Source organism: Hyperoodon ampullatus (genome assembly GCF_949752795.1).
Source record: "Hyperoodon ampullatus genome assembly, chromosome: 2".
In the NCBI taxonomy this organism is placed as follows: Eukaryota; Metazoa; Chordata; class Mammalia; order Artiodactyla; family Ziphiidae; genus Hyperoodon; species Hyperoodon ampullatus.
In genome coordinates this window covers 114,165,771-114,292,423 of record NC_136915.1, presented here as the reverse complement: position 1 = coordinate 114,292,423, position 126,653 = coordinate 114,165,771, and the positions used below count along the sequence as shown (strand labels likewise).

Sequence of the window (126,653 nt, the reverse complement as noted above, 5' to 3'; positions counted from 1 at the left end):
CAGGGCAAAGGCATGTCCCGGTTGTTCAAGCACAAGGGGCTGTACGCCTGTGCAATGGGGTGGTGAGGCATGAAGGGTCAGAAAAATCTGGGTGGCCTCTCAGCTCTGCCACCTTTAGCTGCATGATCTTGGGCAAGTTATTTAACCTCAATTGCCTGATCCTTAAAACATTGTGAGGACGAAAGTTTGTAAAGCTCTTAACACACTAAGTAAGGCTTCAATAAATTTCAATTTTCCCTTCTCTTCTGGTTCATTCTTTGTCACTATTGAAATTTATTCTAGCATCTCTCATAGTTATGAAAACTCTCAAGACGCTGATTATCTATTTCCAGCTACCACACAATATCTCTGCCCCTTTTCATAACCAAACGTTTTTTTCTCTTCCTTCCTTCCACTCTTGAACATCCATTCTCTCCTCGCCCATTCCCATCAGGCTTCTTCCCCTACCTCTCCCCAGGCACTGCTCTTTTTTTTTTTTTTTAATTTTTTAATTTTAATTTTAATTGTATTTATTTATTTTTGGCTATGTTGGGTCTTCGCTGCTGCACGTGGGCTTTCTCTAGTTGTGGTGAGCAGGGGCTGCTCTTTGTTGCGGTGCCCAGGCTTCTCATTGCGGTGGCTTCTCTTGTTGCGGAGCACGGGCTCTAGGCACGCGGGCTTCAGTAGTTGTGGCTTGCGGGCTCTAGAGCGCAGGCTCAGTAATTGTGGCGCACGGGCTAAGTTGCTCCGCGGCATGTGGGATCTTCCTAGACCAGGGATCGAACCTGTGTCCCCTGCGCTGGCAGGCAGATTCTTATCCACTGCACCACCAGGAAAGCCCCCAGGCACTGCTCTTGACAAATTTTTCAGTAAGCAAAAAAGTTAGACCCACTGGCCAATTCTCTGCCTGCATTTCACTTGACCTCTAAGAAGCATTTAACCCAGATAATCAGCATCTTTCCTCTTGAATTTTTCCCATTCTTGTCTTTGAAAACATCATACTCTCCTAATTTTTCTCCTACTTTACTGTCTTGGTATCATTTGTCAGAGTTCACACCTCTGCCCAACCGCTTAACACTGGAGGGCTCCAGGGCGCTCCCCTTGGCCCTCTTCTTTTTTCTACCTCCAGTCTGTAAGTGGCCCTATCAAGATCCATGGCTTTAAAGGCCATCTATGCGTTCGTGGATAACTCTCTCCTTTACCTCTCCATGAGCTCCAACCTCCAATTTGACATCTTTGCTTGGATATTTAATGCGCCTCTCAGACTCAACATGGCCACAATGGAACTCTTGATTCCCACCCCAGCACCTGTTCCTCTTCCAACATTCCCATCTCAATAAGTGGCACCATCATTCACCTAGCTGCACTTTCTATAAGCTTGGGAATCACCCTCATTTCTTCTTTTCCCTCATCCAACACATCTGATCCTGCCTTGAATTCATCCATGTCTCACCAGCTACCTAGCCTAGTCATCACCCTCTCTCCCAAACTCTTGATCTATTTCCATTCTTCCTACAATCCATTCTCCACTCAGCAAAGTGCTAAGAAATCATGTCATATTAAAGTTCTGCCTAAATGTACTGGCTTTCCACTGTTCTTAGGATAATCTCCAAACTCCTTATGAAACTATGGTCAGGTACAACCTGGTCCACTCTGCTTCAGCCAAACTGCGTTGCACAAGGGCCTTTGTACGAGCTAGCTATTCACCAACACGAAACTCGATGCCCTATATCTGTTGCTTTCACCTAATTCGGGTCTTAGTTCCATTCTCACGTTTTTATTGAGCACTCCCCATTCTATCATACCGCCTTGTTTTGAACACCTATCACTATCCAAAATTACCTTGTTTTTGTTTTCTGTGTCGTCCCACAGAATGCAAGCTCCTGAGAGCAGGGGCTTGCTCATTGCACTGGATCTAACACTTAGTAGGTCCTCAACAAACTCATTAAGTTATTAAAAGGCAGAGTGGGGCCTTGTATACAGCGTGGAGACCCTATGACTTTGGGGATAGCCGTGGGGCCCTACAGGAGAGGAAGGGGGTAGGGAGAGGCACTCCCCATAGATGGCGTCTGGCTGCAAGGCTTCTTGAATAATTCACCATCATAACAACCCAGCTTCAGGGAGGGAGAGTTAGGGCGCAGCCAGAACGACAAAATGAGGTAGCAGGGAGTGGAGACTAGGACTCCCAACGGGGCAGTTTCTGGGCACTGAATGTTCCCTATCCTGAGGCTCCCAAAGGAGGAAGTTCAAGAATCCATCTCAACTTCCGTAAGCTGGACTCATTGAGGGAATTCAATCTCCCCCAACCCTTAGGATACGCTGCCGAGTGTAAAACGAGGCGCATGCGCGCTTCTAGCTTCCCGCGCCCTCTTTCCGAAGAGACCTCCGGATACGCTTGCGCCCTATTTGGGCCACGGCTGGTCAGCGAAAACAGTCCGTCTCCAGCATAACCAATAAGACGTGAGGAAAGGGCCTGCGTCCCGCCTCCTGACGATTCAGGGGTCTCCCTTCTTGAGCTAGGCCCCGGCCCCGCCCCGCCGGCCCTGCGCGTCTCGCGGCTGCGCGTGGTGCAGTGCAGCCTAGCTCTGCTGAGCCCCCTTCTACCGCCCCGCCCACCCCGCTTTGCAGGCTGCTCTGGGATTTCCCTTCGCCTCCGTTTGGGGCTGCTGTTTCGCTTCGCCGACGGTAGGCGTAATGGATTTTGCACTTTTGGGATCTTAACTCTCCTTTCCCTGCGTCTGCACTTCACCTTTTTATCATCATTGTTATTATTAATTGTAGGGATGGTTGTATGTTACTAATGAAGAAGAGGGGGAAAATCTTCAAATCCTCTTCTACCCACTTGCTTTTTTGAGGGGTGGAGTGGAAAGAAAGTCTGTGTAATTTATCCATTCTTCAATCATCCGACAGATGTTCATTGAGCACGGGACGAGCACCGGGTGCTGTGCTACGTACTGGGGATACAGACTGATCCCCGCCCTACTGGGCTTTCTCACGGACAGATCAGCAGACAAAGGAGTTAGCAGGCCAATGGGTGCTATAACTGACATTAAGCCATTTGTACAATTAATTGCAAATGTAATAAGAGCTACAAAGGAGATGTAAGGGCTCCTCACACACAGGAGGGGGTGTGTGTGAAAGGAATTTCTTGGAGAAAATGACATATGAGCTGAGTTCTGAAAGGAAGATGAATAGGCATTACCTAGGCTAAATGGAGGTGAAGAGTGATGCATACTAAAGAAGAGCTTGGGCTTCCCTGGTGGCGCAGTGGTTGAGAGTCCGCCTGCCGATGCAGGGGACACGGGTTCGTGCCCCGATCCGGGAAAATCCCACATGCCGCGGAGCGGCTGGGCCCGTGAGTCATGGCCGCTGAGTGTGCGCGTCCGGAGCCTGTGCTCCGCAACGGGAGAGGCCACAACAGTGAGAGGCCCGTGTACCGCAAAAAAAAAAAAAAAAAAAAAAAAAAAAGAAGAGCCTTTGGGAGGATTCTGATCCAGAAAGGATGTAGAACAAGGGGGCCGGTCTGTGACAGGCTGTAATTGGAGGCTGGTCTCCGTCGTCGTGCCCCTTACAGTCTGATTTCTACACAGCAGCCAAAGTGATCTTTTAAAAATATAAATCTGATGTTGTCACCTCCCTGCCCCAAAATGTCCAGTGAATTTCCATTTTGGAACAAAATTCAGACTCCTCACTGTGGCCACCAAGGCCCTGCAGAACTTGACCCCCAACCTTTTACTCCAACTCGCTTCTTACTCACTGTCCCACTCACTCCTTCTGTCCAGCTTCCTTACCCCCTTTTTTTTTTTGGATGTGGACCATTTTTAAAGTCTTTACTGAATTTGTTACAATGTTGCTTCTGTTTTATGTTTGGTTTTTTGACCTCAAGACATGTGGGAATCTTAGCTCCCCCACCAGGGATGGAACCCCCACCCCCTTCATTGGAAGGCTGTCTTTTTTTTTTTTTTTCTTGGCTGCATTGAGCCTTTGTTGCGGTGCGCGGGCTTCTCTTGTTGCGGAGCACAGGCTCTAGGCACGTGGGCTCAGTAGTTGTGGCTTGCGGGCTCTAGAGCTCAGGCTCAGTAGCTGTGGTGCACAGACTTAGTTGCTCCACGGCATGTGGGATCTTCCCAGACCACAGCTCGAACCCAGGTGCCCTGCATTGGCAGGCAGATTCTTAGCCACTGAGCCACCAGGGAAGTCCCTGGAAGGCTAAGTCTTAACCACTGGACCGCCAGGGAAGTCCCCCTTCCCCTTTATTTTGTTTCATAGTTCTCACGGCCACCTGAAATTACCTGTTTTTTGTCTTCCACCACCACTAGAACATAAGCTCCATAGGGCCAGGGACTTTATAATCTTATTCATTACTGTATCACCAGGGTCTAGAACAGCGCCTGGCACATAGTAGATGCCCAATTATGATTTGTCAAATATGTGTCTTGGGGAGCACATAGCAGGGGTGCCCAGCTCATTCAGGGGTGTCAGGAAAATGGTACTGATGGTAGGGACATTAAGGCTGAGGAGTTAATGATGGAAAAGAATAGTCATTCATTTTTTTCAAGAGAGGAGAAGAAAATAACATAGAGCAGAGAGGCAAGATGGAATGTGGCCTATTAGACGAAATGTGATTGGAGCATATGGTCCAAGTGGAGAGGTGAGAAATGAGACTGGAACAAAGATGCCAGGTCCCGGTAGCCCTCTTAAAAGGCAGTGTGGAGCCGTTGAAGGATTTTAGGAGGGAGAGTGGTAGCTTCAGAATTTGTATTTTAGTTAGACCATCCAGTTCTTGGAGAATGGATTGGAGGAGAAAAGTAGAGTGTAGGAGGCCAAGCAAGAGTTGTTTCAGTAGTTTAGAAGAGAATAGAAAGGGAGAAGGGTACAGGGAAAGGACAGAGTCAAGGATGAGCCCCAGGTTCTGTGAGGAAGAGGTTCTATTCATGGGGAAAGAAAACACAGGAGGAAGAGTGGGTTTGGCTGGAGGAGATGATGCTCTCATGATGGTCCTGCTGAAGTGTCTGTGAGACACCCAGAGGAAAGGTCTGGAGGGCAGAGTCACATCACAGAGTCCATCCCAGGAGAAGGATTGGGATTGGAAGTGAAGATTGTGGAACCAGAAAACAACTAGAAGGTTAGTCAAAGCCATGGGTTATCTCTGTGGAGAGAGAATGACGTATGAGAAGAGAAGGCCTAGGACAAAACCCTAAGGAACAGACAGAAAGAGGACGTGAAGCCTGCAAAAGAGAAGGAACAGCCAAAGAAGTGGGAGGACATCCAAAGCAGCAGAGTGTGGAGTCATGAAAACAAAAGAGAGTGCTTCTAGGAGGTAAAAAGTCCAGTCAAATAAAGGCTGAGCAGGGACTTCCCTGGTGGCGCAGTGGTTAGGCATCCACCTGCCAATGCAGGGGGCGCGGGTTCGAGCCCTGGTCCGGGAAGATCACACATGCCACAGAGTGCCACAACTACTGAAGCCCCTGTGCCTAGAGCCTGTGCTCCGCAATAAGAGAAGCCACTGCAATGAGAAGCCCATGCACCGCAACGAAGAGTAGCCCCCGCTCGCCGCAACCAGAGGAAGCCGGCACGCAGCAACGCAGACCGAAATAAATAAATAAATAAAGTTACATTTTTTAAAAAAGGGCTGGGCTTCCCTGGTGGCGCAGTGGTTGAGAGTCTGCCTGCCGGTGCTGGGGACGCGGGTTCGTGCCCCGGTCCGGGAGGATCCCACATGCCGCGGAGCGGCTGGGCCCGTGAGCCATGGCCGCTGAGCCTGCACGTCCAGAGCCTGTGCTCCGCAACGGGAGAGACCACAACAGTGAGAGGCCCGCGTACCTCAAGGAAAAAAAAAAAAGGCTGAGCACTATTCATTGGACTTAGCAACAGAGGGATCATTAGTGACCTTGGCAAGAGCAGTTTCGGAGCCAGGAGGGTCCAGTATCAGCCCGTGGAGTGTAGGAAGTGGAGAGAGGACTCATCAGGTGTAGCAACTCATTCCAGAGGTTTGGCTCTGAGTAATATTACATGCATTGTTGCATGAAATCCTCATAACAACCCATGAGGCAAGAGTTTTGGAGATGAGAAAACTGAAGCTCTGAGAAGTCAAGTAACTTCCCTATATCTCAGTTCTAGTGAGAAATGAAGCAAGGATTTCAATCCTGTGTAATCACTCGGGTGTTCATGCTGAAACACCCTTCCTTATTGCCTCTTCTTGAGGGGAACAGGAGAGAAATGGTGGTGGCCGGAGGGGGCAAGTGTGGAGGTAGAGGCCTCGCACAGAAGACTCCTTCTACTGTATCTGGAGGTAAGAAACAAAGCCTGAATAACAATAACAGTAATAATTCCAGCCATCTATATGGAATTTTACAGTTCACAAGGAACACCTCAGATTTTTTTTGGGGGGGGGGTCTTTGTTGCTGCGTGCAGGCTTTCTCTAGTTGTGGTGAGTGGGGGCTACTCTTCCTTGTGGTGCAGGGGCTTCTCATTGCAGTGGCTTCTCTTGTTACAGAGCACAGGCTCTAGGCGTGTGGGCTCAGTAGTTGTGGCTCGCGGGCTCTAGCGCGCAGGCTCAGTAGTTGTGGCGCCTGGGCTTAGTTGCTCTGCGGCATGTAGGATCTTCCTGGACCAGGGCTCGAACCCCTGTCCCCTGCATTGGCAGGTGGATTCTTAACCACTGCGCCACCAAGGAAGTCCCTTCTCAGATATTGTTATCTTCAATGAGCCTAATTACAACCCTGCATGGGAAGCTCAGAACAATAAGGAATGTGCGAGCAGGCTCACAGTTGTTCAGTATTTGAATCATACTTCCTGTTGCCTCCACCAAATCGCCGTAGTTAGGTCTCACTCTCACTGTAAGTCTTGTTCAGAGTTAACCTCATTCTTCCTGAAGTTCACCACTCCTTTGCTTCAAATCACACCAAGAACAGTCTCTGAAACACTGACAAGTAGGACCTTAAACAGTGAGAAGGTGCGGTTGGTAACTTAACCCATTCATTCATTCAGTAAACTTGAGCCCCGATTCTGTGCTTGTCTCTAAGTGAAGAGTTTTAAGGTTTCAGAGAAATAGTAACCATGAGATTTGCCCTGTGACCATTTATAAACTTACAGAAGACTAAAAATATGCAACTGAAATATCTGGGAGGCTGTATGACATGATGGCTAAGAGCTGCTTGGGCTTCAGAGTCGGACAGACCTGAATTTAGGCTTGACTCTGCCACTCACTTGACCTAAGTCAGTTTTCTCATCTGTAACGTGGGGTTGTCAGGCTAATGCATGTAATAAGCACTCATGAAAGATTGGCTGTTGGTATCTTGAGAAAAATTATAGGGGCTTCCCTGGTGGCGCAGTGGTTGAGAGTCCACCTACCGATGCAGGGGACACGGGTTCGTGCCCCGGTCCGGGAAGATCCCACATGCCGTGGAGCAGCTGGGCCCGTGAGCCATGGCCGCTGAGCCTGTGCATCCGGAGCCTGTGCTCCGCAACGGGAGAGGCCACAACAGTGAGAGGCCCGCGTACCACAAAAAAAAAAAAAAGAAAAGAAAAATTATAGGAGAGCATGTGAGGTACAAATACTTTCCATTTGCACTGGGCTTTACAAGTATGCTATGGTTATTGTTTAAGAGTTGGTTAATCATGGGCTTCCCTGGTGGTCCAGTGGCTAAGGCTCCGTGCTCCCAATGCAGAGGGCCCAGTTTCAATCCCTGGTCAGGGAACTAGATCCCATATCCTGCAACTAAGTTTCCACATGCCGCAACGAAGATCCCACGTGCCGCAACTAAGACCCAGCGCAGCCAAATAAATAAATGAATAAATATTTTTTAAAAAAGAGTTGGTTAATCAAACTAACTTTATTGCCACAATCATTTGGCAGCATATACATGTATCAAATCATCAGTTGTATGCCTTAAACTTACACAGTGTTACGTCAATTATATCTCAATAGAGCTGAAAAAAAAAAGTTGGTTAATCAGATGAATCCAAGGGTGAAGCCACACCCTAGCAATTAAGGGGCAGAAGGGTCTCACTGGAGAAACAAGTCGTTTGGTGTCAGGAGGAGTGGTGTATCTTCAGATCAGAAACAGAGCTGAAAGGACAGGTTCCAGGTTGACTGGTAAGGTTTATCCATTCATTCACCTCTTGAGTATTTTTTGAGCACCTACTCTGCTATGCATGGCATAAGAGTGTCTCTCTTTGACTTGATCATGGAGGTGACAGTGGGACTGGGAGGAGGCACCCTCCTTGGGGAGTTGATCTGAGACCTAAAGAGCAAGGAGCCTGTGACATGGTACTTGCCAGGCTCCAGGGCTGGAGTTTGCTGTCTGAGCCAAGCCTACAGCTCATCACAGGGCTGGCTGAAGTGGGATCAGAGCTCTTGTGCTGGGTCAGCCAAACTATTTTTGTATTTCTGCTTTTCGCTTATATTTATTTCCCAGTTGTCCTCCCTTGGTGTTTAGCTAAGTCTTTTAAAAGTGCTGTGCAGGGATTTCCCTGGAGGTCCAGTGGCTAAGGCTCCGCACTTGCACTGCAGGGACACAGGTTCGATCCCTGGTTGGGGAACTAATATCCCACATACCTTGCGGCATGGCCAAAAAAAATAAAAAATAAAATAAAAGTGCTGTGCAAAGGGGACCGAGGAACGCATTTGTGGCCACCTAGTATGTCCCTAGTGGCTACTGCAACCTGGGCGTTTGAGGTGACTCCCCTAAGGGCAGTGGTTCTCAGTCGCCCCCTAGAGGGCATTTTGGAAACGTCTCTTTAGCGGAGACCAGGATTAGGAGGCACTTTGAGGATTTAGTGGAAGGAGGACAGGAAAGGTAGACCATCTATAACATGGAGGACAGTCCTGCACAAAGAAGAATTGTCTCTCATGCTACTTGGCTTTGGAATGTTCTGCTCAACAATATATGCAAAGGGCTTCCCTGGGGGCTCAGTGGTTAAGAATCCACCTGCCAATGCAGGGGACACAGGTTCGTGCCCTGGTCCGGGAAGATCCCACATGCCACGGAGCAACTAAGCCCATGTGCCACAACTACTGAGTCTGCACTCTAGAGCCTGCAAACCACAGCTACTGAGCCCACGTGCCACAACTACTGAAACCTGCACGCCTAGAGCCCGTGCTCTGCAACAAGAGAAAACCCTGCTTGCCGCAACTAGAGAGAGCCCATGCGCAGCAACAAAGACCCAATGCAGGCAAATAAATAAATAAATTTATTAAAACAACAACAACATTATATGCAAATATATAAATCAGCAGGACTTCATTATATAATAATGCAGAAAAGTTTTACAAGGTGTTTTTTTGTTTTTTGGAACAGCCCAATAATTTAGGAGGAGATCATTATGGAGAAGGAAGCTTAAATAAAATACATTGTCTTGACATTATTACATCTGTCTACTCAGTGTATTAGAGCACTTCCAGCTATGCAATATACTTCGTTTAAAAGAGTTTCAATGCAGTAGTGTACCTGCAAAAGCAATGAACCAACTGCAAATATGTAATAAAAGTAAAGTTTTTTTACTAGCTTCATTGAGGTGTAATTTACATACTATAAAAGTTTCTCCTTTTAAGTGTACAGTTCAATGATTCTGAGTAAATTTACAGAGTTTTGCAACAGTTAATCTCCATTCCCACTCCAGCCCCAGAAAAGCACTAATCTATTTCTGTCTCTAGGGATTTGCTTACTCTGGAATTTCATATAAATGGAATCACACAATGTGTGGTCTTTTTGTCTGGCTTCTTTCACTTAACATGATGTTTTTGAGGTACATTCATATTGTAGCATGTATCAGTATTTTGTTCCTTTTTATTGCTGAATAGTATTCCATTTAATGGAATACCACAATTTGTGTATTTATTCACCAGCTGATGGACATTTAGTTTGTTTCCATAAATAACGCTGCTGTAAATATTCATGTGCAAGTCTTCGGGTGGACAAATGTTTTCATTTCTTTTAAGTAGATACCTAGAAATGGAGTTGCTGGGTCATATGGTAACTCTACGTTTAACATTTTGAGAAACTGCCAAACTGTTTTCCAAAGTGGCTGCACCACTTTACATTCCCACGGTAACATATGAGCATTCTAATTTCTGCACATCCTTGCTAACACTTGTTATTGTCTATCTTTTTGATCATAGCCATCCTAGTGCATATGAGGTGGTATCTCATAGTGGTTTTGATTTGCGTTTCCTTAATGACTAATGTTGTCAAGCATCTTTTCATGTGCTTGTTGCCCATTTTTATATTATCTTTGGAGAAATATCTATTCAAGTCCTTTGCCCATTTTTTAATTGGGTTATCTTCTTATTACTGAGTTATAAGAGTCCTTTATATATTTTGGATACTAGGCCTTTATCAGAGATATGATTTGAAAGTATTTTATCCCATTTTGTGGGAGGTCTTTTCACTTTCTTGATGACATCCTTTGAAACACAAACACTTTTCATTTTGATGAAGTCCAATTTATCTTTTTTTTCTTCTGTCATTTGTGTTTTGGAATCGTAAATAAGAAACCATTGTCTAAAGAGATTCTGGACTTAAGCTATAAGAAGATGAGACTTCTGGGAACCTTGGGAAGAAGTAATAGTATTTACGTGTGGGAGGGACATGACTTATTGGAAGCCAGAGGACGGACTATGGCAGATTGCCTCCTAGATGGCCCCCAAATGATCCCCACCTCCTGGTGTTTACACCTTTATTTAGCCCCTCTGCCCCACACACATCTGTATAGAAGACCTGTGTAACCAATAGGATATTGTGAAAATGATAATGTGTGACTCCTGAGGCTAGGACCTTGTGGCTTCTGCCTTACTCTCTCTTAGATCACTCACTGGAGAGGAATCCAGCTGCCATGTTGTGAGGACACTCAAGCAGCCCTATGAATTATTCCACATGGTAGGGAACTGAGGCCTTCTGCCAGCAGCCAGCCCCAGTTCACCACCTATGTTAGTGGCTTAACTTGGAAGCAGAGCCTCAGCCCAGTCAAGCCTACTACAGATGATAGCAGCCCTGACCAATATCTTGGCTACAGTCTTTTGAGAAGCCTCAAGTCTGAACCATCCAGATGAGCCACTCCTGAATTCCTTACCCACAGAAACTATGTGAGATAACAAATGTTTTGTTGTTGCCTAAAACAAAAGAAAAAGAAACCACTGGCTAATCCAAGGTCACAAAGATTTACTCCTAGCCTTCCTTCTTCCAGAAAATTAAGAGTTTTAGCTCTTACATTTAAGTCTATGATCCACTTTGCTTTGATTTTTTTTTTTTTTTTTTTTTTTTTTTTGTGGTATGCGGGCCTCTCACTGTTGTGGCCTCTCCCGTTGCGGAGCACAGGCTCCGGATGCGCAGGCTCAGCAGCCATGGCTCACGGGCCCAGCCGCTCCGCGGCATATGGGATCCTCCCAGACCGGGGCACGAACCCGTATCCCCTGCATCGGCAGGCGGACTCTCAACCACTGCGCCACCAGGGAGGCCCTGCTTTGATTTTTGATTATGGAGTGAGGTAAGGGTCTAAGTTTATCTTTTTCTTTTAAAATAAATTTATTTATTTATATATATATATATTTTTTTTATTTTTGGCTGCTTTAAGGGTCTTCGTTGCTGCGCACAGGCTTTCTCTAGTTGCGGTGAGCGGGGTTTTCTCTTGTTGCGGAGCACGGGCTCTAGGCGTGCGGGCTTCAGTAGTTGTGGCACGTGGGCTCAGTAGTTGTGGCTCGTGGGCTCTAGAGTGCAGGCTCAGTAGTTGTGGCGCACGGGCTTAGTTGCTCCGCGGCATGTGGGATCTTCCCGGACCAGGTCTCAAACCCTTATCCCCTGCATTGGCAAGCGGATTCTTAACCACTGTGCCACCAGGGAAGTCCCTAAGTTTGTCTTTTTGCATGATATCCAGTCATCTCAGCACCGTCTGTTGAAGACTGTCCTTTTCCTTACTGAATTGCTAAGGCCTAGAATCAAATAGTGAATATGTGAAGACATGTGGAATGCACTGAATATTATTCATAAAGATTGACTTTTAAGCATTTTGATTTATCATATATTTTATGTTTTTGCAGCACAATAATAATTACATATTGTAAAAATGACATATGATGAAACTTACATATTGAAATTATTAATTCATGGACTGTTTTTGCTTCTGTTAAATCCTAATTTATTCCATTTAGGTTAGTACATATCTGACTATTTTATAATGTCTTATAGGTAATCATGCCTAAGCATTTACTTATTGAAAACATATTTTGCTATAAAAAATAGTCCCATTATCTTTCCTTTATATGCCAATTAAGGCAACTATATTGACTCTCTTAAATTGTGTGTGTAGGTAAGTCATATTATCTATACGTTCATTTCAGGATAGTAGAGAGTATGTCAGGAAATACTTTTTATGAAAAGCGGTGCTCAGGCTGTTAGGCTGAGATCTCCCAGGACAGGGAGAGTGAAGCTTGGGAAGAGAGGCAGACCTGCTTCTCCCCAGCTGAAAATCAATCCATCTTGCCCAACCTGGGAGTCCTGGATTCTGTTTCATTATTGACAAGTTATCCCCTGACCGATGCCTTTGAAGAACACAGATCCAGAAATGTTGCCATCTAGCCAGCACTAAAGAAGCCAACTTGGGCTTCATTTTTTTTTTTTGCGGTACGCGGGCCTCTCACTGTTGTGGCCTCTCCCGTTTCAGGGATCGAACCCGTGTCACCTGCATTGGCAGGTGGACTCTTAACCACGATGCTACCAGGGAAGTCCCTGAAGCTTTACCTTAATGGCAGTGTCCATATACTGCAGTTGCTGAGGCCTCCATGGCCTGGGACCCATGGAGACAGCCACTGCCATTAGGCTGCACAGGCGGGGATGGGGGAGAGGTTTGATGCTGCTTCGAGGCCTGGACCCGGCCAGTGGGTGGCCATGGTGAGGGCTTGTAACTCTGCGGGACACAGCCCTCATCCTGTCCCCGGGGCACCCCAGCTCACCTGCTGGCCCCGCGGCTGGAGGGCCTGGAGGGTCCCGGCGAGAAGGCCGAGATCTGCCTCGGCCTAACCCACTCTCTGTTGAGAGGACCCCCGCCAGGCTGACTGCTGGTGGAGTAGGACCTCTAACCGTGGCGCTCAGGGTCTCGCGTTAACAGCCGCGAGCTAAGGGGCCGTGTGCCCGCCCCGCCTCATTACAAATCCAGGTTCCACAGCTGAGTAGTCAAGCGACTTAGGGCAACTTCATGACCTTTCAGAGTCTTAGTTTCCTCATCTCTAAAATGGGGAAAATAATAGTATCTGCCACGTGAGAATAAAATGAGACTATGAACATAAAGTAGCACAGAATAAGTACTCAATAAATGTTAGCCCTTATTATAACCAACTTTATTTAGAAAATAAAATGTAAAAGCCTCAAGGGCAAACCACATTATGAGAGAAGAAACAAGACACTCACAAACTCTGTGCCTGCAGAAGGAAACAGGGAGGGGTGTGGGGCTCTAAGGCCAACAGAGCACATAGCACAGGGAGATCAGCTCGGTGCTTTGTGACCACCTAGAGTGGTGGGATAGGGAGGGTGGGAGGGAGACGCAAGAGGGAGGGGATATGGGGATATATGTACACATATAGCTGGTTCACTTTGTTATACAGCAGAAACTAACACACCATTGTAAAGCAATTATACTCCAATAAAGATGTTAAAAAAATAAATAAATAAAGAGGAGGTAGGGGCAAATGTAGTATGTACTTAATATCAATAAATATTTGTGGAGTGAGTGAACTAGAGAGAAGTAAGATCACCTGCCCTCCTCCCAAGAACAAGCCCTGTGTAGCATTTCCTGGAAAAACAGGAGGTCTAGATGGGGCAGATTTGACATAGTGATGATAGTTCAATTCAATGCAACAAGCTGGCACCTACCCACCCTGTTCCAGGCCTTCTACTTAGAATGAGTAAGCCATTCCTTTGGGGAACCCCAAGCTCCTTCCATAAACACAGCCCTAACTTGTTGCAGTATTTGGTGCCAAGCAGTGTGCTAGACACACATTATCATACTTACACCTCACAACAATTCTGTGAGATAGGAGTTATCTCTCCCCTTTTATAGATGAGAAACAGAGGCTTAGAGTGATTAAGTAATTTATTGAAGGTCAGCCAGTAAGTGGTAGAGCCAGGATTCAAACCAAGCTCGTCTCACTGAGACTGTATTCATTATAGTCTATATTCAGTATAGCCTCAGTGAGACTATAGCTCCTATAGGGCTACAGGAACCTAGAAGAAGAAATGGTCAATTTTGCCTGGAGTGTGTCTGGAAAGACTTCACTGAGATAATTTAAAAAAAACAAAAAGGCACAACAAACAAGTGGTTCCCAAGTGTCTACTGTGTACCAGGCACTGTGCTTATCTCCCTGATTTCAGTAGTGACCTGGTGAGGTGGTGGTATTCCCTCCATTTTACAGGTGAGGAAGTAGGCTCAGAGAGCTGTAGTCAGTCAGGTCATAATTGTGTGTGTCACTCCCACTGAATCAATATGATGCAGGCCATGAGGCAACACCATGGACAACCCCCTTGTCACATCCACTGAGGATGCAGCTTTGTACCACGCTTTCCAGTTTCTGAGCTACTTTACACAACCTCCCTGTCCTGTGATTTCCTTCTCATCTGCATCTGATGATGAAACAAGTGAGGACTGGAGAAGCACTGTCCTTCTGCCCAGGGCCCATCATCCCTGCACTTACTTCTCTGGTTAATATTCCCTAAACCTCACCTCTTCTCCTCCGTGAAACCTTCCAGGATAACCACAGCATGAAGGGTCTCTCTGTGCACACCTGTTACCAATTTTGTCTTTATCTGTAACCATCCATGTAAGAGTCTGACTCTCAGGAGACTTCTGAACCTCAATAGGGCAAAGACTTCTTAATCATCTCTCAGTATTTTGGCCTCAGTATTTTTTTTTTTTTTGGCCTCAGTATTTTGCATAGTGAACCTCTTTTATTAGAATCACCTTTATTAGCAGGACTTTAAAATTTTTTCTCAAGAAAGGAATGTGCCTGCTGTGGTTCCCATCCTTTGGGATTCGGGAGCCTCTACCCAATCCTTCATTCAGATCTTTCCTCTAGATTCTTCCTAAAGTTGTCACCCATACATGCCTTCCAGAATTTCATAGGGTGTATAAGCACCAACAGCCGGGAGGAAGACAGTCAGTCGCCCTTTACAAGTATGGTTGCGATTGCCTCACTTCTTGTGTCATGTGACTCTCCCATGGTTATCACATGACACACCCACTCCATTTTGCCGGAATTAACCCGCAGGGCTCATCTGGTACGTATAGCTACCTCTGGCTCCTGCACCCCTGTTTTTATTTAGCTGATACTCTATCCCTCCAAGGTTTGGGAACCTCGCAGTCTCCTCATCTGGTGATGGAGCTTTCAAGTCCTTCCGGAGAGGTGAGTGGGCCAGGGCTCCCAAATGATCTTGTCGCTCTTTCTGGAATCCTGGCCATCCAGGCTCTGGAATTCAGTGAACGACACACTCTCCTCGAAACCAGGCCATCACGGCCCTTTGATGGAGGGACAGATGGAGGGAAGATGAGGTTGAGGGAGAAATGGTTAGGACGAGGGGTGGAGGAGGGTCCTGGTCAGGGTGGGCAGAGAGCTATTACTAGCAGAGGGCTTGGAGGGTGTCTGGACCCAGGTGTCTGTGGGCTTTGTTCCATTCTATTAAAGGTGGGAGACTAGGCTGGGTGCCCACAGGCAGCCGAGCCCTTCCTGGGAGAGTAGATGAGAGGTGGAGAGGGGCTTGCCCTCTAGCCTCTCCTCATTCTGTTCTCAGGAGTATCCCAAGCCCCAGGACAGAGTAGGCATCATGGCTCCCAGCCTCATGGGATTGCTTCTACTGCAGGCCGTGTCGTGGGCATCAGGTGAGTCAAGGAGGAGGGAGGGAGCCCCGAGGCCCCCTTCTGCCTTATGGTCCTTTGGTAGTCTCTGGCATACTGGTGGTGGACTTCATTAGATGCTCACTAAACCCTTTTGAGTGACTGAGATCAACTGTGGGGTACATCAAGAGAATCTTTGAAATCAGTATTCAGTCTTTCCTTCCCACTAGTGTGTCCTTCTCCCCATCTTCATCCTTCAGCCCTTGCTTCTCTTGTGCTCTCTCCGTCCCAGGTGCCCACCCCTGCAGCCCTAAAAGCTTTGGCTATGGCTCAGTGGTCTGTGTCTGCAATGCTACGTACTGTGACTCTCTTGACCCCCTAACCCTGCCTGACCCTGGCACCTTCAGCCGCTTTGAGAGCACACGCAGTGGGCGCCGAATGGAGCTGAGTCTGGGGACCATCCAGGCCAACCGCACAGGCACAGGTAACCACTACACCCCTCACCCAGGCTGGGGTCCTCCTGGAGCTAAATCATGCCAGCGATCACCATGGAGTTTCTCCCCTGTGCACTGACACCCTTTATTCCCTGCGGATGTCCTCAGGGCTGCTGTTGACCCTGCAGCCAGATCAGAAGTTCCAGAAAGTGAAGGGTTTTGGAGGGGCCATGACAGATGCTGCTGCTCTCAACATCCTTGCCCTGTCACCTCCTGCACGGGATTTACTACTCAAATCGTACTTCTCTAAAGAAGGTAAGGAGGAAGGGGACAAGATGACATAGTGCAATTGACACTTTGACCTTTCCTTTGACCCTGACATCCACCCATCCCTGACATATGGGTCTCTGTTAATGCCCCGTGAAAAAAATGATTGTCCTACCCATCTTCTGCTGAGTGCCTGGGGCCGCTCAGGCTCAGAAGGTCTGTGCTTCACCCAGAGCCCAAGTTCCCCTTGGCCCTCACTCAGACATGATTTAGGACTGGCAAGTGGTAGACAATGTCCCACATTCTCCTACTGACTCAGACACACATATCTTGGTCTTCTTTTTCTGCAGGAATCGAATACAACATCATGCGGGTCCCCATGGCCAGCTGTGACTTCTCCATCCGCACCTACACCTATGCTGACACCCCTGATGACTTCCAGTTGCTCAACTTCAGCCTCCCAGAGGAAGATGTCAAGCTCAAGGTGGGCACTCTGGCTACCTCAGGCCCCAGTGGCATTGATCCCTGGTGGTTGAGAGGCCTCAGGCTAGAGCAATCTGCAGAGAGACATAGAACGTGCCCTCTGCTCTCTGTGTTCTGTCCTGGGGTGGGAGGGCAGAGGCTGATAGCTAGGCCTGATACACTGCTTGGGCCAGTCTGTTTATGTTCCACCTCTGGATGTCTCCTCACCACCTTTGTTTCTAGATACCCCTGATTCACCAAGCCCTGAAGTTGGCCCAGCGCCCTGTCTCACTCTTTGCCAGTCCCTGGACATCACCCACTTGGCTCAAGACCAATGGGGCAGTGAATGGGAAGGGGACACTCAAGGGTCATCCAGGGGATCTCTACCACCAGACCTGGGCCAGATACTTTGTCAAGTAAGGGAACAGCAAGGCCATGGGGTCCAGACCAGCCTCCCATCTCGGACACCCTGGTCTGTGTCCCAGCCCTTGATCTGGTTCCGCCTCCAGACCTCCTCAGCTCACCTTTCTACCTTCTGGGTCTTTCAGACTCAGGCCCCTCAGTTTTCCCCACCCAGTCAGGCCTCCTATTCCCCAGGGTCTTGGTTCCCTGTCTTGGCCATGATCACTCACACCCTTTCCCTCGCCAGGTTCCTGGATGCCTATGCTGAGCACAAGTTACAGTTCTGGGCAGTGACAGCTGAGAACGAGCCTTCTGCAGGGCTATTTAGCGGGTACCCCTTCCAGTGCCTGGGCTTCACCCCTGAACACCAGCGAGACTTCATCGCCCGTGACCTGGGTCCCACCCTCGCCAACAGTACACACCACAATGTCCGGCTGCTCATGCTAGATGACCAACGCTTGCTGCTGCCCCACTGGGCCCAGGTGGTAAGGACCAGGAACTCCATGGGTACCCTAGTGACCCCCAAGTCCAGCATCCGAATGGCTGGCTCCCGAACAGAGTGCCTTCCCTGCCCCAACTCTTGATTCCTAGAGCACCCTGGCTGGGACCAGGTGCCCAGGTGGCACCCCTGGGGTGGTGGTGGTGATCCCCCTCTGGATTTCCAGGGCCCCATGAATCTCCACGGTTGTCACTTTAACCCCCTCTAAGTTGTGTTCATCCCACTGCCCACTTCTCACGTCCTAGTGCCTCTTCCAGAACCCTTTGTGCAGGACCCAGGCTCAGTGGCTCTCTTTCCCCAGTAGTCCTTCCCTTTCCCTGTACAGGTGCTGGCAGACCCAGAGGCAGCTAAGTATGTTCATGGCATTGCTGTACATTGGTACCTGGACTTCCTGGCTCCAGCAAAAGCCACCCTGGGGGAGACACATCGCCTGTTCCCCGACACCATGCTCTTTGCCTCAGAGGCCTGTGTGGGCTCCAAGTTCTGGGAGCAGAGCGTGCAGCTGGGCTCCTGGGACCGAGGGATGCAGTACAGCCACAGCATCATCACGGTGAACCACCTGTCTCCCTTTCCACAAAGCAGACCACCTCAGACCCCTTGCTAGTCTCACCAAAGGCTCCTCTCCAGCTTTTCCCCAGCTGGCTTACTCTTTGGAGCAAATTTTGGGATATCATGCTCCCCTCTGTTGCCTTCCCTTCACAGATCTGCACACCATCACCCTCGTTCCAAATGCCTGAGCGGTTACATCTGCCTCAGATCCCTCAGCTTCTCTGGCGATGCCTCTGTCCTCACAATCCCTCGCTCCTTAGATATTACTCCCCTCACAAGGCTGAGGCACCATAGCCCGTCTCCCTCATGTGACACTTAACTGTATCCACTGGGGGCCTTTGTCTCTGCCCCGTTCCTACCATAGAACCTCCTCTACCATGTGGTCGGCTGGACTGACTGGAACCTCGCCCTAAACCCTGAGGGGGGACCCAATTGGGTGCGCAACTTTGTCGACAGCCCCATCATCGTGGACATCGCCAAGGACACATTTTACAAACAGCCCATGTTTTACCACCTTGGCCACTTCAGGTGGGTGGAGGGCAGGCACCCCCACTCCACACCAGTCCTAGCATCTCCTGCACTGGGATTGTATCCCCGCCCCCCCGCCCCCACAGTGAGGAAGCAGGAAGGTGCTGAGGGTGGGAACTTCGGGAGCAGCACTCATGTCCCCCTTGCACCATCTAGGCAGGTTGTGACTAGCCGGCATTCGAGACACAGACAATCCCTGAATGCCCGATGCTGGGGCTGGGAGGCGGGAGGGCAGGGCACACCCAGCCGCACGGTTTGAGGCCTGGAGAGTTAGGGCAGAGCTTTGGAAGGGTTCTAGGGGGAGGGGGAGGTGGCAGGGAAGATGACTTCTTAAGTGAGAGACTGATGAGCTGCCCTCAGGGCCAGGGGGGCTGGGCTGGGGTCCCTGACGATGCCTGTTCTCACTTCAGCAAGTTCATTCCTGAGGGATCCCAGAGAGTGGGGCTGGTTGCCAGTGAGAAGAATGACTTGGACACAGTGGCACTGATACATCCCGATGGCTCTGCAGTTGTGGTCGTGCTAAACCGGTGAGAGCAGTGGGGCCTGGGAACTGGGCTGAGGACAAAGACGGTGGGCTTGGCGGGATCACACTCTCAGCTTCTCCTCCCCACCTCCCCCAGCTCCTCTAAGGATGTGCCTCTTACCATCAAGGATCCTGCCGTGGGCTTCGTGGAAACTATCTCACCTGGCTACTCCATTCACACCTACCTGTGGCGTCGCCAGTGATGGAACAGATGCCCAAGCAGGCGCCTAGGCTCAGCATGGACATCAAGGGGAGAGAGTCAGCTTACATGCTGTCTGTGGCTACAGAGGGTACAGCAGGACTGGGGGGGAGCTTAAGTGACGTAAGCCCAGAGGCAGTGGTTTGGGTGACTCACTCTCCCCTCTAGTTGGTGCCAGGGGCTGGAGGCGCCTAGGGAAAGGACTGGGAGGCCCCAGTGGTCCTCCACCCCCATGCTTGTGTGAGCGTGTGCTGTGTGCTGGTTGCCTGTGGAAACTGGGCCCAGGCCCAGGGTGAGCTCACTGTACAAACACAGGGGTGGGGGGTGGATGGCAAGAGAGGTTAAGGAAAGGAAGAGACTAGGAAGGCTGAACCCAAAACTGGGAAGTGCTTGTCTTTCTTGGAGATGCAGAACCAGGCCCATGCAGATGTCAGCACCAGGGCACAGGCAGCGAAAGAAGCCAAGCACCAGTGGGTAGACTCAAGCACCCAGATGGCCCTCTTGGTCCAGCGAGGAAAAATAGAAGCTTCTTAAAGGAGAGAATGTCTGATCCCAGTCAGTGTGAGCAGTTTTATTCTGGGGGTGGGACCCCATTTCCAGCCATACCAACAATGGGGAAACATAGGAGTCTCTGGAATGCATGACAGTAGAAAAATCAGTCCTGGGAGCATGAGGAAAAATCATTCCTCTTCAACCTCCTCAGCCATGCCCAGGGCCCGTGTGCTTGGGGCCCGGGCAGGTGGTGCCCGCTGGATGGAGACAATGCCACTGAGCAAGGCATAGCCCGCCATGGCTGCCAGCCCCGCCAACACAGATAGGATCTGGTTCCGGCGCCGATATGGCTCCTCCTCAGTCTCTGGGTTTGCTGGTGTCTGGCGTGGAGGTGGCACCTCAGCTGAGGGGCAAGGAAGGAAGGTGGGTCGGGGGCTGGTTTCTGGATCCCTGCCCACTCTCCGCAGAGCTAGCGCCCACCCATCACCCATCTGCCCCTTACCTCCCTCCCAGGGGAAGTAGAGGCTGAGGATATGGGTGCAGTAGGCACAGAGGTTGTGCAGCCCCCGCAGGTGGGCCTGCAGTTTCCCACTGGGCAGCTTTGCCTGCTGCAGCAGGGCCAAGTAGCTGAAGACAAAGGCATCCAGGGAGGCGGGGCTGCAGCAGAGAGAAAGGGTGGGATGGAGAAGGGGGAGAGATGGAGTCGGAGGAAGAGTCGGCCCTGGGAAGGTAGGCTCTGGGCAGCAGGGGACCACCAGGGGAGGAGAGGACACACAGTTCTGGTCCTGGTGTGGGGAAGGCGCCCCAGGTGGCGCCAGCCTGGCCTTGAATGGCACTCTATCCCAGGGCTGCATAAAGGGCACATTGAGTGCCCCACAGCCCAGCAGGCCCCTCCTGGGCCTGGCGGCCCTCCCACCCTCCTGTACCACTGAGGCGGCTCCAGGCCCACACACAGCCCCACTGTCACCAGACCCAATGTCTGTCCCGAGGACCTCTTGTCCAGAGCCTGAGCCCACCCTAGTCTCTGTGGCTGTCTGAACCTGTACCTTCCTCCAAGCCACCTATGATTCCCCGGGAGGCAGACTCACGCATCTCCAAAGAAGAATTTCTGAGAGCCCAGGCGCTGAGAGAGAAGGGTCAGGCATTCCCGAGCTTCCTGGTACAGCTATAGGGGGACACCAAGTCAGCTTGCGGCTGCGGGAACAGTGCCGCCTCCCCTGCCAGGCACTCCCACTCCTGGCCATCGTCCTGAGGGCTCCTCTCATACAACAGCCCCCTGTCCCAAAGGTACCTCCTTCTCCAGCTCTTCCTCCTCCTCAGGCCTGTGCTCCCCACACAGCAGCTGCAGCCGCTCCATGTACTGCCGCTGCATGCGGCCAGGCAGGAAGAAGTTGAGGGGAAAGGGCATAGCCTCTGCGTACCACTTCCGGGTTACTTCCACATAGTTCTTGGCATCTACCCAGAAAGTATGTATCTGGATTGGGTGTGTAGGAAGGAAGAGGCAGGTCTGAGCCAGTGCGCCTGCCTGACCCAGGGTGGGCTTCTGGTCCCCATGCTGCTCCAAGCCTGTAGTGGGTGTGTGGGGGGTGTCTGTGTGTATGCCCGACCCCCTCCCCCGCTGACCATCCATGCTGGAAGGTCTGGGCACACTCACCAGCACCGGGAGCAGCTTCTCCTCCAGCAGAGACATAAAGGCCAAGGTGTCTGCTCCTTGCCGGGCTGACAGATCATAATCAGCATTGTACTTCTGTGGGGGAAACATCCACTGTGAGGTGGATGCTGGGGGACTCCAGGGACACTTCCTCAAGGAGGGAGGCATCCTGTCTGGCACCACCCACACTGACCTCTGAGTGTAGCAGAGGTAGAGTGTGGGGCTTTGCTCACTGAGGCCCCCTTGCCTGGGCCCAGTCAGTAGCCTGTTGCTGTTGGCGGGAAGCCTGGACCTTGGAGCCTGCTGGCCGTCAAGGTCCCGCGCCCATTGGGGGTTGGAAGGAAGGCCCAGCCGCAAACCAGGAGCAGCTCCCAGAGTTTCCACAGAAAGCTGGCAGGATGCCTGCTGACGGCAACTTTCTAACAGTAACTTCTCCGATCCAGACACCACAAAACTAGCAGAGCAGAGCTCAGATGCAGGTTGGGCCTCAGTCAGTGCCTCGGGAACTAGGGGACGCCATCCTCATGCTCCCAAGAGCCAGTGAACCCACGTCTAGGGCCCCAGTGTCCAGCTCTTGGGTGTTTCTTCTATGTCATTCCATGGCCCAGGTGCCACCACCACACACACATTCCAACCATACCCCCAGGTCTCAGCCTGCCACACCTTGTAGGCTCCAGTATCTGCTCCTCAGCACCCTCCTCCACACCCTGAGTAAACGCTGTCCTCAAATAACCTCTTGAGTGTGATCCTTAAATCTCTCCGAGCCTCATTCTCCCCCATGGAATAGGGATAATAATCTTTCTCTCAGTGTGGCTGTGTTAGGAGAAAACTCTTTGGAAACTGGGAAAGCTGTGTTCATACATAAGGCAACAATAGCCCAGTCCCGCCAGGAACTCTGGCTTTTACCTGGATCCCCTCTCTCCATGCCTCTCAAGCCTCCATTAATTTCCTGGTTCCTCCACCTTTGGGAAAGTAGAAGTGAATAAGAGAGCCCCATTTCTGACAATATGTTCACTTTTGGAACTAGACCATGAAACTAGAAGAGCCCTTGGAAAGCAACCTGGCTAAGCCCCATAGTTTTACAAATAAGGAGCTTACGGCTCTGAGAGGTTAAGCAATTTGCTCAAGGTCACACAGCCAATGACAGTGAAAAGCACAGCCTAGGCCTCCCCAATCCTCTCGTAATGCTCTTTCAACTTCCCCACGCTGGCTCTTAGCTTCGTCCATCCTGAGCTCCATATTATAAAGCCCGACCTGGTCCCTGAAAAAAGGGCAATGGCCCTTAGCAATTCCTCTCTGGTACCATCTTTTTTTTTCTGGTCTCATCTTTGAGGACCTCATCTGAGCCAACTGTTCTCTCCTACTCTTCTTTCCCTTCCATGTGTCATCAGCCTGTTCATCTCTCCCTCCTCACCCAGCAGGCAGGAGTCATTGTGCCTCCAGATGCCTTGACAGTGGCCTAGGTGAATCTCTAGCCTACTACTGAGATACTGATGTATCACAGCAACACGTCTGTGTCTCCTCAACCAGACTATATGTTCCTTGAAGCTCGGTCCCCTGCGTCTGGTTTGGCATATATTAGGTACTCAATAAATGTGTGTTGCACTGAACTGTCTGAATGTCTCTCACTGGCAGCCCCCCTACCCAAGCCACCTACCTCTTTTCGAAGGTGGGTGATGATCTTGTGTGGTACTGAGATGACCTCTCCATGACTGGTCTGAAGGGCAGGCAGAGTTCCTGACGTTGAGAAAGAAGTATGTCCACCAGACCCTTAGAGCTGCCTATCCATACATAACTGCACCACATCCCTGTCTGTCTCCTGCTCTTCCCTTTGTACACTCCCTTCCTCACCCCCCAGGGACACTGGGTACCTGAAGGGCTCCGCCAGGGGTTGGTGATCTTGTGCACCTTGAGTGGGGCACCAGTAAATCTGGCATAGGTCTGCAGGGAAGGAAGCAGAAGGCAAAGAGGCCAGGGACATGGCCCCCACAGGGGAATCAAGAAAAGAAATAACATTTATTGAATACCTTTTGTGCTATGCCCTATGCTTAGGAATTGCCTCACAAAAAAAGAGGTAGACATTACTGTTCCCATTTTACTATGGGCAACACAAGGCTCACAGAGATTATGGACATGTCCATGATTACAAGTCAGCCAGGAAAATCCCTCCCTCTATCTCCTCTCCTGCCATCTACCTGGTGAACACCTAGCCTCATTTGGAAGCACTAACCATTCCTTCCTGGGCAGTCTCTATGGCCTGTTCCTACTTATAACTTAGCACCTGAACATTTTATTACACTTATTTGCTGACATGTCTATCTTTCTGTGAACAACTTCAGGGGAGGGACCAAATGCTATTCATCTTTACATGCCAATGTTTGGTATTTGGAAGAGGCCTAATACATGCTTATTAAATGAAAGAGTGAGTGAATGTGTGAAGTGAACTAGTCTGTCTGTCTCCAAAGCTTTTTCTACAGAGCCTGGCTGTAGGCCTTTTGGTTAAATAAAGAATAACCTCAGTAAATGCTGTTGATTGAGGAGGAGGAAAGGGAGGCTGAGGAGAAAGCAGCAGTGCCGAGCCGGAGAACCCTGAGATCGTCCAGCCTTAGTAAACCTCCGGATGAAGAAACAGCCCAGAAAGAAGGGATCGTCCCAAGGTCACAGAGCCAGTAAATGGATGTTCAAGAACTAAAACTCATCTTCTGAACCCCTGATCAGGCCTCTTTCCATCGCTAAACAAAACCTAGGCTGCTACGACACAGGACACTGAGTCTATACCGGCCAGGCACGCTCTTTGATGGCCACAGTTTCCCCCACTGCACCCGTGCTGAGGCGCCCTGGCAAAATTCGGATGACCGGCTAGTCCGGGACCCCTCCCCCGTCCTCCAGGGCCCAGTAGAGGGCGCCGGCGCCGCTCCTCACCAGCACGGCCAGGCTGTCCAGGTCCACTGAGGGCAGCCCCCAGCCCCCTGACCAGCAGAACAGCTCCATGGGCGCCGCCATCTTGCCCGCCCTCTGTCCCGGAAGCACCTCCCCCTGCGCTTCCGCCCTCCACTGTGCGGATCCGCCCCCAGCCCCTCAGGCGGATCGCAGTGGAGAGCCGGGGGAGGCCCTCAGGAGGGCGCGGCTTATCCCGGCCCGAGAGGCTGCCTGACGGCGTGGGGCGGGGCCGAGGGCTTCGGGGGAGGGCGGACACCGCCTGATCCAGAGGTGGCTCGCGAAGGGGGGAAGGGCTCTCAGCGCGGCGCGCCTTTGGAGAGTTAGGGTTCCTCGGCCGAGGGGAGCCCTGAACCCCCGAAGGCGCGGCGGGCCCAGGAGAAGGGGGTTTTGTGCTCCTGGCCGGGCTCTGGGGGCCCTCGCAAATCTGCATGAGGTCTGGGCTGCTCCGGGGGCCCCTCAAGGCTCGGCCCTGAGCGGGGGCTGCGGGGGTGGGGGGGTCCCCCGAGCTGCATGTTTTCCACAGCGCGTTATGTTTGGAACCGGCCCCGCGCCTCCTGTCGCCATGGAAACAAAACAGGGGCGGTGGCGGCGGCCGGAGCGAGGCCGGGCTGGGGCCTGAGTGGGGGGAGGGGAGGTGGGGCTCGCGCGCTGTTGCCTTGGTAACGGGAACAGAGGCGCCCCTCTGCTTCATCCGGGTCACGGCCTGTCCGCCGGTACCCCCAGTGTTCTCAGTCTGGCCCCCGGCCCCTGGCCTGTCCTTTGGTCTACTCCTGTCCTTGGTGTCCCTTTCCTCTTTCCTGATTTCTTCAACCTCACTGACCACTGTTTTAGACTCTCCCTCCAGTTCCCAGCGGACGCTTCCAGACTCGAAGTTTTCCTAAGAATGAGGGAAAAACGGAGGCGCAAGCACAAGTCATGCCCCCCCCCCCACCCCAATAAAGAGCACTTGCTCTATCCGAGCAGCAAACTTCATGCCATGCGGCCATCCCCTGGGCACTACAGCGAGCTAGTTTCGGCCACTCCCTTGGAATTCTCTCATGCCAGCTGTGGAATAATGCCCACTGTCTGGCACTGCCCCGCCAAGGGTTCCTGCCTTCCCCAACTGTGGCTTCCAGAAAACAGTAGCATTCGGTAGCAGCCCCCAACAGCGAGATGCCGGGAGAGAGGGAGGCACCTGGGGGAGAGCACCATTAGGGAGAGGCAGGAGGCAAGGAGGCCTCCAGGACTCTTCCCCAGTGCCCCTGGTTCCCGGAGCTGGGTATGTCTCCAGGGTGATTGGCAGCTCTTTGTTTCAGCCCCCACCTCACCGCCTGCCGGCCCCCCCTTCAACTCCCCCTTCCAGTCCCTCCGCCCCCCCGCTCCTGCTCTCCGCCTAGCCTTTTCCCCTCCCAGCCGCCTGCCTGCCAGGGGTAGTGAGCCGGCTGAGCGGCATGGAGACGCAGGAACTTCGGGGGGCCCTGGCTCTTCTCCTCCTTTGCACTTTCACATCTGCCAGTCAGGACCTCCAGGGTAAGCCTGTACCAATCTTCTTAGCCCCCTCTCTGCCTCCTCCCCATTTGCCCCCAGCCTAATAGCAGGGAGCATGTGGGCAAAAGGAGAGGGGAGAGTCCTGACACTGAATCAGAGAGAAGAGTTGATGAAGTTATGGCCCTTTGGGGAGGAGTTGACGCCACAAAGTGGTGTCAACTGGGAGTGAGTGGGAGCTGGCCAGGGTCAGCATGAGGCCAGGGCAGAGGACTCAGGAGCTGGATGCTAGCTAGGGCTGCCTGGCTGGGTTGGTGTCTGAGCAACCCCAGGCACCCCAGGGTTTGGGAGAGCAGCTCAAAGGTGGCTTCTCTCACCCCTGGGCTCCTGGCTGCCTAAGAACGGGATGGGGGGGTGGGGACCGAGAGGTCTGGGCCCTCCTGGAGGTCTGGTGGTAGGATAGGCCTGTGGCTGTGGGAGAGGTAGCTGGAGCAGATGACACAGGCACAGATTCTTTGCTGGCTGGAAGGGAAACCACAGATTGGCCAGGACGCAGGAGGCAGGGGAGCTGGGTCCTACGTTCCTGTAGGAGAGAGCCAGACAGTAGGAGGGTCGGAGCCTTCAGTGAGCAGCTGTTCTCATCCAGAGCAAGCGTGCTGAACCCCCAGGATGGGAGGAGGGGCACTAGGGTGTGGAATGAGCCAAACGCAGCCGTGTAAAGAGAAACTGCCTTCCTATTTCTGTGCTGTGGGCACCAGGTGCTACTCCTGCCTGGGATCAGCACAGTGACTCCTTTGCGCCACCTGGTGGGAGCATCTCGAGTTTGCGGGGTGCTGTTTCTGTATTTCCAAGTGAGCCTCAGGCCTGCTGGTTCCCAGAGTGGCAGTAAGGAAGGCACAATGCCTTGTCCCCTGATGGCGACAAGGGCTGAATTTCGAGGAGGTGACTAACACTATCGGGTGGTGATGAAGGATGCCCCACCCCCGAAGGCTCAGAGGAGAGAGCAGGCCTTAGCATTTGACAGGGGTCTGACCTTGATCATCCCTTCGTGACCAGTGATTGACCTGCTGACTGTGGGCGAGTCCCGGCAGATGGTAGCTGTGGTGGAGAAGATACGGACAGCCCTGCTCACTGCTGGGGACATCTATCTCTTGTCCACCTTCCGCCTGCCCCCCAAGCAGGGTGGTGTCCTCTTCGGCCTCTACTCTCGCCAAGACAACACACGATGGCTGGAGGCCTCTGTTGTGGGCAAGATCAACAAAGGTGACTGGTGGGCATCTCCTTTCCTGCCGTGGTGACCCCTTTGAGAACTCTGCCTCATCCCCACTCTCAGATCCCTCTTAATTCTCCTTGGGCTCCAGTGGGGACCGTGGACCCATCAGGCTGTGTCCAGGCACCAGGGGCACCTGGCGCTTAGGAGGTGCCTCAGGAGGCCAGGCACCCAAACAATAGGGTGAGGCATCTGTAGGAATGGGAGTTGTATGTGGGAATGCCTGGGGGGAGGGGAGGCATGTCTCTGTGCCCCAGAAGTGGTATCACTGTGTCCCAGGGATCTGAACTGTCTCAGATCACTGGGACGGTTCAGTGGGTACAGAACTAGCTGCCACCCTAGCAGGGGAGAGAGTGATCTGATGACACTGAAGACTAAGAAAGTCCTAGTCTTTGAATCAATTTGGAAAACATTTTTCGTGTACCTAATATGTACAAGGTGTTGAGAGATACATAGCTGGATAAGGAATGATAGCCCTAGAGATGTGGTATTCAGAAGAATTGATCCATCCCGTCTCTCAGCTGGGAGACGGGATGGGGGACAGTGCACATACTGACCTCCCCTTCTGGGCAGTGCTGGTGCGGTACCAGCGGGAGGATGGCAAAGTCCATGCAGTGAACCTACAGCAAGCAGGCCTGGCTGACGGGCGCACACACACGGCTCTCCTGCGACTCCGAGGTCCGTCCAGACCCAGCCCTGCCCTGCAGCTCTATGTGGATTGCAAACTGGGCGATCAGCATGCTGGCCTTCCGGCCCTGGCCCCCATCCCTCCAGCGGAAGTCAGTGGGCTGGAGATTAGGACGGGACAAAAGGCTTATTTGAGGATGCAGGTGAGCAGGAAAGGAGGACCCCCTGAGTGTCTATGAAACAGTTTGCACCGGTGGGAGGAAGAATTGGTAGGTCCTCCCACCCTACTCTGTTTCTGTCCCCCCAGGGCTTCGTGGAATCTATGAAAATGATTCTGGGCGGGTCCATGGCCCGGGTCGGAGCCCTGAGTGAGTGTCCGTTCCAGGGGGATGAGTCTATCCACAGTGCAGGTAACACAGACTTCTGTTAGCTGACATCCTGGACCCTGGGTCCTGTGATCTTTGGTCCCTCCCATCCTCTTGACCTCCCTCCCCCTTAACAGCAGTTCTTTCGGCACACCTATTCCTGGGGCTTCTGACTCTGTGGTCCCAAATCTCCTTCACCTCTGACTCTATGATCTCCAAATAATACCATCCCAGCAGGAGGTGTGGGTCAAAAAAATCTACTTTAAGGTCATCCCACCTACCAGCGTGGCCAGAAAAATAAAATGATCCAAAAAAAGAGTATAACTCTGAAGAACTCTGAGTGGGGGTGAGGAAGTTAGCTGCTTGGTCTTTCTTCGTTGACTGAGCTAAGCATCTTGAGTCTTTTTTAGCTCCCACTGGCATCTGTCACCTACCAGCCATTTCCCTAAGCATTGCCCATCTGGCTGGTCTCTCTAACAGGGATGCTCAGAGGCTCTTACCTAAATAAAATGTCCACTTCTCCCAGATATTTCAAAGAGCTCTTGTGGTGGAAGCTTGGGAGGGAGGAAATGGAATGTACTGGGGCCCTGGCCCTGCTTCGGGTCACCTCTCACTTGGATCCCTCCTGCCACTACCATGCCTAGGAACAGGAGGATTTGGGTTTCGACTATCTGTGAGGCAGCTCCCTTAGAGGGACCCTCATCCAGTGGAGGAGCACGTGCTGCTTGCGCGTCACCACTGCCCTCCTACCATTCGACACCACATCTTTATTCCAAGACTCCAGCCCTTTGTTCCTGTTCCCTCCTTCCTGCTCCTTACCAGCCAGGCCCCTCCTCACATGTCCACCCTCTGTGTTTTCTTGTCCTCTCTAGTGGCCAAAGCACTCCACTCCATCCTAGGTGAGTAGGCCTCGCTGAGGTGAAGGGGCATGAGGATGTGGGGGAGGAGCCGCTGCCTGAAACTAAGTCCTTTTCAGCCAGGAATGGGGTGGGGTTTAAAGATAGGTGGGCAGCAGTGGCAGCACCTGGCGTATTACCCAGAGAGGGCACGGGGCTGGTGCCCCAGTTCTGAGCCTCTCTGCACCCTGGACCCTGACAGGGGAGCAGACCAAGGCGCTGGTCACCCAACTCACCCTCTTCAACCAGATCCTGGTAGAGCTGCGGGATGACATCCGAGACCAGGTTTAGTGGGCCGGTGAAGGGTGGCGCTGATTCTGGGGTGGGGTGGCAGATGCCAAGAGCTGACTCCGCCCCATCCTTCTGTCTACCAGGTGAAAGAAATGTCCCTGATCCGAAACACCATCATGGAGTGTCAGGTGTGCGGTGAGTAGGAGTGTAGGGGAGGGCTCCAGGTGGCATCAGTGTGCTCCCCACCCCAGGGCTTTGGCCTCCACTTCTGGTGAATTAAATGGTGACTTGTAGGTGACTCTGACTGTGCCCGCCCCCCCGCCCAGGCTTCCACGAACAGCGTTCCCACTGCAGCCCCAACCCCTGCTTCCGAGGCGTGGACTGCATGGAAGTGTACGAGTACCCCGGCTACCGCTGTGGGCCCTGCCCCCCTGGCCTACAGGGCAACGGCACCCACTGCACAGACATCAATGAGGTGGGTGAGGACCCTTTCTGGAAGGGCACAGAAAGCTGGGGTGAGGGAGTTAGGAGAGGCCCAAGAAGGTGGGGTGAATGTTGGTCAGAAGCAGAGGAACCCTGGGTTTAGGAGAGGCTGGAGACCAGAAAAGACATATGAGAAGGAAGGGAGACAAGTCTGGGACGAAGACTGCAGGGCCACGCAGGGAAGGAGCTGGGAGAGTGGCAGGGGCATTTTGAGAGGGCTGGCTAGGAGGGAACCCACAGGAGGCTGGGGGTGGGATCAGAGCATAAATGAGGTTGGGGAGGGGAGGCCTGCAAACAGGGAGACCAGGAGCAGTGGTCCTGGGATCACAGGCAGGCGCCTGACCTCTTCTCACCTGGTCCCCAGTGTGCTCACGTGGACCCCTGTTTCCCGGGCTCCAGCTGCGTCAACACCATGCCTGGCTTCCACTGTGAAGCCTGTCCCCGAGGCTACAAAGGCACACGGGTGTCTGGTGTGGGCATCGACTACGCCCGGGCTAGCAAACAGGTCAGGTTGGGTAGAGTCCGTGGACAAAAGATCTTGGCTTTGCAGGGGTGGGGGGCTTCTGGGTTGGATGTGGAGCCCTTGTGATAAATGGGATGAGGCTCCTGGCTCATCTGCCAGCTTTGCACTGGTTTGGGGTCTGGGCTTCATGTCCATGTTCAAAGATAAGTCCACCCCAGTGCTCTCTCCTGTATCTGAGGAGACCCACCGTAGGTCTGGTTCTACCCAAAGTCTGCCCCTTCAGGTCTGCAACGATATTGATGAATGCAATGATGGTAACAATGGTGGCTGCGACCCAAACTCCATCTGCACCAATACTGTGGTGAGCTGAACGCCTGAGTGTCTGGGTGGTGGGAATGTGCAACCCCCTCTTCAGATTTCCTGCTTCCCCTCCTCCTTCCCTAGGACATTACATGTGGTAGGTGTTCAACACGGACCCGGTTTGGAATTCTGATTCCGCATCTTACTAGCCATGGCCTTTAGCAAGTTATTTACCTTTTCTGAGCCTCAGCATCCTCGCTTGAGAAGTGGGGCTATTACCCTCCTTGACAGGTTGTGAGGAGAACCTAAAGGAGATAAGTAATGGACCCGGCCTATTAGCTGTGAGGGTCCCTCCTACACCCCTCGGGGGATGGGGATGTTGCTGGTTGTGGTGGGCTGACCCTCCTTCCTGAGACACTGCCTCCCTACTCTTAGGGTTCTTTCAAGTGTGGTCCCTGTCGCTTGGGCTTCTTGGGCAACCAGAGCCAGGGGTGCTTCCCAGCCCGGACCTGCCACAGCCCGACCCACAGCCCCTGCCATGTCCACGCGCACTGTCTCTTTGAACGCAATGGTGCAGTGACCTGCTCGGTGAGCTAGGCCTGGGGCTTGGAAGCAAAGGGGTGTGTGTGTGACCATGTTTAGGGACTGGTATGGGGGCTTGCGTGGGAAAGGGAGGTGGGCCCGGGCCCAGAAACTGGTTGGTGAAAATAGAGCCTGAAGAGGGTGAGGTGTGGGGAGCCAGCCCAGACCACTAACTCCCACCCTTTGTGTTGCCCCAGTGTAACGTGGGCTGGGCTGGGAACGGGAATGTGTGTGGACCCGACACGGACATCGATGGCTACCCAGACCAGGCACTGCCCTGCATGGACAACAACAAACACTGCAAGCAGGTGCAGGGGGCAGGCGGGCGATGAGCAGGATAGGGCACCTCAGGCTGGGATAGGACAGAACTCATCCATCCATTTCCTCCCCCTGACCTTTAGGACAACTGCCTTCTGACACCCAACTCTGGGCAGGAAGATGCTGATAACGACGGTGTGGGGGACCAGTGTGATGATGATGCTGACGGGGACGGGATCAAGAATGTTGAGGTGGCTCCCAGATGTCCTGACCTTTCCAGCTTCTCTGTGACGCTGTTGCCTTGTCCCATAACCCTGTTCTCCATTGGCCACTGGCAGCTCCTGAGGAGGGGCCCTAATACTCCACGTTAGGGAGCCATAAGCCTGGTGCCCACCATGAGGTGGACCACAGGGAAGTTGGGTGGGTGGCACGGAGCCAAGCAGGTGGGTCATCACAGGAGTGGTGATTGTAGACAAGGGTACAGGGATGAGGAAGGTGCGAGGTGGCCAGTGGTTCAAGGGAGGCCTGACTCTTTCCCTCCCACCCCAGGACAACTGCCGGCTGTTTCCCAACAAGGACCAGCAAAACTCAGATACAGATTCATTTGGTGATGCCTGTGACAACTGCCCCAACGTTCCCAACAATGACCAGAAAGACACAGATGGCAATGGGGAAGGGGATGCCTGTGACAACGACGTGGATGGGGATGGTGCAGGCCTGGGGCTGAGGGGGGGAGGCTGGGAAACCTCTTAAGAATTTGGATATGGTGGGAATGAAGCGGGGAGGCTGAGAATTTGGGAAGGGCAATGCTTGGGGGAAGTCAGCCTGGGTGAGAGATTACCTGTGGCAGATGTCAGTGGGAACGTGAGGGAGGGTGTGGGGTTAGGCAGGGAGTGGGCAAGAGGATAAGACAAGCTACAGGCAGATTTCCTGACCAGCTGTCCTCTGGATGGGAGATAGAGCTCAGGGCTTTCACCAACCTGGAAGACAGAGTGATACGTTCTAGTGATAACCTTGTGTTACCTGCATATCTTCTAGGCATCCCCAATGGATTGGACAATTGCCCTAAAGTCCCCAACCCCCTGCAGACAGACAGGGATGAGGACGGGGTGGGAGATGCTTGCGACAGCTGCCCTGAAATGAGCAATCCCACCCAGGTACAGGGGAATGGAGAGGGCAGGGAAGGGGTGGGACGACTGGTGGATGAAGCCCAGCCCTTTGGATGGGAAGTGGTCAGGTCACCCTCTTTAGAGTTATCAAGAGGAGATGGTGAGAATGGGTCCCTCTCTCTCAGACAGATGCAGACAGCGACCTGGTGGGGGATGTCTGTGACACCAATGAAGACAGGTAGGGTTTTGGCCAAGAGATGGAAGGTTAGGAGATACTTTACTTTCCTCTAGTATGTTCTCAATTCCCTCTAGGGTCTAACTTTAACTCTCCACTACTATCGAGTAGCAGGTCATTCCCATAGTCTACCTTCCATTCTTACTGCTGGACCTTCACCTCATCTGGCTGACTGCAAGGGGTCTGGCTGAATGGAGGGTAAACCGCAGAGAGACTCCTAAGCAGAAGAGTGGGGAAGGATGTGGTACCTTTAAAAGCCTTTATTAGGTGCCTCTTTTTCCGGACAGTGATGGCGATGGACATCAGGACACTAAGGACAATTGCCCACAGCTGCCCAACAGCTCCCAGCTGGACTCAGACAATGATGGACTTGGAGATGAGTGTGATGGGGACGATGACAATGATGGTGTCCCAGATTACGTGCCTCCTGGTCCTGATAACTGTCGCCTGGTACCTAATCCCAATCAGAAGGACTCAGATGGTAAGGCTGGAGTCCCCAGAGGATTGGGCTGGCATGGGCTTTGCCCAGGGAGAAGTGGCAGGCCTTGCTGGGGAGTGAGGGAAGGCAGGGTGGTGGAGAGAGGTCAACATCTCAAGGCCCGAGAGGTGGTAGTGTTGGCTACTGGCAGTGGCCAGGGCCTTCCTGAGCACCTGGCTTCATCCTGCCCAGGCAATGGCGTTGGTGATGTGTGTGAGGATGATTTTGACAATGATGCAGTGGATGACCCCCTGGATGTGTGCCCTGAAAGTGCAGAGGTAACCCTCACGGATTTTCGGGCCTATCAGACCGTCGTCCTGGATCCTGAGGGTGATGCTCAGATTGACCCAAACTGGGTCGTGCTCAACCAGGTACTAGGGCAGTGGGCTGGGCGGGTGCTGTCAGGCCAGACTAGCAAGCAGGGCCTAAGGAGGGCAGCACACCTGGACCAGGGCTTTTGTCTTTACTGCATACCACCAGGGCATGGAAATCGTTCAGACCATGAACAGTGACCCCGGCCTGGCAGTTGGTATGTAAGGGACACCCAATTCAACAATTTCAATGACTTCCAAATGGAGGGGTCCTACAGGCAGAGGATGGAGCCACACATTTAGCAGGCATCCCTTCCCATCCCCACCCCACAATGGGCATCAGTAGCTTTGCTGCCCCTGACTCTGATCCCACCCACCCACCTGCCCCCAGGATATACAGCCTTCAATGGTGTGGACTTTGAAGGCACCTTCCATGTGAACACAGTGACTGATGATGACTACGCAGGCTTTCTCTTCAGCTATCAAGACAGCGGCCGCTTCTACGTGGTCATGTGGAAGCAAACGGAGCAGACCTACTGGCAGGCCACACCTTTCCGGGCTGTTGCCCAGCCCGGGCTACAGCTCAAGGTCCTGCAGCTGCCCAGATTCCCCAATCCAGGGCCCTTTCCCAAAGGCTCCCCCACCAACCCTGGGGCCTCCCCCACTGCCTGAGTAGGGGGAACCCTCTTACCCAGACATCTGGCTTGGAGGTTGGCTCCCTGGGGCTCCAGAATATTCTCCTGACTCCCTTTTCCACCTGCACTTACCAACCTGCTGTCTTCCCTCGGTCGGGTCCTGGGGTTGACCCACTGTGTTTGCCGATGCCCCCTAGGCAGTGACATCAGTGTCTGGCCCAGGCGAGCACCTCAGGAATGCCCTGTGGCATACAGGTCACACCCCTGATCAGGTACGGCTGCTGTGGACTGACCCACGAAATGTGGGCTGGCGTGACAAGACTTCCTACCGCTGGCAGCTGCTGCACCGGCCTCAAGTTGGCTACATTCGGTGAGGGGAGGGGCTGAGCCCTCCCAAGGGACCCCAGGCCCAGCCTTTCCTTCACCTCTAGCTGGGACTCCCCAGTGACCTCCCCTCTACTCAGTGCCTTGGTGCCATTGGGCCCAGACTGGGACCACTTCTCTCTACCTCCCCTCTCACCACAGACTCGGCTGTCCTGGCCCTGCTTTCTTCCTAACACCAGGCAGCTTGGGCTCTGGTGCTGGTGCTGCCGAGGACCTATAAGCAATGTTGGGCAAGTCCTTCTTTTTCTGTGCCCCATTTCCCCCTCTGTAAAATGAGGGTGCGTCTGGGAGCCTCCAAACCCCAGGCCAGTCTGTGGAGAGGCACCACATCCAGCCCCATCACTGGTATAGCCCAGAACCTGCCTCATCAAAGTGTCTGACCTGGAAGGGATCATCATTTACAGAAGAGCTAATGGAAACCCAGACCCCACACCTCTTAGTAGTGAGGCTGAGGCTTCTCAGTTCAGCACTCTGTCCACAACTTTGCATTTCCTATTTGGTGGGGATGACAGGGAAGGGAGGGGCAATGGCCAAGAGCCCAGAGTGCAGGGACTTGGGTTGGTTCCCCTTTAAGGTGTCTGGGGCTGCGGGGTGCCAGGACAGGGGATGGGGGGGGTGGACTAGAGCCTGGGAAGCGGGTGACTTCACCCCCCAGCCCATTGTACTCATCGTCATGGCAACCCAATCCTCGCTTGGAATGCGGCTGGTGCTTTGAGATGCAAAGGGGGCTGGACAAAGAGCCAGGGGCCTCAGGCCTGAGAAAAGCACCCCCCTTCCCTCCCCTTTCCTTCCTCCCTTTTCCCCACCTCCCTTCTCTCTCAGGCCTGGTGAATCCAAGGGGGGTTGGGGATGAACAGGGCTAGGTCATGGTGGCACAGTGCCCACTGGCACCCTAGCACCAATGGACACCCCTATCCTGGACAGGGTGAAGCTTTATGAGGGTTCCCAGCTAGTGGCCGATTCTGGGGTGATCATTGACACATCCATGCGAGGGGGGCGTCTTGGTGTATTCTGCTTCTCCCAAGAAAACATCATTTGGTCCAATCTCCAGTATCGATGCAATGGTGAGCCTCCAGACGGAGATCAGCCTGACCTCTCCTGCCTTCATGGGAGTTACTTCTTCTGACCTTAGTCATATCTCCTTTCTCAGACACAGTGCCCGAGGACTTTGAGCCATTCCGGAGGCAGCTGCTCCAGGAAAGAGTGTGAAGAGGTGGCCACCGGCTTCAGAATCCTGATTTTAGACCCTCAGGCCTTGGGGTCCATCCTGGAGACCCTGGGGTCTAATTTACAGCCCCTCAGCCAAACACAGAACCTCCTCTGGCACCCATCAGTTCAGCCCCAGAGGTGTGGTGACCCCACTGTTCAGGACATGAGAAGTTTTTGAGGGGTATTTCTCAGGCATTAACGCCAGGAAAGACAACAGCACGTTGCCATAAAGTTCCAATTGTTTTCTAAGCCAGTGCAATTACTTATTTTAGGGATTTTGCCGGGATAGTGTGGGGAGCAGGAAAAAACCTGAGGCGGGGAGAGGACTAGCAGAATGGAAGTTAGAGATCTAGAGGAAATTTGGCTGAGTTTGGGGCACGGTGAGGAAGGTGCTGGACGGGGGTTAGGTGAAGGACGGAGGTTAGGTGAAGGATGGGGTGGTGGTCGGAGGATGGCTAAAGTCCTCCCAGCCCCACTTACTCACGGTGGCAGCGGCGACACTCCAGTCTATCTTAGAGCAGCCGGGTTCGAGAGCCAGGAGGGCTGGGGCTGCCCCGCTCGGGGTGAGGGGGAGGCCGGGGGGCCGAGGGGGCCGGAGGCCGGGACGAGTGCAATATTGGCGGGGGAAAGAACAACACTGCACCGCGTCCCGTCCCTCCCGCCCGCCCGGGGCCCGGAATCCCGCTCTCCACCGCCTGAAGCCGGACCAGCCCGAGAACCCGGGACGCGCTGGGGAGTTAGGTTCACCTTGGAGGCCAGAGAGACTTGGCGCCCGGAAGAGGGTGAAGGGGGTGGTAAGGGGAGGGAGAAGGGGAGAAGGGGAGACCGCGATATCCCGGAAGGCCGCTTTCAGACGCCGGGGCGTTGCGCGCGCTTGCTCTTTAAATACTCAGACTGCGCGGCGCGGAGCCGTCGCCATGGTGACGCGTGTCCCAGCAACCGAACTGAATGGCTATTGCCTGGCAACGCCAGGGGTTGAAGTTTTGGGGCCTCCCACCTAGATACTCGCCCTTTCTCTAGCCGGCGGGTGGGAGTGCTTCCCCGCCTCCGGCCCGCGCCCGGGCGCGATGACGTAAACGCCCTCCGGCCCCGAGCCCGCCCCCAGGTCCGGCTGCCGCACAATGCCGCGCCGAGCCGGCGGAGTTGCGCGCGTCTGGGAGCTGTGGTGCTTCTCCTCTTCCCCGGCTTCCCTGCAATCCTGCCGCACCGAAGTGTTCTTAAAATTCATTTCCCAATCTGTATTCTTTGGGGCTAAGAATTGTTTCCTAATGGGGACGTAATTGCTTCTGTCGGTCTAGACCGCAACCCAGGACCTCCAGATGGGACTCGATAAGCTCCATGTGCGCCGTTGTGGCCCCAAATACTCCTTGGTCCCACGTGTTTCTGCCCTTCAGAATATCACTTGGTCTTCCAAATCATGCGCGCTCACAAATGGTTTTGCACCACCCCCATCACCTTGTGCCCACCGGCCCCAAATACCACTTTGCTCCGCAAAGGATAGTTCCGTGCCCCTAAATACCATTCTGTCGCCCCACCTATTCTCTGCCTCATAAATACGTAACTAATCTGTCCCATTCTCCCTCCCACATTCCGCTGCCCTCTCCAAATACCTCGGTGCCCCTTCCGTGTTAACTCAGGATTCCACCCACTTAGCGCCATTTCCTCCAGACACCGCCCCCACGCGCCTGAGTCCCTTCCTAAAGCTCCAGCCCCTCCGTCGATGGTACAGTGTGTTCCTCCCCTTCTCTGTCCAAGCCACTGCTTCTTCTTCCGGCCCGGGCCTGCCCTCCCCAGCCTCTCTCTGCCCCAACTTAGGCAGCGCCACCCAACCTCCTCTCCCCGGACGAGGCAGCCCCTCAGCCCGCTCGGGCAGGCCCGGTGAAGCTCCCGGTGACCGCTAGAGGGCAGGAGAGCCCGGCCAGCGAGCCGCCGCTACAAGGTGGAGGACTGGGAAAGCAAAGACCCTAGGGTTCCGCCGAACCCAGATTTCATATTTCTTTAACTGGAAATTTCTTCCCCCTTCCCCTTCTCGGGAGAAAGTCAAAGAAGGAACTCAGGCTGCTGGAAAGGCCGGCAGGGGCCTGGACTGTGGGTTTCAGTGTAGAACCGTGTGTGGAACGGGACAGGAAGCGGTTAGAAGAGTGGGGCTGTTGCGGGAAGTAGTGGGGTGGAGGGGGTCCAAAACTAGCACCTAGTTTACTCATTATCGAGCCTTCCCCTTCCTTCTCAGCCCCCAGAGTGGGACTCCAAGGGACCCAGGGAGAATGGGGCAATGGTGCGGGGGACCTGAGGATGAGCTTCCCGGCTTTGACCTAGCCCACTTTCTCTGTTACCTTTCTCACCTTGTCTGTTGTCCTGGGGCTAAAATAGGACCATGGGGACCCAGGTCAGGTTCCAGACTCCCTCCACCGCCTTCTGGAGCCAGGGAGTGGTTGGTGAAAGGGGGAGGCCAGTTGGAAAACAAACAGGTTGTCAGAGGGTTGAGTGATTGGAGCCCACGTACCCTGTTTGAGGGGCCAGGAATGGCTGGGGAGGAAGAGGAAGAGGAAGAGGTAGGAGGTAGGGAAAGGGGGAGGAGGCGGAGCTTTGTCACCTGTCACCTGCTCTGGCTGAGCCTAGGGCGGGCGGGGGACCGGTATAAAGCAGCAGGCGCCTGTGCCTGCTCCACCTCATGCGCACTGCCCGCCTGAGTCTGTTCTGCCCCCTCCCCACCACTTGGCCAACACCATGACACCGGACATCCAGGCCCCTTTCTTCTTCCTGCTGCTGCTATTCCAAGTGCTTACAGGTGAGGGGCGCAAGGTGGGGAGGGGGTCTTCCCAGCCTTTCTGTGGGTTTTGCTTCCTGGGAGATGGCATCCAAGAGGCAGAAGTTGCAGACAGGGGTGGCCCAGTCTGTGCCAGAATAAAGAATAAAGGAGTGAGGCTAAGGACAGGCTGAGAAGAGACAGCCCCCCAGGAGAGTGGGTGCCAGGGGCAGGCGAACGTCCTGAAAAGAAGTCTGGAGGGGGTGGGGGTGGAGTCAGGAGAGGTAAATCTTAGGAGTGGAGAAACCCGACAAGCCAGGAGCAGACAGATATGGGAAGAAGGAGGGAGGCTGCCAGCAGGGAGGGAGGAGGAGGGCTGACCTAGGGGCCACTCCCCAAATCCTCCTGGCATTACTTCTTCAGATGCCAGAGAATGTATTTTCTCCTTGTGCTGATTTGTCCCCCAACCCAACTCTGTAACCTCAACTTCTGACAGCTGCCACCAACCCTACACTAACAATCTTTCTTACAGCCTCTGATACAACCCCAAACAGTAGTACACAGGCTTTGAGTAACCAAAGCTCTGCCTCAACCTCTGCTGCCTCTCCGGTCCACAGTGGCGCCTCACCCTGGGCCACCAGTGGCGCCTCACCTCCGAGCACCAGCCCTGCCTCAGGCTCGGCTGCCTCTCCAGTCCACGGTGACACCCCACCCGCCAGGCCCAGTGGCGCCTCACCTCCGAGCACCAGCCCTGCCTCAGGCTCGGCTGCCTCTCCGGTCCACGGTGCCACCTCACCCCGGGCCACCAGTGGCGCCTCACCTCCGAGCACCAGCCCTGACTCAGGCTCGGCTGCCTCTCCGGTCCACGGTGGCACCTCATCCCGGGCCACCAGTGGCGCCTCACCTCCGAGCACCAGCCCTGCCTCAGGCTCGGCTGCCTCTCCGGTCCATGGTGGCGCCTCACCCTGGGCCACCAGTGGCGCCTCACCTCCGAGCACCAGCCCTGCCTCAGACTCGGCAGCCTCTCCGGTCCACGGTGACACCTCACCCACCAGGCCCAGTGGTGCCTCACCTCTGAGCACCAGCCCTGACTCAGGCTCGGCTGCCTCTCCGGTCCACGGTGGCACCTCACCCTGGGCCACCAGTGGCGCCTCACCTCCGAGCACCAGCCCTGCCTCAGGCTCGGCTGCCTCTCTGGTCCACGGTGGCACCTCACCCTGGGCCACCAGTGGCGCCTCACCTCCGAGCACCAGCCCTGACTCAGGCTCGGCTGCCTCTCCGGTCCACGGTGGCACCTCACCCCGGGCCACCAGTGGCGCCTCACCTCCGAGCACCAGCCCTGCCTCAGGCTCGGCTGCCTCTCTGGTCCACGGTGGCACCTCACCCTGGGCCACCAGTGGCGCCTCACCTCCGAGCACCAGCCCTGACTCAGGCTCGGCTGCCTCTCCGGTCCATGGTGGCACCTCACCCTGGGCCACCAGTGGCGCCTCGCCTCCGAGCACCAGCCCTGCCTCTGGCTCGGGTGTCTCTCCGGTCCACGGTGACACCTCACCCGCCAGGCCCAGTGGCGCCTCACCTCCGAGCACCAGCCCTGACTCAGGCTCGGCTGCCTCTCCGGTCCACGGTGGCACCTCACCCCGGGCCACCAGTGGCGCCTCACCTCCGAGCACCAGCCCTGCCTCAGGCTCGGCTGCCTCTCTGGTCCACGGTGGCACCTCACCCTGGGCCACCAGTGGCGCCTCACCTCCGAGCACCAGCCCTGACTCAGGCTCGGCTGCCTCTCCGGTCCACGGTGGCACCTCACCCCGGGCCACCAGTGGCGCCTCACCTCCGACCACCAGTCCTGCCTCACGATCAGTTATTACAGCACACGAGGGCACCTCTTCTAAGGTTACCATGACCCAAGCCAGCAAGGGCACTCCATCCACAGTTCCCAGCTCTTATACTCCCACCATTTCTGCCAGCCACACTACCAGGACAATTGCCAGCAGCACTAACCAGAGCATAGTACCTCCCACCTCCTCCAATCATAAGACTTCTCAGCAGTTGCCTATTAGGGTCTCCCTGTTCTTCCTGTCTTTTCGCATTACGAACCTCCAGTTTAACTCTTCCCTGGAAAATCCCAGCACCAGCTACTACCAGAAGCTGCAGAGAAGCATTTCTGTATTGGTGAGTAGCTGCCTTTCCTCCACCGTGCTCCCCTGAAGCAGCCTTCAGAACTCTTTGAAGACCTTGCATCAAAACTTAGTCCTTTCCCTCTCACCCCAGTTTGTGCAGACTTATAAACAAGAGGATTTTCTGGGCCTCTCAGACATCGAGTTCAGGTACAGTTCTGGGTGTGGACTCTATGTGGGATGGGTGGATGTTGTCTTGACTGTGGGAGGGGCTGGTGTGCTTGTGGTTGCGGGGCATGGGTGGTGTGCTGACCCAGAAGCTGGGACCCATGGCTGAGTTGCCTGTTTCTCTCTGACCAGCCCAGGATCTGTGGTGATAAAATTAACTTTGGTCTTCCGAGAGGGTACCACTGCCCACAACGTGGAGAGACAGCTTGGTCAGCTTGAAGCAGCAGCAGTCAAATATAAACTGATCATCAGTGGAGTTAGTGGTGAGACCACTTCCCCAGCTGCCAGCGAACACCACACTGCCCGGGACCCTCTCTCTCTCCAGCATCTGGATTCCTGCTTTTCCTCTTGGCACTAATACGGGGAGGGTCACCTCATTTGAGAGAGTGCTCTGACCGCTGCTTTTCCTTTTAGTGCGTGATACATCATTTCCTTCCTCTGCCCAGTCTGGGTCTGGGGTGCCTGGGTGGGGCATTGCCCTGCTGGTACTGGCCTGTGTTCTGGTTGCCCTGGCCATCATTTATCTCATTGCCCTGGTAAGTGCTCAGTCCCCAGCCCTGACCATAGTCCCTCTGCTAGAAGGAACCCCCATGCCCCCCATTACCTCCTATCTCCCCAGGTTGTGTGTCAGTGCAGACAAACGAACTATGCGCAGCTGGACCTCTTTCCAATCCGAGATGCCTACCATCCTATGAGCGAGTACCCCACCTACCACACCCATGGGCGCTATGTGCCCCCTGGCAGTACCAAACGGAGCCCCTTTGAGGAGGTGAGGATGGCGGAAGGAGGCAGAGGCTTTGGCTGGCAGGGGTTCTGAAAGGGTGCTGGGAAAGCCCAAAGAACTTAGAAGAGGCGAGAGTGACAGTAGGCAGTGAGGGCCTGACAAGGCTGGGGTTGGAGGTCAGGCGAGTTCTGGGGGAAAGGCCTTGGTAAGAGACCATGGAAGAAGGGGGACCTCAGTAGGGGGTGCCCCCACTACCAGCACTCCCAGAAGAGCATTCACTGCTCTGCTGAACTGGTGCCAGGGCTGTTCACTGGGATGCCCAGAGGCGAAATGAGTGGGGCACTGCGCCCAGGGGAGCCCTTCATGGGAGGAGCACCTGTGCCCCAGCTTGTCTCCTAAGAATGGAGGGTAGATTGAGACAGACTAGTGGGGAGGAGGGGTCTCTGAATTGGGGAAGAAGTCTCACCAAGCCAGGTAAGCCTGGGTGCCGGGGGAGGGGGAGGTTCTTGGGAATCTCCGGAGAAGCACAGACCCCTCCTCCCTCTTTCTTCCTTTCCCTCCAGGACCTAGTAAATAATTACTTGGCCACCTGGGGCTGGAAAGCCACTCCAAGTGGGGGAGGGGAGAGGAGTTTCCTTTTCTTGACCCCATTTTTCCTCCCCCTGGGGACTTCCTTCTTCCAGTTTTACAGACACACACACACCTCCTTGGGCTGGAGGAGCAGAGAATAGAGGGAAAAAGGGGCAGAAGGGGAAAGCAGGGGGAGCTGATAAGAGCCGAGGGGAGGGAGGGAAGGGGAGCTCGAGGAGGAGGAGGAGGAGGAGGAGGAGGAGGAGTGGCCCTGTTTACAGTCACCTGGCTGCCGGTGGTGACCAGCAGGTGCTCTCTCCAAATTAACCCTTTGAGAGCTAGTCGGCGCCTGGACCATTCACCCCAGCCACGGGGTGCCATCCAGGGGCCTTGGGGAGGAAGCTTCTCCCAGGAAAGCTTCTGCCCCTCACCCTGGATCCCTTCTCCCCCTACCTAGGTTTCTGCAGGCAACGGTGGCAGCACTCTCTCTTACGCGAACCTGGCAGCCACTTCCGCCAACCTGTAGGGGCACGTTGCCTGCTGAACATCCAGCCAGCTCCGACTGCCTCCCTGGGTTTCTTCACTGCTGCAGCCCCCGCCTTACCCCCAACTCTGCTCTGGGCTGGTGAGCTGGGCGTTCAGGTGGGCTGCCTCCCTCACAGGCCCCACCAAGTCCCCTAACCCATCTTAGCCCTGGCGAAGCCCATCTGAGCCCCTGGGGACAAGCCTGAGGCAGTGGCTCCCAGGAGGACTGGCCCGGACAGGTGGGAGATGGGAGTGGGAACCTGAACATGGCTGAATAAAACTCGGGCCTCCTCTGCGCTGACCGCCAACTTTTTTTTTTTTTGCGGTACGCGGGCCTCTCACTGTTGTGGCCTCTCCCGTTGCGGAGCACAGGCTCCGGACGCGCAGGCTCAGCGGCCATGGCTCACGGGCCCAGCCGCTCCGCGGCATGTGGGATCTTCCCGGACCGGGGCACGAACCCGTGTCCCCTGCATCGGCAAGCGGACTCTCAACCACTGCGCCACCAGGGAAGCCCAACCGCCAACTTTTGATCTGTCTTCTGTGACCTGCTGATAGAGGGGCGGTCAAAATGTGTGTGAGGGGGTCTGGAAGAGGCCTTGGGAAAGGAGAGGGAGGAAAGAAGGCCAGAAGGAGCGGGGTTCACTTGAGAAGTAGGTGACATTGGGGCGCAGGAGTGCTTGGTGGAAGAACTCGAGTCACCTCTGTCACCTCTCCTGCATGGCTGGCGGCTCAAGAGGAAGGAGGAACTGAAACCCGGCGGCTCCATCGGCCAGCGTGACCCGGCTCCGCCCGCACGCACGCCCGTAGCTCTCCCCTTTCCCCGGGCCTGGGTTTCACTCCCGCGCCCTCCTCTCCCCTTGGCACGGTGTCCCCAGGCGGCTCTATTCTTAGCTGTCCGGGTGTGAAGTAAGTCCTCGGGCGGCGATAACAGCTGCAGAGTCAACAGGGCCACGATAAGCTCCATGTCATATCCGGGGGCTGGCACCGGGCCCGGGCCCCTCCCTGGCCGCCCCGCCCGCCTCTGGCTCTGGAGTCGGCTACCCAGCACCCGGGGAATGGGGAAGTCGTTCTGGTTCCCTGATCCCTTTGGGCCCAGGCACGGGGCCCGCCCCCTCAATCGCATTCCCGCAGAGCCTGGCGCCGCCGCCCGGACGCCCCATCGCGGGGCTGACGCAAACAGCCACCGGAGTGAGGCGCCCCCTGGCGGCCACGATCGGCTCGGGCCTGGGCTGGGTACAGGTGTGGCAGAAGGCGAGGAAGCGACGGGCTTGGGGACCTCCTTCCCTCAGGCGCCAGATCCACCGTGCACCCCTGCTCTGAGTTATAGCAGGGAACCCTCGATCCCCGCGCCCCCCACCCCGCCCCACCTGCCACGTCCAGCACAGAAACTAAGAGGAATGGGCTCAGGGAAGGCAAAGACATCACAGGAAGGCCTGGCATCACAGTTTATTGTTTATAAACCATGAAAATAACAGCTGTTGCTTGACATAGGCCTAGCAGTGCTCACCGCAGGGGGAGGCAACAGCGGGCACCAGAGGCCTTGCCAGGCCCAACCCAGGGGGGAGACTCAACCTCAGCTGGCTCCCCAAGGGAGACTTGGCACATTGGCATGGGTGCAGGACAGGTAAAGCATGCAAGAGGGAGAAGAGGGGGATAAAAGGCATGCGGCTGGGGGTACAGGGACCCAAATAAATAAAGCAGGATGATAGGGTCCCTTTCCCCTCACCAGGGAGTGCCTGGGCAGTGTCCAGCCAAAAAGCCTGCACGCCCCAAAGCTGTAGTTCAGCATGGATGGGTCAGGGAGCTTGGCAGGGCAGAGGGCAGAGCTGGGGAGCATGCCCAGTGTTCCAGGTGCCTTCCCTCCCAATCAGCCTGGGGAGGAGCACAGGGCAGGGATGGGGAAGGGGCTGTCTCCATTGACTCGGGTAAGATGCCAAGGGCAGGTCACGGGGCAGAGATGTGGGAGTGGGAGCCTGGATTAACAGGCAGTGGAGAGAATGGGGGACATCCAGAGAGGTGAGCAGAGGAGAGTCCCTTGGTCAAGAGAAGGCCCTGGGAAGACACAGACATAGGGGAAGGGACAGGACCACATGGCAGGAAGAGTTTGAGGGAGAAGCTGCGGGAGGAATAACCCAGCTTCAGGAGGCTTGGAAGGCCAGGGCCCAGGAGAGGCCTGGAAGGGTCAGTCCAGCTTGGCAAAGCCCCCAATGGTGACCTTCCTCTCGGGCTTAGTGCCCACGGGCTCCTGTAGCTGTACTGCACCACCCCCAATGAAACAAAAGGCAGGGCACACAGGTCCCGAGCAGTCCAGGGGGCACTCCAGGAGCCCTCGGAAGGACACAGCATCCAGGAAGGAAACCCGACCCCGCTCGTAGTCCAGGCAGATGCCCAGGCGGGGCGGCAGGGGCACTGTGCAGCTGGCCGCCGGGCCATCCCTCCCTGTCAGCCCTGCATTTGAGCTGGCCCCAGCCCCCAGCAGGATCTTGCCCATGCCAATGGTTAGGAAAGCGAAGGGTGGCGACGCCTCCACTGTGGCATCCTCGGCACCGCTGTCATGCCCACTGTCCGGGTCGTACCTGCAGGGGTGGGCGTTGGGTAGGAGGACGTTGGGGGGTGGAGTAAGTGTGGGGGGGAGGGGGTACCAGAGGGCTGAGATGTTGGAAGGATGGAATGTTGGGGAGTAAGTGGTTCAAAGGATTCATCTGGGGTGCTTCCTTGGTGGCACAGTGGTTAAGAATCTGCCTGCCAATGCAGGGGACACGGGTTCGAGCCCTGGTCTGGGAGGATCCCACATGCCGCGGAGCAACTAAGCCCGTGCGCCACAACTACTGAAGCCTGCGCCGCCTAGATCCCGTGCTCCGCAACAGAAGCCACCGCAGTGAGAAGGCCCGCGCACTGCAACGAAGAGTAGCCCTCAGCTCGACGCAACTAGAGAAAGCCCGCGCAGCAGTGAAGACCCAACGCAGCCAAAAATTAAAAAAATTTAAAAAGAAATAGAAAAAAAAAGAATTGATTCTGGACATTGAGAAGAAAACATGTTGAAGAGACAGGGGTTAGAATATAGGGCTGGGAGTTTGGTTTGGTAGGAAAGTGGTGTTGAAAGGAAAGCACGTTGGCCAGAGAGGTGGGGGGAGGAGAAGAAAGACAGGGTATTGCTAAAGCACACTGAAGAAATGCAGAGCTTCCAACACAGGAAGGTGGTGAGGAAATGGTGCTGGGATATCATGCTGAGAGAGCATTTTGAGGGTTAGAGAATCTTGGAAGGATGAGGAGTTAGTGACTAAGGTACTGGGGGAGAAGGGGAGAACAGAGAAAGGAAGCTGGGAGGGTGGATGTTGGGAGAGAGATGAGGGCAGATCAGTGCCTTAGATGAAGGATGTTAGAGGGATGCAGGGTTTTGGGGACCATAGGGTTAAGAGGAAACTGGTGTCGAAAAGAAGGCATTTTAAAGAAATGGGGTACTGGGGGATAGAGTGTTGGGGAGGAAGGGGTCAGGGAGAAAAGTATGTGTGGGTGGGTGTTAAACAGGATGTTGTGGATGAGACAATATGGAGATGGAAAGTTGGAGGGAAGAATTTTAGGATGTTGAGAAAAGATGTGGGTGAAGGAGGTACTGGAGGGAAAAGGCTTTGTGGAGAAAGGATGTTGGAAATGGGGTGTTAGGGAGAAAGGACACGGAGACTTGGAGAGATGGTGTTTTAGCCTGAGTGACAGATGGAGGGAAGTGGAGATGGCTCCCTTTACTATTGTCCCTTTCCCCAGCCACTCCGAATATTAGTCCACAAAGCTCTTTCACTGAGCTCACATTTCTCCAGACCACAGCCACCCCCACAGCCTGGCTCTTATTACTTCCTCCTAATCTCCTCCCAGCTCCATCCCAGCAAGTGTGTCCTCCCCTTGCATACCCCCACCCTGTCCCCAGCTCCCCCACCCAGGTCCCCAAACCCCCAACCCTTCCAGAGAGGCCTGACCTGGGGCTGATCACATCGGGGGCACCCTGGAAGCTTTCCTGAAGCTTGCTCTCCAGCCCGACGCCCACCTTCACCAAGTAGGAGGCTGGGTCTACGGCGCAGGCCCAGTAGCTGCGGCCCTGGGTCACAGCCACATCGCCCAGGACCACATCCACACTCAGGTGGCAGCCCGTCAGTAGCCGCTCAGCAGCCAGCAGCAGGGGCAGCCCTGGAACACTCCGTACCGCTCGCTGGTCCTTGCTGATGGCCAGCCGCTCTCGGCTTGTGCCCCAGCGGCCGTCGAGGAAGAAGTGCAGGACTGGAGTTGGGGAGGGTTGAGACAGAAGGAAGGGCTTCAGGGACAAACACTGGCAGTGGTGGGGACCTTGAGGTGTTAACACGAGACACTGGGAGATTTCAGAACATGGAACGAGTTGCCAGGGGATGGGCAGGGGGCTCTGGGGAACAGGGCCTGGAGAACTGGAATGGGGAGCATAGGAAAAAAGAAGGGGCATCCCATCCCAAGTGGGCATGGGGCCACAGGAAGAGTTTTAGTGATGACTAGTGGGCACAGAAATCAGTCTCCCAGACCCAGCTGACTCGCTGTGCTGCCTCCCACCCCTTTCCCATGGCTGCACCATGGAGGGTCCCCACTGCTGTCCATTCCACCTGGTGACATCCCACCACCATCCACCTGTATTTTCCAGCCCGCACTCTGGTGCTCTTACCTGGCTCTTATACTTAACCCCTAATTCTTCTGCCCCCTACTTGGGTGGTGATGCTTCTCTATTATGCCTACACCCCGGAGTCCCCACTGTTTTTCTGGAGAGTCATTTTACCAACATTTATTGAGCCCTTACCCTGAGCCAAAAACTCAGCTAAGCCCTTACACGTTATCATCTCACTTAATTCTCACAACAACCTTATGAGATAAGTATTGTTACTATCCCTACAGAAGAGGAACTTGAAGTTCAGGGAGGGTGAATAACTCGCGTAAAGCCACACAGCTGGCAAGAGGCAGAGCTGGGATTTGAACTCAGGCAGTCTCGCTTCAGAGCTAGTGAGAGTGACGCACTGTGTTATGCCATCTCCCCGGGGCCCACCCAGCACCAGCTGTCAGTGCCTGGGTCCCAAGTGTACCCTGTGCCCACTCACCGGGCGCTGGGGGCGTGTGCAGGTGCACATCTTCACTGTACTCGCCGTAGCCAGCCTTGTTGCAGCCACGGACACGCAGCACATACACAGAGCCTGTGTCAGGGTTCTCAAGCAGGGCGCTGGTGCCCCTCACCTCTTCCCGCCGCTGCCAGCGGGTGGGGCCCGGCTGGGCCGGCACATCCGTGCGCCGGAACTCAATGGTGTAGTGCCAGGCAGGTGGTGAGTGGGGGGGCAGCCGCCAGCACAGGAAGATCTGGTCGTAGGCAAAGGTGCGCTGGGTGTCAATGACCGGAGCCTCGGGCACTGTTGGAAGAGACAGCGGGGGTCAGTCAGGGCCTGGCCGCGGGCCTGGCATGGAGGGTGAGCAGGAAAAGGGAAAGCAGCGGGAGCCGGGGGGGTGAGTGTGAGTGAGAGGGATCTGGAGAAGACACCTGTCTGGGCCCTGGGCAGGAATGGGCAGGGCAGAGCCCACGGGAGAAGGAGAGACAGGAGGCCTGATGCCAGTCCCGGTGGTCTGCCACTCCTTTGCTCTGGCCTTAGGCCAGTCACATCCCATTTCTGGGCCTCAGTTTCCTCCTCTGTCAAATGAGGGTATGAGATCACATGGTGTCTCTTCTTTCTATGACCCTTTTTATTCTATGAATAAAGAGGAGCCCCAGGGAAAGGCAGGCAACGGCCACTGAAGCCCAGGCAAGAGGGCACTGAACAGGAAGGAGGGAACCGAGTGGGAGGAGATAGATGCAAGAGTTAGCAAGACAGAAAATAGGGGACAACAGAGGGCAAGCAAAAGCTTGATGGCAGGGGACAAGGTCAGGGGGAAGAGAAGAAAAGTCTAGAGGGCAAAGGTCACAAGGACAAAAGGTCAGAAAGGCAAAGATTAAGAAAGGAAGGCATGAAAGACAGAGGGCACTGGTCAGGGGAGAGGAAGGTGGGGATGGGGTCTGGTCAGGGCAGGAAAGAGAAGGAAGCCATGAGTGGGTAGCCGGGCTGTGTGGGAGTGGCAGGGCAGGGCAGGGGGCCTGGTGGGGGGCAGGACCCCTGGGGCAGGGCCGCTGACTTGCCTGGGGTGCTCCGGAGCAGAGTCCGCGGTGGCCACAGCCTACAAACAAAGAGAGGGAGAAGCGGCGCTGAGCGCGGTGGGACGGTGTGCTTGGGTGGGGTGGGCTAGGTGGGCAGGGCGGCTGGCCAGGCCAGGCAGGAGGCTGGGGAGTTCCCCGGTGGGTGCTGCCCCCCGGGCCCGCTGCTGGGGAGGAAGGGAGGAAGGCTCTAATTGGGCACGGGGCCTGGCCATCTCCTCACCTCGCAGGAAGTTAAGCTCTGTCAGCAGCTTCATCTCACGCCCCACGTCTAGCTGGCAGTGGCGGAAGGAGGAGCTGGCAGCTGGCCGGAACATCTGGAGGGCCTCCGTAGCTCGGGCAATCCTGGGACGGGGACAGGCCAGGGTCAGGCACTGCCATCTGGGCAGCCACCTTTCCCCTTGATTCTGCCTTGCCTGCCCCTAGAGCCTTGGTATCTGCTGGGGGCCTTCTTCCCTGTCCATTCGGGCAAACTGATATCAGTGTGGCCTGGTGAAAATCCTCAGGACCCAGCTCTCCATTGGGCAGTACTCTCGACATTGCCTTATACATGGGCTACACCCACGACTGCCCCTACCCCGCAGGAGTCCATGCCCCTGTGCCATGCCCCTGAGTACCTGTTGTGCAGCTGTTTGGCTGCTTGCACAAAGCAAGGCTGGTCTGTTTCCTTAAGAACCTCCTGAGCGTAGCCCACCAGACCTGAGCCATCCAGCAGGCTCCGGTGCTCCTGGATCTGGGCGCTGAGACGGGCCAGCCGCTCCTGCTGGCACTCCTCAATGGCCTGAAGCAGGGATGCCCGCCTCTCCTCCAGCACAGCCCCCAGCCCCCGCACCAGCTGGGACACCTCCTCCTTGGCCTGCTGACCACTCACCTGCCCAGAGAGCAACACTTACTATCTTCTTCTTGAAGGCAGCACCTGCACCAGACTCCTGGGGCACCACGCCATGGCTAGGATCACAAAGGATCTGGGGAAATCCTACCTACCCATTCTAATAGGGCCAGGTTCATGGCTCCAAAGGCTCCTGTACACCCAGATGGGCTCAACTCCTGACCATTTGTGCTAACCTTGCTGGATGCCCACACCATAATCAATCCTGATCCCTTAAGGACTCCCCCAGATAAGAGGCCATGACTACACTAATGTCCACCTGCACTGTACTAACATCTTTCAGCATCTGTGCCATCCTTATCGCCCATCCCCATATCAGCTGATTCAAGCAATCTGGCAAAAGGTATCAGAGCCATCACCTCACCCTCCTTGGTCCAGGGATGTGCAACATCCTCAGCAGGCAGCTGAGCCTGAGGGCATCTGAGCTCCATCCCTGGGGCTTTTCAAGCTCTTCCTCTCCTGGGTGATAGACACCCTGTCTCCACTGCAGCCTTGGGTACCACCTGGCCTGGGGCACTGTTGTTCCTGATGACCTGGTTTAACCAGAACCTCGACACATCCATGGACCCTAAATGGGCTTCCTGAGCTTGCAACCAGGCGATTGGGCTGTGCGCATCCACACCCCCTTCCTGCTCCCACTCCCAGGCAGGGCCCAGGGCCCACCTCCATGCCCTCCCTCACCTCAGTGTGCCTCACGGTCTCCTCCAGCTCACAGATCTGGGTCTGTACTGTGTCCTGGTTTCCCAGGATGTATGTCAGGCTCTTTGTCAGCTTGTCCTGAGGGGGAAGAAAGAGGTGGGCATCACACCCGGCTCCAAAGAAGCCAGCAGTTCAGAGGAGGTGTGAGAGGGTGTGAGTGTGGCTCAGCACTGGGGTAGAGTGAGGTGGGGTCCTCACCTTGAGGGCCTGGTAGGCACTGAGCACAGGTGTGATCTTGTGGCCACTGTGGGTGCGTCGCACACGGCAAAGTTGGCATACCAGTCGTTGGCATGTCTTGCAGTAGTGGGTCACCTCTTCTTTGTGATCTGGGCACATCAGGCCCTAGGGACAGAAAGAGCAATGAGACAGTCAGCCAGTGGTGTGTGTAAGGGTGCTGACCTACCACAGAGCAGTTTGGTGCCCTCCCTCTGCTGGCCCAATGTGGGTGGAGAGTTTAGCTGGTGGTGCTCCATAGTGCCACCTGGTGGTACACCCTGGCATCAAGGAGAGCCTTTCCTGCAAGCTCCAGGCATTAGCCTTGCTTCTCCCTTCATTTACCTCACAGAAATGTGTGGTAATAACAATAATGATGGTAAATTTAACCTTGTGCTTAATAATTAGCCTTGGCAATCTCGTTTACTGCTGTAGCCCCAATGCCTAGAATAGCACCAGGCACATAGGTGCTTGATAAATATTTGTTCAATGAATGAATGCATAACAGACCGTTTTAGTGTATAAATAACCTTCACAAACATTATCTCAGTGATCCTTTCAACAACACTGCAAGCACAGATATTGCAGGGCAGATATTATAATCCTCATTCAGCAGATGAGATGGAGGCTCAAAGACGTTCAAAGATTTGTCCAGTGCCTTTTTGTTACAGAAAAAGGAGCTCGGCAATGGCAACTCCCTGGCCATCCCCTTTTGGAAGCCCACAGTGCTGGGCATGCCCTCCTACCCAGCACCACCATGCCCTTCCCTTCCCAGGCCCTGCAAGGGCTGGCTCACCTTGGGGCGGAAGGAGAGGGTGGGCAGGGTGGGCTCATGTTGGGCCTTCTGGGTGCCCCAGGGGTGGAAGAGCTTGAAGCATTCGTTGCAGAAGGTGGCGCGGCACTCAGTGCAGCCCTTGGTGGCCTCTAGTGGCGGGGGCTTGCACAGCTGGCACAGGATGGCGCCACCCACACTCACACTCTGGCGGTACCGCTCCACCACACGCTCCAGGGTCAGGTTCCGGAACAGCCCCGCCAAGCCCCGCTCCCCCAGCTCCACATCGCCCTGGCAGGCTGGGCACGGAAACGTGATCACCTGAGGGTGCAGAGCGCCTCGCTTCCGCCCGGGGTATGTCCCAAAGCCTGTGGATGGGCCGGGAAGTAGGGAGGTGAAAATTATAGCTGGCTCAGAGCGGGGGAAGTCTTTTCAATTAAAAAATTAATTTCTATTGTGCCAGAGTGCAGCTCTCATTAGATCCTGGATGGGCAGTATCTCCACCCCCTGAAAAACAGACAAATGCCCTTGACCAGTGATGGACCCCTTCCATCTTCCTGATGGACATCCCAGCATCCCCACCCCCACCCCACAGGTGCCAGCCCCACCTGACTTAAGCAGTCGGTCCAAGCGGTCTGGCTTGGGGAGAGTTCTGCGGGAGAGGCGGGGACTTCGGGTAGAAGGGGTGGAGGCAGGAGAGGTGGGCTCAGAGCTGGGATCCCCACCATGGCCTACGTAGCCCTGCTGGCCCAGCACCTCCCGGGCACAGGCCTGGCATACATTGTGGGTACAGGGCAGCACCAGTGGCTGCTTGTACATCTCTTGACACACTGGGCACAGCAGTTCCTTCTCCATGTTCTTCATGCTCGTCTGTGGAGGGGCCAGGAGGTTGGATCAGAGCTTGGACACCTGGGCATATCTCAGCAGCCCCTCAACTGCCCCTTAAAGACCTAAAGGGTCTCAGGAGTGGACAAGACAAGTACAAGGGACCAGACAAGCTATGGATTTTCCCCAGCACAAGCCTTGGCCTGGTTCACAGGCCTTCTCAGCTCCCTGTCTCTTGCTTCTGTTTCACTCCTGCAGAGCTACAGACCTGAGGAGGAGGGATGGTTGGAGCTCGGGTCGCCCCAGCCTCAAGCCCCACCCCCTTCACTGTCCCAGTCCCAGCCGGACCTGCAGCCCCTCTCACCTGGCCTTTGCCCCTATCCCCGCATGTCCGGGCCGCTGGCCCCAGGCACATCTCTCAAGGATACAGCCCATTCAGCAGCTCGGTGCGGACCCCCGCCCCCTTCTCTGGCACTCCCCTGCCCTCCCTCCCCCGCGTGACTCCTCCCTAAAGCCAGGCTCTCTCCATCCTCCTGCTCACCCAGTCTGTCCTCCTGCCGCGGCTCCAGACTGCAGCCGCCCTCGGCTCCATTCCCCATCACTAACCCATCCGGCTCCTCCTAACCCATTCCCTTTTGCCCCCCACCATCCGGCCCTCCAGCTCCCTTCCCCGGGGTAACCTGCCTGCCGCAACCCCCTCCCCAAGCAAGGGGGAAAGGAGCGCCCCGCCTACTTGCCCCCTCCCCACCGGAAGTACCCCTCCCTTTTTTGGTGGCGGGGGTCCTCAAGCTATGCCCCACCCCCACACCTCACCTTGGTCCCTCTCTTCGCAGCCATCCCGGTCAGGGGCGCAGCTGACACAAAGGAGGGAGGGACACGGAGGGAGGGGGAAGGAAGTGGTTGGGGGGAGCAGGGCTGGCACCGCCCCTGGGAGAGCCGGGCCCGGGTTGCCATGACAACCGAAGGCTCAGAGGCAGCCCTGAGTGGGGGTGCAGTGGGGTGGGGTCTTGCGGAGGGGCTCAAATTGGGAACTGCACCGTGGGGCGGCCCTTTCCTCGCCCCCCACCTGTCCTCAGTTTTCTTGGAAAATATCCAAGCTCACTCACGCCCCCCCCTCATAGCATAGCCCCGTTGCCCTGCAGCCCCAGCCCCGGTGCACGGCTGGAGGCTACCCCAAGCCACCCGCTGCGTCCGGGTAGCTACATGTTCCTCACACCCCAGCAGATGGACGCCTTCACGGCATTCACCTCCCGGCTGTCCCCGGGATTACCCTCTCATACCTGCATCCCGACCCTCCCAGTCCTTTCTGCCATCACCCGCCCCCTGTCTACATCCCAGCATCTTGGGGGACCCCCACCTGTTCGAGGTCCCGGCTTGCCCGGGACCCCTATACTCCCCCTCCCCTTCCCCTCGACCCCACCTTAACTCACACTGATGCGGACCAGTGCATCCATGATGGAAGTGAAGGCCTGCATATCCTCACCCTCAGCCATGGCCCTACCATGCCCGCCCGCCCCCGTGTGCCCGATCCCGGCTGCGGCTGCGAACCCCGGGCTTAATGCAGGAGCCCGGTGGGGATGTGGGGAGGGGTGGGGGTGAGATGTCACTGCGCATGCTCCAGGGACCAGCCTCGAGCGGCGCTGGTCGAGGTAGGAGGTGGGAAATAGTTTTTCCCACGTGGTTCTCAGAAGGCTGTCGGGTCGGGGGGTGGGGTGGGGTTGGCTGGGTAACATGGAATCGTATTTGAGGGGGAGCCACTTCTTATGTTCGAATTCTTCATTGGCTTCTAATCTTACTCATATAAAGCAGAAGGATAATTTCAGAGAAAGATGGGCTCCAGAATGGAAAGACTAGATTTTGGTTTGGGCAAGAGCCCGGGGGAGATATCAAGGCAATGATCATGGGGCAGGTGGTCTTGAGGAACAGGTACTAAAGCTGACATAATTGACAAAGAAGACAGAAGTGGTCTAGAGGCTATAGTCCATGGGCACAGTGACTTGAAGAGTTAAGTGCAGCTTGCACTGAGAGGCAGCAGATGCTCTGGGTGCGGGGAAGGGCGGGGGACGAGGGTGGTGGCCAAGGACGCTCTTGGACGCAATATTTCCTCCCTGCAGGAAGAGGGCGCTGCATTCAGGCGCCGAGAGGGAGAAAGAGGAATACGTGGGGGAGAAGCAAGTCCACGTTGGGGGCTGACGCATGCGCACAGCCAACCGTGCCCGGTTCGGCTCTCCTCTTGTACAGAGGCGCGGATTGGACCCGAGGGCAGGGCATGATGGGTAACAGGACCAGCGGGGTCCCCCACCGGGCGGACTAGGAGGGGGTCGGATTTGGGCGGATCAGCTTTCGCGGTCCTCTCCCCGCAGAGCTGACGTGTCCTGGGTTCCAGACGGCGGGCATTTCCACGGGGCCGGAGGGTTCGGGGCGTCCGGGACTGAGGAATTCTTGGGGATTGCCGCGGGGTGTGGGGAGTTGGGGAGGGTGGCTGCAGTCCCGGGAGTGCTTGCAGGTGTCTGGGCCCTCGAGTTCCCGGACCTGCCGAATCTGCCTGCGGCTCCTGGAGGGAGGGCTGGGCCTGACTCTGCGTCTCTTCTCCACTCCAGTGGTGGGTACAGGCACCTCGCTGGCGCTCTCCTCCCTCCTGTCCCTGCTGCTCTTCGCTGGGATGCAGATGTACAGCCGCCAGCTGGCCTCCACCGAGTGGCTCACCATCCAGGGCGGCCTGCTTGGTTCCGGCCTTTTCGTCTTCTCTCTCACTGTATCCTTTTTGCGGGGGAGCGGGCAGAGGTGTTTGAGGGTAGGAAGGGTGGTGGGCCACGCAGGCTTGTACCCTTCCCATTAGCCGCACATCTCTGCCCCCATTGCTTGTCCTACTCCGTAACTCCCTCAACCCAGGCCTTCAATAATCTGGAGAATCTTGTCTTTGGCAAAGGATTCCAAGCAAAGATCTTCCCTGAGAGTAAGTGAAAATTGGGGGTTGAGTATTTGAACCCTCTCCAGTAACCTCCCCCAACACGGTACTGAATTTCCAGGTGCTTAGTCAGTAAACGTTTTTTAGGAGGAAAAAATATGTGTATTAAGACTGTCTGGAGACAGATGATGCTTTTGGATGCAGCACTTTATCTAGCTCCCGGAACTGGAGCTAGAAGAGAGGGCCTCTGAAAGCAAGAAACTCAGTTATTTCCTGGCCAGTTCCCAGGGAAGGTTTGAGGGGAACAGGCAGGTTTGGGCCTGTAATGAATACATCCAAGAAGGGATGTTCTTTGTTTCCACCAGAAAAAGAAGAAGAAGGGCCAAATCAGTTGAGGGGTTCCGAGGTGAAATTGACCCAATATTAGTGAATTCTGTTTGAGATGATTGTGAAGAGCCTAAGTATTAGATACACCAGCTTTCTTTGTCAGTAGGAATCCTGACCAAATTAGAGTAACTGTCAGATTGTTTTCCTTTTGAAACGGTTCTAATCAAGAATTGATGATTCAGTTATTTATGGAGAATTAAGTTCGTAAAGCCAATTAGGCGTCAAGGCCAGATCACCTAAGGGATGCCACATGCCCCAAATGGACAGCAGATGCCATCTCTTGTGAAGCCTTCACCTGGTAGAACAAAGACCTGTCACTGTGGCCCTCGTTTCTTTGTCCTCATGTTTTGCTCTTTCCACCTAGGCTTCCGGAGATCCTTTCATACAGCGGCTTCAGAACTTCTCTCTGTTAGATTTTATTTCTAAGTGTATTGTCTTCATTTGCTTCTGAAAGAAACCTTTGTAGTGGGGCAAGCTATTTGGCCCTCTTCACCTGCCCTGCCCTCCCCAGCTGGTCAGGTGGGATTGCCCTTGCTATGTGCCCTCCCACCTTCTCTCTAGTCCTACTCTAGATGTCTTGAGACCCTTTTCTGCCCCCATGGGTGTGTGTCCCCAGACACTGCTCTCCAACTTATGTCCAGGAACTGAGGCCCTCCACTTCCATAACTAGCCAGCCAGGTTAATGAATTGATCCCCATTGGCTGGCTTCTGTTGGAAAGGCCTTGACCCTCTTCCTCAAATGGGAGCAAGCCTTGCCCTTCAGATTCTGCTGTCACCTTTCCTTTTCCTTTTTATTGGAGGGAAGCCAGGATAGGAAAGTTAAGTGATATTTGGGGCAGAGCTGGTGATGAGCATGCATCTCCTACCTCCGTGTTCTGGGCATCAGTAAGGCCATCTGAGGTCCTCCTGCTGTTGTCATGCCCTTCCCCTCCAAGCAGTTCCCCCAAGATTCAGAGGACCCCAGATTTCTTCTAGACTCCACATATGAATGCCTGGTGTTTCCATTCTGACCACCCTCCTTGTCCTCTCTTGCTTCCCCAGTTCTCCTCTGCCTCCTGTTGGCTCTCTTTGCATCTGGCCTCATCCACCGAGTCTGTGTCACCACCTGGTAAGTGCCTGACAGCTGAGTAAGGGGTGTAGCATCTTGTCCTTTGGCACCCGATCCTCCTGTGATGGTTCCAGACTTCCCCATATGTCCCTCCCACTCTGATCTCCCTCTGTCCCCTTCCCCATTTTCCTAAACCTGATCCTGGATTCTCTCCCTCATGCTGGTATCTGTCTGCTCTAGGAGGCACCAGGCTGGCAGCATGCCCACTGATACCATGACCTTTCTCCTTCACCCTGTAGCTTCATCTTCTCCATGGTTGGTCTGTACTACATCAACAAGATCTCTTCCACTCTGTACCAGGCAACAGCTCCAGTCCTCACACCAGCCAAGGTTACGGGCAAGGGCAAAAAGAGAAACTGACCCTAAATGTTTAATAAAGTTGATTCTTTGTAGCTCTGTAAGCTGTGATATGCTGTGGGCCTCTCCTGCCCATGGCTGCATGGGTGTGCAGAATGTTGGGACAGATGGGTACTTGTTGTTTTCAGACCTTGGGGATGGTGGGGTTTCCTTCCTCCAGGGTTCATTTTTACCAAATATTTATTGAGTGCCATCAGTGCCAGGCACTTTGCCAGGCACTGGAGTGGCATATACTTGTGTAAGAGTCTCATGGAAGAAAAGTGCATGAATGATCGGCAATCTTGCCCTTTGGGAAAAGGGGTAAAGACTACAATGCAGGAATGCTTGCCCATCGGAACTGGAATAGATCTTGGAACAGAGGAGTAAGGGAGGGAAAGGCCCCTCACCCCTACACCTCCCCGTGGAGTTCCATTTAACCTGTGAGGGCTTTGTTACTCTAGCTCCCCACCCTGAGCAAATGAGCCCCCTGCCCCTTCTGCTCCAAGTCTGCAGGTGGGAGTTCCCTACTGATGTTGCCCTCCTGGACCCATCTGTTCTTCAGCATGGATGTATGCCTGTGTTTAGAAAGACTCCCAGGTTGATCACTGTCCCTATCCTCTTTGGTCTGTGCCTTCATTTTTCTCCTCTGTCTCATAGCCAAGGAATTAAGAAACTTCCTAAGTTTTAGCAAAGTGTTGAATACATAAAATGATAGGAACAAGGCCACCAACCTTGGAGCCAGCCTTAATGGAAGTGAGGGATGTGACTTCTCAGGTCCTGCTCTGTCCATGCTCTGCCATGAGGAGTGCCTCTCTGTCCAGAGTGTCTGTCCTTTGGGGCACCTAGGCACCGTCCCTCTTGCTGGGTGGTGTGGGCTTTAGGGTGCTTACTGTGCCTTGGTCAGCTTTGTGTTCTCCACAGTGCCTGATAATGGGCAGTGAGGACTGGTGGGTTGGTTGAATGAAAGAACCTGTCCTCCTAGAACAGAAAATCCTATACATGGGATGTGGCTGAGTTTGGGAATGAGACCCAGTGAAGATGAAGAAGTGAGTCAAAGGAGTTCTGGTCAAGGATTAGAGGCCCCCCTCCAAACCCCCATTTGTAGCCGGACTCCCGGACCCTTTCTCCTCTATGCCTAAGCTGAGAGAGTGCTATGCAGTTTACCCACATTGCCTACAGAGGGCGCCACAAGCTCACATCTTTCTCCAGGAGACTCGCAACACTTCCCTGCCTGGTGGCCCTGAGGGCTGGGAGGATTGCTGCTGAGTCTCTCCGGTGGAAGCCAACTCTTGGAGGACCCGAAAGACTGGCCCATTGGGAAGGGCTGAAGCCTGAATCAAGTCTTCTTGCTCCTCCAGTCTAGGAATGGAGGCAAAGAGAGTTCAGTGGAGACCAGAGCCTTCCTGAGGGGGAATGGTAGCTCTAGGCTCCAACTTACCTGGTGATGGTTGGGGCGTTACCGTATTTGGGACCCTTGGGGAGGGGAAAGGTTGTCCAAAATGGGTCCTGGACCTCCGGGGAGGCTGGGTTAGTTCTAGGTCTCGCTTTGTGAAACCTAGACTTTCTCCTGACCTGGAGTGGGAGCAGTGGGCAGAGGGCCAGGTCCCAGCCCAGGTGAGCATAGACACAGCTGGGGGATCTGGCCACCTCAGGGCACCATGCCTTCCAAAATAAGAGCTTGGGTGGGGCCAGGTTAGGGGAGGACAGGGGAGAGCCCGAGCAGGTGCCAGGACAATGTCAAGGGATCTGGGCACCTGCTGCCACCCACTACATAGGCATCAGTGACAGTATGTGGCCAGGAATAATGACCCCTTGCTCAGGGAATGGGTGCCTTTACCAGGCAGGTTGGCGCCGACCTCAGCTCTCCATCCAGCCTATCCCTGGGGTGCCTAGCTGCCGGCTGCCTCCACCTGACCTACCAATTAACCCTGGGAAGGGTATCCCAGACACCAAACACCATCATTAAGTAAGGGGGTTGGGGCTTCCCTGGTGGCCCAGTCTTTGGGAGTCCGCCTGCCGATGCAGGGAACGCGGGTTCGTGCCCCGGTCCGGGAGGATCCCACATGCCGCGGAGCGGCTGGGCCCGTGAGCCATGGCCCCTGAGCCTGCGAGTCCGGAGCCTGTGCTCCGCAACAGGAGAGGCCGCAACAGTGAGAGGCCCGCGTACCGCAAAAAAAAAAAAAAAAAAAAAAAGTAAGGGGGCGTCAGACCATCATGGCTTCTGGAGACCCGAAGGTGAGAAGGGCAAAGGTGCTAACCTCTTGGTCCCGGGATGCCTGGGTCTCTGTACCACCCCGGAGGCTAGAGGCCTAGGGGAGAGACGGGCGGTCCGCCCCTGGAGGCCAGAGGGAAGCCAGGTGCTTCCTTCTGCTCCCTCACACGTGGCCCTGACACTCGCCAGCGCCCGCTGCTTGCTCCGGAAACAGGAGTAAATAATACAGCGGGAGGGGGCCTTGGATGCTAGTTGGGGGGGTGCTGGCGGGAGAGGGCTCCTGACCCAGAGGTGCGCTTCTTGGGGCAGAAGGTGATGCCACCTAAAAAGAGGGTGGTGGGAAGGTGAGATGAGGGGGCTCCCCTGCCCGGGCAGAGGCTGGACTCCTCTCGGGCTGGCACTGACATGAGGGGATGCCTGGCATTTAGGGCATGCCAGAAGGTGGGGGGGGGCAGGGCAGACAGGGAGGGGGAGTCTACGCCAGGCCTTGGCTCCAGCCCTTTCCGGACCTTATTGTCCTTGGTGAGAACAGGACGCTGTCCCGTTCCCACTGCCCGGCCCCCCAGCTCTGCTCCCCAGGGGCTTGGGAAGGATGTTGGGAAACAAGAGAAGCCAGAGATTGGTAGAGACAGAGATGCTGAGAGACACAGAGACAGATACAAAGGGAAAAGTTTCAGTCAGAAGCAAGTATTGAAGCTCATTGTGAGCTTGAGCCAGCGCTGAGCGCTATGGGAACCGTACGGATGGGAAGCTGGAGGCCCTGCCCTCAGGGACCTCTGGACTGGCCTGCTGTGCGCACTCTCCTTCTTGACTTAGGGTTACTCACAGAGCCATCTCCTAAGCAAACAATAGCCAGAACCCTTGTGCGGGCACAGTTGGTGGCACTTAATTGCTTCACCTCAAGTACATTTCTTTTCCTCCCTCCCAGCAGGCTGGAAGTTCCTCCAGGGGCAAGGCCAAGATCATGCTCCCAAATCCCACCTCCCTACCCCCTCAGGGCTGAGAGCAAGCTGGCCACCAGAGATTGCACTATAAATGCTATCTGGTTGAGCTCCCGCCCTGGCAGAGAGAGAAGCCCCCTAGTTGGCCCTAGAATTAGGCATTGCATTACCTGGGGTGGAGGGCAAAGTGTGAACTGCCTGCCCTGGGACAGGAAGCAGGCTTTAGAGCTGCCCTCAGCCCCACCCCGCCCCCGCCCCCTGCCGCGAAGAGCCAGCTATTCCTACCCCAGCCTCCGCATCCCTGGCGGCTTGGGGTGGGCCTCCTTCCTTCGAACTCTTCTACCTGGGCCCACAGTTCTCAGCAACCACTCCCCTGGGAGACAGATCCGCTGAAAGGTGGAGAGAAGTCCAGGTCCCTTCTGTCTACTGAGGTTCCAGATGCACTTCAAAATGAAGAAAAACTGAGACATGTTTGAAATGTGTACACTTGACAAATCAACACTTTAAGACAAAATTATGATACAATATAATCATGCTAGTCGCAAGGTCATTACAGGAATTTTAGAAATGTTTCCCTTCACAGGGAACTGCAGGCCCTACTTTATAATGTAAAGTTCTATGATAATGGGCCTATCAGAGTCATTGTAGGATTCTTTCTACTTTTGTATATATTTGAAAATTCCACAGTAAAAGTTAAAGCATTTGTACTGTAAATTCCTTCTTTCTTTTCTGTGGGAGAGTGACAGTGTGACTGAATGAAACCACACTTGGAGATAACTTCAGAAGCCTACATTTGAGGCCCTGTGTGACAATGAGGCCTGAGCCAAATGGCCCTTATGGTCTTCGAGGAACCCTTCTCTGAGAATTCCACTCACCTCAAATAAGTTGGACATGTTTCCCCTACTTTTAGGCTGAGGCACTAACAGAAGGGACTGAAAAGTGGGATTCTCTTCTGCACAGGTCTGGACCCCACAGAAAAACCTCCCACACACCCCCATTCTGGGCCAAGAGTTGCTGTGAGGGCTGCTTCAAGGGAATTTCTGGGACTGAGGTGCATGTACACTGGTGTGTGAAGGCCTAGACTAACCCTCCAGGGAGATCCCTCCCCTTCCTGCTCTCGGCCTCCAGCCCCCATTTCCAGCCTCTGTGACCCGGGCCTTTTTCTGACTCAGACAGCTTCAGGTTCTAGACGTATGTGGGGCAGTAGGAAAGAGCCCATGTCTTGAAATCAGACAGACTTGAGTTCTAGTTTTGGCTCTGACACTTACCAGGTGAGGGTCCTTGGGCAAGCTGAGTGATCTCTTTGCACCTTAAATTCATCACCTGTAAAATGAGGATAATAATACTTGCCTCAAATTGTGGCAAAGAGGATTGGAATTAAATAACAACATGGAAGAGCCTAGCATAGAGCTTAACCTACTAGGCATTTGACAAATGTCATCTTCTTCTCCCATGTGATAACAACCATGACCTAGCCAGCCAACTTAGTGCTTTACAGATATTCTCAGTTTCAACACTTACATCATTATGAGATTGATATTCTTACTCTGTGTGGTTAATTTTATGTGTCATCTTGGCTGGGCCACATTGCCCGGATATTGGGTCAAACATTACTCTGGATGTTTCTTTTTTTAAATTTTTTGGCAGCACCATGTGGCGTGCAAGATCTTAGTTCCCCGACCAGGGATCGAACCCATGCTCTCTCCAGTGGAAGTGTGGAGTCCTAACAACTGGACCACCAAGGAATTCCCACTCTGGATGTTTCTGTGAGAGGGTTTTCGAATGAGATTTGCATTTAAAATAGGAGTAAAGCAGATTGCCCTCCATAATGTGGGTGGGCCTCATCCAATCCACTGAAGGACTACATAGAACAAAAGACTGACCTCCCCAGAGAAAGAGGGAATTCAGTGGCAGATAGCCTGTGGACTTGAACAGCAACGTCGGGTCTGGCCTGCTGGATTCTCTCACTGGTCTATACTCATGTGGGCTAGGACCTGGCCCTCTGCCCACTGTTCCCAGCCCCAGTCAGGAGGAAGTCAAGACAGAGACCCTGCAGATATTGGGTTTGCCAGCCTCTACAACTTCATGAGACAAGACCTTAAATTTCACGGATATATCTCCTATTGGTTCTGGTTCTCTGGAGAACCCTGACCAATACATCTGTTTTAGTGAAATGAAATGGGGTAAAATGAAAAAGAGGTTAAAACAACCTGCTCAAGATTATAAGGGAGGACTGCCCTGGTAGCGCAGTGGTTAAGAATCTGCCTGCCAATGAAGGGGACACGGGTTGGATCCCTGGTCTGGGAAGATCCCACATGCCGCAGAGCAGCTAAGCCCGTGTGCTACAACTACTGAGCCTGCACTCTAGAGCCCGCGAGCCAAAACTACTGAGCCTGCGTGACACAACTACCGAAGCCCGCACGCCTGGAGCCTGTGCTCTGCAACAAGAGAAGCCTCCACAATGAGAAACCCGCGCACCACAACAAAGAGTAGCCCCTGCTCGCCGCAACTAGAGAAAGCCCACGTGTAGCAACGAAGACCCAACGCAGCCAAAAAGAAATAAAGCAAGAAAGAAAAAAAGAAAGAGAAAGAAAAAGATTATAAGGGAAGGCAAGGCTGGAATTGAAATCCAGATCCATTGGTATTTGCCTTGATGCTTAACCAACACGGTTACAACACAGCATCTGATCCCTGCCACCCCTGACCTCATCTCCTCACACTCTTCCCCATGCTCCTCCATCCCACTCCTGGCTTCTATGTGTCCCCTGTGCCACCTCATGGCCTTTGCACAAGCTGTTCCCACTGCCTGGAACAGCCATCCAGCAGTTATCTACACTTCTGTGTCCTTCACCTCATTCAAGTTTCCATGCAAATGTCTCCCTCTCAGAGACGCCCTTCTGACCATGCTATATCACATGGTACACTGTCACCCTTTAGCCCCTCACCTAGCTATATTTTTCTTCACAGTATTTCTCACTACTTGATATATTAAATATTTGTTTGTTTCCTGTCTGTCTCCTACCATTTCATTGAAGTAGTTTGTTTTCATTGCAAGCTTCATTGAAAGCAGAGATTTTGTCTCTTTTGGTCATTAGAATACTGCTTGACGTATAGTATAGTAGTTGCTAAATACATGTTTGTTAAGAGAACCAAGACCCACTAGCCACACACCATTGTCACACTTTGAGCTCTTTGCTAAAACTCAACTTCCAGCCTGCATCAACTCCAAACTGCTGAATCCTCAGAATCAGCCAAATGTTTCTGTCAGCCACCAGCCCTGTTTCTGGATCCCTCCTGCCTCAGGCTATCATCTTTTCCCATCTTGGTCTCTTCTAGTTCACCTGATTCACCCAGACCCTTCTCCAGTCAGCAGCACAATCTCTGATGCACTATTTCCCCTGAAAGCCCGGCTGTGATTTTGTCTGTATGTGTTTTTGTGGATTACATGTCTGTCTGTCCTGTCACCCCAATGAAGCTGTGGGTGCCCTGAGGATGCTGATAGAATCAACACAATCTAATCACCTGGAACCTTCCTCAAGGACCCAATAATCACCATGGCACCTGCTGCCTGACAGGACACACACAGGCACACATGGGGACCTCCCACTTCTCTAAGGGGGGAAGATGCTGACCTGAGGGACCAAACCCAACACAAATACTTTTTTTTTTAACATCTTTACTGGAGCATAATTGTTTTACAATGGTGTGTTAGTTTCTGCCATATAACAAAGTGAGTCACCTATACGTATACAAATATCCCCATATCCCCTCCCTCTTGAGCCTCCCTCCCACCCTCCCTATCCCACCCCTCTAGGTGGCCACAAAGCACGGAGCTGATCTCCTTGTGCTATGTGGCTGCTTCCCACTAGCTAGCTATTTTACATTTGGTAGTGTATATATGTCCATGCCACTCTCTCACTTCGTCCCAGCTTACCCTTTCCCCTCCCCGTGTCCTCAAGTCCATTCTCTACGTCTGCATCTTTATGCCTGTCTTGCCCCTAGGTTCTTTAGAACCATTTTTTTTTGTAGATTCCATATATATGTGTTAGCATACAGTATTTTTTTATTGTTGCAAATTTATTTTCCCAAATTTCTTACCATTTATTTTATAATTTTGTCCTTTATTTTATTAGGTAATATTTTTTTGAATTTTATTTTCTTTATTTTTTATACAGCAGGTTCTTATTAGTTATCTATTTTATACATATTAGTGTATATATGTCAATCCCAATCTCCCAGTTCATCCCACCACCACCACTTTCCCCTCTTGATGTCCATACGTTTGTTCTTTACATCTGTGTCTCTATTTATGCCCTGCAAACTGGCTCATCTGTACCATTTTTCTAGGTTCCACATATATTGATGGCATACAGTATTAACACAAATACTTTTAAGGGGTCTTTCTTAGGTAGCCTGACCCTGGCTGGCCTTTCCAGCCTCACCTCCTGCCACTCCACCATGAAGCAGTCTTTGTGCCAGAGACAGACACAGAGGGTTACTCACAATGAACTCTCAAGCCTCCCTGCCTTTGTTCAGGCTTTCCCTTGGTTTTGCAAGCGCTGCCCTCAACCACCACCTGAATTCTCTTACTCATCTTTCCAGTATCACCTTGGGCTTTAGGGCCTATGTGATAGAGGCTCATGCCTTCCCTGAAACAGTCAATCCCTTCCTCTGCGTTGTATGTAATTTTGCATATTCTCCCATCTTTAGTGCACTTTAGAATAAGGGCTCCACGGGAATTTCCTGGTTGTCTAGTGGTTAGGATTCTGTGCTCTCACTGCCGAGGGCCTGGGCTCAACCCCTGGTCAGGGAACTAAGATCCTGCAAGCTGCGAGGTGCAGCCAATAAATAAATAAAATAAATAAATAAAAAAGGGCTCCAGATTTGGAATTTGTCTCTCACTGAAACCAAAGCTTGCCAAAGATGGGACTTCCCTGGTGGCGCACAGTGGTTAAGAATCCGCCTGCCAATGCAGGGGACACAGGTTCAAGCCCTGGTCCAGGAAGATCCCACATGCCGCGGAGCAACTAGCCCATGAGCCACCGCGCACCTAGAGCCGGTGCTCCACAAGAGGAGGCACCTCAATGAGAAGCCCATGCACTGCAGCGAAGAGTAGCCCCCACTCGATGCAACTAGAAAAAGCCTGCGCACAGCAACAAAGACCCAACACAGCCAAAAAATAAATAAAAGCTTGCCAAAGGAGAAAACTCCAACAAACGTGAGAAAACTGAAGCTCAGAGAGGTTAAGTTACTTGCCCAAGTTCACATAGCTAAGTAAAGGAAAGAGGCAGGACCCAACTTCAGGACATCTGGGGCTCTAAAAGCCCAAACTTTTAACCCCCAAGCTGTACTGCCTTTCATACCCTGCTATAATCATGTCTACTTGTGGCCTGCTGTAGCTGCAGAAGGGTAAAGGTCTGTAAAAAGATTGAAGAGAAAGGAGTTGGACCATAAGAATCTGCTGGCTTTTGTCCAATGCTATCCAAAGCCAAAGACCCTGTGTCCAGTAGATGGGAGTCTCTGGAGTAGTTATATTTCCTGGGACCAGGACAGCTGGGTCAGTTTCCCTGGAGACCATCAAATGCTAACCTGTCCTTCCTTCTGCCCCTCATCTTACATTTATAGAAGCCCTCTGGGTTTCCCACGCTATGCTTGGTCCTGGAGTTACAATGGTCCTGGGTGGCCCAAGCGGGGAACCAAAACACCTACAGCTCAACATGGTAAGTGCCATCTATAAAAGAGAGCCTGTGGGAGCTCAGAGGAGGAAGATGGTATCCAACCCTGCAAGACAGGGTCAAGGCCCAGGAAGGCTGCTTGGAGGACGTGATGCTTGAGCTGAACATTAGAGAAATATGTACTCACATTTTCTTGTGGCATTTTTAGGGTTTCACTTTTCACATGAAGTTTTGTTTAATGCACTGGGAATTTATTTTAGTATAAGACGTGAGGTTGAAATATAACTTAATTTACTTTTTCAAATGGTAAGCTTGTTGCAAATGTTTTTCAAATAATCTATCTTTCCTCACTGGAGATGCCATTTCTATCATATGCTGAAATGGTGTATGTTTGATCTATTTCTTCACTTTTTATTCTGTTCCATTGATCTAGGTAGGGAGATGCTATACCTTAGTGGCAAAGTTTGCAGGCTCTGCAGTCTAGTCTGACTATCTGGGGCATACCTGTTTCTTCATTTGTGAAATGGAGATAATAATAGTACCTACTTCATATGGTGGCTGTAAAGATTGAATGAGATTATGCACATAAAGTACTCATTACAGTGCCTGGCACAGAGTAATCAATCAATGAATGTCAGCGGCTATGACGATCCTTATCTGCCCATTCCTATACCAGTAACCCAGAAAGGTGAAATTACTAAGCATATAGCTTTGAGTCAGATGGGACAGTCTGCTACTTACTACCCTGCACGACCTCGGGCAAGTTACTTACCTTTTACCTTCTCTCCGCTTTGGTTTCCTCATTCATACATGGGGATATAAAAGTACCTACTGCAGCCTGTTGTGAAAATCAAACATGCAGTGTCACAAAAGGCATGACACATACTAGCCCCTCAATGACTGTTTAATCTGCTGATTATTATGACACTATAATTTGTTTTCTGTCTGCCCATCCTTCCTTTCTTTTATAACTCTTTGTTTTCCCTGAAGTTGATAATTGCCTGACCTTTTCTTTCACTCGGTTTTCTACATACCTATCATGAATTCATCCCCCAAATTCTGAAAAGCGTATACACCTTCTTTTAATACCTTAAACACATCAGGTGATTCCTCTGTCCCCACAGCTTTTTTTCCCTTAAAGACACCCTCCTGAAGCATTTCTTCTTCTGGCTCCAAGTCTTACTGGTTGCTCCTCTGAGTTTCTCTTTTAAAATATGACAACCGGGCTTCCCTGGTGGCGCAGTGGTTGAGAGTCTGCCTGCTGATGCAGGGGACACGGGTTCGTGCCCCGGTCCGGGAGGATCCCACATGACGCAGAGCGGCTGGGCCCGTGGGCCATGGACGCTGAGCCTGCGCGTCTGGAGCCTGTGCTCCACAACGGGAGAGGCCATAACAGTGAGAGGCCCGTGTACCGCAAAAAAAAAAAAAAAAAAAAAAAAAAAGACAACCTCTGTTCTAACACCTATCTCAGGGCACCTATCTCAGGGCACCTGTTAGTTGTCAATGCATCTGCTTTCCTGACTCCTGCTTTCCTCCTTCCACCCCAGAAGGGTCCGTGTCTTGACATCTCTATTTCTCCAAAGTCTATCGTGACGCTCAAGAAACGTTCCACTGAATGAATGAATAAAAGAATAAATAAGTGGGGGCTTCCCTGGTGGCGCAGAGGTTGAGAGTCCGCCTGCTGATGCAGGGGACACGGGTTCGTGCCCCGGTCTGGGAGGATCCCACATGCCGCGGAGCGGCTGGGCCCGTGAGCCATGGCCGCTGAGCCTGCGCGTCCGGAGCCTGTGCTCCGCAACGGGAGAGGCCACAACAGTGAGAGGCCCGCGTACCACAAAAAAAAAAAAAAAAAAAAAAAAGAATAAATAAGTGAATAAATGAATGAATGAGTGAATTTTTGTGCAGGAGAAGTGAGTTTAAGAGGAACGATATTACATTCCCATCTTGTCGCAAGGCTTAAGGGTGTCCTCAGGCTGTCTACAAGCCCCACGCCAGCTTGGAGCGGGGTCTCGAGGTAGGGAAGCAGCACCGAAAGCCCTCTGGGCCCAGGTCGCGGCTGCAGGAGCGGAGTCGGCTGAGCACAGCCTAGGTCAAGACCGCGGCCACGAGCCTGCCAGGCGCCGCTCGAGGACTACAACTCCCAGAAGGCCGCGCGGCGGCGGAGCACGAGCCGTGGAGGATTCCGGACGCTGACGTCGGAGCCGTGCGGCGCAGGGAAGACGCTAGGCTGGGAGGTAAGTGTAGGAGGAGGGCTGAGGGCTGAGAGCGGAGGGTGGAGGTCGGGAGCGACGGAGGAGCAGCCCTGAGGTTAGGTGGTACGGAGAGGGGGTGAGGTAGAAGGACAGGGAATGGGTCTCAAATGAAGAGCGGGTAGCGGGGTGTCAGGGACCTCGAGCTCTGCTTCCTCTTCCCGCAGTGACCATGACGAAATTAGCGCAGTGGCTGTGGGGACTGGCGCTCCTGGGCTCCACCTGGGCTGCTTTGACCATGGGAGCCCTGGGCCTGGAGCTGCCCTCGTCATGCCGGGAGGTCCTGTGGTCACTGCCCGCCTACTTGCTGGTGTCCGCCGGCTGCTATGCACTGGGTACTGTGGGCTATCGCGTGGCCACTTTTCACGACTGCGAGGACGCCGCCCGCGAGCTGCAGAGCCAGATCCAGGAGGCCCGAGCCGACTTGGCCCGCAGGGGGTTGCGCTTCTGACACCCTAACCTCATTCCCGAACGGACAGCCTGCCCTCCCCTCCCCTCCCCCATTAAAGCGCCAGTTTATTTTCTAACTTTGTTTTGAGTATGGAGTATGGATGATGGGAATTGGGGATTCTGTGTACCAGCTGTTGAGAAGTGAGAGGTAGAAGAGCCACCTTCCTGAAGCTCTCTCAGCCTTTATCTTTGCATTCTGCTGGTACTTCCGCCTATCTGCTCCGAAGGAGGCAAAGACGCCCTTCTCAAGATCTCTCAGAATGGAAAAGTCATTTTACTTTCCTGGTCTTTTTAGCCCTGTTAGGAAGGACTTCTTGAAGCCTATTCTTCTTCATAACATCCAAGCTCTGTTCTTTTTAAGGCCTTCCTACGTCTTTACAACTTCTTGGTTCTTTCAGATACCTTTTCTGAGCCAACCCTACCAGCCCAAGAGTAACTGTGGATCAGACAGTTCCCGTCTACCCTTCACCAAACCAGGCAGGTTGACTATCCCTGAAGAGAGAACGAGCCTTGATGGGCAAGGGTTAGGGAACAGTTTATTTTAAGGCACATTCTAAAGATTTCACCCCGACCTCCAAAATTAAAAAATAAAATCTTGAAAAAAAAAAAAAGTGATTCATCTCCCAGGTTCCATCCAGTCTTCTAAGTAAAGCCCTTTCTTTAGTCCCTGGATTCTCAAAGCAGTTCTTTTCCTTTACCACAACGCACTTCACCAGTGGAGGTGACCAGCAGGAAGAGCTGAAACAAGGTTTCTTTGGTAGTAGGTTGGCATTAAGGTGCCCAGTGGTCAGGTGAACTCCCTCAGGTTTGTAGAAATTGATAGTTCCTGTCTTGCTCCTGGGGGTACTTCCAGAAAAGGCAGAAGCGAATGAAGCTGGTGAGTATTCCTGGAAGGTTGGGCACCTGAAATCACAAGGGCTGCTATGAGGAGAGGAGCTGATTTTCCACCTCGTACACCTGTCACCCCGCCCCTGTTCTGCTTACCACAATGTACAGATCTTTTAGTCGAAACCCATAGAACGTCCAGGAGGCAGAGGTGAGGAGGGTGGCAATGGTGAGTGAAAAGGAGAGACGTTGGGTCGATTTAGTACGAATGACCTTGGCCTGTGGGAAAGGATGAAAGACACTCCTAGCAAGGCACATAGTAAATCTCCCACCTTGTCTAAGAATTTCCTCAGAAAAAAAGTCCAACGTCCTCCCTGATCTTCTGTTACCCAACCTTTCCCTCCTGCCCCCCACTCACCCAACTCTACTGCCCCGTCCCCTTCCAGGATTTGGGTCTTTCCTTCCTCTGGAGTATAAGCTACAGTCTCTGGCTATGGGAGACTTATCTTCCTTTCCTCCCTGGACACCCCCACTCACCAAGTCAGCTAGTGGTGAGAGGTACATACTGATGGTGAAGACACTGCAGAAGAGGCCCAGCTGCTGAAGCCGGGTCTCAGTGTCGGGCACCAGGAGCCAAAAGTAGCCAAAACCCAGGACAAGGACCCCCAGCAGGGTTGCAGTCTGAAGGAGCACAGCATGCTGCAGAGGAGAGAGTAGCCTTACTTCTGGATGTACCAGGAGCCCTCTCTGACTCTGCTGCTGGAATTAATTCATCCTGCCCTCTCCCATGCTCCAGTTGGGGAGCCAACCTTTGCCCAAGCCTCCAGTATTGCACTTGTCAATCCTCTTTCCCACCAGTGACTTGAGCACATGTCTGATCCACGCACAACCCTGTAGGTTTCTAGGAGCGGGAAAGGTATCTTTTTTTTTTTTGCAGTATGCGGGCCTTTCACTGCTGTGGCCTCTCCCGTTGCGGAGAACAGGCTCCGGACGCGCAGGCTCAGCGGCCATGGCTCACGGGCCCAGCCGCTCCGCGGCACGTGGGATCTTCCCGGACCGGGGCACGAACCCGTGTCCCCTGCATCGGCAGGCGGACTCTCAACCACTGCGCCACCACGGAAGCCCGGGAAAGGTATCTTTTTTTGGTGAGCTTGCTACACAGAGTAGGAGCTTAATGCTTGTGTGAATGGGGAAGCAGAGCGGATCATCTCACTCTCAGCCACTGGCACTGACTTTGAAGGAACTATGGAGACAAAATACCTTTCCACTCAGTTTGTTGGGCAGCAAGGCACCATCAGGCTAGGCAGAGCTACCAGCTTTGCCAGAATGGGGGACAATATGTGAGTCTCAGAAGGCTGGCTTCATGTCGGAAGGAGGACTGCAAGGCTGGAGGGGTCTTCCAGGAAAAGTTGGCAGTGCCAGCCTGTTATAGTCTTCTAGGAAACAGTGCCCTGCCAGCAAGGCAGGGCAGGGCATGCAGCAGAGGAAGGGGCTCTACCTTCCGATGGCAGTAGTGCAGATACACCAAGATATACAGGGTCTGAAGCACAGCACCCACGGCGTTGACAACGATTAGCGTCCAGTTTCCCTTCAGGGCCCCATAACTCAGCCAGCTCAGGTTGCTGCAGGGTGGAGGGGAGGGACATTCGCCCGCTGGGTTGAGTGTGAGCGGGGGACCCGAGGGGCCTCGTCCACATTCCTCCTCACCCCTCCCCAACCTCCCTCAGACAGCCTTTCCCGCCGCAGGCATCGCCCCTCTCACTTGACATCCGTGGTGAGAAAGGGCAGGAACTGGACACTATCCACACTCCGGGTCATCCGCATGTGCTTGAGGTCCGAGCTGTAACGGGGACCCGAAGGCAGGGGGGGAGAGGTGGAAAGGGAGAAACAGGCTGCTGGGGCGTCGAAATCCCCGATGCCTGTCATCCTTTCTGGACAACTGCAGACCCCCGGCCCTACCCTCAGCACCCTGGCCTTCTCCCTCAGGTAAAGTGACCAGCCTTGCCCTTGTACCCCGGCCCTCTCGACCCGATTCCACTTTGACCCTAGGTTCCAGATGCAGCCTGGGGCTGCGGCCACGTCTCTGTCCCCTCTCTCTCCTTTCCTGACTTCCTGGTCCTGCCCCAGCCCAGCCCGTCCGCGCTCTCACAGGCCGGTGGAGAACATGCCGAGGGTGAAGAGCACGCAAGCTCCGGAAAGAAGCGAGTCGGCCAATCCGCCCGCCTCCATCCCTCCCCGAGTCGGATCCCGAGCTCGGCGCCTGCGGCCAGCTAGCAGGAACCGAAGCCCGCGACGCCGGAGCCCCGCCCCTTTGCGCCCCCGGCTCCGCCCCTGCGCGCTCGGCCGTCCCCCCGGAAACTGAACCGGAACCCGGCCCACCCCTAGAGCTTCAAGCCGGAGCTCAGGCCCCGCCCCTGCGAGGCCCTGTGTCGACCCCGCCGGCCCGCTGTCGGCTTGCAGGGTTGCCCGTCTTCCCGTTGCTCTCGGTTTTCTGGCCGGTCTCCTTCCTAAGGCTCCGCGGATTTGTCCCCGGCATCAGCCGCTCCACACTCTATGCTTACTCCTTGGATCACCCAGACCCCCAGCCTCAACTCACTTTCCCACAGGCCGCAAGCCTACGTGGTAGAACTCAAAAGCTTGCTACGGGGAATTCAACACGCTTTCACGGAGGGCCGCAGCTCAGAACTTCAGTTACCCAGGGATTGGGAGATTTTTTCGCTGTTTGCTGAAGCCTCTTTCCGGTCTCTTCCCTAAGTAACAGGGACTGCCAGGAATCACCAAGTCTTTGTGAGATGCCCTCCCCCTTCAGCCACACTGCCGGCTTTCCGTGACTTGGCCAATCCACTGGACAAACGTATATCACCGACCCCCCTAGTCCAACCAACTTGCTGCCGGGAACTTTCCCTCCCAGCCTCCCACACATCTCTGCTGGTGGGGCTGTGGGGCGAGCCGCATGCCTCAGCCGGCAGGCGTTCCGAGCGGCTGCCCTGACTCACCCAAGAGCCTGAGTACCTGAACAGTACGCCAAAGCCCAGCGCTGAGAGGATACGAGTGGGGCGGAGGTTGGACAGGAGGAACTTCCAGAGTGGGGTGCAGCCTAGAACCCGAGAGACTGCTGTGGGGAGCACTCCTGTCCTGGACAACCCTCAGAGGAGGAAACACCCCACCCTTGTGGGCTGGTGAGGGGCATGTATTCTTTTCAGAGAGAGGGGAAAAAACTCAAACCCAATTGCTACTGACATAGCACAGAGCCTAGCAGCAGCAGGGACTCAATGGTCATAAATTAGGATGGAAGGGCAGACAAGCATGTCCAAAAAAACAAACACATTGCTTTATTTTGAGACAAAGAACATTGTATAAAAAAACTCCAGTTGTAGAAATCAGCAGACACACATTTAGTTCATATACAGATTCTGTACTCGTGGGCCCTGCCCTTCAGGCTACAGTCTAGGCACAGACTCTGTGCACATGGGCACTGCCCTTACAGCTACACTCTAAGAACAGGTAGGCACAGCCCCCCTGCTGGCGCAGCTCTGTGGAGTGATGCCCCAGGGTGGGAGAGGATGTAGTGCCTGGCTACAGTCCTCTCCGTGGCACCTCCACAGAGGAAAGTCTTGGGGGAGATGCTGGGTCAGCCCAAGCATGCTGCCTCTCCTGTCCCTGGCTCCCAAGCAGGAAACTGTCTCTTGCTTTTCCTTCAGAGCCATCCTGGCTCTCTCTGGGAGGGACATCTTTGCCAAGCTCAGTGTCCATCCATGTAAGCCCAAGCCCCTTTCAGCTCGGCTCCCACAGTGCCCTTCTTAAGAGGCCATGTCCACACAGCTCGTTTCTTTGGCTTAAGGGCAGGAATGGAGGGGAAAAGACTGTCTCCACTTCTTTGTCCATCCCTCTGAGGTGGAGGCGAGGATGGCACTGTCAGGCTTGCTGACCTCCTTTGGGTTGAAAGCTTTAATACTGACCCGTTTTGAGGCTGCTGGGTGGCAGCTTGTGCACGTGGTAGGAGTGGTTCCCAGGACTAGGGCTTTGGGAGGCCCGCCCTGCCCCCTCAGCCCAGTTCCAGTTCTTACAGTGCATGCGGCATACACCTTCATGGGGTTTGCAGCAGCAGGAATGGCAGGAGCAGCACAGCCCAGGCGAGTGGGAAGAGGCGGGGGGCGGCACTGTGACCAATGCTATGTAGAACCTGCACCTCTGGGTCGTCTGCAAGGTGAGAGGACAGAGGCCCCCAAGGTGAGCAGCCCCCCTATTGGCACTGGCCTTCAGCCCAGCGAGGTTTCCCCTGCCCCTGCCTGGCAAAAGAGCCACCTCCTGTACCCAACCTCTTCAAGCAGACCCCCTTTTGTGCCCCAGGCCCAATTTGCTCCAGCCACCTACCTGCTGGAAGTCTCTTCTCCTGTGCATTGGCATGGGCCTGAGGACTGTGAGCTGAAAGATAAGGGTGGTCTTAGGTCAGGTACTTGGTACACCAAGGAGGCAGAGGGGTGGGAATGCTGGGTGGGCTGGGCAGTGGGACTTCCCAACCATCCCAGATCACTAGACCAGGCCCAGGATAGGGATGGAGCAAGGAGGCCCACAAGGCTGTGACACTCACTGATTTTTCCATTGACGTTCACCTTCAACCTCAAGCACTGGTCTTCCTGGTAGTGGATGGGTTTGGCTACAAAATAAATCCAGAGAGTGATAAGGAAGGAAACTTTTTTGGAAGAAAATATAAGCGTAAATGCCTCTGACCCCGCTTTCTCAGTCCCTACTCATTTTAATCCCTCTCTTCCCTCTAATCTTTTTTTTTTTTTTTTTTTTTTCGGTACACGGGCCTCTCACTGTTGCGGCCTCTCCCGTTGGACGCGCAGGCTCAGCGGCCATGGCTCACAGGCCCAGCTGCTCTGCGGCATGTGGGATCTTCCCAGACCGGGGCACGAACCCGCGTCCCCTGCATCGCCAGGCGGACTCTCAACCACTGTGCCACCAGGGAAGCCCCTCCCTCTAATCTTTGATTCTCACCTTCCTTAGTTTTTGCCCACTTTCTGCCCCAAGTTCAGTCCAAGCTCCCATTCTTGGGAATAACCCCTGACTTTGGAGGTGGTGGTAAAAAGAACATAGACACTGTCCCCTCCCTACAGCCCATCCTCCACTCCTCCCAGCCTGAAGTTGGGGGCAACCTGCACAATATGTTCCCCTTACCTGGCCACTTTGTCCTCACCCTGCCTAAGCCCCACTGACAGGGTGAGTCCTGGATTCATTCTATACAAAGCTGATCTCACAACTTGTAAAATCCACCAGTGGCTCTCCACTGCCCTCAGGATAAAGTCCAAACTCCTTAGCACTTCTTAGGCCCCCATGCTCTATCTACCCTGCCTATTTCTCCAAGCTCCTATCTCCCCACTTCCAGGCGTCCCTCCTGTTCCAGTAGTCTGAACCATATGAAGTTCCCTGAAGATGTCATGCCTCTTTGCACATGTCCCCTTGTTTGGCCAGCTCCTCTGTCTGTCCTAAACTCTTGGGTCATCTTCCCCAGGAAGCCTTCTCTGAGGTGCGCCCCCCACCCCAGACTAGCAGGTACTCAAGTCATTTCCGCAGGGCCCCTGAGCTCATATCTACCATATCACCCTGTTCTAATGGTCTGTTAATCTATGTATGTCCCTTTCCAGGTTCCTGGAGGACAGGGACTCTGTAATGTTTTATTTATCTCTGCGCCTATAGTGCTAAGCAGAGTGCCCAGGACACAGTAGAAGCTCACTCCACATTTGTAATGGGAATGAACGAAAACAGACTTCAGGATTCGAAGGGGCCGTCTGCTGCTTGCCTTCCCACTAAGCATGTACCAAAGCATGTACATCATGCCAGGTGTGTCCCCCAGTGTGTGCACCTGTGTGCATGCCTCCCGGGCACTCACAGATGTAGTAGTAGCTGTGTCCCTCTTTGAACTCCTTGCCCAGGGTAAAGGGTGTGAAGCGCTGGAACTTCTCAGACAGCTTCTCTGGGCCATGCCTGGCACTGGGCTGGTTGCACTGCCAGCGGACCTGGTCCTTGGATTGGGGTTGGCACAGTTGGTACTGCTCACGCTCCACCAGGTACAGTGTGTACCGCTCCATGGCAGCGTCTGCCACAGAGTCATCCTCATAATGAGGACAGATGATGTCCAGGTAGTCATTTAACTGCACGTGTACTGTGTAGTCCTCATTCCGAAACCTGGGCATGCGCAGAGGTAGAGAAAGCTGGTGGTCACTCAGAAGCCAGGCCAGAGCCTTGAGCTTCCAAATGTTTACATGACCCCTCACGTTTCATACTGGACCACCGCCCCCACCAAAGATTTTTTAAACTCTCAACTTCCAGTATTTAATTTACTCATCTTGATCTCTTTGGTTTTTTTTGTTTTGTTTTGTTTTGTTTTGCGGTATGTGGGCCTCTCACTGTCGTGGCCTCTCCCGCTGCGGAGCACAGGCTCTGGACGCAGAGGCTCAGCGGCCATAGTTCACGGGCCCAGCCGCTCCGCGGCATGTGGGATCTTCCCGGACCGGGGCATGAACCCGCGTCTCCTGCATCGGCAGGTGGACTCTCAAGCACTGCGCCACCAGGGAAGCTCTGATCTTGATCTCTTAAATATATTTCCACCATCTCCAAACATTCCCGCCACCATCGTCTGCCCCTAATCCTCTAAATAGCATCCACTTAGTATCTTTCAGGTACCAAGGCACTTCTCATAACCTCCCTGATATTTACCCAAGGATGGGCTTCTAAATATTTCCTCTGCTCACTCTTCTACCTATAAATATTTCCCCAACTCTATTCTACCACTTGCTCCTTTAACTGCTATTAGACCTTAATCTGAGACCCTACTGGCCCATTCTATAATCAAGATCCACATAACCCTTTCTCTTTCCCATGCTAGTACTCGGCGTCCAACAATCTGTCTTCACTTCTCTTACTCCTCTCATTTTTCCCCTTGACCCACTGAGTATATCTCACATTGTTCAACTTCACTTTTCCCCCAACACCCAGGACATCCATGCCCACAGATAATGTCCAGTCCTTTTGAGTTAAATTGCTTTAATCAATTCATCCAGTCCCCTCAAATCTCCCCTTCTAGCTACTCAAATCTATGCTCAGCTCTCCTTGTCCACTTCTCTCAAAGCACCCCAAAACCGCTCTGTCCCTTTATCTCCAAAAGCCATACTTTCACCTCTTGTGAAATGAGCTCCAGAAATGCTGGAGTTCTCAGATCTGAGAAGGCCTCTCCCCTCCCTCTTCCCAAGATGGAGCCAGCTCCCCTCCCCCAGCCCATTCCCCCCAGGCTCCAAAGGCTCCAGCCGGACTGCCCACCGACCCCTCCCCCGCAGCTCTAGACACCTGGCTCCAGTCTAGGTGGGGTCCTAGTAGGGGAAAAAGTGCCTCCCCACCTCCCTCTCCAAGCCGGTCAGCTTCTCTGAATTCCACCAACCACGGCCAGCTAGAGACTCAGCAGAGTTGGCTGCCAACTTGCTTCAAACCAAAGCCAGGGGCATGGGTGGTGGGGAGAGGGGCAGGGGTTAGGCCAAGAGGCCTCTGAGGTGGGCACCCACTGCTCAGACCCTTAAGAGGCCTGGCTCTGCAGAAGCATGCTAGTGCTCCAGTTAGGCTTACCAAGGCCCCTCCCCCACCCTGGGGAAAAGAGAGAGAGAGAGAGAGAGAGAGAGAGAGAGAGAGAGAGAGAGGGAGGGAGGGAGGAGGAGCAGAGAGAGGCTTTTAAAATTCCTCTCTGGAGAGATAAACATAGAAGCCATTTCAGAACAGGTATTTCAGCTCTGGGTCTGGCGTCTTTCCTCCATTCCCGTGACGGGCACTGACTCATTCTTCATCTACCTCTGCCACCCACCCCAGCATTCATGAGAACCTGTGAAAATTTCCCTTGTCAAATGTGGACAGCCCCCAGGACCCCAGGATGGCCCAGTGCCCACTTGCTCTGGGCACTGTCCTCCAGGCAAAAGGAGCTGACAGGTCTGAATGGGTGGGGTACCTGCCCCTCTAGCACCAAGGAGGCCAGGGTGCAACTCACAGTGGCACTGCCCTTCTTCCCATGCTGCTCCCTCCTGGGGCCTGGAGATCCCAGGGCTGATGCCCACTGCCCTGAGTCACCCATGCCAGCCTCATACCCACCCAGCTTATTACCACCTCGTCTTTGCCCTTAAGCTGGGCCTGGCTTGGCTGCTTGTGGTCTCCACTCTGGGCTGGCTTTCTCTTTAGTCCTGGGTATGGTAGTGTGTGTGTGTGTGTGTGTGTGTGTGTGTGTGTCCAGATGGACAGGGCAGAAGCTGTGCTTGGTGGGTGCGCCCATCACCCCCCTCCTGGGGGTACAATCTGCTCCGCTTAGCACTCCTGTGACTCTTGCTCTCCATCTGGGAAAGGGGGGCAGCGGCGTCAGGGAAGGCGGGGAGGGGGGGCAAGGAAGAGGCTCCTTCCTGAAAGAGAGGAAACCTGGGAGCTTGGGAACGGAAAAGGCCAGGGTCCCCCCCTCCCTACTCCTGGCTTCCCGTCCCCTCCTCCTCCTTCAGCCAACACCTGGCACGGGCATAAACAGGGACTTTGCTCTCTCCCTCTAGGACAAGACTGGGTCAAAGAAGCAAAGAACAGAGAGCAAGGAGTGAGGTGGGGGAGGGCTGACTGCACTGCCCGGTCAGGCGGCCAGTGGGCAAGAGGGCATTGCCCTCTGGGGTTGGCAGCTGGCTGTTCCCTCCCTGCCCAGCTCGCCACAGACGACAGACCCGCTACCAGGCAATGCTGCCACAGGGTCAAGAGGAAACTGGCACAATCTATTTCTCAAGGGGAGTGGGGGGTAGGCCTGCTAGGGCTGCCGGTGGCTGGGCAGAGTGAAGTGTTTTTCCCCCCCGACCCCAAGGTGTCCAGCCCTCCTCTCCTTACTCCACCTTACCCCCCATCCCGTTTTCCTGCAAATATTGTTCCCATAACTTCAGAAAACTCAAGAACAAAGAACAAAGGGTCCGATGGAGCTTCTCCCTCCCCGTACCATTTGCCTCACAGCCCTAAACCTGCCCCGGAGAAATTAACTCCTTCCTGCCCAGAGCCCTTTGTAACCCTTTTAACCCCTTCCTGTCCTCTGAAACCTTTCCCACGACCTCCCTCTCCCTTTCTCTTCAGTTTTACTACCTGAACCTCAGATACCCTCAAGCCTACCCACACACAGCATGTGCCTCATTCATGCCACCTCAAAAGACTCTTGAGGGGGGAGGGCTTTCCAGGGTGACCTTAAATACAGAATGAATACTTAATGCTGGCAGCCCAGGTCCCTCCTGAAGGGTCCTTCCAGGATTACAATAAGCATTCTGCTTACTCCGGATGTCAAGACCTGTCAGTGTGGGCAGATGCCCAAGTAACACACAAGGAGAGGCACAGAGGCTTTCTCAGTGGAAGGGCCTAGAACAAGAGCCCTGGCGGCCAGAGAGAGTGGCCCCTGCTAAAGGCAGGGGGTTCAACGCGGGTCCCTCACTTCGGAGTAACAGGGGTGCCATAGGGAAGGAAAAGAGGGCCAGAGACAGTGCCTGTGCAAGCAGATGCGGGCAAGGTCCTGCCCTGGGGTGGGGTACTCCCAGCTATGGGGGAGAAGAAAGTCTATGGGATCCCTCCCGCCTCCGGTCACCTCCCCGAGACTCAGGTTAGGGGCTAGCCGGGACAGTTAACCTGGAGGGGGGAGCAGTGCCAACCGGGCGCCCAGACTGTCGGCCGGAGACTCGGGGCTTACTTGGGGTTTGAACTGTTCCAGAAGACGGTGTGGCGGTCAGCAGCGGCCAGACTGCAGCACAGACCCAAGAGAGGGGCCCAGAGGAACTCCATAGCGCGGGGCCGGGCCAGGCCGGGCGGGGACGAGGGTCTCCTCCGGGTCTGGGTTCCCGCAGGCTTTCTCCGCGGCGCACTCAGCACAGTGCTCACTGCTCTGGGCCCTCCGCCTCGCGACTCCGCCTTTTGGGCCGGCGCCGCCCGACACCCCGCCCCGCCCCCGCCCCGCCCGGCGCGCGGCTGCCCTGGGCCTGGGGGCTGAGGAGGTGGAGGAGGGGAGGGCAGGGGGGAGGGGAGGAGAGGGGGAGGGCAGGGGGGAGGGGAGGAGAGGGGGAGGGCAGGGGGGAGGGGAGGAGAGGGGAGCAAAGCGCGCACCTCCGACCGACAAATCTGCTCAGCGCTGTGTGTTTGCTCACTCGTGGATCCGCGTGCAGCTTTGTGGGCCTGTGCGGGGTGGTGGGTCTGTGTCCCCCAAGCAGTCTCGTGCGGGAGAAGGGAACGAACTCCACGTGCGGGTCTGCTGACCAGCGGGTGCGGGACCCGGCTGGCGGGCGCCGTGCGCCGATCTTGAAGGGTGCGAGGTTGTTGATAGGTCCCGCACCTTTCCCGAGCCTTGCACACCCAGGCTCGGGCGCCCGCGTTTCCACACTCTCCTCCTACCCACCCCTTTCCTGGACTCTGCCCTCGGCTGCCCCTCCCCACACACGCTGCTGTTTGTTTTTGTTGGGTTTGTCAATGTTGTCTTTGTTCGGGAGATTGTGTCATTGCCTAGATGCCGGGAATAAAGTGCAACCCTGTGTGTGATCAAGTGTGTAACGTGTGCGGCCGGGGCTTAGGGCGCCTCTGTCCGTCAGTGCCTGTGAGAGGGAGGAACACTCGGGATTCTGGACCCGCGAGGGGGTTCGCTCTTATTTCTAGGGCTCCAAAGGGCACTAATGACCTGTGTGTGAGTGTGTGCTAACACGTGTGTACCGTGCGAACAGGCTTTGAATATGGACTGTGAGAATCTGGGCCTGAAGGGTGACAAACTGTAACCACACATGTGCATCTGGCATGTGTAAATACGTGTGATGGCGCGCAAGTGTGAAAGCATTTGTGAGTAGTATCACAGCCGCGTGTGGGGAAGCGTGTGAAACTTTGACGTACGTATGCTAATGTTTGTGAACAGCGTGTGAAGAGGAGGGGAAACATGCACAGGCGAGCAACGTCTGGGGGCTGGGGGCTGAAGGCGGGGAGGGGGTTTTTGTGCAGCGTCCCAGACTGGGCGACTGGGTCTGGCCCAGTTTGGGCTGGGTCTCCCAGTCAGTCAGGCCCCAGTATCCAGCTCGCCACCCCGCACCCCGAGCAGTGTAAACAAACCCGCTGGAATTCGCCTCTCGGGGCTCCTCTCCCTGCTGGGATCTGCACCGTCTGGGGCAGGGGTTGGCGGGTGGGTGTCTGTCTCCCAGATCTTGGGGCGGAGAGGGCGGGCAGGTGTTTGATCAGGTTCGTGTGTGTGTGTGTGTGTGTATCTGGAGCTGGAAGTCCTAATACTGTATGACTGCGTGCGTTTGGTGATTCATGCGTGTAATTGTGTGGCTGTTTTGCATGCCCGTCCGGAGTTGATTTTGCGAGTCTGTACACACCCCTGGCCAGCCCTTCCAAGCGGCTGAGCAACGCGGGAAGCCGCAGACCCGGGGCCCCCTTGAGGCTCGAACACAGCTTCCCCGGTTCCCAGGCTGTTTCATCCCCCTCTTTTACGGCCAGGCCTCGCCGCAGCCCCTGTAATTACGCGGGGCCGGGACGCAGCGGCTAGTTCGGCGCTGGCCCCGCCGGGGAGGAGCCTGGGGCGGGGGAGGGCCCAGGCCAGCCCTACCCCGTGGTGGGGCGCAAGTTGCTAGAGGCCCGACTCGGCCGGATTCCGCCGCGCGTAGGATAAATATTTACCCCGCGCGAACTAGGGGCCTGGCTCGGTAACCTGGCGGCCGGGTTCCGGCCAGGCGTTGCGCACGGCCCCTACCACCACACCCTCGCGCGCACCTGCCCCCAGGCGACGTGCCCAGCCCCGCGTTTACCCGAGGTGCAGCCCGCCCCTCCCGCCGGGGCCGAAGTCTACCCGCCGAACCAGCCCCAGGGCGACGCCTCACGCGCGTTTTGCTCACCTGGGAGGGCACCTGGGTGTCGGCCACCCACGTGTCCCAGGCGAGATTACCCCAGCCCTCTGCTCGTGTCCCATAGAATCGAAGTCCCACGAGGGCAGGGAGTTTTGCTGGTTCACTGCTGTATTGCCAGCACCTGGCACAGCACCCAGCACGCGTAGTAGGTGGTCAAGAAATCTTTGTTGAATGAGTGAAATCACTGTTCAGTGTTACTTCTGCGGCACTTACTGCTCTAAAAAGAAACCAGAAGGGTTAGAGAAGGAAGGGGTGATGGTAGTTCTTCAGAGAGGGTGGCCCAGGATTGCCCCCTGGAGGAGACAGTTTGGGGCACGTTCCCCCGTTTCTCTGACCGCCGGGATTTCTGGGCGGGAAACAGTGGGGTCCCCTGGGCTGCGCCGCTCGGGCCGGGCAGGTTCGGGCTCGCTCGGCCCAGCCCGGCGGGGCCATGTCCGTTCCCACCCTGCCTGCGTGTAGGGCTGGAGCAAGCCGGGTGGAGGAGAGGTGGGGGGAAATTCTGGGCACGAACGGGACGCGGAGCCCTCTTTCTCCAGCTTGGCACTGTCCCCAGCATTCTCTCTGAAGGCTTGGAGCTCAATCACTCTTCTCCTATCCTAGTATTTGTGCGTATGGGGGTCTTTCGTCCGAACTAATGGGGCACCTCTAGACCCCAGCTGTTGTGATGGGCACCGAAGGTAAGGGTGCGTCTAGGATAAAATCCCTGCCCTTGGTTAGCCCTCAGACCAGTAGGGGAAATAGAGAAGCCACCATTTATACAATAGACTTGCTACGAGGAAAAGCCGAGATTGCAGACCCACAACCGCCCTCGCGCTGCCTGGACACTCCGAGAGCCGCTGCGACTCCTGGTGGACCGGGAGGAGAGCTGCAGGTACTGAGAGACCCAGACCGAGACCGCCCAAGGGACTTTGGCTCGGAGACTCGACCTGCAAACCAGCTCAGCCCCGTGCCCTCCCCCATCCCGGCCCCCAGCCTGCCCAGGCGGGTCTCGTCTCGGTTCTTGCTTTGGGCTACCTCTCACCACAAAGTTGTGCGCTTGTGTTGGCTCTCAGCATCGCCACCCTCAGGCAAACATCTGTGCTCAGTGGCGGGAGCCATCTGAGGTGTCTGTCTGTCTGCCTGCCTGTCTGGGAAATTCCCCGCATGAGTCCTTTCTGGAAATTCCTCGGGGACAGGATTAACCCTCTGAGGGCCGTGGGGGAGGCCCAGCCTCTGGAGGGAGGTGCTGTCCACCTGTGGGGCACTGTTGGCCTGGAGGTACCATTCCCAGTCTGGACCGTGCAGAGCTACTTGGTTGCTACTGCCTTGCTGAGCGCCCTGTGGTTTGGGGTGGGGAAGGCCAGAACCACAAGGCCCTGGGACACAGCCAACCTGGCACAGCCTCTAAGGGCATCACTGGGCAGTGGGATGAGGCAGGGCGCAGAGGAGGTGATCCAGAGCTGGAAGCAGCCTCTGCTCCTCTCCCTATGTCATTTTGAAAAATGAAGTGTATGTTTCCCACTTTATTAGTAATGTGTGTATATTTTTCAAAAGTTGAACAAGAGAACAGGAGAATAAAGGGGAACCACCAGCTACTGTGAACATCTTCAACCCTTCCCTGCCAGCTTTTTGTTTGTAAGGTTTTGTTTGCTTGCTTTTAGATATTGTGTATAAATATGACTCATTTCTCTGTTGTAATTCTTTTTTCCCCTTTAACTTTACAACAGAAGATATTTTCATGTATAAACTCTTTGTAAACAATATTTAAAAAATATTTTTAAAGTTTGTTGTGATTGTTTATGAGATATTTCTCTATATATATTTTTAAAATTTATTTAATTTATTTATTTTTGGCTGCGTTGGGTCTTCTTTGCTGCGCACGGGCTTTCTCTGGTTGCGGCGAGCGGGGGCTACTCTTCGCTGCGGTGCGAGGGCTTCTCATTGTGGTGGCTTCTCTTGTTGTGGAGCATGGGCTCCGCAACAAGAGAAGCCACTGTAATGAGAAGCCTGCACACCGCAAGGAAGAGTAGCCACTGCTCGCTGCAACCAGAGAAAGCCCGCGCGCAGCAACGAAGACCCAACGCAGCCAAAAATAAAAATAAATAAAATAAATAAATTTATTTAAAAAAAAGAAGGATGGGACCATGGTTTCTGCACAGAAAGCACCAGAAGGTGTTTGTTAATGATGCCACCAAAAATTAATCGCTTATACCAAATATTGTACTGGAAGGTGCTGGGGGCTCTGAAATATACCCTTGTCCTAAAGGCATCTAATCTGCTTGCAAATATGTACTGAGAATATAAAATAAGACTTATAATAGTGGTATAAGTGGAACAACAGGCTGTGGGCTCACAGAGGAAGGTATGTTTATTTGGGGTCAGGAATGCTTCACAAAGGAGGGGATATATATGTTTTTTCCTCTGCCTTCTTTTGAGTCTGCCAACATGGCTGACTCAGGAGGAGATATTTGAAATGGGTTTTGGAGGATAAGTAGGCATTCATATTCAGGGATGAGTGGAAAAAAACACAAGTAGAGGGGTTAGGGTATGTGCAGCGAATACTCTGGTGTAGCTAAAATTACAGTGGGTCTGGGGGAGTGGCAAGAGATGAAAGCAGAAGGAGGTTTGGGGGCCATGTTGCCAAGGGCCTTGACTGCCATGCTCAGGATTTTGAACATTATTCTGTAGCCCATAGATGCTTAAGTAAGAAACATAATCAGGGGCTTCCCTGGTGGCGCAGTGGTTGAGAGTCTGCCTGCCAATGCAGGGGACACGGGTTTGTGCCCCGGTCCGGGAAGATCCCACATGCCGCAGAGCGGCTGGGCCCGTGAGCCATGGCCGCTGAGCCTGTGCGTCTGGAGCGTGTGCTCCGCAATGGGAGAGGCCACAACAGTGAGAGGCCCGTGTACCGCAAAAAAAAAAAAAAAAAAAAAAGAAAGAAACATAATCAGATTTGTATTTTAGAAAAATCACTGGGGGTAACAATGTGGGTAGAAGAGGGAGCTCAGAGGTAGGGGGCTGGTTAGGCCTGAGCTGCAGGAGTTCCGGTGGGAGTGAGATGGGCCTGAAGCTGAGGAGCAGCAAAGGGGGGAGAGCAGAGGACAGAGCAGACAGAGTTGGATGAGAGCTGAGCCATGGGCAGGAGGCCGGGAGGAGTCTGGGATGGCTTGGTGGGCAGAAGTGCCATTTACATATAGGAAATGGAGGCGAGGAACAGACCCAGGAGGGATAAATAAAGAGGACAGTTTTGGGCATTGTATCAATTAAGAGTGATTTTGGCTGCAAATAACAAAATACCCAACTACTAGTGGTTTAAGCAAGAGGTTTTATGTTTCCCCCAACACAAAGCCCTCTGATGTGGGACAGCAGCTCGACAGTGTCGTCAAAGACCCAATGCTGTCCGCCTCTCTGCTCTGCTGTCCTCATGACTCTGGTTACAAGATGGCTGATTGTACAAGAGCTACATTCAAGCTGCAGGAGCCACAGGAAGAAGGGGTGGGAGCAAGAGGGTTTCTCCTCCTAAGGGTCTCTTTCTATCTGGTAAGAAAATCTTTCCTAGCAGCTTCCTAGACAACTTACTCTCGGGACAGAACTGGTTCAGTGTCCATGGCTACAGCAGCATTTGTGCAGGAGAAGGGACAGTTCTGGAGGGTTGGGGCTGGGCCTGGGACCCTCCTCCCTCAAATGGGATCTGCTCTGTTCCCCAAAGAAACAGGAGTCTTGTTAGACTGGGAGCAGGATAACCACTGAAAGGTGCCTGCGCAGACATGTTGCATTTGAAGGATCAGTGGGATTTCCAGGGGGAGGTGTCTAAGGGAGGCAGTTGGGGATGGGAGCCAGGAATCCTTTCCCTGGGATTTTGACTGGGGAGAAATCCTTCCTTCCCAGCTACCCAGCCTTGGTCCTCTGGTCCTCCAGGGTAGAACAGCCGGGTGAGGGTGGGTGGGAAGACATTTACTCTCAGTGCAGCTGATAAACCTCTCTTCCACTTCCCTGTCCCCCTCCCCTCCCCCTAATCTTTCACTATAACATAGTGTAAAAGCAGGAATTTAGACACTTTTATTTCAGGGACATTACTTTTACATAACGTTTTTTTCCTAATTACAGAAGGAATACATGACCAATGCAGAAAACTTGGAGAAACACAAATGAAGAAAGAAAAAAATCACCCAAAGAAGTTAAATCTCAGGAACAAGCACAATTCACAGTTCTTTTCCCCATGGCTCTGGAATTTTTTTATTGTTTTTATTTTATTTTTTTGCGTTACGCGGGCCTCTCACTGTTGTGGCCTCTGCGGAGCACAGGCTCCGGACGCGCAGGCTCAGCGGCCATGGCTCATGGGCCCAGCCGCTCCGCGGCATGTGGGATCTTCCCAGACCGGGGCACGAACCCGCGTCCCCTGCATCAGCAGGCGGACTCTCAACCACTGCGCCACCAAGGAAGCCCTGGAATTTCTTATGGTAAATATCTTTGAGAGGTTACAGTTCAATGCCCATGTTACGGCCAGCTCGGAATCCCTTACATTTGTGTAACATTTTACGCTCTTCCAGTGTTTTCAGCTGTGTATTTTATCACGTACTATTTCATCTTTATAGACTCCTACACATTTTGAGGTGGGCAAAAGCAGGAATTATGCCCCCACTGATTAGATGAGGAAACTGAGGCTTGGAAAGATGATGGTATCCAGGACTCAGACGGTTAGCCTCGGTGGGGCTTGGGTCCACAGCACCTTATTCCTTCCACACCTCACTGCCCAACCCTCCTGGGTATAACGGAAAGACCTGGGCGCCCAAAGTGCTGAATTTGCTGTGGGCAAATGGGGGAGTGTGTATGGAGAAGGGAAAGGAAGGGGGTGGAGAGGGGGCAGTTCCGTCCCTCACCAGAGCCCTTGAGGGAGAGGGAGGAGAGGGGCTGGGGAGGTGGGAGGGGAGGGACCTGAGGGGGTTTGTGGGTCAGGCTTGTGAGATGCAGTCTTCCAGCGCTGAAGCCTGCCCTGGCCTGTCCCTGCAGGCAGTAGATGTCCGGATAATGGCTTACTTTCCACTTCACCAAACATTTTTTGAGGTCAGTTTGTTTATTAGGCACTCTGTTAGGCACTGCAGGAAAGACCAGATAAGGCAACCTGTGAGCAGGAGAGAGAGTGGTGCTGTGAGAGCTGGGTCTGAGTCCCAGATATGGAAACTTGGGAAAGGCATTTTTCGTCGCAGAGCCTCCACTGTTTTCATCTGTAAGATGGGGGCAAGGCTACTTTCTTCCTGGAATTATTATATGGATCAAAGGAAATAGCTGCTGTGAGGGGCCTGGGGGAGAAGACTGTCAGTAAGGACTGGTGTATATTTCTCTTTACTAGGCCTGACCTCCTGTACTGACTGGGGGTAAATGTACTGACCCTGGGAATGAGGAAGGGGAGTCTTCAGGATACAGGGAAGGCGATGGAGGAGGAGCCTTAGGAACACAAATATTTGTTCCTCCAGGTAGTACTTGATAAATGCCCCAGGGACAGGGCAGCCTAGAGCTCTGAGGTGCAGTGGGGGCAGAGATGAATGGGGGAAATCCTTTTGAGGGTTCCCCAGGTAGGGATGTTGGGTAAGGGCAGTCCATGCCCAGAGGGAAGGTGCAGGCCTTTCTCCCCTGACTGCAGGGGCGAGGGGAAGGAGACGGGGAGAGGATCTACTCCCTCCATGTTCCTTATTGCCCCCCAGCCTCCATCTAGTACCCTCCACCACCTTCTCCATCCACTAACTGTGGGCCAGGCACTGCTGGGTCCTGGAGATCCCGAGCTGGGTCTTAAAGAAGAGTAGGAATTGATGAAGTAAGGTCGGGGGGGGAGGGCACACAGCAGGAAAGGGCGACACAGCTTGGGGCTGGGCACAGGGAGCGGGCTGGAACCACGCAGAGAGGAGAGGCAGGAGTGTACAAAGAGCTGGAATGCAGGCGGAATGTTGTAAATACCTCAGGGAGATGGGCTCCCAGTACTTTGTGACTCGGAAGAAAAAGCTCCTCACACGGGCAGGAGTCCCCGTGTGAGGAGGTGTCGGGATAGACAACCTGGAAGAGGCCCTTTGGAGACGTGGCTTGCAGGGAAACTGCTTTTGCATGGGCTGAGGACATTCCAGATTGGGCTGGAGCACGCCAACCCAGAATGGCCTCAGAGACAAGCCGAGGGGGTTGTATTTCATTGGGGAGCCCTAGGCTAAGGGAAGGCAGAGAGAGAGGGGAGGTTTGGCGACTTGAGAGTGGATAATGGGCAGGTTGCCCTGGGAATAATAACATCAGCTCGCGTTTATAGAACATGTTCTCCATTCCAGGCTCATCTGAAGCACTTTGTGTACATTAAGCACTCACTACTCACAATCACCGTAAGAGATAGGTAGTATTATCATCCACATTTTACAGATGAGCAAAGTGAAAGCACAGAGAAGTTCATAACTTCCCCGAGGTCACACAGCTGGTAAAGCGGTGAAGCTGGGATCTGAAACAAGGCAATCTGGCTCGAGGGTCCTGATTTAACCACTGCACCATACTATCCAGCTGTTCCTAGAAAGGGGCAACTAGTGCAGGCCGCTGGGGGTGTAGAGTGATGCAAGGCCATTCTGGAAATGATCTCTACAGGATGCAGCAGTTGTTTGGATGTGGGGGAAAGATGGAGCTGTTAGTTCAGCATCTGGAACCCAGGTGGGAGGCAGGGCCATGGAAGCCTCCAGATAAAAGCCTTGCTCTCCCAGGCCTTTCTGCTAGAGCTCAGTCAGTCAGGTGCTTCCACCCAGGGCTCTTACTACAAAGGAAGGACTCAGAGATGTGGGGACTTAGAATTCATTTCTCCCTAGACTCCTCCTGTGATCCTGGCTGTAGTCTTGGCTGCCCCATGTACCTTGGTCCTTGCCCATCTCCCAAGGCAGGTTCCCAGCCTTTCCATCTGTTGTGTGAACTACTGGACTTCCTTCCAATAAATCATTTTTCTGCTTTAAGTGACCTGGAGTCAGTTTCTGTCACTGGCAAGCCAGGACCTGGATGGGTACAGAGGGAGTCGGTGATGATACCAAGGTCTAAAGCCTGGGAGACCAGAAGGGTCAGCTGCAGATGTATGTTTTGGGGGAAGGACAGGGAGTTCTGTTTCAGCAGGTTAAGTTTAAAAGTGCTTGAAAAAGCCTGGAGAGGGCTTCCCTGGTGGCACAGTGGTTGAGAATCTGCCTGCCAATGCAGGGGACATGGGTTCGAGCCCTGCTCCGGGAAGATCCCACATGCTGCGGAGCAACTAAGCCCGTGCACCACAACTACTGAGTCCGTGTGCCACAGCTACTGAAGCCCGCACACCTAGAGCCCGTGCTGCGCAACAAGAGAAGCCACCACAATGAGAAGCCCGCGCACCACAATAAAGAGTAGCCTCTGCTCGCCGCAACTAGAGAAAGCCTGCGCACAGCAACAGAGACCCAATGCAGCCAAAAATAAATAAATAAAATAAATAAATTTATTTTAAAAATAAAGAAAAAATAAGAAAAAGCCTGGAGAATGGGTTGAGAAGAAGTTTCTTCTTGGCCGCTGGGCCTGAGGACAGCGCTTTGAGTTAGAAGTGTGGAGATGGAGCAGAGAATTAGGGTTTGAGGTGCTGGAACTGACATGAGAGAGTGGAGAGCTGGTTTGCAAACAGTGCCTGCAGGGAGCCAGGCAGGGAGCCAGGCAGGAATCACGAAAGAGTGAGGGGGCCCAGGTATATTTGTCAGGGAGGCAAAATGCAGGCTTCAGGCAAGCATCCCATTGCTTTAGTCATCCCAGCAGAGGGAGAGCATCTTTACTGTTTCATCAAGAGCCCAAGGAGAACTCGCACCGTCCTTCCTTGGGCCACATGCCCATTCCCAAACCAATCCTTGTGGCCTGGGGCTGCTGTGCTGGCACGAGCCAGGCTCAGGACAGTGGCTCACTACTGGACCTGGGAGGTGGACTGAGGATGAGGGGGGTCCCACAGGAAAACTGGGCTTCTGTCCCCAGAAGGGGAAATGGAAGCTGGGCAAGCAAACAAGCAGATGTCAACCAAGGGAGCTTGGTAGCTTGAGAAGTTTGCAGAATGGAGGGAAGGATTCTTTTGGATGGAGAAATCTGGGCCCAGTTATAGGTAAAGAGGAGAAAACTACTGGAAAGAGTCTGGAGATACAGAGGGGAAACTGAGGAAGCAGGCCCCAGGAAGGACGTGTCGAGATGGGCTTCAGGCTGCAGGGTAGGAGTCCATCTTGGTGAAAGGAGGAGCAGCTGTTTCTGAGTGGAGGCAGGTAGGGAGATGAGGGTGGGAGGAGGGCTGAGGTACTGGAAAGAAGTCACTAGAGAACCCGTTCCCAGGCCTCACCCAGGCTAAGGGCTTGGGCTTTGGAGACAGAATGCAGAGATTCAGATCCCAACTCTATCGCCTATTAGGATGTGATGCCGGGCAAATCCTATCCGGAGCCTCAGTTTTCTCATTTATGCAATGCAGATGATAATAACGGGGCCCACCCAAAGGATCACAGAGAAGATTAAATGAGATAATGTATGTAAAGTACTTAGAAAAGCTGGCTAGTGTCTGGCATATGGAAAGACCTCAGGATTAGCTATTATGATGGTAATTATTATGATTTTTATTGCAGAGGGCTCACAGTAACAGTAATGAATTCCAGTACAACTGGCTCTGGCTCCCACCTGCTGACACAGGACCTCCAGCCCCCTGCCAAGTCCCTCTCGAATATTGCTGATGGTCCCCACAGGGTGTTTCAAGTGGGTTCATCATTGTGTGTGCGCGCTGAGCGCTGCAGCTGTCCTGCTGGGTGCAGTGTTTTTCTGGTGGTGGGAGTGGGGCGGCAGGCATCTCCCTCTCCTCTCCTGTGTGACCTCGGTCGGGGGAGGAGAGGAAGGTCCCTGAGAAAGGCCACTGGTGTATCCATGTGGTTTGGTGGGTCAGCTCTTCAGTTTTCATTTGCAGCTGCTTCTCTCTATGAGGTCTGACAGGCTTCCCCCGGGGCTGGGCTGAGGATGGGTGTGCATATTCGCCACCTTGCTGTACTGTACTGGGACCTCTAGTCCTCTCTGAGGATGACAGCTTTGCCACGGAGCCTTTGGGGAGCTTCCACAGCCCCTCCGGCAAGGGCACTCCTGTGAGGTGTTCTCTCCTGGCTGCCTGGTGATTGCCAAGCCCAGTGCACACACAAGGCTCCGGTGAGTGACCTGCCTCAGCCCCTCCTGCCATAGCAGCCCAGCTGAGTCCCCAGCAGAAAGCCCGGGCAAAGAGACCGGCCTTGCCGGGCCCCTGGCAAGGCAGGTTGGGAGCGGGCCCTCTCTCCATCTCTGGGCTGTGCTCAGTCACCAAAGGCCCAAATCAGCCCTGAGGCCCCAAGGCCCTTATCAAAGCCAGTTATCCACCTTCTGCCCCCACCCTTCTACCAGGCCAAGGACAGACCCAAGACCTCCCCCACTGCCTAGTCCCCATCTCTTCCCAGACCCCTGTTTCAGCAGAACTCTCTCCTCTTTCTTCTTCCAAAAAAGAAAAAGAAAAGAAAAAAATCCCCATATGTCATTTGAAGCACCTGGATCCTCTGTAGGAGTGGAGAAGGGCAGGGTACCAGCCAGCGACAATGTCCCACCAGAAGAGTTTAATTGATTTTAGGACCGGTAGCTCTAATCTCCAGGGACAGAAAGCAGCTCAGTGGTTGCCTGGGATAGGGGGTGGGGATGGGGATAGGGATGGGGGTACTGGCTGGAAGGGGGCGTGAAGGAACTCTCTTGGGAGATGGCAATGTTCTTTATCTTGACGGGGTGGTGATTACAGGGGTGAATACATTTGTTGAGAAAGTCATCATCAACCTGTACACTTAAAATGTGTGAATATTACTGTGTGCAGATTATACTTCTCTAAAGGCTATACAAAAAAAAATATAGCTAACAAACAACAGCAAAGGTTAACTGGAGACTCCAGTTTGTGAACCAGTGACAGGGACAGTGGATGAAGCAGCTGGGGTGGCTTCCTGAGGGTCCCCTGTGGGTAAAGGCACTGGGCCAGGGGCTGAGGCACTGAGAGAGGCCCGTCTCAGCCAGCATCCTCTGGGTGCCCCAGTCCCTGCTATGAGGTCCTTTCCTTTCCCCACAGCCAGGCTCGCTCTAGGAACTGTCTGATTCATGGCAGGAAACTATGTCCTTGAGAAGTTTCCTCATAGGTCCACCCGGAGCCTGATAAATGGTTTTGTCCTGGGCTGCTTGTGTGGCTGGTGCTCTGAGGAGCAAGGACTGCTCCTTCTCTCCCGCTGGCTACCGGGAATGCCTATAAAATAAACATGACTGAAAAAGCCGGTGACCACAGTAGACACAGATGAAATTAAAAAAAAACCCAAAATCAAAATAAACAAAACTCCCAAACCCACCCTGAGCCTCACACAGAAAAACCAAGATCCCTGAGCTGGGTGGGATGTAGAGCAGGCCTGTTTGGGGTGATATTTATACAAGGGGCTTGGTTCCTCCCTCGGGCAACTACAGCAAGTTGTAAAATTTGAAGGCACATTTTAAAATTGTTTAAAATCCTCCAAATGTGTTTCCTGTCTGGCACTGCATATTGGTAATATGTGTGCATGTGTGGCCTGGAGTATGTGTTAATGAGGGAGTTTAGAAGTAGTGATGGCCAAGGAGCCAACGAGAATCAGGGGCAAGAAAGGAGTCTGTTGTTGGTCAGGGTGTGTGTTCCTCATGTTGGAATGTGTGTAAAGGGCTGTGGGACCTGGGAAGGTGGTTTAGTCTGGGAAATTAGCATCTTTTAAAAAACCACCATACTTATACATCATTAGTTAAAGGCCTATAGGGGTAATCATGCAGGTATGTGATTTTTACTTCTAAAGCAAGTAGGTGTGATAATATCTGACAACATATAATAATTAGAATGTCGCAATACACATTTTGATCAATTAGATGATGATGATTAGTACTTCTGCACGTCATGGCCTTCTACCTTTGCTTAAGCTGTTCCCTCTGCCTGGATGCCTTCACCAGCTGTCAAAACCCTAGTCATCCTTCCCAGCTGGCTCAGTACCACCTCCCCACAGTGCGAATTAATCACTCCCTCTTCTGGGCCCCCATGACATTTTGTCTTTTACAATGTTTACTTTGTTCCTTCTTTTCTGAAATTTAGCTGAATAAGTGTCCGTTCCCCGTCACACATCCTTTGAGGACCAGAACCGACTTGGCTCTCAACGTCTCCCTGCAGCTCTGTGCCCAGAGTGGGCTCTCAGTCAATGTTTGCTGAATTAAACTGTGTTTTTGTTTTTGTTTTTTTAAAGAGGGTTACTTTGCAGAAAATAAAGACTCTGCATTGGCACAGACCTAATTTGGTAAAAGCCATCACACTTTAAGATATTTTTATTTCATACTCTTTGAAGTTTGCCTCATTTAGAGTGTTGAGTGCGCTGAATTTGGAATTGGTGGAATTCAAAATCTAATTTGAAGAAAATGTGGTATTATGTTGTTTTAGTTCTGATACATAATGTTTATCTTGTTAGGAAATCCTTTGTTTGGGGACAGCTTTTGTGGGAGGGCAAGATGGCCTGTGGTAAGTTTGTCTTTATTATGAAATTTCCTGGCATCTGATTGATGAAGGATGGTGACACTCTGGCAACTGGGCACCATTCCCTGTAGTGTTTTCTGGAGAACTCAAAACTGGGTATGGAAAAAACACTTGATTAGTGTGAATAATGGAAAGGCATCCCAAATGTAGCCTGATTAAATAGAAATGTTAAAGGGAGTGGCAACCTATAAGTCTAGCTGTTGTATTCAGCTCTCAAAAAAAAAAAATAAATTACAAATAGCAAAAGATGAAGGCTCCTTGGTGCTCAGTAGTGAGGCTGTCTTGGAACAGAACTGGAACAGATGCCTGGGGTGGGCTCTCTCATGAAGGTGGGTATTCATGCTTTTTTTCCTTTGCTTCCTGGCTGCCCCCCGGGAGGATGTAGTGCCTGGGAAGAGACAGGTGCTTAGGAGCCAGGCAGATGGGTGTGGGGTGGGGATTTAAGTGGTCTTGAGTCTCAGTTCTTGAGTCTTGAGTCTCAGTTCCCTCATCTGCAGAATGTAAGGAATAATAAATACCTTACAAGGGTTTGGGATACTCTTGTAAATTGCCCAACACAGCGCCTGACAGATGTAAGCGCACATGTGTGGTCGTTCCTCCACTTAGCTTGTGGGGGTTCCCCATCCTCTTCTCCCAGCCTGTCTATGCTATCCTTTCTTCCAGATTAGGCTTACCAGATTTAGCAGATAAAAACGGGGCATGCCCAATTTAATTGGAATTTCATATAAGCAATGAAGAATATTTTAGTGTAAGTATGTCCTATGGAATATTTGGGACATATGTATGCTAAAAAAGTATTCGTTGCTTATCTGGAATTCCAATTCAACTGGGGGTTCTGTAGTTTACCTGACAACTGTGTGTCAAGGTGCATTTTCCTTTGTGAAGCCTCCTGGGTCAACTTAGTAAGCTCCACCCTCTGAACTCTTGTAACTCTTCATGACTTTGACACTTCCTTGACATCCAGGAAACAGCACCACTTTTACTTATCATTAATAATAATGACCACTTGCTGCGCATCTATGGTGCACCAGGCATGTAGGGTTATACAACCTGCTGTATTAGCCCTCACACTAACCCTACATGGCTGGAATTAGTGTCCTCAGAGGCCCGAGGAGCATCAGTACAGCCCAGCGGGTACACAGTGGTATCATCCTTCAGGCCCAAGTGTGCAGGACTGAACCCAAACCCCACACTTCTGCTTCCTAGGTCTCTGTCAGTGCCCGGCCCACAGTGGCAGCTGCCCACGTTTATTGTTACGGAGAGTGATGCTCCAAAGGAGCGGCACCACTATCAGAATTGATTTGGGGACGGAGGGGTTACGACCTGTTTCCTGAGTCCTAAAAACATTATGGCAGGGCTTCCCTGGTGGCGCAGTGGTTGAGAATCCGCCTGCCAATGCAGGGGACACGGGTTCGAGCCCTGGTCTGGGAAGATCCCACATGCCGCGGAGCAACTAGGCCCGTGAGCCACAAATACTGAGCCTGCGCGTCTGGAGCTTGTGCTCCGCAACGCGAGGCTGCGACAGTGAGAGGCCCGCGCACCGCGATGAAGAGTGGCCCCAGCTCGCCGCAACTAGAGAAAGCCCTCGCACAGAAACGAAGACCCAACACAGCCAAAAATAAATAATGAATAAAAAAAAATACATTATGGCAAAGACATGGGCTTTCAGACAAGAACAAGAAAATTTCTAAACTTCTAGAAACTTCTAAAGCGCTGTTTGCTTTAGTGTGTGACTCTAGCATTGTTCCTTGCAGTACTGTGAAACTCATTCCTGAGCAAAGTCCTCTCTGACACCGCCTGTGATAGAGCACGTGTGGGATGCACAGTGTATACGTGGCATGTGGTAGAGAGCTGGGGCTGGCCAGGACCGAGGACATCCGTACTCCTCTGGGGGTTTTTTTGGTTTAAGCTTGAGAAGCAACTGTAGGAAGCTATGGTCCTTTTTGGAAAAGGTGTTAAGCATAACTAAGCAGCCATTTCCGATACCCAATCTCCATGGGTTTTCTTCTCCCAGATGCAGAGGATCTGGGAGTGTGGGTGAGCGGTAGATAGGTTTATGGTCACCAAATGGAAATGCAGCTCCTTCTGTGGTTTGGACCTCAATTACCATATTAATGTTACTTCCTTGCTTGTGCTTCGAAGTTAGACAAATGCATCATGGTCAAGCACATTTTGTTCCCAGGATAGAAGGAAGTGACTGATGAGCATGAATGGTTATAGCTGTGAATATACCTGAGCTGGGGGGTGGATCTTCACCCTGATAGGCTGGCTGCCTCTTTTTTCTCATTACCCCTTTTTCTATTTTTATTCCCATTCTAGTTTATATGAATTCTGGGGAGTTGGTTTTATAAGGGGGTGGGGAGAGCGAAGGAACTAGCCTCTCCTAATGATAACCAAGGAGTAGGTATCATCTCCATCCCAGAGTGGGGATGGAGGGGTTTAAAAGCCTTTCCAGGCTTGCAAACCTCAAAATCGTGGAGCTGGGACCTGAACTCAGGTCTGTCTGACTTTGAATCCTCAGCTTTTTCCGTGCTGATGCACAAATTCTGCCCTTTAAAAGACTTGGGGAAACAGGAGGGGTTAATCACACATGTCTATTTCTTAAAACCACACTAGAATGACTGTGAATCATTATATAATAATAATATAGCTCCTCCAAAGATGAGAGGTTTAACACATTTTGGAAGGTGGGCAGCTGGTCGGGGAGTGGGAACTGATTTTTTGAGAAAGGAAGAAGCTCTAAGGTGGGTGCCTGCAGAATGGACTCTTGCCAAAGGATTTTGGAAGAGTAGGGCATCTCTCAAGGCAAGATCTGGCCCAGGGCTGGAAATGGAGATGGGGTTAGGAAAGGGGGGTCTTGGGCAGTTAGGCCCCCAGGTCTTTCCTGGATCCCCAGAAGTGAAGCAATTACACCCCTGTAAACCCTACCCCATAGGAAACCTCCCCACTGCCCTGAGTGAATGAACTCCCTAAGAGATCTCATCAGGCTCCCGGCTCACACGTGCCCTGTGGCTTGCGAGATCTTAGTTCCCAGACCAGGGATTGAACCCCTGGGCCCCTGGCAGTGAAAGCGCAGAGTCCTAACCACTGGACTGTCAGGGAATCCCGACTCACACATTTATATCTAACCCATCCCTCACCCTAAACTTTACACTCACAGATCTACTGCTTATGTGACATCTCCACCAGGAAGTCTAATTGGCATCCCACACTGTTGGGATGGCCAAAATGCACTCTTGATTTCCACCCCCAAACCCATTCCTCCCCCTAGTGACTCCCACCTCAGCAAATGGCACCACCTAATTGCCAAGAAAAACCAAAGCAAAACAGAGCAAAATGGGAGTCACCCTTGACTGTCCTATCTCTCAACCGTCATCCAGGCCTCATCACATCTTGTCAGGTCTGCCTTCCGGTACATCCTGAAGCTGACCCCAGCTTACCACCTCCACCTCGACCACTTGGGCCGAGCCACCATCACCTCCCCTCACCTGGATCTAGGCAACAACCTTCCCTCCGGTCTCCCAGCTTCCACTCTCACCCCTATAATCCTATTCTTTACAAGATAGCCAAGAGATCCTTGTAAGCGTAAATTTTATCCTGGACTCCCCTGGCCAAACCCTGCAGTGGCTCCCAGTCACACAATGGAATTCAGGTGCTCACTGTGGTCTACCAAGCCCTTCATTATCTGGCCCCAGGCTCCCTCCTCCACCTTATCTCAAACCATTTTTCTCCTTACTTACCACTGTCCAGCCACACCAGCCTTCTTGATGCTCTTTGACCTCCCCAACTTGCTTTAGCCTCAGAGAATTTGCACTTTGAATGTCAGGCTGGAAAACCTTTCCCCAAGATATACACTTAGTCAGTCACATGTCACCTGCATTGAGAGGTCTTTTCTGATGACTCCAGCTCACAAGAGCTTGCACGAGGAAGGTCACACCCACGCACTCCTGTTCCTCGTCATCTTCTTTTTTTTGACCTAATACAAAAGATGTTTATTTCTTACTCATACAAAGTCCAAAACAGACATCTGATTGGCAGGTGGCTCTCCTCCAAGTGAAGATTTAGAACTTCCTTTATCTTGTGATTCTGTTATCTTCAAACTATGGCATCCCAGGTCACCATGCTTATTATCACTGGTAAAGAGAAGGCTCCACTGGATGAATACAAGGTGAACATGGCATGATTGTTATTCTCACTCCATCTGAGGCCTTGCCAGCTTCATCAGTGGTCCTGAGGTCTCAGCTTCAGTCTCTGGAGCAAGCTGGAAGTCCCACTCATCCCATCCTCATTGCCAAACTGTCCCCTCTTCATCTTCTTATTTTGCTTTACTTTTCCTCATAGCACTTGTCATTACCTGACATTTATATTCATACATATATATATTTATATTTAAAATAGATTTTATGTATTTATTAAATATGTATATATTCTTTTCTGTTTATTTTTTGTTTCTTCCCAGTAGATTTTAAGCTTCATGGGGCAAGGACTCTGTTCCTTACTGTAGAGAATAATGCCGGGAAGATAGTAGGATTTGAAAAAATAATCTAGCCTCAGGAACACCAGGCAGAAATAGGTAAAAGGAGTATATGGATAAAAATAGTCTGTGTGCTGAATGATGAAATTCCTGCCCCCTTCCCTACCTGCTTCCTGAAAGCTAGGGCTGTACTCCCAGGAACAAGATTAGAGGACTCTTTTCTAGATAAAGTGCCAGAGAATGGTCCCAAAGAAAAGGTTAACCTTTAGAAAAGATGAGAAACCCTCTAGATATCCTTTTTTCCTCCCTTCTTCTTTCTATCCTTCCCTTCTTCCAGCCTGCACTCTTTCCAATTTTCCCTCTGTTTCTTCCTCCCTTCCTTCCTTCCACAAATATTTGTTGAGCATCTACTATGTGCCAGACAATCTTCTAGGTGCTTGGGCTCTATCTGTAAACAAAACTGAGGTAGATCTTTGCCTTGAAGAGCTAGTATTCTATTGGAGTACAGTCACAAACCCAGCTTGTACATACAGTTACCCAACAGCTTTTTCTGTGCCTCATGCTGAAGTATGAATGGATAGCCGAGGATCAGCGGGCATTTGAGGAAGGCTCCAGTGGGAAAAAGACAGAGATAAAGCACACAGAGAAAAAGAAATCACAAAGAAAATAGGAATAATGCAGGGAGTAGAAGAAATCTTTAAAAAAAAATGGTAACTGATATTTTTAGAGAGGTAAGAGGATTCATGAAATAAAAAGATTATGTTAAAAAGCAATTAGGCATTTAATTAATCAGAAATTAGACATACGTTAGTAAAAACAATTAACCCAAGGAATGAAAAGTTTAGCTGAAGAAATCTCTAAGAAAGCAGAAGAAAACAAAGTGTTGGGGAATAGGGGAGGAAATATAAAAATTAGAGAAACAACCCAGGAGACTGAACATCCAACTAGTAAGAGAAAGGAGATGGGAGGAAATTATCAAAGAAATAATACTAGAGGGCTTCCCTGGTGGCGCAGTGGTTGAGAATCCGCCTGCCAATGCAGGGGACATGGGTTCGAGCCCTGGTCTGGGAAGATCCCACACGCCGCAGAGCAACTAAGCCCATGTGCCACAACTACTGAGCCTGTGCTCTAGAGCCCGTGAGCCACAACTACTGAGCCTGAGTGCCACAACTACTGAGTCTGCACTCTGGAACCCACGAGCCACAACTACTGAAGACTGCACCTGGAGTCTGTGCTCTGCAACAGGAGAAGCCACCCGGGCATGGCAAGGAAGAGTAGTCCCCTCTCACTGCAACTAGAGAAATCCCCGTGTGCAGCAATGAAGACCCAACGCAGCCAAAAATAAAATAAGATTAAAAAAAAAAAAGAAATGATACTGGAAACTTTCTAAGAACCAAAATTTTAGAATGAGAGTGATTTGCATTCACACAAAGGATCAGGAATCGGTTTAGTCTTAGACTTCTCAGTAGCAACGCTAGAAACTAGGAGACCTTGATGTCCTGAGGGAAAACGTTTTCCAACCTATGATTCTACCCCAACCAAACTAGCAGTGAAGGATGCGGTTAGGATAAAGGGCACTACAAGTCACTCAAACACACAGAAGAAAGCAAATGTTTCGCAGGAAGTTCTTGGAAATATGTCCACAAAGGAGCAGTAAACACAGAGAGAATGGGACATGGGATCCAGGAAACAGGGCTCTAACACAGGATAAAGGGGAAGGGAATTCCCAGACTGTTGATGAAGAGGAGCTCCAAGGTGGCAGCTGTGCAGCAGAACTAAAGACCAACCAACCCAGATTAGAGCAAAGGAGTGAATGACTCCAGGAAGACTGTCTCCAAGAAAAAGGGCACTGCCAAGCTATTGATGCGTCTGGCCACATTGAGAGGAAGGATCGATCAGAGAGTTTGGGGATAAATTAGTAATCAGGAAAAGAAAACAAAAATAAATAAATAAAATAGTCCAGGAAACATTTTAATTTTAAATTCATTTTTGAGTTGGTAATACATTCACATGGTTGAAAAATCAAAATGATATAAAAAGCAAAATAACTGACTCCACGTACCCTGTCTCCTCCCAAATAGGCAACCATATTATGTTAGTTTCTTATGGACACTTCCAATGATTTTTTTTTTTAAGTTGTGGTAAAAAAGACATAACAAAATTTACCGCCATAATCTCTCTCTCTTTTTTTTTTTTCGTGGCAGCACTGCACCGCATGTGGGATCCTAGTTCCCCAACCAGGGATCGAACCCGTACCCCCTGCACTGAAGCGCAGTCTTAACCACTGGACCGCCAGGGAAGTCCCCCATCATAATCGTTTTTAAGTGTACAGTTCAGTAGTGTTAATTATATTCACATTGTTATGTTCCAGTGTTTTTTCCATAAGGTATGAGTAAATATGAATATACTATCTTATGTTTTAAAATATTCTATATACATTGTTCTACACTTTGCTGTTTTCGTTTTCCATTATATCCTGGAGATCTTTCCACGGAGAGTTTCCTCATTCTTTTGTCAAGTGGCTTAGTGTTCCACTGTGTGGAGGTACAGTAGTTTATTAGACCAGTTCTCTATAGAAAGACACTTTTTTCCCCAATACTTTACTGTTGTAAATGAATGCCACAGTGAATAACTGTATACATACTCTGTTTCAAATGCCTGCAGATATAGCTGCAGGACAAATTTCCTGAAGTGGGACTGCTGGGTGAAAGGGTAAATGCATTTGTAATTTTGCTTGATATCCCCAAATCCCGCTCCATGTGAGTTACACGGTTTTGCCTTCCCACTGGCAATATATAAAAGCGCCTGTTCCCTGAAGCCTCATCAACAGACTGTGCTATAAACTTTTGGATTTTTGCCAAGCTGATAAATGAGAAATGCTACCTCAATGTAGTTCTTTTTTTTTTTTTTTTTGTGGTACGCGGGCCTCTCACCGTTGTGGCCTCTCCCATTGCGGAGCACAGGCTCTGGACGCGCAGGCTCAGCAGCCATGGCTCACGGCCCTAGCCGCTCCGCGGCATGTGGGATCTTCCCGGACTGGGACACGAACCCATGTCCCCTGCATCGGCAGGCGGACTCTCAACCACTGCGCCACCAGGGAAGCCCTCTTTAAACATTTAAGAGCCATTTGCCTTTCTTTTCTGTGAAATATTCATGTTCTTTGGCCATTTCTCTATTGGGTTGTTGGTCTTTAAAGATAATTATTAACTACAAAGAAAATAAAAGGTTTTTGAAGAAAATTCTAGAATGGATCATAGTATATTACAAGGCTCAATTCTGAATAATTATTACAGTTTCATAACTATCTAAGTGCTAAATATTGAATTTACCAAAAATTTGGATTTGACTGTATTGGGAAGGTAGAAGCAAAGTGTGTGTGTTTGTGCATTGAGGGCTAGAACATAGAGAACTAAATACCTTCCATAAGAGGAAGTCATAGATAAAGTCTAATATTAAAAAAAAAGAAAGAAAGAAATAACAAACAGCAGTACCAGCTAAATCAGATTGTTTAGAAATATGAAGGTAAATATCAGAAGAAGCAACTAGAAAGTTTGAGTGTGGTTGCCTCTGGGAATGGGGATTGGGAGTTGGGGAAGGGTGTAGCAGGGGCTATTGTTTTTCATCAAAGTTATTTAGTCCTATTTGACTTTCTAAACTATGTAATGCATTCCTGTGATAAAACAAAATTAATTATATACAATTAAAAGGGGGTGCTATATACATTACAATATAAAGCCTCCCCCTTTTCAATAGAGGGATATAATGGAATGTGATACACAGGAGTGTTTATGCTAGTTATTGCAGCCAGAAAGGGTTAAAAGACTGAAGAAGACCCAACAGGTCTTTTTTTGTCTTAATTAATTAATTATTTTTGGCTGCATTGGGTCTTCATTGCTGTGCACAGGCTTTCTCTAGTTGCGTCAAGTGGGGGCTACTCTTCGTTGTGGTGCGTGGGTTCCTCATTGCGGTATCTTCCCTCGTTGCGGATCATGGGCTCTAGGCGCATGGGCTTCAGTAGTTGTGGCACGCAGGCTCAGTAGTTGTGGCGCACAGGCTTAGTTGCTTCGCGGCACGTGGGATCTTCCCGGACCAGGGCTCGAACCCGTGCCCCCTGCATTGGCAGGCGGATTCTTAACCACTGCACCACCATGGAAGTCCCAAGGGCTTTTTTTTTTTTTTTTTTTTTTTTGGCGGTACGCGGACCTCTCACTGTTGTGGCCTCTCCCGTTGCGGAGCACAGGCTCCAGACGCACAGGCTCAGCGGCCATGGCTCACGGGCCCAGCCGCTCCGCGGCATGTGGGATCCTCCCGGACCAGGGCACGAACCCGTGTCCCCTGAATCGGCAGGCAGACTCTCAACCACTGCGCCACCAGGGAAGCCCCCAAGGGCTTTTTAAAAAGCAAACAAAGTCATGTTTGCAGTAAAGTCTCTTCCAATCATAGGCCAACTTCTGATTCCGTCCATGATGGAGTAATAGGGACCATCCTCTACCCTCCTGCATTAAACAACTAAACAAATGGACAGACTCTATGAAACAATGATATTCAGACATTGGGCAACAGGCAGAACAGAACAGCGATCCCTGAGAGGGAGGAAAAAAATGAAGTGAGCTCTAAGATTTCCCAAGATTACTGCCTGAAGAGAATTTCCAGGCAGTGGTGTAGAGAGGGGCACCCAGGCTGAGCCTGGTGATCTCCCGGAGTTGAGGAGAGGGAGCTGGGGGTCTGGGGAGGCCAAGGTGGGCAGTTCACAGGTCAGGGCACTGAAGAGGAGAGAGCTGCATGGAGAGAGAATTCTGGAGATCTGCAGAGCATCCCCTCCAGGTGTTCAGTTGTGTGCTGAGCAGTGTACACATGTAGGGGAAGAACCATAGGAAAGGAGACATTCCTCAGAGCTTAGACAACTCCAGGAATACTTTGTGTTCCTGTTACCAAACTAAACTTGGGTCTGCTTGCCTGCTCGAAGTAAAGCCAATCTATTGACACTAAGTTGTGGTGAAGGAGGCTGGAGGTTTTATTGCAGGGCACCAAGCAAGGAGTCAAGGCAGCAAGTTCTTAAAAGACCTGAACTCCTGTGTGGCATTCAGAGAAAGGTTTTCAAAGGCGGGGTGAGGGAAAGGGGGTTGTAGGGTATGTGATCAGCTGGTGGACATTCTTCTGATTGGTTGGTGGTGAGGTAATCCAGAGTCAACATCATCAACCTTCTGGTTGCAACCAGTCTGGGGCAGCATACAATTAACTTCTTCCAGCTGTGGGCGTTTCATTATCTACAAAACAGCTCAAAGGGTATGGCTCAGAGTATTGTCTGTAGCCCTTGAGGGGGAACTAAAAGTCCTTGACTTTATTTAATGGTTAAACTATTATTATTTTGTCTTACTTGACTGTTTTCCTTTGTTTCTACATTTCCTCACTTCTCTGATTAAATTTATTCTTTGGAACTTGGGGAAGGCCTAGGAGTCTGAAGTTTTTCTACAAACAAGAGGCAGGTGGAGGACATGGTGGGGGTCTGTCCTGGGAAGGCCCCAGAAGGTCCTGCTCAGTTATAGTCTCACCAGCCAAAGTGGAAAGACCTCCTAACAGTTATCGCTCTGTGCCAGTTATAAATTTATTGCCTCTCAGCTCTAAATTGATTCCTCAGCGGCTTCCTTGATGGCACAGTGGTTAAGAATCTGCCTGCCAATGCAGGGGACATGGGTTCGAACCCTGGTCCGGGAAGATCCCACATGCTGCAGAGCAACTAAGCCCGTGCGCCACAACTATTAAGCCTGTGCTCTAGAGCCCGCAAGCCACAACTACTGAAGCCCGTGCGCCTAGAGCCCGTGCTCCACAGCAAGAGAAACAACCTCAATGAGAAGCCCACGCACCACAACAAAGAGTAGCCCCTGCTCGCTGCAACTAGAGAAAGCCCACACACAGCAATGAAGACCCAACGCAGCCAAAAATAAATAAATAAATAAAATTAAAAAAAAATTGATTCCTCATTGCCTGCTCTGTGAAAATGGAGATGAGCTCTTTAAATATTTTTTGTTATTTTAAAATTATTTTTTCTTCCAGTTTTATTGAGATATAATTGACATACAGCACTGTATAAGTTTAAGGTGTACAGCATAATGATTTGACTTACATACATTATGAAATGATTGCCACAGTAAGTTTAGTGAACATCGATCATCTCATATAGATACAAACTAAAAGAAAAAGAAACAATACTTTTCCTTGTGATGAGAACTCTTAGATTTACTCTCTTAACAACTTTCACATATAACACACAGCAGTGTTAGTTAGATTAATCATGTTGTACATTATATCCTTAAGACTTATTTATCTTATAACTGGAAGTTTGTAACTTTTGACTGCCTTCATCCAATTCCCCCTCCCCTCGTAACCACAAATCTGATCTCTTTTTCTACTAGTTTGTTTGTTTGTTTTTGAAGTATATTGACCTACAACACTAAGTTAGTTCCTGGTACATAATACAGTGATTTTATATTTCTATACAGTACAAAATGATCACCACTAAACATTATGGGCATGATTTTAGGCTTTGTTAAAGGAGGATGCTGCAGAGACATTGCAGGAGGAAGTTTTCCTTCTGGATTCTGGTGTGCTCTCTCCACAGGTTTCTGTAGCATACACAGCTTCTCAGATGCAGCTGGGGTAGGGCTCGTCCTTCTCAGCCCTAGAAGTAGTGGCTGAAGATCTACTATTCCTATATGCCTTTGGAGTTCTGTTTATCTCTTACTGACCAATCTCTTGTTACGGTTAATAATTCTATAAAAAAAATATTTATGGGCTTCCCTGGTGGCGCAGTGGTTGGGAGTCCGCCTGCCGATGCGGGAGACGCAGGTTCGTGCCCCGGTCCATGAGGGACCCATGTGCTGCAGAGCAGCTGGGCCCGTGAGCCGTGGCCGCTGGGCCTGCGCATCAGGAGCCTGTGCTCCGTGGCAGGAGAGGCCACAGCAGTGAGAGGCCCGCGTACTGCAAAGAAAACCAGACCACCAAAGCAAAAATTTATTTATTAATTTTTGGCCGTGTCAGGTCTTAGTTGCGGCACACGAGATCTTTCATCGCAGCACACGGGCTCTTCGTTGCCACGCGCAGGCTTCTCTCTAGGTGTGGTGCGAGCTCCAGAGCACGTGGGCTCAGTAGCTGTGGAGCGTGGACTTAGTTGCCCTGCAGCATGTGGGATCCTAGCTACCCAACCAGGGATCGAACCAGTGTCCCCTGCATTGGAAGGTGGATTCTTAACCACTGGACCACCAGGGAAGTTCCAATAATTCTTTATATTAAACTTTCCCTGTTCCTGGCTGATACATGGGCATCAAGTAGCATCCTCAGAAGAGTATTGCCTCAGTGGCCAGACCAAATTAGCCCTAAATGAAAGGCTGTTTTGGTCTTGCCAAATGGCACTTAAAAGCAAGTTTTAAAAGATCAATCTGTTTCCAGGTAACTTAACTGTGTCCCTGAACAAGGCTCAAAAATATTCAAAGCAATTAAAAAAAAAAGGGCCAGCACCAAACAACATAAAATTCACAGGGTCTGGCATCCAACCAATAACTAACACACATGAAAAAAAGCAGGAAAATACAACCCAAAATGAGAAAAATCAACCAATCGAAACAGATCCAGAAATGACACAGATGATAGAATTAGTAGACAAAGGATTTTAAAGAGCTATTATGAATATATTCCATATGTTCGGGAAGATAAAGAAACACAGGAACATGATAAGGATAGGTGTGAAAGATGTAAAATAGACATCAATTGAACTTCTAGAATTGAAAATTACAGTGCCTGGGATGAAAAATATACCGGATGGGATTAAAAGCAGATTAGACACTGCAGAAAACAGCTGGGTGAACTTGAAGACTTAGCAATAGAAAGTAGCTAAAATGAAACACAGAGAGGAAACAAACAGAAGAAGAGAAAGAAGGAGAGGAGGAGGATGTAGTAGTAGTAGTAGCAGTACTCAGTGAGCTCTGGAATAACAGCAAGCAGCATATATACCTGTTTGGAGAACCAGAAAGGTGGGGAGAGGGGTGACAGGAAAATATGTGAAGAAATAATGGCCAAAAGACTTTGTGTTTTTGACAAAAACTATAAATGCATATATCCAAAAAGCTCAACAAACCCACAAGAAATATGAAAGCACATCATAATCTGCCTTAATCACTGCTGAACATCAGTGATGAACAGGAAATCTTAAGAGCAGCCGGAGCAAAAAAACATGTTAAGTAAAGAGGAAAAAGAGAAGCAGACTTCTCGTCAGAAACAACGCAAGCCTGAAGACAGTGGAGCAACGTCTTTAAAGTACTAAATGATAAAGCTGTCAACCTAGACTTCAGTGGAGATGTCTTTCTAAACTGAAGATGAAACAGAGATGCTTCAGACATTCTAAAGCTGAAGGAATTCATTACCAGCAGACCTGCACTATAAGAAAACATTTCAAGTCCTTCAAGCAGAAGAAAAATACCAGATGGAAATCTCCATCTACACAAAGGAATGAAGAGCACCAGAAATGGTAAATATATGGGTAAATATAAAGACTATTTTCTTATTTTAAAATTCTCTTTAAATGATAGGGGAGGGATTAAAACAAAAACAATAACGTGTGTGGGATTTATGGGATATGTAGAAATAAAATGCAGTACAACAATAGCACAGAGGCTAGGAGGTGGGAAATAGACAAAGTAAGGTGCTTACACTATAAGTGGTATAATATTACTTGAAGAAGACAGTCTATGATAAATTAAAGATACATTCTGTAATCTTATGGAACCACACACACACACACGTTTAAAAGTATAGCTTAATAAGATAATAAAGGAGGCAAAAAATGGAGTCACGGTCACAAGCATCCACAGGGGCATGAGGGCTGCCCGCTCTGCAGACTGAGCGTTTGGGTTGGGTTTCTCAGGCCAGAGGGGTGGGAGGGGGCGCAGCGGGGGATGTCCCACAGAGCCTCCAGGTGTTTAGGACAGAATAAGTACTGTCAGAAAAACGCTTCCTCTTCTGCCACCTTCTGGCAGTAAATCCAGCCTATTTTTAACTCAGGCTTCTGCTTAAGTGCTCTTGGCTACAAGAGAACCTACCGCTTCTGAGGCCCCGGGCGGCCACAGTCTCCCTGGCTTCCCCGCTGTCCCCAGCGCCGGGAGGCTCACGGGCTGCTCCGATGCTCCCAGCTGCCCAGCCACCTGTCCCAGGAGAAGAGGCTCCTTCGCTGCGGGAGTCACAGCGAACACCCACGCACGATAGGTGGCCCCTCAGCCCGGGCGCAGGTGTGCGAGAGAACCTCTAGGGGGCGCCATGCACACAGAGACTGTGGGAGCGGCGCCGGCAGGGTAGTCCGGGAGGGAATGGGACTGCAGACTCGTGCCCGAGGGGGTGGTGGTGGTGTGGGTGCATGAAGGTGCACTGTGTGAAAAGGGTGTGCTCTGCTGCGAGTGTGAATGTTTTTGTGACTGCTTATGCTATGAAACATAAACATAACAGCCTCTGCCCTTTTGGTCAGCCCACCCCTCTGCCGGGCCTGTCTTCCCTCCTAGTGCGCCAGCCAACTCCCACACGCTAGCTGGCAATCCACCACCCATCCCTCAAGCGTCTCATCTCTCCAAAAGCCTTCCCTGACGGCCCTGCCCACAGGCCCAGCCAAGTGGCCCTTTCCCTCTGGGTTGTACACCCAGGGCTTAGCACAGGGCCTGGGGTGTGCTTAACCCTCAAGAAGTGAAGAATGCTCCCAAGGCGCGTTGTGAGCCCTTTCTAGGGGTCAGACCAGGTGCTTGCAGGCCTAGAAGAGCCCCTAGGTGACAGGCCTCAGTACACAGAGGGGTGCCAGGATCACCCTCCAGGCCCAGGGCTGGGTCTAGGGGGTCTGTGCCCAGAGTGGACAGTGCTGGTGCCCAGGGTGGTAGGTGTGGGGACATGGCCCACAAAGAGCGGGGCAGGCTCTGTTAGTCTCTCCCCGGGTCCCTACCCCAGGCTCAGGGTCTGGTGCGTGTGTGTGAAGGAGTGTCCGTGGTGTGCAGAGAGGGGTCCCTTTCATTGTTGTCTCCTTATTGATCAGCATATGGCAGGAGTGGGAGGGTTGTTCAGGGCCCCTGGGAAGAATTGCGGTGGGTATCTGTGTCTAATGCCGGTGTGGACTCATGTCTCTGTGTACGTATGCACGTGGGTGAGAAGCCCCTGCCTCGCCCTGTATCTGTGAGTGTGTCTGGGCATATCCTTGGGGTCCTGTAGGTTCCAGAGGGTGTGAATGTGGCACTGCTCTCTCCCACACCCCACCCTCTCCCTCCCCTAGATTTTCCCGGACTCCAGACTTTGTCCAGCCGGTTTGGCTGCTGCCCTTCCTGGCAGGAAACACTGTTTGTTTAGTTGGGACCGCAGCATGGTCTGTGTTGGCAACTGTCATCTGTCGGATGCCAGTCCTCAAGCATGTCACCCTGTGTGACCCTGGGTGCAAGTGTGGCTTGGGTGCCTGTGAGCCCCTCCACCTGTGTGTGGGCTCTCGTTTGTTGAGTGTGTTAGACAGTGTGACCTTCCTGTGCGTGCCTGGTGCCCGTGAAGGGTAGGAGTGTGGCTTTGAAGTGTGTTGAGCACGCACGCCGGAATGTGTGTGGAAGTGGTGAAGCGGTGTGTGTCAGGGGCCTGCCCGCGGGGCGGCTGCAGAGGCAGGGGGTGCCGGTGGGCCCGTGCTGCCTGAGCTGCCCCCTTGGCCCAGGGAGGACCCTTCCACCTCAGCTGTGTAAGCAAAGCCCCTGCCTTCCTTTCTGAGGCCCCTTCAGGGTTGTCATTCCCCCCGCGCCCCATCTCAGAGCAGGGAATTTGATTGAATGCATGGGATTGCAATGTTGTGAGGTTGTGAGGTTATATGACCGGGTGTGAACTGAAGTGTGCAAAATTGTGCGTGAGCGCGATTGTGAAGCCGCACACCAGCCTCTGAGGGGCAGGTTGGGGGACCCCAAGCCACTTGAGTTGAGCTCTAGCAGGTCCCCAGGCCGGTTCGTCCACCCTCTTATAGCCAGGCTTGGCGACAGCCCTGTAATTAACCCCGGCCAGGTGCTGTGGTGAAAGCCAAGCGTGTGACGCTGACCCTCTGGAGGAGGGGCTCTATCTGCCCCCGCTCCCCCCAACCTCTGTTTAAGCCAGAGGCCAGGCCTCCCCGGCTCAGATCTCAGGCCAGCATCGCTGGGTTCTGCTTGCAGCTGCTCTTCCTGCTCTGGGCCCAAAGTGTCCTGTCTGGCCTGGCCCCGGCACATCTGGGCTGTTCCCTGTGTCAGCACCACACTTGCCAGTGTGTCATCCAGGGGCTGAGCTACCCAGCCTATGTGTCCCCACCACTTCCCACTTCTGTCCCTCATGCTAGCCCTTGCCCCCTCCATGAGGACAGCTCATGTCCTTCATCCACACCTGTGTCCCCCCATCCAAGTCCATGTCTCCTGGTCCTAGCTCGTGTCCCTCCATTTCAATCTCTGTCCCATCCCAGCCCATGTCCCCCCCACATCTAACCCATGACCCATGTCCCCCCAGCTCAGCCCATGCTCCTGGGTTTGCCAATAAGGCAGAACAAGGATGGCAAGGGAGACTGCGTAAGGCTTTGGGGCTGAGTAGCTCTAAGCTGGACAGGTGTGGACTTGGCCCAAGTCCACTCTCAGCCCCATAGCATCTAGAACTGAAGGGAGGGAGAGAAGGGGGTAAGAGGTCAGAGAAATTCTGAGATGGAGGATGGACTGGGGTGTCTCCACGCTGCCCCAGGCTCCAGAATAGGCTGAGCCTAAAGCATCCTCCAGCGCAGCCCTCTGCTCCCCTCAAGGGCCAGCACCCACCCTTGCAGGCCCCCAACTCAGGGCACAAGGCTTTGAACCCAGCCTGGATTGCAAACGGCCCTGCTGACCTCGTGTCCAGAAGGGGAGGATGTGGCTGGCTCTGAACTTCACTCCACCAGCCAAAATCTGTGCTGAGTTGTTTGTTGTGGCTGCTGTTTTTCACCCTGGGGAGGGCAGGAAGGAAGGGACCGTGTGAGAGTCTCTGTCTGGCTGTGTCCTGGGATGTCCCTATGAGGACCCTCTGGGAATTCCAGCGTGTGTTGATATGAACCCTCCTGAGGCCCTTTTGGAGGCGGCCAGGACAAGAGAACAAGGAGGAAGAGGACCCTGCTCAGCGTGGGCACGCTGCCATCTGGAGCTGGATTTGCCAGTCTGGAGCTGGCACAGCTCACTGAATTGAACTTCCCTGGCCTCAGGGCCCTGTCCTTTGGGGTGGGGACAGGACACTAGCAGAATGTCAGTTCCTGGGGCACCATCTGGCAGCCATCAGCAGATTCTAGGGGCATCCCAGGTGCTGGGATGTGGCAGCAGGAAGAAGGTGGCTTAGCCTGGCTTTCCCATGCCCTGCTGTTGTCCTGTTGCTCTCTGCCCCCCTCCCCGCAGTATCTAGCTCAGTCCCATATCCCAAACTGTTCTATTGGGTTCTGTGCACTCCTCCCCTGCTTTATCCTCTCCATCAACAGGTATTGAGTCTGGATCGTAGGTCCCCTTCCTTCCTGCCTGCCACCCCTGCCCTCATTCGCACCTCCAGCCCTTGCCCTCAGGCCCATCACTGGCAACATCTCACCTCTGCCTTGGCCAGGACACCCTGGGCTATGCAGATCTTGGTGCCACAAGGTAGAGGCCCTGTGCCAGGCGGGCTCAGAGTCATGTCATCTGTGCATCTAAATGCTGAGCCCTCACCCCACTCCATCTTACGTGCTCTGGGAACTAAAGCCTTGCCTGAGGGGGATCCCAGCAGCACCTGAGAACTTCCTGAAGCCCCAGCCTCGGGGGAAATGAAAAGAGATCTTTGAAGTGAGTCGTGCTTCCTCCTTAATCCCTGCTTGTGGGGGATTAAGGGGTTTCAAAGACCAGTCTCAAATTCCTGGGAAGGTGCGGATCTTCCCTTCTGGGGCATCACAATATGATAGAAAAAATGGGGGCTCAGGAAACCTGAGTTCCAGTCCTGGCTCTGCCACGGACATCTAAGTGACTGTGGGCAGGCCACTTGCTCTCTCTGAGCCTCGGTTTTCACATATGTAAAATGTGGGGTTTGGACTGGCTCCCCCAATCCAGAGCTGAAGTCCTTTGATGTCTTTCTCCAAAAACTCTGAGTGACTTTGATGGAGGGGATGACAGGAGGCAATCATAATTTGTGGGAAAGGGTTCCAGGTGGTGGTGCAGCGTCCAATGGTCAGAATACAGCGACAGACAGACCCATTTTGAATGTCAGCCTTGAGGGACATATCCTCTTAGACCCTCAAGTTTTCCTATCTGTGCTATTGGGGTAGAAATGCTTCCAAGGGCACGATGCACACAATGCATGTAAAGCACTGGGCACAGTGCCTGGCATGTAGTAGGCGCTCAGTGAATGGAAGCTGGCTTGCTCTAGTTCCTGCTCCCAAATGCCTGGGCTTCTTGCAGCCTTCCCATTCCTGGATGTTTGAACTCACTAGATCCTCCCCATCCCAGCCGGCCAGCTCCTGCCCCACGTAGCCCTGGGGTTGGAGGGAGCCTGCAGCCTGGGCTCCTTTATGGGACAAGCCCACACTCCTCAGCTTTCAATGCCCTCAAGACTGCCTAGTAGGGCCCCAGCTATGTGTACCTCCTCCTCCTATGTCCCCAGGCTAGAGTGATTTTCCCCCCCATGTTCCTATAGCTTCCTGGCATTTACCCATGTTACACCTGGTTATATTGCCATATGTGTGTGTGTCACTGATTCCTCATCACATATCAACACATGCGAAATTATGAGCTTATCTGAGGCTAGAGACTGTCTTCTTTGTATCCCCAGTACCCAGGTTAGGGCTTGGCACTCAGCAGGTGCTCAATAAATGTCGATTGAATCCATGAATGACTAGATCGATGAGCCTACCTTTTCAAGTCTTGTCTCCACATAGGGAGCCCCAGACTAGTGCACTGGCTGCCCCTGATCCTTTCCCCACCTGCCCTCCCACCCCCACTCCTCTCAGCTCTGCCAGTGGGAAACCTACCCACTCTCCACGGTCCAGTCGAAATTCCGTTTCCCATGTTTTATGAGTACAGAGGGGGAGAAGACACAGTCCCTGCTGCTCAGAGACTCACAATGCAGCTGGCAAGAGCCACAGGGCACATAGGAGGGGCACTCACCCATGACCCAGCCTGCCCACACAGTGCCCTGGTTGGGCTGGAGTCACTGCTTGGCAATGAGGAAGAAGGCACCCCCTCCCTGGGCCAGGGAGCTTGGCTGGGCAAGGGAAGCCTGGATAGATTTTGGCCCCTATCAGCAACCCCTCACCGCCCTCCTGAAGTGCCCACCTGTACAACCCTGACCTCACTGGGCTTAGGTGGGGCTGTGACCTTTGACTACTTCAGCCACTGTCCCATCTTTTGCCTTCTGTCCCCTGACTCTCCTGATGGATGTAGGGTGCTGTAGTTATGTGCGGCTACAGCACCAGCAAACTCTCAACCTTTTGGCCATAATGTTTTAAATGAAAAAAATAAAATTACAAAGGATTATAAAGGAAAGCAATTATATTGAAACACAGTTATTAAAACATTTACATTGTTTGGTATAGTAATATATATGCTTCTTTATTAACTCATTAAAAACAAGATCTAACAACTACGGTTATTTCAAAGTAGTGATGAGAGTAAATGATATTTTGAGATACCTTCAAAAACTATAACGCAGTCTGAACACATCTGTGTCTGTTACAAAGTCACAGGCGCCCTTAAAACTACTGTGGCTATTTTTTTTTTTTTAGAGCTTCTTTGTTTTACCTTCACATTGTTTTTAAATTTATTTATTTATTTAGTTAGTTTTGGCTGCGTTTGGTCTTCGTTGCTGCGTGCGGGCTTTCTCTAGTTGCGGTGAGCGGGGGCTACTCTTTGTTGTGGTGCGCAGGCTTCTCATTGTGGTGGCTTCTCTTGTTGAAGAGCAGGGGCTCTAGGAACGTGGGCTTCAGTAGTTGTGGCACGTGGGCTCAGTAGTTGTGGCTCAGGGGCTCTAGAGCACAGGCTCAGTAGTTGTGGCACACGGGCTTAGCTGCTCCGCAGCATGTGGGATCTTCCCCGACCAGGGCTCAAACCTGTGTCCCCTGCATTGGCAGGTGAGTTCTTAACCACTGAGCCACCAGGGAAGCCCACTACTGTGGCTTATTGCCCAAGTACATAGGAGAATGTTAAATTTCAGTTACAGGCGAGTGAAAATAAAGATATAATTTTTCCCTATCTAGGTTCAAACCCCCCTGAAATCCATAGACCCCAGTCAAGAACTTCTGGTTACAGAATGGAATGGGAAGAAAAGGAGAAAACCATCACTGATTGAGCCTTATACTCCCTCTGCCATTTAATCTTTACACCAACCCTGTGAGAGGTGTATTATAACCTAAATTTTCTGATGAGATACTTGAGGCTCAGAGAGGTTGCCATGCCCTGCTCGGAAGCCCTTGTTTCTCCGTCCACTCAGAGCTGCCTCCTTAGGGGAGATGAGCCACAGAACAAGGTGTTCAGTTGACCCTTTGGCCCTAGAGTCCTGTCTCCTCCCCAGGCCCTGTGACCTGTGGGGTTTATTTAACCAGTGTACAGAAGAGTGATGGCCCCTGGAAATCACACACACTCAGTTATTTTCATCTCCAGTTTATTTTTTTAGACTAAGAGCAGAGTATGAAAGTCACAGCCAAAGCACTTGAAAAAGGCCCAGGAGAATGGGTGGGGACCACAGAGGATGGGCAGGGCAAGGTCCTGGGAGCTGGGTCCCCGCTCAGGGCTGGAGGGGAGGGGGCGTTGTTGTCTCACGGTCTCCAAAAGTGTCTGTGCGTTGCATAGGTCCTGTCTTCACAGAAGACAAAAGAGGGGCCAGGTGGTCCCCCAGTGGGGGGCCTAGCCTGGTGGGGAAGGGGTCTGAAGCTGGAAGGGGATGTCAAGAAAGGTCAGGGGGTTAAGGAGGGGGAGGGACTCTGTCCATCTGTACATTATATATAGAGATATAGAGTCTGTACATGCCTGCCTGGCACCCCAATGCCCACCCCTTGTCACCCTTGTCCACTGCCGGCCCCCCCAGGGGTGTCTACTTGTAAACTTGGATTCAATCCAAACCACAGTCCTGGGAGTGGGAGTAGGGGGAGGAGGACGTGCTTATTGCTGTAAACGGGGGAAGGGGCAGCAGGCGGTGCCACCCCCTCACCCATCCAGTCCCCTCCCCATGTTCTGCCCCTGGAAGAGAGTGATTGGGGGTGTCTCCCACACTTCGATTTGCTCTCTCTGGGGCACATTTGCCTCTCTCGGGGGGGACAAGGGAGGAGGGCATCAGGGGTCAGAGAAAGGTACCAGGGGGCAGGGAGTCCTGAGCACTGCCCCTTATGGCACCCCGGGTTTGGTACCAAACATTACCAGAGCCACAGGGCCACTAGGAACCCTTGGCTGTCCCTGCGCCTGGTCCACTACAGTGCCCTACTTGGTGGGGAGGGGGCAGAAGGGGTGGGCACAGATGTATGGTGCAGACCCCACTTCCAGTCATCGGAGGAGGGGTCTAGGCCCCAAGGCTAGGCTTCCTTTGGAGAGGCCAAAGGCTCCCTGCTCCGTCCCAGTCCCAATCCATCTCTCCCCGCCAAGGGAGGGGGCAGAGCTAGGAGGCCAAGAGTGTCATAAGGAAGAAGGCGATGCCCACCGCCAGGGGCAGGTGTTCCCGCTTGGGGCTGGTCCCGCTGATGCTCTTCTCAAGCTTGGGCACCTGGGGGTTCTGTCCCTCAAAGTCTTCTGTGGATAGATGAATAGACAGACTGGTGAGAGCTGTGCTGCGTGCTGGGGCGGGGCACGCGGCAGCGGCAGCAGCAGTGGAGCGGGGGACGTGACCACCCACAGGGGTGGTAAAGATCGGTGACCCCGGGAAAGACATGCAAGATGAGCAGGCACCGGGGAGGGGGGCTGCGGTTCCAGCAGTGGCCACCAGAGGGCGCTGCGCAGACTCACCCAGCACGTTGATCTTCACATTGGGGCCCATGGTGAACTGGGGGAGAGTGGGGACCGGCTTCTCCCCGGAGTGCGATGCTGCGGGGGGGGGGGGAGGAGGTGCAGGGGGGGAGAGAGGAGGGGATAGTCAGGGCCAGGATTCCCTCCCCCTGTTACAGCTGAGGAGCGAGTCCCCCTCGCCTGTGCCCTCCGCCCCCACCCCCAGGAAGCCAGGGGAGCCCCAAAGCAGGGGAGCCGAGAATGGGGTCGCGGCTGGGAGCCTATTATACTCACTGGAGGCGCAGCAGACGAACACCTTCATCCTCAAACACTTCCAGTGCAGATTGTGGGTGGGCGTGGCTGGGGAGGAGACTGGGCCTGAGTCGCTTTCTCCAGATTTACACCCCGTGCCCTCCTCGCTCAGAAACTCTCCTTCTCACCCCCTCCAAACTGCCCCTCTTGGGCAGTGTCCTTCAGTACCTCCTCCACCCTTTGCGCATTGGTCGTGGTGGGTCCGCCGTCAGCCCTAGAAGCCCCTTGGGTCCCATCCCTCAAGAAACAATGACCCCTGAGGTCCCGGCCCAGAAATGGCCCTCACAGAAACAGTGACTCTGCGACCCAAAGTTCGGAATGCCACTAACCTCTTTCTTAGCCTCAAGACTCTGAGCTGGAACCCTGAGGTCCCCAGCCCCCACGCCTCATCCCGAGGTATCACTCCAAGCGACGGAGACCTAGTGCCTTGTAGCGTTGGCCCGCCGCCGGCCCCTCGGGATTCCACCCCCTGGCACTCTTAGGTCCCGCCCTGGTCCGCCGCCTGGCCGTCACTTACAGATGTAGTAGTACTCGTGGCCCGCGTGGAACTCGTAGCCCAGAGAGAAGGCGCTGTAGCGCTGGAACTTCTCCGAGAACTTGATGGGGCTGTGGGGAGCGTGCGGTCGGTTGCACTCCCAGCGCTTGAAGCCTTGGCTGGCGTTGCAGGTGCGGTAGCCTGCCCGGCTCACCATATACAGCACGTACTGCTCCGCCCCGCCTCCGGGCCCTGGCCCCGCCCCCGGGCCCACCCCTGAGCTGTTGTAGTGCGGGCAGTAAATATCCAGATAATCGTTCACATTCACCTGCACCGTGTAGCCCTCTCGCCGCAGGCTGTGGGGAGAGGAAGCGGGTCAGAGAGAACAAACCCAAAGCCAACCCACTTTCCACCTCACCGCTCCGCAGACCTTCCCCAGGGTCCTCGGAGCCTCCCGGCTTTTCTTTTGAGCTTCATGTCTTCTCAGTCCCTGTCTCTGTCCCCAGGGCCCTAGTGCCGCCAGTCCCCCCACTATCCTTCCAGGCCCACTCCTTGTTCTGCCCTTCTCATGGTGGCCACCAGAGGGTAGCAAAGGCGCAGGGAAGCCCTGCCGGCCTCCGAAGGAAAAGAGGCGGGGGAGAAGGGTGGAGGGAAGAAGGGAACGTATGCTTTGGTTACCACAGAAACGGCGCAGGCCCCTGCGACTCCCAGACCCAGGCCCGGATTTCCTCTGTCCATCCCCCATAATTCACTAGTAGGGAGGAAGGATAGAAGGAATGGAAGTGTGAAAGTGGGAGGGATCCCTTCGAGGGATGCGCACCCTCCATCGCCTCTCCCAGCATGCTTTCCTGCTGCTGCCAGTCCGCCCCAAAGGCGAGTCGGACAGGACCTGCCCTCACAGACGCATGTAGGGAGGCTTCATGCATATACATGCACAGGTTCTATGGCACACACACAAATATGTTCACCGCCCACTCATAGGCGGAATACACATAGAAAAAGTAGGTGATACGTGTGCTGGACTGGCATGCCAGTATTGGTTGACCCCAGCAATCTCAAGTTCTCTTCCTGCTCTTCCCATACACACACACACTGGCACATGCTCTCTCTACAGTATGACTGGCCTCTGTACCCTGAGTCCCACTGACCTCCACCCTGAGGCCACGGACAATTAGGTCCCCAGTAACGTGACACAATAGATCAGGGAACTAAGGGACTCAACACCAAGGCTCCATGTGGTGTCATGCTAACCAGCCAAAACTTCTGTCTCTATACACCTCCCTCCTCAACCTGGAGGCCAACATCCCAGGTGATGATGATGCTGGGAAGAGTAGTGGGCATAGTGCCCAGACAAGATGGCTGTGCCTCTTACTTCCCTGACCTTCTATGAGCAGAGAAGCAGATGCTGGTTCCCTTGTAATCCCCACCTGCCTTGCTAGTTACCATCAAAGTGTTGGTGTTACTGTTCTCCATGGTGGTACTGAGTGGTGTGGGGATGGGAGAAACATCTGAATGGAGAAAGAAACTCAGAGAAGTAGGCAGGAGTTTCCCCTAATTTCCTTAGCATAAGAATGCACACATCTTGGCAGTGAGAGGGGAGTGTGGTGGACACAGGAAGGCATGGGGTACTTGGCAAAATATCAAACCACTGGGGTCCCTGGTCCCTGGAACTCCCTGAGGGGACAGACTCACTTCCCATGTCGCCAGGCACCTCCCAGTTCCACAAACAGTAATTAGACCCATTAGGGAAATGAGCTTGGAGGCCTTTGGATGGCATGGGGCCTTGAGGGTCCCTCCTCACCTCACCCTACTTCCTTGGCCTTGCTTGTGCCACCCCCTCCCCAGACACTCCCTTCCAAGTCTAGCAGTAAGGCAGATAGGTAAGAGCTGGTGCTTGAGCACCCCAGTAAGAATGGGCACAGCCTCCCTGAATCATCAGGAATGCCACCAGCCCCACTTGGTTCCCATGGGAGTGATGGGTCACACTGGCCCCTCCTTGGCCCTGGCACTCAGGTGGGCAGGAGTCTCTGCCTAGGGCACTGGGAGCAGGAAAACGGGTTAGACCAGGCCTAGCTCCCAGCCACCACCCCAGGTTTGCCTCTCTATCCCCAAACCCAAAGTCTACTGTTTTCTCCACAGGCTTTGAGGAAGGGGGGCCACCAGTGCCAGGCCTGGAGCAGCTGCACAGGCACACTGGGGCCTCTGTCCTTGAGCTTCGCCCGGTTTTCCAGCCCTCCTCTGAAGTAGAGCCTCCCTAGGGCACTGCCCAGTTCCTCCACAACACACTCTGCTCTAATAGAGAGGAAGCCAAAGCCAGAGCTGTCCCTACAGGTACCTCAGTTTCCTCAATGCAGAGGGGAGTAGCCTTATACAAAGGTTGCTGGGCGACCACAACTGAAGAGAAGCCACCTCTTTCCCATCCCTGGGCTGAGTGGAACAGCCCATGAATTGCACCTCGCCCCCCAAGCTGGGCATGTGGGAGAAAGAACTGCTTGTGGAATGACTGTGCCCAGTTGGTAGCTGGTGGACAGGGGGCAAAGGGCTGGGTGCCAGGAATCTCCAGCCACACCTCCTGGGACACCTGAGGTGTCTGCTCGGCTTGGGCGCTTTAATTGAATCTGTCATCCTCCCAGCCTTGGCACTGAAGAGGGAGGTGCCGCTAGGCCCGGCTTAGCGCCACAGCTCACCCCCGCCTCCAGGGCCGCACCTCTCTAACCTAGAGCCACACCCCACTCCCCGCCCCACGGGAGAAGAGGATAGGCTGGGATCTGGGGGCTGGGTCGTGCCTGCCCCTTCAAACAGTTCTCTATTCTTCCTCACTTCATCCCCTCCTAGCCTCCCACTTCTCCTCCAGAAAGGCGTGTCAACACACCCCACCTGGAGAGGGTGGCCCCTCACCCTGTTATTTCATTTCTCCTGGCTCTCTCCGCCCCCGGTGCGCATTCCGACCCCTCACTTTCACTCCTTCAGTGCCCTACCTGCTCGAGCCTGGTGGGGTGGGCGGCGGTGGAGCGGGGAAGGAGCAAACCTCTCCCCCTGGGGCAATTAGGGGCAGGTAAACAGGGTGTCTAACAGACCAGGGAGTAGGGAAAGGATCCCCAGAGAGCTGAACTTGTTAAATCCCTGCCCCCACCCCTAGACGCCAGGATGCAGAGCTAAGGAAGTGGAGGAGGGATAAAGACACCGGACCCCGGTTCTCCTTCTCTCTAGCGCGCGCCCCCGAGGCTGCGCGCCGCTCACCCCAGCAGACTAGGCCTGACCACGTGTGTGCGGCGTGGGGTCCGCGCACCCGGGCTTGGGTGGGTGACTGGCGAGAACGCTCGCGGGGCGGCTTGTGCACGCTGACACCCCCTCACCCCTCCGGCGCCCCGGGCCTCGGCGCCCCACCGCATTGGGTCTTGCCAGCCCGGGACTGGGCCCCGGGCTTCTCCGGACGGCGTCGGATGGGAGAAAATCAGCGCGCCCCATATCCCGGCCCCTCCTCCCTGCGACAGCGGCGGCGGCGGCGGCGGCGGCGGCGGCGGCGAAGGTTTATTGATCTGCAGCGGCGGAGAAGCGCGAGAAACCCGCCCAAAGCGAGACACATAGAAATGGAGAGAGGGGGAGACGCACACCGAGAGGGGGGATGAACAGAAACCGGATTCACTGAGAGGGGAAAGGGAGCGAGACACAGCGAAAGAGAGGGATCCAGAAACCGAGAGAGAGAGAGGGAAGAGAATGAGACAGGAGAGAGGCTTGGAGAAAGGGAGAGACGTAGAGGCCGCTCCAGAGAGGCCCACAGACAGCAAAGACGGAGACGGAGAGACGCAAAGTAGAATATCAGGGACGGGGAAGGGGTTCAGGGCAGAGACTCGGTGACAGAGAGAAAAGAGAGAGAGAGAAAGACCAACAGGGACGTAGTATAGCCTCAATAAATATTTGTTCAATAAATGTATGAATGAAAGAGAGATAAGCAACAGAAACATTTCAGAGATAAAGAGACAGGTAGGGAGACAGCTAGAGAAAGATGTTCCGTACACTTCTTGAGACAGGGGTGAAGACCAGCACCTTTGCACACTTCTGCAAAGAAATGGAACACGGGCCTGGGTGCATATATTTGGCCATTGGCCAGTCCCGACCCCCCCATTCGACTCCGGGCTCAGGGGACCCCTCGACCTCACACTCTCACGCTTTCCTCCAGTATAGTTCGCCCAATCCCTAGTTTCTGGGCCAGGTTGGGAACAGGTCTCGCTTATTCCAGAGGACCAAACGGAGGGGCCGAGTGGGAGATAGGAAGCGAGATCACGGTCGCTGTGCAGGGCACTGCCACCAGCTCTGTCAAAGAGGCCAGCGCACAATTTCCACCAGTACCCTCCCACGTGACCCCCAGGAGGCGGGGTCGCAAGACCCTCTCCACGTGATCCCAAGGGGCAGAGACCCTCGGCAAGTGACGGTGGGTGGGAGCCAGGAGCCCAGCTCACGTGACCGGGGGGAGGGGGCGCGGGAGCCTGTGGCTCGGCCCGGCCCCGCCCCCAGCTCCCTGGCCCTCTCCACTCCCGGCTCCGGAGCACGTCGCTCTCACGATTTATGGGGCCGCGGCTGCCGCAGTGAGGGAGCCGGGGAGCCCGGGCGCAGCGGCAACAAAGGCGGAGGAAGCGAGGCGGGGGCGGCGGCGGCCTCCCGGCCCGGTGCGCGCCCCCTCCCATCTCTGCCGGTCCAGACCTGTGGGGGAGCGGGGAAGACAGAAAGGAGGCTCTCGGAACCTGGGCTCCCCCACCCCCTACCAGGGCTTTCACCTGCGCCCAGGTGTATGAGGGGAGGGGAACCTGATCGACAACATCCCCCCCCCCGTCATTCCCGCATCCCCCTGGCTCCGGCTTCTCCTAAGAATATGGGGGTGCTCTGACGGTGGTGGGGAACCCGGGTCCCCTCACCTGCGCACTCTCTGCTCCCTGCCCCCCGCCAGACTCTAGCGGGGCGGGAGGCGGACGTGTGAGTCTGGGGGAGGGGGACGAACTAGACTGAGCAGGGGAGTCAGCCCCCAGTGCCCCCCGGATTTCTCCGAGTCTCGGTCCGGGGGGGAGGGGCCGTATTCCCACCCCCGAGGTTTCCATGGGAAGCGAGAGGGGGGCGTCGTTGGCTCATCCCCACCCCCAGTCTGACACTCCGGGCGCGACGAGGGAGAGAGGGGGAGGCGCAGAGCCCCAAACAACAAAGAGCGGAGCGGCGAGCGGCACTCCCTCCCCAGGGAGCTTGGGGGTCGCGGCCGCCCGGCCTTCTCAGTCCCCTCCCGTGGGGCCTCGCCATTTGCTCCCGAGTCGCCCCCTGGGGTGGGGAGCCAGAAACAGTGCCACCGCCGCCGCCTGGGTAGGTGTGACAGTGACCCCCGTGTCCCCAGGGATTCCCCCCCCCCCACACACACACACAGACACACACGGAGGCGGCCGGGGTGATACACACGGCGGCTCGGCGGGGAGGAGAAGACAAGGGCAGCAAGGACTGAGCAGAATGAGGACCTGGCCCCGCAGCCGGCACCCAGCCGCCTCTTCACACACCCCGGGAAACCACACGGCCGTCCTGACACCCGCCCAGACCGCGGCCAGCCACCCTAGCTCAGAAGCGGCCGGCCACGCGGACAGCGACCGCAGCCCCCTCCCCGACCCGTCGCCCGCTCCCATCCCCAGACAATCGCCGACGCAGACACACAAATCACACACTCAGACACACACGCACACTGACAGCCGCGCACGCCCGCTCACTCTTGGAGCCACACGCCGTCTCCAGCCCGGGCGTGTGTGTGCGTGTGTGACACACCATCTCCTTGCCTCCCTCCCTTTCACCGATACCCCACGTTCCCATTCCTATCCAAGCAGCACCTCCAGAGCCCCCCAACTTGGCGGCCCAGCCCCAGCTCACCCCAACCGGGCTTATCCATACAACCAGGGTAACCCATTCGCCTTCGTTTTGAGGAGGTGCTTGGTCGGACTCCTTGCCTCAGCTCTGGACTCCACTTTTAAAAGCAGGAGTCATAGACAGAAACCCTCACGGCTGAAAACAGGTCATCCCTGGGTCCCCCAAGTGCGGCGGCCTATCCCCAGCACACTGGTACTCCCAAACCCCAGCCCGGACGAAGGAGAGGAAGATGGGGGAACTGTCGGGTGGGGGTAAGCTATTCCAGAGGCGGGTGTGGAGAGAAGCCAAAGTAGGGTGGGGTGTCCCCGAACAGCCTCTTCAGCACGGCCCAAGCCCTGGTTACTATACCTTAACAGCCTCTTTCAGACACCCCCCGAGTGTCATAGATGCTCACAGAGTGTTTCCCCCTCTCCCTCGCCTCCTAGCCCCCAGCTATGGTCTCCCAGGACTCCCACCCCAGGTTCCCCCAGGACTTCCCAGGCCTCCCCCTCTCACTGACGCGGGACGCATGGGCTCCCTGGGCCCCCGACTCACTGCTGGTTGGAGCTGTTCCAGTACACCGCATGCCGGTTTCCCAGCGCCCCCCCGGGCCCTTGGGCCAGCAGCGGCAGCAGCGGCACGGGCACAAGCAGCAGCAGCAGCAGCAGAGGAGCCGCCGCCATCCCCGGAGCCGCCGCCGCCGCCGCCCCCCGACTGAGCCCCGCGCTCCCGGCTTCTTGCTTCCCAGCTCCCTGCTGCTGCCGCCGCCGCCGACCCCAGAGCCTTAGGCCACGCCCCCAGCCCTTCCCTCCGCCCTCCCGGGCGCGCCCCTGAAGCCCCGCCCCTGGCGCGCTCCCGCCAGGCCCCGCCCCGCTCGGGCCCGGAGCGCGCGCGGCGCGTGGGAGGTGAGGCCCGTGCTGCCCCCTCGGGAACAACCGGAGCGCTACTCGCCTCTCACTCTTAGGTTTAATTTGCTACCGCCGGCCCTGGGCCTTCATCTCCCCAGTCTGGAGTTCCCAGGAGAAGAATTAGGGAGGCCAAGACAGGGATCTTGACCTCCCGTGAACATTCATTTCTGGGATGGGGCGAAGGAGACTTGAAAAGAAGCTGGAGGTCCAGGACCCCTTAATAAGTAGAACTAGGCCCCCCTCCTTTCTGAACAGTCTGGTCCTCTGCTCCCTTTATGCCCCTCTTCCCATGTGCATGAGGAGTCAGGTGGGTTCTAGAGGGTGGCTGAGAAGCCCTCAGCTTCCGCCTAGGACCTGACAGCTGTTGACCTGAAGCCCCCAGCTGAGCAGGTGGCTTATTTTTCTTGGAGGTAGTGTAGAGTAACTCAGCCCCCAGGAATGTCAGTACTGGGTGCTGGAAGGGCCTTCAGCAGGCCAGGGCCCAAGGCAGAGGAGGGACCAAGGAGAGTCATCTATAGCAAAACAGGCTTCCCTGGGACACCTACAAAGGGTTCTTGACTCACACTCAACCAGAGCCCCCTCCCAGCTCAGCCAGTGGTGTCCCCAGGCATTCTCACTCCTACTCTTACAGATGCTAACAAGAGGGCAGCAGGCAGAGCACCTCGTATTCCAGCTCTCACCATAGTCACTGTCCTCACAGTGGCACCCAGGCACAGACATTACACTCACACATTCAGGAGAAAAGGCACAGACACCCAGAGGCAGAGAACATAGAAACACAGGCATTTGATACAGACATACAGACACACACACAGATAACCCTTCGGAGACACACACAGGTAAAGGCACTATCAGACAACTAGAGATCTGTAGAAATACAGGGGTTAGGTACACAGAGACTTAGGAGCACACACCCAGACACACGCACAGTGACTCACACACAAGACCATGCACACACTCTGACACACACACAGCTCTGCACTCTCCTCTTCTCTCTTTTCCTATGAAGTAGAAGTTGAGGGAAAGGGTCTAGAATCCGGACCTAGGGGGTATCCACCCCTCATCCCCTTTTTTGGAGAGGCTCAGATTAAGCGTGATCAGGAGGACCAGGTCTCAGACCAGACTCTCAGAAACCAATCCAACCACCTGTGCCCAGGGTGACAGGCATGATGCTCTTTTCTTCTTACTGCAGGAGAGAGGACATACAGGCACTCTTTATCTGCTTATTGTTGGCGGGAAAGGGATCCTGACCACAATTTGGCCTCAGCTGCTGGGTTTGGGGGAGGGGCAGTGCCAACGAGAAAAAGCCCTGTCCCTAGCTGCTGCCAGGCAAGAGCAGGCTCTGTCTTCTCTGGGCTCCTCTTCACCCCAGGAGATCTCTCTCTTCTCAGAAGCCAGAAAATAAATTAGGCCCCTTGGGGTGGGAATGGGGGACATTGCAAACAGCTCTCCCTCCCCCTAGACTCCTCACCCCCAGGGAGATTTGTTTCACCCAAATGATGCTGACCTGCCTACTCCAGGTGCCACAAATCCCAGCCTCCTCCCTGCCTATCCACATCCCTGCTCTGCAAAGGGAGCCTTCTCTCTGTTGGGCCCACAGTTGGCAGGGAGGCTGCCCATATTCATAGGGAGTGGAGCTTCCTGGTTTGGCCTAGGACTTTAAATTCCATTTTAGAAGCCCTGTTTATAGAATCTGGGTCCCACTTAACGATTTGGGCCCTTTTCTGTAAGGCTCAGATACTCCTCTTTAGAATCCAGCATGCTCCCCCCAACCCCTGCTCAATAATAACTGAGTTCTTTTCTCTACAGTTTGGAGCTCTCTCTCCAGGATTTAAGCAGCTCTCTCTATGGGGTCTAAGCCTCTGGTTTTTAAGTTCTGAGTCACTCTCTATAGAGCCTAGGCCTCTGTCTATGGGATATGGTGCTCTGTCTATCTGGGCCCCTATCTAAATCAGGTGCTGGCTGATTTGGGCTTTTGGGTGAATTAGAAAAACCACCCCTCTAGGCAGACCCAGTCCTTAGGGTTCATCTCTTGGCAAGAGGTGCCTTTGTGCAAAAACAAAGGTGCTGCTTCCTTCTGTGGGAGGTGGCCCTATGTGTCTCTCTATCTTAGTGAGGGAGCTTGGGCTGATCGCCTCTACTACTTCTTGGGTGGCTCCTTTGTGCCAGGCACAAACCGCACACCTGTATGTGGCAGTTCTGAGTATAGGATATGTGCTTCCAGCTGTAATGCTTAGGCCTGTCAATAGGCCTCTATTCATGGGGTCTGGACTTCTCTAGGGTTTGGGTCTCTGTGTGTAAGAAAGATCTGGGCCACTGTCTACAGGCCTGGAACCGGATCTGAGGCCTAGGCCTCTTTCTGTGGCATCTGGGTCATGGAAAGACCCAGGCCTCCATTAATGGGGCCTAGGGCCTCTGTTTATAACAGTGACTCAAATCTTTCCTGACTGTGACTCACAATAAGATGTATATTTTGCATTTGCAATACAGTACACACACACACACACACACACACACACACACATTCACATATAACTGAAATAATGTTTCATGAAGCAATACTTACCAGTATTACAGAAGATGCACTCATATTTTTCTTCTGTTCTATTCTTAAAAATTTATTAAATAAAGTACAAAGCTCGTTAAGACCCAGAAAATTGATTCCTTGATTGTATCACCCTTAGTCAGTTACAATCTATAGTTTGAAACACTCTAAGGCCTGGGCCCTGAATGACACCCCTCTGCAGAGTGAGGGCCTCTGTGGAAGCTGGGGTTCTCTCCATGGGGCTGATCCTCTTTCTCTAGGGCCTCAGGCCTCTTTCTCCTCTCCTGCAGGCTCTGCCTACATTTCCCTCTGACCCTCAGGCTTGCCAGTATGCTGCTGGCTGCCATGTTCTCTCCAGGGGCACTGAGTCAGGCCCTTGGGAGTTCTCTGAATGTGGTGCCTTACCCCACCCACCCCTCCCCCTGGGGCCAAGGAAGCAGGGAGCTGAACAGGTCAAGAGCAGAGGGAGTACTCAGGCTGTGTGACCCAAGGCAGCTCCCTTGACATCGGGTGGCAACCACAGAGCCAAGCTGTGTTCAATAAATCATGGAGACTAGGGCCTGGGGGAGGGGGAGGCCAGAATGGAAGGGGGGCCATGGATAAATAATTCATTAAACAAATAAACAAGGAGCCTGTGAGAGGGAGAGGCAGTCACCAGTTCCAGACATGAAATATTCACAGGTTCCGCACCTCGCCCAGGGCCCATGTGTGTGCCCCAGTGCAGGCAGCCTGTTGGCGTGGTCCTAACACGGGACCCTGGGTGCTAACAAGGAGGGCAATGCACGTATCTTCTGACTTCCAAGTGTGATGTGTGTGTCAGCACGGCTACATGGTGCTCTGATGTGTGGTCCAGGACACAGGAAATTAGAATGCAGGGCTTGGTGGGTGGGGTTAAGGTGTCATAACCTCTGATTCTAGTCATGCCCTGATCCCTCAAATGAGTCCAGCAAGCTCAGAAGCCTGAGGTGGAGAGGCTTCTCTGGAGTGTTACAATGGAGGTGCGTGTGCATCCTCTGAACGTGCTTCTAGAAAAGCTGAGAGGGAGGCAGTTGGGCTTGGCAGTTAACAGGATGGGCTTCGGTTCGAATTCCATTTCCACCACTCACTGGCTGTGCTAGTCACCTCACTTCTCTGAGACTGTTTCCTCATCTATAAAATGGGGATGATAACACCCTCGAAGAGTTGGCTGTTATGAGGATTAAGATCCATGTCTGGGAAGCACTTAGCACAGAATTTAGGACCCACAAGGTGCTTGATTGATGGAGGCCTCATCATCATTATTATCCTGAGGTCTGCCCAGGATAATAGCTTCAGATTCTCTTTTTCGTTTGTTCCTCCCCATCTCCAAACTTCTCTTAATAGCTATCATAGTGGGAGAGGTGACCTTGGGCTTGGGGAGTAGGGATGGGATAGGAAAAGATTAGATAGAATGAGGGGGAGGAGAAGTTACAGCCAAAAAGAAGCTCACATCCTTGACAGTGTGAAAGGAGGGGGTCCTTGACCTTCTTCTCAGACCCCAGAGCCTCTCCTAAAACTCTCCTTAGATCCATAGTCTCTTCTCTTTCCTGCCACCGAAATTTAGCTTTCTAGCAAGTGGCTGCAAAGGGACAGAGGAATTGGGGTAGAGTCTCTGAGTAGCAGCACAATCTCCTCACCCCACCCGTCCCCAGGCCAGTCTTCACTGCCAGAGCTCTAGCCCCTACCCTCTGCCTATTGGTTGAGCGCTTCCCTGACAAAGATGGCTATGTCTGGGCAAAACTCAGAGAAGTGGCACCCCAGACGGGGTGGGGAGAATCCAGGCTGGAGAGAGCTGCACAGGGCCAGGGTGGAGTACCTGGGGCCTCCCACTAGGCCCTAGCATTCCCCAGCCCTCTCGTGTCCCCTGGAAAGGATCCGCTCCCAGTGGGAGAGAGCCAGCAGACAGGCCTGAGCCGGCCTACTCCTCCACAGACAGAAGAGGAACAGGCTGGGGGAGGGGGCCCGAGATCTTGGTGGGGAGTGGTGGCTGTAACCTCCACGTCTC

The 126,653-nt window shown here is 53.5% G+C and overlaps 9 protein-coding genes across 28 annotated transcripts; 4 read left to right on the top strand and 5 right to left on the bottom strand.

The window, feature by feature from the left end:
- Nucleotides 1–16,221: 16,221 nt before the first annotated feature.
- GBA1 (glucosylceramidase beta 1) lies at nucleotides 16,222–20,210 on the top strand. 3 transcript variants are annotated; one of them, XM_079728548.1, is made up of 9 exons: nucleotides 16,222–16,282; nucleotides 16,401–16,547; nucleotides 16,850–16,983; nucleotides 17,205–17,377; nucleotides 17,611–17,845; nucleotides 18,188–18,412; nucleotides 18,776–18,939; nucleotides 19,350–19,466; nucleotides 19,560–20,210. In XM_079728548.1, exons 1-9 carry the CDS (start codon nucleotides 16,237–16,239, stop codon nucleotides 19,663–19,665), a joined length of 1,347 nt encoding a protein of 448 aa, XP_079584674.1. In that variant the 5' UTR covers nucleotides 16,222–16,236; the 3' UTR covers nucleotides 19,666–20,210. The 3 variants fall into 3 exon arrangements, with proteins under 3 accessions (XP_079584674.1, XP_079584673.1, XP_079584675.1); XM_079728547.1 differs by having other exon boundaries at nucleotides 17,611–17,848; XM_079728549.1 differs by lacking the exon at nucleotides 16,401–16,547 and having other exon boundaries at nucleotides 17,611–17,848.
- Nucleotides 20,211–20,217: 7 nt separating this feature from the next.
- On the bottom strand, nucleotides 20,218–24,822 carry MTX1 (metaxin 1). 2 transcript variants are annotated; one of them, XM_079728559.1, is made up of 8 exons: nucleotides 24,727–24,822; nucleotides 23,676–23,745; nucleotides 23,462–23,541; nucleotides 21,808–21,900; nucleotides 21,445–21,627; nucleotides 21,242–21,318; nucleotides 20,656–20,810; nucleotides 20,218–20,556 (listed from the first exon to the last, which is right to left on the bottom strand). In XM_079728559.1, exons 1-8 carry the CDS (start codon nucleotides 24,805–24,807, stop codon nucleotides 20,342–20,344), a joined length of 954 nt encoding a protein of 317 aa, XP_079584685.1. In that variant the 5' UTR covers nucleotides 24,808–24,822; the 3' UTR covers nucleotides 20,218–20,341. The 2 variants fall into 2 exon arrangements, with proteins under 2 accessions (XP_079584685.1, XP_079584686.1); XM_079728560.1 differs by lacking the exon at nucleotides 21,808–21,900.
- A 1,352-nt stretch (nucleotides 24,823–26,174) lies between these two features.
- Nucleotides 26,175–36,220, top strand: THBS3 (thrombospondin 3; the record flags this gene model as incomplete). 8 transcript variants are annotated; one of them, XM_079728524.1, is made up of 23 exons in its annotated part: nucleotides 26,175–26,253; nucleotides 27,265–27,471; nucleotides 28,052–28,308; nucleotides 28,413–28,515; nucleotides 29,343–29,369; nucleotides 29,569–29,651; nucleotides 29,741–29,792; nucleotides 29,924–30,072; nucleotides 30,445–30,585; nucleotides 30,827–30,904; nucleotides 31,279–31,431; nucleotides 31,623–31,733; nucleotides 31,827–31,934; nucleotides 32,233–32,392; nucleotides 32,722–32,840; nucleotides 32,978–33,030; nucleotides 33,315–33,508; nucleotides 33,698–33,876; nucleotides 33,986–34,034; nucleotides 34,208–34,404; nucleotides 34,649–34,821; nucleotides 35,760–35,899; nucleotides 35,986–36,220. In XM_079728524.1, 23 exons carry the CDS (start codon nucleotides 26,175–26,177, stop codon nucleotides 36,042–36,044), a joined length of 2,871 nt encoding a protein of 956 aa, XP_079584650.1. In that variant the 3' UTR covers nucleotides 36,045–36,220. The 8 variants fall into 8 exon arrangements, with proteins under 8 accessions (XP_079584650.1, XP_079584647.1, XP_079584649.1 ...); XM_079728521.1 differs by having other exon boundaries at nucleotides 32,722–32,870; XM_079728523.1 differs by lacking the exon at nucleotides 29,343–29,369 and having other exon boundaries at nucleotides 28,413–28,509; nucleotides 29,536–29,651.
- An 8,913-nt stretch (nucleotides 36,221–45,133) lies between these two features.
- On the bottom strand, nucleotides 45,134–54,023 carry TRIM46 (tripartite motif containing 46; the record flags this gene model as incomplete). Of its 5 annotated transcripts, XM_079728530.1 has the most annotated exons (11): nucleotides 45,134–45,527; nucleotides 46,923–47,220; nucleotides 48,057–48,359; nucleotides 49,356–49,477; nucleotides 49,750–50,003; nucleotides 50,703–50,798; nucleotides 50,919–51,062; nucleotides 51,730–52,073; nucleotides 52,314–52,595; nucleotides 52,724–52,790; nucleotides 53,961–54,023. In XM_079728530.1, the coding sequence occupies 11 exons, from the start codon at nucleotides 54,021–54,023 to the stop codon at nucleotides 45,134–45,136; spliced, it is 2,367 nt and encodes a 788-aa protein (XP_079584656.1). The 5 variants fall into 5 exon arrangements, with proteins under 5 accessions (XP_079584656.1, XP_079584657.1, XP_079584658.1 ...); XM_079728531.1 differs by lacking the exon at nucleotides 52,724–52,790 and having other exon boundaries at nucleotides 52,314–52,575; XM_079728532.1 differs by lacking the exons at nucleotides 52,724–52,790; nucleotides 53,961–54,023 and adding an exon at nucleotides 53,344–53,562 and having other exon boundaries at nucleotides 52,314–52,575.
- A 703-nt stretch (nucleotides 54,024–54,726) lies between these two features.
- On the top strand, nucleotides 54,727–57,325 carry KRTCAP2 (keratinocyte associated protein 2; the record flags this gene model as incomplete). The annotated part of the gene is given in 6 exon segments (XM_079728561.1): nucleotides 54,727–54,768; nucleotides 54,770–54,806; nucleotides 55,131–55,285; nucleotides 55,423–55,486; nucleotides 56,867–56,933; nucleotides 57,173–57,325. Coding segments are annotated over 6 exon segments (486 nt in total). The 3' UTR covers nucleotides 57,294–57,325.
- A 10,961-nt stretch (nucleotides 57,326–68,286) lies between these two features.
- Nucleotides 68,287–68,867, top strand: DPM3 (dolichyl-phosphate mannosyltransferase subunit 3, regulatory). 2 transcript variants are annotated; one of them, XM_079728563.1, is made up of 2 exons: nucleotides 68,287–68,331; nucleotides 68,514–68,867. In XM_079728563.1, the coding sequence occupies exon 2, from the start codon at nucleotides 68,519–68,521 to the stop codon at nucleotides 68,795–68,797; it is 279 nt and encodes a 92-aa protein (XP_079584689.1). In that variant the 5' UTR covers nucleotides 68,287–68,331; nucleotides 68,514–68,518; the 3' UTR covers nucleotides 68,798–68,867. The 2 variants fall into 2 exon arrangements, with proteins under 2 accessions (XP_079584689.1, XP_079584690.1); XM_079728564.1 differs by lacking the exon at nucleotides 68,287–68,331 and adding an exon at nucleotides 68,361–68,404.
- Nucleotides 68,868–69,315: 448 nt separating this feature from the next.
- SLC50A1 (solute carrier family 50 member 1) lies at nucleotides 69,316–71,850 on the bottom strand (the record flags this gene model as incomplete). 3 transcript variants are annotated; one of them, XM_079728554.1, is made up of 6 exons in its annotated part: nucleotides 69,316–69,699; nucleotides 69,781–69,900; nucleotides 70,159–70,320; nucleotides 71,120–71,243; nucleotides 71,384–71,461; nucleotides 71,771–71,850. In XM_079728554.1, the coding sequence occupies 6 exons, from the start codon at nucleotides 71,848–71,850 to the stop codon at nucleotides 69,598–69,600; spliced, it is 666 nt and encodes a 221-aa protein (XP_079584680.1). The 3 variants fall into 3 exon arrangements, with proteins under 3 accessions (XP_079584680.1, XP_079584682.1, XP_079584681.1); XM_079728555.1 differs by lacking the exon at nucleotides 69,316–69,699 and adding an exon at nucleotides 69,706–69,714; XM_079728556.1 differs by lacking the exon at nucleotides 70,159–70,320.
- Nucleotides 71,851–72,930: 1,080 nt separating this feature from the next.
- Nucleotides 72,931–79,446, bottom strand: EFNA1 (ephrin A1; the record flags this gene model as incomplete). 2 transcript variants are annotated; one of them, XM_079728557.1, is made up of 5 exons in its annotated part: nucleotides 72,931–73,821; nucleotides 73,996–74,046; nucleotides 74,213–74,278; nucleotides 75,515–75,810; nucleotides 79,355–79,446. In XM_079728557.1, the coding sequence occupies 5 exons, from the start codon at nucleotides 79,444–79,446 to the stop codon at nucleotides 73,709–73,711; spliced, it is 618 nt and encodes a 205-aa protein (XP_079584683.1). In that variant the 3' UTR covers nucleotides 72,931–73,708. The 2 variants fall into 2 exon arrangements, with proteins under 2 accessions (XP_079584683.1, XP_079584684.1); XM_079728558.1 differs by lacking the exon at nucleotides 74,213–74,278.
- Nucleotides 79,447–113,201: 33,755 nt separating this feature from the next.
- On the bottom strand, nucleotides 113,202–121,904 carry LOC307067565 (ephrin-A3). 2 transcript variants are annotated; one of them, XM_079725023.1, is made up of 5 exons: nucleotides 121,733–121,904; nucleotides 115,349–115,662; nucleotides 114,814–114,879; nucleotides 114,541–114,618; nucleotides 113,202–114,327 (listed from the first exon to the last, which is right to left on the bottom strand). In XM_079725023.1, the coding sequence occupies exons 1-5, from the start codon at nucleotides 121,858–121,860 to the stop codon at nucleotides 114,197–114,199; spliced, it is 717 nt and encodes a 238-aa protein (XP_079581149.1). In that variant the 5' UTR covers nucleotides 121,861–121,904; the 3' UTR covers nucleotides 113,202–114,196. The 2 variants fall into 2 exon arrangements, with proteins under 2 accessions (XP_079581149.1, XP_079581150.1); XM_079725024.1 differs by lacking the exon at nucleotides 114,541–114,618.
- Between the last annotated feature and the right edge of the window lie 4,749 nt (nucleotides 121,905–126,653).

What these genes read in the sequence shown, in the direction of transcription:
- MTX1 (XM_079728559.1), bottom strand. Translation starts at nt 24,807, where the DNA reads ATGGCGGCGCCCATGGAGCTGTTCTGCTGGTCAGGGGGCTGGGGGCTG. An exon ending in CCCCTGGCGGAGCCCTTCAG is followed by an intron (nt 23,542 to 23,675) that starts GTACCCAGTGTC and finishes TCTCAACGTCAG; the next exon opens with GAACTCTGCCTGCCCTTCAG. An exon ending in AGGAAGAGCTGGAGAAGGAG is followed by an intron (nt 21,319 to 21,444) that starts GTACCTTTGGGA and finishes GTCCCCCTATAG; the next exon opens with CTGTACCAGGAAGCTCGGGA.
- GBA1 (XM_079728547.1), top strand. Translation starts at nt 16,237, where the DNA reads ATGGAGCTGAGTCTGGGGACCATCCAGGCCAACCGCACAGGCACAG. An exon ending in TGGGCCAGATACTTTGTCAA is followed by an intron (nt 17,378 to 17,610) that starts GTAAGGGAACAG and finishes TTCCCTCGCCAG; the next exon opens with GTTCCTGGATGCCTATGCTG. An exon ending in GTTGTGGTCGTGCTAAACCG is followed by an intron (nt 19,467 to 19,559) that starts GTGAGAGCAGTG and finishes CACCTCCCCCAG; the next exon opens with CTCCTCTAAGGATGTGCCTC.
- DPM3 (XM_079728563.1), top strand. Translation starts at nt 68,519, where the DNA reads ATGACGAAATTAGCGCAGTGGCTGTGGGGACTGGCGCTCCTGGGCTCC.
- LOC307067565 (XM_079725023.1), bottom strand. Translation starts at nt 121,860, where the DNA reads ATGGCGGCGGCTCCTCTGCTGCTGCTGCTGCTGCTTGTGCCCGTGCCG. An exon ending in GTTCGTCTGCTGCGCCTCCA is followed by an intron (nt 114,619 to 114,813) that starts GTGAGTATAATA and finishes CCCCCCCCGCAG; the next exon opens with CATCGCACTCCGGGGAGAAG. An exon ending in TGTGAAGATCAACGTGCTGG is followed by an intron (nt 114,328 to 114,540) that starts GTGAGTCTGCGC and finishes ATCTATCCACAG; the next exon opens with AAGACTTTGAGGGACAGAAC.